Source organism: Microtus oregoni, unplaced genomic scaffold (assembly GCF_018167655.1).
Source record: "Microtus oregoni isolate MIOR12 unplaced genomic scaffold, Mior012 000007F_ref0000211, whole genome shotgun sequence".
Taxonomy (NCBI): domain Eukaryota; kingdom Metazoa; phylum Chordata; class Mammalia; order Rodentia; family Cricetidae; genus Microtus; species Microtus oregoni.
Window position 1 is genome coordinate 16,350,096 of NW_024543066.1, and position 144,179 is coordinate 16,494,274.

The 144,179-nt window shown below is 43.6% G+C and overlaps 3 protein-coding genes across 5 annotated transcripts; 1 reads left to right on the forward strand and 2 right to left on the reverse strand.

The window, feature by feature from the left end:
- Positions 1-1,267: 1,267 nt before the first annotated feature.
- Positions 1,268-58,711, reverse strand: Gpr45 (G protein-coupled receptor 45). Of its 3 annotated transcripts, none has more exons than XM_041656274.1 (2): positions 58,339-58,711; positions 1,268-3,076 (listed from the first exon to the last, which is right to left on the reverse strand). In XM_041656274.1, the coding sequence occupies exon 2, from the start codon at positions 2,937-2,939 to the stop codon at positions 1,719-1,721; it is 1,221 nt and encodes a 406-aa protein (XP_041512208.1). In that variant the 5' UTR covers positions 2,940-3,076; positions 58,339-58,711; the 3' UTR covers positions 1,268-1,718. The 3 variants fall into 3 exon arrangements, 2 of the variants coding, with proteins under 2 accessions (XP_041512208.1, XP_041512209.1); XM_041656275.1 differs by lacking the exon at positions 58,339-58,711 and adding an exon at positions 4,013-4,113; XR_005974646.1 differs by lacking the exon at positions 1,268-3,076 and adding an exon at positions 57,217-58,077.
- Positions 57,843-58,383, forward strand: LOC121450667 (basic proline-rich protein-like). Its single transcript, XM_041655878.1, has 2 exons — positions 57,843-57,903; positions 58,046-58,383. Exons 1-2 carry the CDS (start codon positions 57,873-57,875, stop codon positions 58,381-58,383), a joined length of 369 nt encoding a protein of 122 aa, XP_041511812.1. The 5' UTR covers positions 57,843-57,872.
- Positions 58,712-88,143: 29,432 nt separating the features above from the next.
- Mrps9 (mitochondrial ribosomal protein S9) lies at positions 88,144-136,025 on the reverse strand. The gene is made up of 11 exons (XM_041656086.1): positions 135,862-136,025; positions 123,631-123,810; positions 112,739-112,801; positions 112,629-112,659; positions 104,434-104,513; positions 96,865-96,932; positions 96,072-96,147; positions 93,715-93,883; positions 92,690-92,798; positions 90,460-90,629; positions 88,144-88,415 (listed from the first exon to the last, which is right to left on the reverse strand). Exons 1-11 carry the CDS (start codon positions 135,994-135,996, stop codon positions 88,324-88,326), a joined length of 1,173 nt encoding a protein of 390 aa, XP_041512020.1. The 5' UTR covers positions 135,997-136,025; the 3' UTR covers positions 88,144-88,323.
- Between the last annotated feature and the right edge of the window lie 8,154 nt (positions 136,026-144,179).

The following is a 144,179-nucleotide window of genomic DNA, read 5'->3' on the forward strand; positions in this document are numbered from 1 at the left end:
CCTCTTGGCTGATGAAAACTGATCAGTCGTTCTCGTGACAGACCCTCCCTTGGGCTGAGGTTAACATAAGTTATGGTCTCTTCACACCCCACCTCCCTCCACTGCCTCCATCACCACTACCGCAGGAAGAGGGTAGGAGAGCAGGGAGCTGGTCTCTGAGCATAACGTGGAAAGAAGTAAGAAACGAAGCCAGCTGGAACTTCTGTGCTCTTGGACTACTAGCTGTGGGTGCATTTCAGCCTTCTTTTGGGCACTGTCTCTTGCACAGTGCATTCCATCCACTACATCCATACACTAGGCATTTACTGGACAGATGCCCATCTTACAGATGAATAAATGAATGTAAGGGATCTGGCGATTTCAGGCAAAAAAAAAATCACCCCATTTAGAATCAAGGGGACTTATCTCTTCCGGGTCCTTTGGCTACGAGCAGGTGTAGAATCAAGGAGACTGAAGTCATGTAGACTTGCTTCCTCCTTTGACAAATGGGTAAACTGAGGCTGACAGAAGATGAAATGAACAATATTACTGACTGGTCCCTGATACAGTCAGACCTGGACTCATATTTCCTTAATTTCTCCCTCTCTTCACATCTGACTTTGCAAAGAAAGCTCAACAGACCCACTGCTGTGTCCTGGGCATGCAGAACTCACCTTCCTACACCAGAAGCTCTCGGTCATATAGGTGGCCACGAGCATAGTGGCCAAGCCAAATGTCTCCTCTAAGGAGCTTCCCTCCCAGGATTGGATCCTGGGCAAGAGGATTTGACAGCAGCAGTGGGCGTGAGTGAGGTAGGAGGATCAGAGATGGACGGGTATAAGCCCAGCTTTGAGGAGGGGGTGTCTGTTCTGTCCCTGTAGCAATTCTGGTGCTGATGTGGATTTGGTGCCTCACAAGGCTCTGGGTCTTCCAGAGGAGATGTGTAAACAAAGCTAAGCCACTGGCTGCTTCTGCTTCGGAGAGCAAGTCACTACGGAGACTTGCCCAACGGACGAGTAACACTAGGTGTGTTCTTAGCACACTGGAAAGGATGGAAACCAAGTGGACGAAGAATGGATAGGGATAAAGGAGACTGTCGCACTCACCAGATGTGGGAGGAGTGGACACACGCCCAAGTGTCCAGGTGGACTTCTCATTTCAGTTTTGCTGTCACAAAGTACATTTCTGTCACCTCCCCACCCCCGTCCCACCCCTACCCTGTCACACTGGTGACCTTAAGAACATCCCAATGTGATTTCCAGAAAGGATAGTTTGTCATGATCAGAAACACAGAGTTGAACGTTATGGAGACCTCTGGGCCACACCCAGGCCCTGTAGATACAAGTGTCAGCGTGAACAAGGGCACCACAAACTGCCACCAGGGGCTTCTCCTGAGCATGTGGAGTGGGGGCTGGGATGCAATGGGTGTGCTCTGTCTATAGACCCTCCTCTTGTCCCACCTTCAGCCAACTTCACTTTCCCCCTTCCCCTCATCCCCTCTCACTTTCTGGGCCAGCTCCTGCAAGCCCCGATTCCCATTAGAACTATATTTTTTTTTCTGAGAGAGAAAAATAATAATTTGCCTTATGGAGATCAGAAAATTGAAAGCCACAGATCACCTGGTAACAAATGAGTACCTTTGTGCTTGTGTAGTCACCACAAAACGCAGACAACTAAAAGCTAGAGAGCAGAGTTCGGCCGGGACCAGAGCGGTCCCTCGGCCTGGTCTGACCGGCTCCCTAGACGGTGGATTGGTTTTCGTTGCACACGTAGACGGTGCTCGGCTGGATTCTCCTCTGGATCCGCTCAGGCACTTTAGGGAGGATTTGGAAAGTCTGGGGAAGTAACTCTATGCAGGCCTCACGGAATTTCTTGATCCTCCAGCAGTAGACGATGGGGTTGAAGACGGACTTGAGGTAACTGAGCCACAGGACGCACGTGCTGGTGGTGTAGAAGGAGGCGCTGTAATAGAACCGCCGACTGAACGCAGACAGCAGGCTGTAGACTGAGTGGGGCAGCCAGCACAGCGAAAAGCCCACGAAGAGGATGAGGATGGTGGTGAAGGCCTTGGTTTTGAAGCTCAGGTCCAGGCTGACCTGCTGCTGCTGCCGCCGGATCTTTCTCCGGCCATCCTTGGACAACTGTTTGAGGTCCAGGCTGTCTGACTGGTTGTGCACGCGGACGGCATTCTTCCGCACCGTGTTGAGGATGCACAGATAGGAGCACAACATGACCCCGAAGGGCGCGAAGAAAACGGCTATCACCAGCGTCACCACGTAGGCGCGTTCGGCTGGGAACTCGGTGTAGCCCAGAACACACTGTGGGGCCCGAGCCGGCACCTCCATGAACGTCCAGCCGATGAAGGAGGGCGCAGAGATGCAGAAAGACAGCACCCAGGAGGCTGCGATGATCACCTTGGCCCTGCGTGGGTTCAGCTTGTCCTGTCGCTGTACGATGATGAGAAAGCGGTCTACGCTAATGATGAGCAGGATGGCCACGCCCTCTAGGACAAAAAACCAATAGAGTGTAGCTGAGAGCCTACAAAAGTGGTCCCCGAAGTGCCAGCGGACAGTGATGAGGGTGATGGCGGTGAAAGGCATGCAGCATAAGGACAGCATGATGTCAGAGAAGGCCAAGGTGGCCAGCAGCAGGTTGATGGCTGAACGCATGGCCGGCCTCTGATACACGATGATGCAGACCACCGTGTTGCCGAGGAATCCTACCACGATCATTAGCAACATCGTTATTGCCAACGAGATCCTGAGTGGTGTGGACAGTGGTGTGGCCCCGGGGTCCGAAACGTCGCTCCCATTCAGCAGCCGATGTTCGTATGTCCCAATGGGTGTGCTGTTACAGGCCATCCTGATGAGAAACTCGGCACCGGGACAGAAGTGGCTGCAAGGGCACCCTCCAGCCCTTGGGTGGCTTTCATTTTCTGTTTGCTGGCTGCATCTTTTCATTTGATGTCGACGGCTCTCTAGTGCTCTTGAGTCGTTGGGAGAAATCTTCCTTTGGAGTGGCTAGCTGGGGTTTGCATTCTTGTCCTGTCTCTCTGGGAGCCATGTGTTTGCCCCGCTCCCTAATAGGACACTACAGCCTAGAGCAAGAAGGCGGGGGAGAAAAGAATCAGCTATTGGAAATCTGGCGGAGTAGAGCATGGTCTAAAGTTTACAGGTACTGGTGGTTTAACGTGTGAGGGTTTCACATCTATGCATTTAGCCAGCCAACCCAGGAAATACTCAGAAAGCCCCAGCGGAGTCTGAAGGGAACATATGTAGACTCCTCCTTGCCACTCTTCCCTAAGCAATATGATTTGCATACTGCCTTCATCACAGCATGTCATATACAATCTGAAGAGGAGTTCTAGGGTTGTATGCAAACAGATCCCTATCCTCTATAAAGGAGTTTAGAATCCAGAGATGGTAGTCTGTAAGGGAGTGTTGGGATCAATTCCTCGTGAGTTTCCAGGGACAGGAGAGCATAGAGAAGAATGATTCCTTTATTTCTGACTTAGGACACAGGCTGATATTTACAAAGGTTGAGTCTTGTCAAACAGCCCAGGAAACCTAAACAGCTAGCTATCCTCTGGGCACTTGGAAGCTCTGCCCTGTAGGTACTTTGGAATTACCACTTTTGTAATGATGTGGGATTCCCCTCTGTATGCTATGAATACCATTTGTTAATAAAAAAAATGCTTTTGGCCAATAACTTAACAGAATATAGCCAGCCAGGCTGGAAAAGATATATAGAGTAGGTGGAGTCATGGAGAAGCCATGTAGCCTCCACAGGAGGCATACGCCGAACGCTGGATGGAACTTTACTGGTAGGCTACCACCGTGTGGCAATACAGAGATTAATAGAAGTGGGTTAATTTAAGATATAAAAGATAGCCAAAAAGAAGTGTGAGCTAATATGCCAAGCAATGTTGTAATAATACAGTTTCTGTGTAATTATTTCACATTTGGGTGGCCAGGAAATGTAATTTGAATGGATTTTTATGAAAATCAATGGAATGGGCTCTTGAGCAAACCACCTGCTTTGGGATGCTGGCTTCAAGCAGGCAGGGCTCTGGCCTGCTTTAGTCTGTGTGTCTCCAGCACCTAGGACAGCGCCAGACTGACAGGCAGGTGGTACTTCCCGGTTCCTTGATGAAGAAAGAGATGATTAATTAGTTTTTTATACTGTCACTTTAGTATTTATTTACTCTTTCTAAAAAGGATATTATGGACTGTCCTTTGTTCAGATATTTTTATCTGCTGAGTTAAAAGTGGAGATATTTTTTCAAAAGTTAACTCTATTATAAAAAAAATCACACAGCAAAATTAACCAGACCCGAGGTCTATAACCTCAGTCTTAACTTAAAAGACAACACCTTCTCAAGGTGTGAAAGGCAAAGGGGAGCAGGTGTATGTGATTACATCTCAGTAGTGCCAGGGACAAGTGTGTACCTGGACACCATCACTACCACCAAGGCCGTAAACACATCCATCATTTCTGAAAGTTGGCCTTCTACCCATCTTTACTGAGATCTACCTTTGGAGAAAAAAAAATCTGAAATGTGTTCTTACGAAAAATGTTAAGTACATTTGCTTACATTTGAGGCAGGTGTAAGCTCATACTCAACGTGGAGCCATAAGACAATAGTGACCTTGTGGGTAACCTTTGCCTTGTTTCCCTGGCAGGAACATTTCAGATGAGTATAAAAGCTGCTGTAAGATTCATCTTGGAAACACGAAGAAGGAGGGGAGAGGGCCAGTTCTTAAAAACAGTGTTAATTTTTCTTGCTTTTCTCAGAGATGTGGGAGGAATGGTGTCCAGGAGCAGAGGTCTGCAGTCAGAAGTCATTGCTGGGTGAAAGGAATCCCCCTAGCCCCGCCCTAGGCTCCTCCCATGTATTCATTCCCTGGGTATCCTCACTCACTCATCCCTACTGTTGGACTCCCTCATCTAGAATGCATCAGGTCCAGGTGCAGAGTAGCAATGCATATCACAGAGCCATGTCGCCACATCTGGATGGCAGAAGGCTCTCTGGAGGTGGCACTGTTACTATTTAAGCCCCGAGACAAACCAGTCACATTGCTACGATGGTTACTATTTCATGTACATGCATTTGCATGTGGAATAGACCTGATGGCATTGTTTTGAAGTCTACTGCGTCCACTGCAGCTGATTGCCCCAGGAAACTGACCGCGATAAAGCAGACTCCAGGCACTCAGCTGGAAATAGAAACTAGGAGTTCACAGCAGTCACAGCTGCTGAGAGATGACAGAGTTGTGTGTGCATGGGTCCGGAAGATGTGCTGGAGACTGTCTTGTCCCTTCCAGATTCCCTGCCCTCTCCATCTATCCCTGGAAGGATGGCCCCTAGTCCATGAAGGAGGGTGAGAAATGAGGTCTCTTCTGCCCCAGCTTCCTTTTGCATGGTTGTGGTTGATCCTTCTGCAAAGCCCCAGCTACTGGGGACAGCTGTGCCCTACAACCTGGCCCTCTTCTCAGGTTCAGCAAGTGTTTCTTGTATCCCAGCAGGCCTTTTCACTTCCCTCATCCTAGCTCACCATCAACAAAAAACTCTATTAGAACTCTTTGAGTATCTATTTTCAGCACCATGCCAAGGGTCAATCCAAACAGAAATTACCAGGAAGCAGAAAACAAGAGTGAGTAGAAAGTATGGGCAAAGGTGTGTGCACATATGTGCATGTTTGCATGTGTGCATGTATGTCTGTATGTGTCTGTGTATGTGTGTGTGTGGTTTTTAGTTACACGTCCCTATGTATCTTTGTAGTATTTACTTCTTTCCCAATGTATAATAACGAATGGATGCTTTAGCCTTTTGTTTTTATCTTATCTGTTACTTACCTGCATCTTTGGGTACCCACATCAAACAGCCACTCCCAGCAGTTTCTGGCTTGTGTTATGCTGATGATGCTCACACAATGCTGGAGGACAAGTTCACATATTTGTTCCTGACTTACTATTTATACTCAATAGTATAAATACTATTGTTCTCACCACAAGGCTTGTTTAAGGTTGAGCTTGTTTTATTACCTCACTGTGGTGGTTTGAATAAAAACGACCTCCATAGACTCATAGGGAGTAGCATTATTAGGAGGTGTGGCCTTGTTGGAATAAGTGTGGCTTTATTGGGGCAAGTGTGTCAAAGGGGTGGGCTTTGATGTTCCAAAAGCTCAATCCAGACCCAGAGGCTCTCTCTTCCTGTTGCCTGCAGATCCAGATGTAGAACTCTGAGCTCCTCTTTCAGCACCACATCTGCCTGCACGCTGCCATGCTTCCCACCATGATAATGGACTGACCCTCTGAACTGTAAGCCAGCCCCAATTAAATGGTTTTCCTTTATAAGAGTTGCCAAAGTCATGGTGTCTCTTCACAGAAGTAAAATCCTAGTGAAAACACTACTGACCTCTTAATGACAGATGAAGAAGTGTTTTGAAGTCATCTGAGAAGCTCTGTAACCATAAGAAGATTGATAATGTCTATGTGATAGTCCACTGAGCATGGACAGCATCCCTTTTGCCTCTACCATATGAGATGCACAGTTTAGTAACTCTTGTCTTTATCCACATTCTCTCAGTGTTTTGCGTCTATTTGACCATCAGCTATATTTTTATTTTTGCCTAACTAAAGCCCCCATTTATCACCTGTTACTCTGTGATATTTTTATAAGTAGACTTTAATAATTTAATCCCCAATAAAACTATTTACATTTTTATTACTATGTAATATTGTTCAATTTTGGGTATTTTATCTGCTAGAATCCTATTTGTCTGACTGGCTGAAGATTATGATCTACATGGGCTGGATATACCAGGAGTACATTCCTAATATAAACATCAAGTTAAGTATAAATTTTTGGTAACCTATCAAAACTTTGAAGCTAAAAGAATCACATATTACAGTTTGTTTTCTTCCTATATGGTCCATGACTGTCATGTACAGATTTTTGTGTTTCCCTCAAGTTCTTTTTTTCTTTTTCATACTGCCATGTCCTTCTTGGGTCTAGTATTTTTGACTGGACTTGCTGTCCTTCCTGGAGATTTGCCTCTACTCCCCTTTGGGCTCTGTCCAGTGGGTCAGTAGCACGGCTTCTCACGATTTATTTGTTCCTAAATGCCCTGCTCTCTCTTTTCTGGAAAATGACTGTAAATTACTTGCTAAGAAAATGTTCCAGGGAAACAGGGAAAGCTTCAAGCTAAGAAAGCATTCTAAGCCTTTGTGTCTCTGAAAAGAAAAAAAAAAGGTATTTTTCTTCTACCTTCTCACAAATGGGTACTTTGTCTGACAATTGAGATAGCAAGAATTTACTGCCAGAAATGGGAAGCTTTTCCCCTTCAACAATTGGTATCACTGATGCTGACTTTAAAATAGATTCATTATTTTTCTTCATTGATGACAAGCGTTTTTCTCTTGAAGTTTTGTTAGTTCTCTTTTTACTGGAAATGTTGGGGAAAGATGTACATCTGGGTCACTTTTTACTATGTGGGACACTCACTCACGAAGCCATTTAAACCCAAAGGTCCACAGAGGTCAACTCTAGAAAAATCTTTTCCTCTGTAGGTTGGATATTCCCACTGATCCTGTGGTAGAACACAGATTGGTTTGAAAGCTAGGCCATTCTTCCAGCCTCAATTTTCTTTTCCATTAAAAAATCTTTCCCTTTTATATTGTATACTCTGAAGATTAAAAATCTTTTATATTTAGTGATTATTTTCAGCCTCATGTAGCTCATGATGGTCTCAAAGTCACTATGTCATCCCAAATCCTAAACCTCCTACCTCTACCTCCCAAATTCTAGAACTGTGGTCAGGTGCCATTATGACTAGCTCATTTAGCTTTACTTAATTCTGTTTTTTTGTTTTGTTTTGTTTTTTGTTTTTTTGTTTTTTTTGGTTGTTTTGTTTTTCAAGACAGAGTTTCTCAGAGTAACCACCTTGGCTGTCCTGAAACTCACGTTGTAGAACACGTTTGCCTCCACCTGCCTCTGCCTCCTAATGCTGGGCTTAAAGGCATATGCTGTTAAATTGGGAGCGTAGACCCCCAGCCCCTCGCATCTATCCCAGCCTCCCCCACAGAGTTGTATTGGTCTGGACTCCAAATCCCAGCATGCCAAGTTCTGATCCCTCCCTGGGGGCGGGGGTCAGGACCACTCCCACAGTGTATTTAAGTGAACTCCCAAAAGAGGATCACTTGGTCCCTTTTGCTTCTTCCTGGTGGATGTTTGCAGCCTCCAGGTTCCCCCTTGGGGCCACCCAAGAGCCTAGGAATCCCATTAAACTTGGATATTTCTTAATTTGGCTTGTTTTGATTTGGCTTGATTGGGATTTTGTGTCAGTAGAGAGCTCGCGTTAGGAAAAATTCCTAACATGTGCTACCCACCGCTGTCTAGCTTTATTTTTGTTTTCATTTTTGTCTTTGAGACAGGGTTTGTTTGTTGGTGTGTGTGTGTGTGTGTGTGTGTGTGTGTGTGTGTGTGTAGCTTTGGCTGTCCTAGAGCTAACTCAGTCTGGCCTTAAACTCACAGAGATCTGTCTGCCTCTGACTCCCTAGGGTTGTGATTAAAGGTGTGTGCCACCACTGCCCACGGTCGGTTAACCCCATCTGTGAACCATGCCCTTCCAGAGATGGCAGAGGTCAAGTGCTGGGTCACTGGCTTTACTTCTGGTTTTAACAATCCATCTTTAACATCTGAGAGTGTCTTTATGTTCTGTGACAATGCATCGTGCTACATTCCTGCTTAGGGCTGTATGCCAGTCTCAAGTGCCTCCAAAGCTATGAAGTATTTAATTGAAGTTTCCCTTTCATTTTTTCTGATTTATATGTGATTCCTTTAGAATCCCTTAGTTTAGCTTTGTCTGTCTCTTTAAGATTGTCAGGAATTCCTGAATGTTGATCATCCTTCCTGTCTGAGGCCCAGGAGTTGCTATGGGCCACTTTCCCTACAGGCTTTCTGGTGGGTGGCAGGATGATGGCAGGCTTTGCGTCAGGGAAGGGGGACAAGATGCTATCCCTTCATCTGGGGTCATCACAGTATCTACAAGGTGAGGGCTTCCTTCCTCCCACCCATATTATCAGCTTTCCCTACCAATGTAAGGGATAGAATCACAGAAGACTCCTCTACATATATCTTAGGGGAGGAGAGCTAGCCGGAAATTCAGATAAAATGACTATATTTTAAAATCATACACACACACACACACACACACACACACCCATTTAAGAAACTCTCTGGCCTTTTTTCAGTACAGATGTTAAATATTTCACAAAACATATAAGGAAAGTACCAATTTCATCAAGTCATCATTAAGAAGTGCCAATGTGGACCATCTCTTCTAGGCAAGGCTTCCTGTAACAGAACTAGGTTGCTTTCATTTGCGTTGTTGGCCATGGGGGCCCCGTGGAAATCCCCAAGGAACTCAGGCTGATCCAAGACAAAGGGTTTCTCTCCACAAACGGACAGAGTGGCCCCATTGCTGAGGACAGCACACACACAGCTCATTGAACAAGAAGGAGTTGAGCTGGTACTGGCAGGGAACTTTCAGCCCTACATTCTTTTCTTTTTGGTATGGAAAGGTACTCTTCAGGCTACCAAAAGAGAAAAATGGATACCAACCCATGCACAAAACCTTTGGCCTATAATCTGTCTTGCCTGAAAATATGCTAGGGCAATGGGATTTGTGGGAGTAGCTAACCAATATCTGACTGACTTAAGGCCCATTCCATGAAAAAGAACCCATGCCTGGCACTGCTTGAGTAACCAAGAACCAGAGATTAGAGAGTCAGGAGACCTAGGGTAAAATTAACATGAATAGTATTAAAAATAAATAAGATGATTCCTAATGATTTTCTGCTATCTGCATAGGCCAGTGCCCTATCCACTCCTCATCGGATGGCTTCCTCCAGGGATTGTCTAGATGAAAGTTGACCTCTGAGACTGCCTGTGAGTGATTGTCTTGATTGAGCTAACTGATGTGGGAAAACTGCTTCTTGCTTATGGAGTTAATGTGGCTGGTTGCTTCAGACTCCCGACGCCTTGACCTCCGTGCCATGATGGACTGTTTTAGACCTGTAAACTGTGAGATAAAGTAAACCCTTCTCACATGACTTGCTTTTGTCATGGTGTTTTTAATCCCAGCAACCAATATAGCTTCATTTACAAACACTGTAAAAGCATAGTGGAATTTAAAAACTCGGGCATCTGATGAGTTAATAATTTGACTAAACTTTAACCGGCTGCACTTAAAACTAGAGACAGGTGTAGAGTGTTTTCCATAGCTGGGTATGGTGGTATATGACTGTAACATCAGCACTCAGCCGACTCAGTGAGGCACAGCATTGGAAGGTCAGGGGCCAACCTTAGCTATATAATGAGACCTTGTCACAAAAAATAAATGATGATAATAATTTCAACAAAAAGAATGTTGTAGTTGGGAATAAGAAAGCTATTTGAGTGGCCATCAAATCAGGAAGAAGGAGCAGATGGCAGCTTCAAGTCCATGTGTGTTGCCTAACAAATCTCCGTTGACTGGTAGTATAGACAGAAATCAGCTGGGGTGGCACCAATAGGCTTCAAGAAGTTCTAAATCAGAGATTGGAATTGGCTTGTTCTGTCCTCCACTCAAAACAAAACACAGTCATCACATATAATGGGGATATTTACTCTATCTATCTATCTATCTATCTATCTATCATCTATCAATCGTCTATCATTTATCATCTATCTATCTATCTATCTATCTATCATCTATCAATCGTCTATCATTTATCATCTATCTATCTATCATCTATCTATCAATCTATCAATCTATCTATCTATCCTATTTGAGAAATAGCATTGTTAGGTGTCTGTTATTTTGGAAACATCATAAAGTGTAATTACACATACTAGAATGAACCTGATGTCACTAGGTAATGTAAGCAGTGAGACCGGCATCATACGCTTGGCCCACCATTGCTTAAAACGTCTCCATTCAGTTCTTGTCTGTGAGTTCGAGGAAACTCGTTCTGTACAAAGTTCCTGGAATGCCAAGGGCATACCGTCAAGCTCATTATTCTGCTTCACTCTACTTCTCTCCATACCTCAGAGACAGCTGGATAAGGTCTGAATGAGAATGGCTCCAATAGGCTCAAATATTTGAATGCTTGGTCCAGGCTGGTGGACCTATTCAGAAGAATTAAGAGGTGTGGCCTTCTTGGAGGAGGTGTGTCACTGGGTGGGGGGCAGCGCTTTAAGGTTTCAAAAGTCTCCTGCCATTCTTGTATGCTTGTTCCTGGGTACTCTTTCTCTGTCTCCGTTTCTCCCTCTCTTTGTCTCTGTGTCGGTCTCCGTCTGTCTGTCTGTCTGTCTGTCTGTCTGTCTCTATCTCTGTTGCAGATCAAGATGCGTGCTTTCTCAGTTGTTCCTTGTTCACCGTCATATATGCTAACCCTCTGTCTGTAATGATAAAATTGAACACCCTCTTCCAGACAGTTGCCTTGGTGGTGTTGTTTTTTTTTTTTCTTTTCTTTTTTTTTCACAGCAGCAGAAACGTAACTCAGACAGTGACCCTGGAGAGGGACCTTGTGAATCCTAGAGTCTCCAGCAGCTTTCTGAGCTTTGTAAGTTGTGTTTATTTCCTGACCTTTCTGAGTTTTGTCTGCGTTTTCTGGAGCGTTTAAGCTTCCTTTCTCCCTTGGAGACAATGTTTCAATGCAGAAGAACCAGCTAGACAGAATCCCATCCTTTGGTTTGGCTCTTGCATTTTTTTCAGATTCTTCTTTGATGAGCCCTGAATCTTGGGGTAAATGATAAGAAATATCTAATTTTTTTCCATCTGTGGCTGAGACTGGACAACATCATCATAAAAACTGTCACTTGGTCCACGGAAGTTGACAGGCTCTGACTCCCTGCATCACTCACTGCAAAGATGAAATGTCCATGCACAGGTCCATGCATGGCCAGTCCCGACAGTGCCAGCCACCTTTTGCTGTAAACATCTAGTCCAACAAGGCCACACCTCATAAGAGGTCCACTCTATGAATAGATGGGGGGCATTTTGTATTGAGAATACCACAGGTGGCCAAGGAGATACTAAAAAAGAGACATTAACAAGGTCCTACATAGCATAGAGTGATCTCATCACTCATATGAGCTGTTTCATCAAAAGGACAGACACACTTGGATACCATGCCATGGCTAGGGGACATTACTCCATTTAACCGTCTGTAACTTACAATCATTTTCCATAAACCATCTGGGCTTCTCACATTTGAGTGTTGCCACTGGGTGGTACTGGGAATCTCCCCAGCCCTGCTCGTCTTTGCTGAGCTTCCCTGTATGGTCCTGCTTGGCTCAGGCCCAGAAGGGAACATGGTGTCCGCTGCTAGAGCCTGACAGGTTCTGTTAGTTTCTTCTCCCAGCTGTGAGCTTCAGGAGGTGTCCTCTGCCTCCGAGCACCCTGGCACATTGGTTACGGGTACACTGACAGTAACCAATACGGCAGAGCCACCACCCACAGGTAAGCGAGCAAACCGTTTGTATGCACAACCTTATGGTGCATGTGTTGGCTTTAAAACAAGTAGTGTGTGCGTGCGTGTGTGTGTGTGTGTGTGTGTGTGTGTGTGTACATGCTTAGGCACAGCCTACTTGTGGAGGTCAGAGGACAACCCGCCAGAGTTGACTTTCTTTCTCCACTATGTGGATTCTAGGATCAAACTCGATATTCAGGCTCTGAAGCAAGCATCTTTACCCACTGAGCCTACTCACCAGCCCAGTGTTTATAACCTTTTAGAACTATCTTTTAAAGACTGGAGAAAAGACAGATACACTGGGTACACAGCACACACACACACACACACACACACACACACACACGCACACACACCTAATAGAATTTGTTTTCTCTTTACTGGTCCAGTTCTAGCTAGGTGGCAGGAAAACTTGACAGGCTCTGTTTCCAAAGCATCTAATAACTAATAACCCATCGGTGTTTGGAATATTGGGTTTCTCATTCTCTCCTCCAGAAAGAACATATTGTTTCTGAAATGCCAAATCTGGAAACGGAGTCAGTTTTGGCAGATGGAGAAGCGGGAAACAGTCCTTTGCTGTGAAAACAGCTTGACTCTATCATTACCTGCAACCTTGTCACCTGCATCCTCGACACAAGCTCAGACAGATGGTTTATTTCAATCTCAATAACTTTATCGGCAATTACAAAAAATATGCAAGGGCTGCCAAAAGTAATACATCAAGTAGCTGTGTTTAGAAACAGGTGTTGGGCCATGTGTCTCAACTTCTAAGAAAGGTAAGCTGGAAGGAGCCTGGAGTTTTTTAGTCCTCAACTCAGGTAAGGTTCTTGGGGTGGGGTTTCCAACTAGGGCAGAATCGGGGATGTTTTTAATGAAGCAAATCTTTACTGCTTGTTCCCCTTAGCGGTGGTTAAACTTCCTTCTGTGCATCTCCCGTGCTAGGTGAAGCTCTTTCATAGTTGGGCAGCTCTGCTTGGCCTCACGTTGGCTACATTAGCATCCCCAGCATGTGTTATATCTCCAGGGCCCCCTACTGTTGTGGAGTATTAGTTTAAGATGTGTTACATCTGTTTATGCCTTGGAATATTTGTTTAAAGGTGCACAGATATGTTGTATTCTTTTATGCTGCATCTGTTTAACTCGGTGAAGCTGTGTTACTTTGCCTGTCTAAAACACCTGGTTGGTCTAATAAAAACCTGAATGGCCAATAGCTAAGCAGGAGGGAGAAATGTGGGGGGGGGGGAGGCTGCCATCCAGATAGAATAAATAGGAGTAGAGAAGAAGAAAGAGTGAGAAAAATAGGAGAGGAGGACGCCAGAGGCCAGCCACCGGCCACGCAACCAGCCATGGAGAAAGAGTGAAAGTACGATATACAGAAGTAAGATAAAGGTAAAAGAGGTGAAAGGTAGATGGGATAATTCAAGTTAGAAAAGCTGGCTAGAAACAAGTCATGCTAAGGTCAGGCATTCATAACTATGAATAAGTCCCCATGTATTTATTTGGGAGTTGGGTGGTGGTCCCCCAGAAAGTAAAGAAACAAAGCCATCTACACTCTGCTAGATCAGAAACTCTGGATGAGGCACCAGTTGGCCTTTAATAAGCCTTCTAAGAGGTTGGGCGTTCTATGCAAATGCCTGGCATAACTTCTCTTGTTTAATGCTCATGCTAACTCCTTTTTACTGGTTAGCATTTAGTACAGAGACTCTCTGTCAAGAGCTTCCAAATTCATTGATTCAACCAACTGAAGACTGAAGCTATTTAAGAAAAAATTTGTATCTATGCTAAGCATGGTCAGCCTCTTCTCCCCTTGGCATGCTGTTGAATGATCCACAGTCACAGTATCTATAATAGCATCACAATAGTACCAAGTCACCTAGAGATGATGTGCAGTGCATAGGATGATGCAATCACCTTGCCATTCTACACAAGAGACCCTGCATATAGGATATTTTCAATCCACATTTGGTTGTCTCTGAGAGGTGGGATCTGCAGACACAGGTGGCCCACTGTCTAGATAGCCCCACTTATACACAAGGAACCTTGATCAACACAAGGACCTTTCTGTGATACTCGTGGAAGACAGAGAAATCAAGTCACATCTTGGTTTGTTGAGATGGTGTGGTGGTTTGAAAGAAAATGGCCTCCAAAAGTAGTGGCACTATGAGGAGGTGTGGCCTTGTTGGAAAAAGTGTGTCACTGTGGAGGCTGGCTTTGAGGTTTCATATGTGTTCAAGCCACACCTCGTCTCTCAGATCACCCCCTGTTACCTATGAAAGACGAAAAACTCTCAGCTACCTCTCCAGCACCATGTCTGCCTGCACGCTACCATATCTCACCATGATGATAATGGACTGAACCTTTGAAATTGTAAGCCATCCCAGTAAAATGTTTTTTTTTTCTATATGAGTTGCCATGGTCATGGTGTCTCTTCACCATGAGTAGAAACCCTAAGTAAGAAAGCTGGGGTCTTGCTATGCAGCCCAGGCTGACCTTGAAGTCATAATCTTCCTGCCTTAGCCTGTAGGGTACTGGGATGATGGTCATGTGCCACTGTGTCCAGCTTCACACCTTGGTTTTGACCATGCTACTTTCTCCTTTCCTATGTCTTGGGAAGCCCCGGTCAGGACACCTACTCAGTGTACAATTTGAGCTTTATTATGGGGACACATGTTTCAGCTGGTGACCAATCAACCGGCCAGACACACTTGTTCTAATTCTGAGAAAGAACCATTAATTCTTTAAGGCTTCTGAAAAGCCCACACTAACCTGGAGAATATTCACACACTATCTATTTCCTGCATCTTCCTGTTGCCACCTTTCTTTGGGGGAAGGCAATGTATGACTCTCTAGGGGTTATCAGCTTCCAAGCTGAGCCCTGAGAATTTTTATCTGTGAATTTCACAACTAAAAGCCAACAATTTCACTCTGGCTCAACTCATTTAGAGGTCTTGTAGCAAAGAAGGGGTTTTTAAGTCCATGAACCAGGTATGACGATTCCGCCGCCGGCACAAAGCATATGGTACTAGTTTAAAAGTGGATGTAGCTTGATATTTTAACAAAATCTGAGACAATTATCACATTTTCAAGATGCTAAAAAAAAAAAACAATAAGGTCTGCCAATGTTGAGTTTCTCCAGCTAAACCATGTGACATTCCCAAGCATCCTAGCCCAGGGGCTCAGAGGACAGCTAGGCTGGCGCTGGAGTCAAACCAGATACTGACACCTCAAGCGTCTCCGAGCTGCTTGATGAAAGAATTTTTTTTTCCCTCCGAAACCACACCTGTATCACCCTTCTTCCTTTTACCTGATTTTCTCAGAAACTAATTTTAAACTCCTTTTTATGACTCTGTGAGTTCCCTCACATTTTTATCCCATAACACCAGAGAAAAGAAAACTAGATCGAAAAACACACCTGAGTCTAAGTTTTTAAAATACTGTCTTCAGCTTCTCGAATGGCAGCGAGGCTGGAGCACCGCAGCCAGGACAGAGACTGATGTGAGTCTGAGGGCCACTCCCCTCCCAGAAACCCACCTCACCAAGAAGCTGGTCAGCGGCCATGTAACTACAAGCAACTTCGGAAAGGAACTAGTGACGCTGCCAAAACCCTCAATGGGGGCATCTCTTGAGTTGATCCTGAGGGCATTTCCATGTATTTATTTATTTATTTATTTATTTATTTATTTATTTATTTATTTTACTATGGTTTTAGGAAGCTTTCTTCTGTGGCAGCTTGTTTCACAGGGAGAAAGAAGGGAGCATGCTAAAGGTTGGAGCGGGGTAAGCAGGGCGCCTGTTAGAAGAACATTCTCCTGCATCCTCCTGCCATATAAGACGAGTGTAAGTGCCAGGGGCCGTACTTTCAGGCCCTACCCTAGTGACTCTTGTGGAGTTCACATGTAAGCATCTTCTGAATGCCCCTGTGTTCCATGATCCCCAGGGTGGCACTTTTGGGAGTCGGTAGAACCCTTAAGAGGTGGGAAGTAGAGGAGGAGGTCTGAATTATCTGGTCCATGCTTTGGAAGGGGATTCCTTGGCCTTGGTCTCCGTCTCCGTCTCCGTCTCCTTCTTCTGTTTACCATGCACAAGCTGTTGTGCTCCTAGACACAACTCCTGCCTCAGTATGCTGCTTCACCGTAGGCATAAAAGCAGCCGAATCTCCAAGACTGAGGAACCCATAGCCTGTGCTGCTGGGCACTAGACACTTCAGTTCTCAGACAGAAGCAGCACAGTGTTGGGGTACAGGCAAACAAGGGGGAGACAGTGATGGGGGACAAGCAAACAAGGGGAGACAGTGATGGGGTAAAGAAAGAAGGGGGAGACAGTGATGGGGTACAGGCAAACAAGGGGAGACAGTGATGGGGTACAGACAAGCAAGGGGAGACAGTGATGGGGTACAGGAAACAAGGGGAGACAGTGTTGGGGTAAGGCAAACAAGGGGGAGAGAGTTATGGGGTACTGGAAACAAGGGGAAGGGGGGCTCTGGGAAGAGGTCATTCCTAGGGGAAGAACAGATTCTTTTGAAGACATGGTGAAACACGGGTAAACAGGGAAGTCACTTGAGCAGTAGTTCTCAACCTCTGTGAGTGTGACCTCTTTTTTGGGTCAATTGACCCTTTCACGGGGGTCACCTAAGACCACCAGAAAACACAGATATCTACATTATGATTCATAGCAGCAGCAAAATTACGGTTATAAAGAAGAAATAAAAATTTTATGCTTGGGGCGGGGTCAGCACATGAGGAACTGTATTAAAAGATCACAGCATTAGGAACATTGAAAACCACTGCTCTAGAGCCTTGTGGCTCCATAATGCCACCCTCCCTCAGATGATGTAACTGACCTAGATGAGGGTGTGCATGGAGGCCTCGCCATGCCTGAATGAAGAATAAGGCTGTGTTTCACGGTATGAGCTTGCTCCCTTGGTCTGTAAACACCATGTTCTTAGTTTACAGCAGATTTCTAGAGTACTTGTGCTCTGTAAACAATAAATTAGCTTACTGAAGCATCCTTACAGCCCCAGCCTTTGCTTTCACTCATCCCTACCCCATTGTTCACCCAGAGCAGTACCCTGATGGAGGAAGGTCATTGGCTAATAAAGGCACTGCCCTGGCCCATTTCATTGGTTAGAGGATAGGTGGGAGGAGTAAACAGAACAGAATGCTGGGAGGAAGAGGAAGTGAGCTCAGACTCACAGCTCTCCTCTCGGGAGCAGACGCCTGAGAGAGAAGCCATGCCCTGCTCCCGGGATGAAGCTCCGACCCAGGATGGACATAGGCTAGAATCTTCCCGGTAAGCGCACCTTGGGGTGCTACACACAGATGATTAGAAATGGGCTAAATTAATATGTGAGAATTAGCCTAGAAGAGAATGGGCCAAGCAGTGTTTAAATGAATACAGTTTGTGTGTTGTTATTTTGGGCATAAGCTAGCCGAGCAGGCGGCTGGGGTGCCAGGGACGCAACCCCGCCTCGCTCCAATTACTACAGTACCCAGCCCCGCAAACTCCATTCCCTGCGAGTGCCCTGTGCTGGCTACCATTCAAATATTCTATACCCTGTTTTTATTCTACACGCTCTACGCTTTAAATCCACAAATCTTCACAATTACCTGCAATATTCAGGCCTATGCTTTGGAGCAATGAGATGTAGCAGTTAGCCAATGGGCAGTGGGCAGCAGCACCTAGGCTTGTGTGAACACACTCTATAATGTTGACACACACCACCATCACTCAATGATGCATTTCTCAGAAAAGGCACTCACCGTAAACGACGCCTGACTGCACTTTGGCATCAGCGGCTTAGGAGGAGGATAGGGGTAGGAGGAGGAAGAGGGGAGGCACTCAAGATGGTAAATCTAAATGAAGCTGGTAACGACTGTACAGATGCTCCAAATAGCCACCTCTGGTTCAATGCTCACATAGTTTTCCACCTTATTTAACTTTTCTCACTCATCCAGAGTGAGAGGTTGTTGCTACTTAGAGGAAGTGTGAGGAACTTGCCTGTCCATAGTCGAGGGGTAGCTTGGGAAGTGTCTGAGAGACCAGGGCCAGTTCTAATATTGTCAATCTTTTTATCCTTGGAACAGGGGACTTCTAGGGGACAACAGCCCTCAGCCTTTCCAAAACTAGGTCATGCTACACCACAGCTACTCAAGAACCTACCCAAGTCCCTGATGGGACAGCTTGATGTAGCATCCACTGTGGGGAGTGGCCACCAACCCTGTTCTGGGCACAGGAAGCTGAGAGCTGTTCTCGAGAACTGTCTACTAATGTTCAGTCAAACATGTCTTCAGAAGATACCAGCCAGACCCACGGCAACTCCTGCTTTTAAATTGACTGGCATCACTACAGGACTCTTCTAAGCATCTGGGACAGTTTGTTCCTAATTGTTGAAATTGTTAAAATTATTATTTCTTTGCTACAGCAAAAGAATGACTTGGAAAGTCCACTCTAGGACTCTCCTATAGGGAAACAAGTGTTGATACACACAGAGACTAGCCATGGGATATTTGTACTCCCACAGAGAGAGGCTGTAACCCCACTTAAACCAAGTGACAGCAAGGCACTGAGACACAGAGAAGGGTGGTTTGAATATTGACCTGGGGAATTGGTGAGCTTTTGGTCGTTCTTTTTCTCTCATCTAGAAATGGGCATCAGGAGATTCCCATGTCTACACTGGTGTTGGGTGAAATAGTACAGAGCCTGGATATGGTGAACTTGAGCCATAGCTAACTCCACAAGCACAGCAAGTTAGTTCTCTCTCAGGCAGAACTGGCAGCAGACACGAACAACTATCCTACCACCAGTTCATGCCCCTTCTTGGCACTTCCTCCGTATGTTGCCTCTCGGTCACATCTGACAGTCTCTGGAACGTAGTAACCATTTAGTAAATATTTACCGAGTGGATGAATGATTTTACTTCTCTCCCAATAAAATATATTTTACTAAGGAAAAGCAGCTCATTAAAAAAAAAAGTAACACTTTGTCTATGAGTTTGCACTTTGCACTCCTTAAACGTGATGGATAAGAACGGGAAGCAGTGATAAACAGATGAAGTGGGGGAGATGGAGTGACCTGCAGTGTTGGTCTGTTCTGACAGCAGCCAAGTCCATTGCAAAATCAGGGCCTGGAATCTAATACCACTTCTTATCAAGAAAGTCAACTCACTAATTTAAACCTAGGGCTAGAGTATTCCAATACCAGCTGCTTCGATTCCTAATAATTCCCAACATGTTTTAATTGTTCGGACTCCGACCGACATCAAACACGTGCCTTCTTTTGCAATGAGGAACACATTTAGTTCAAAAAGAATCAAGATGGAAACATCTGAAGTCCACAGCCAAGCCACGGGGTACAGCAGCCTCCAGGTTAGCCCCTCCCATGCAGGCGCCTCTGAATCCAGCCAGAAGAGGGTCACTTGCCATTGTGGGCACTCAGAAAGGTCACCCGAGATGATGTTTGACAATTAGGCCAAATATGCACCTGTTCTGTGTTAACCTCCCCGAAGCAGTATTATCTGAGGTACATAGCAATAATGACCTGACGTTTGCTTGCATTCAAAGATCTTTCCAGAGACAGAGGGGATTTCCAGGCTGTGACTGCGTTTCCCGTATATTCTCCCAGGCCATCACTTCTAGTGTTCCAGAATGTGGTTCAGTCTCAGGTCTGTAAGCCTCCCTCAGTGCTCCCCCTCCCCCTGACACTTATTCCCTTTTTATTTTTTAACCTTTTATTGATTCTTTGCGGATTTCACATTATGCATCCTGAGTCCATCCATCTCCCTGTCCTTTCTTATCTGTTCTCTGCCCTTGCAACCGCTCCCCCCATAAAATAAAAGAAAATTTAAAAGAAAAAAAAATCTCATCACGAAAGCTGCAGTGTGACAGCGAATCACACAGTAGACCCTTTACTCCGTACATCTTACTTGAAAATGTTCGTTGCAATGAGGTCTGACTGGAGGCCTCTGACTTCTGCTACACTAGCGACACTGGGCCCTGGCCGGGACTCCTCTTGTTGTTGCCCTGGGTCATGGAGGTTCTGCAGCTTTGGGTCTGCAGGATCAGCCCCTTCACGGGCTCCAGCAGTTCATAGATGGCATGGATGTCAGGTTGGGCCAACTCATAGCCCTGGTTCTGGATCTGGGTGGTAACTGGGTTGATCAGACTGCCAGTTATCCCTCATCCTCACCACCGGCGTTAGCTCCCCAGCACTGCCTGGGCTAGCCTACCTTGCCCAATGCAGCAGGCAGCAAGGGGTGGGCCGATTCTCCTGCTCTCATGCCCTCAGGGTTGCTCCCTCGCACCCACACCACCAGGGCCAGGTTGCCTGCCTGCTGAAGATGACAAGAGGCGAGGAGGGAGGGCATCTTTCCTTTGTTTATGTTACAACATGGCAGACGAGGACACGGGAGCCAGTTCTCCTATTCTAATCCCTTAGGACCAGCTCACCTGAACCCCTGATGCTTTGTTTTAAGCTTTAAAGTCTGTGGTCATCAGTTCATGGGTAGAACAGTATCTTCACCCCAGTAGACACCACACTTTTGCTGCAACCAGTATTACCAAAACAGATTCCTACAGCCACCCTCATTCCTCCTCTTGACTCCATATTCACACCTCCAATCAATGTTCTCAGTCTTAAGAACACCCCCCCCACACACACACACACCAATCTGCTTCTCTCCATATAAATTGCCAGTTCTCATGTTTGGGGTATGCTTATGTCTCAACTGGATTATACCCACTCACTCAGTCCCAGGGGACCCTCTAAGGCAGTAGTTCTCAACCTTTGGGTTGCAACCCCCTTCAGGGGTCACATATCAGATATCTTGCACAGTAGATATTTACATTATGACTTATAACAACAGTAAAATTACAGTTACTAAATAGCAGTGAAATAATTTTATTGAGGGGGGTCACCACAGCCTGAGGGATTTGTATTAAAGAGTGGCAGCATTAAGAAGGTTGAGAACCACTGCCATTCACTCTGCAGCAACTGCACTATTGATCCTTCCACGAAGGAAAAGAGGCCAGAGCATTTCCACCTCAGTGGCTCCCCAGTAACCTTGGGACCAAGTCGAGAGACTCCTTAAAAGATGAGGAAATCAATTTATCCAATCATAACCAACACTTGAAAACCCAAATAAAAGCCGAGCAAGGCGGTGTATGCTATAATCCCAGCACTCCAAAGGCTGAACTGGAGGATGATAGTTCAAGGCCAACCACAGCTACACTGTCAAAAAAACAAAAAAACAAGCAGTGTTGGGGATACAGCTTAGTGGCAGAACACTTGTCTAGCATGGTCGAGGCACTGGGTCCATCTTCAATAGACAGCCATGCAATGAGCACAAACAACAATCCCCTCCAAATAAAACAGAATAGAGACATCTTCTGTGCATTGCAGGGCCAGTGATTGTACTATGGCTTCAGATCTCTGTGTGCCATGTAATGTAAGATGAATTTCTCACTGCAGAATATGGTGCAGTCACTGCTGTCTGCCTGGGGTCAAGGCTCATGTCTCCCCATTTGCAGAATTCTCCAGCTACATGGGAGATCTCAAATACAGCTCTTGGCTACCTATTTCCTTGACAAACACTCTTCTCATTCCTTGAAGCCCTTTGCTTGCCATGCACCACCAAACCCGAGTCTCCTTCCTTCACTCACATGGAGAGATAGGCCACCTGCCACCGGTCACTGTCCTGATTTCGGTTGGCTTTCCTGCTGCTGGGTTCACAGCATGGGAATCAGGTCTGTCTGTGCCTTTTCACTTCTGGGGACTCAGCACAGATCAGAGGGTTCCATGTGATACAATTTGCTCACTGTGTTGTGCAAACAGCTCAGAGTAGGAGTTTGGGACTGAAGGGAGAAGAAGGAAATGGAAGACAATTGTTCACTTCTTCCTCGGGGCTTTGGGGTCAGCCTCTGTAAGTTGTTGTCAAGTAGCCTTTGTCAGGGTACCTGGCCTTGTTGGAAGGACAAAAACAAAGGGAATGGGAGTCTAACTCTTGGGTAGAATCTCAATACAGGGTGCCTATGGCTGTGAGGGCAGCTGAGGACAGCTTCACAATGGCTAGAAGTCAAGGAACATTGCTCTATACGACAGATGAGATATTCTTTACCTGGTCGTGGGTGGATGCAAGGTCAAGCAACTATCACAAACTTCAGGCCATAGACTAGGCCATGAGCAAGGGTATGAAGGGCTCCGGCAAGCCATAAAGTCCTGCAGAACCCTTCTCTGCATTTGCCTCATTGTCCTTTCCCTTTCTGTATGGTGTGAGCTTTTGAGTCCACTGAACACCTCAGCGGAGGTAGAGGCCGTCTTCAGGGCCTGTCACTGGGAGGAAGTAATTACAGGGTGGACAAGGCACACCTTGTTATTCCCCGCTGGCCTTACAGCCATCTACTTATCTGATGTGAGTGAGCCCAGAGCCCCAGGGTTGAATGGTCTCTGTTTCCTGATGTGCTGGGAGATGGCAGGAAATGAGGGGCAGGCCGGGCCAGCAGGATCATGGAAACTTAATCCCCAAAGTCTTTGTTCACGATAACTCGAACTCATACTTTTGGGGAAGCTAATAGGAACCATGCGAGGGAGTTTTTTTTCATTCCTCTAAACATTTAATATAAAACATGTACAAAACGTTCATGGGGGCTTTGAAGACAAGGTGGTTTGTGTTTTCAAAGATGGTCTAAGGGTCCAGTTGGGTTTTCTTTTTCCATAAGAAATTTGGCTCCTCCCGCTTTGGGGTGAGGGGTGGGCAAAGATGGGCTCTACTGTACCTGACGGGGCTGCATGGCTGGGGTGAGTTGTATGGAAGGAGTTGGATGTCTACGGTGGGTTATGAGGAAGGAACTGAATGGCTTAGGTGGGTTTTATGTATATTGCCCATTCCAGTTTGATATCAACCCATTCCCTGTTTGGTTCCCAGCCTGCTTGCCTGTTCTTCAGACTGAAGACTGGCAAACCCAATTCTTTCATGGCCCAATCACCTAAAATAAATCAATATCCTTATATCTACATATATTCAGAGATCTAGAAATCTATATATCACCTGTGAAGAGCTATGTATCTATCTGCATGTGTTTCTTCTTGCCCTTGGTGACTGTGGAACGTTCAGCCTTATGTCATTAAAATTCTCCAGAAAAACAGAACCAATAACCCATATACTGATAAGGGGGGCAACTCTCTGTCACAGGTAGGAAGAGAGTCTTCTTCAATTGCTACCACCTTATTTTCTTGGGACAAAGTCTCTCACTGAATCGACTTATCTAGGCTGGCTGGCCAGCAAGCTCCCAGGAATCTTCCTCTGCCTCTCTGGTGGCCGGATAAGAGATGTCTCTTGCTATGCATGGAAAACACCTTTTCCCTTAGGTATTAGGGACCTGAACTTGAGACGTCATGCTTGCACAGCAAGCGATTTGCTGACTGAGCCATTTCCACAGCACCCATCAGCCACTGTGTCATGTCGTTCTCAGAGGCTGCCCTACTCTGTTCTCAGCCTTGTGGGCAGAGTGGATGACATGTTGGACCCATGTGCATCTCACAGCCTGGTGTGCTGTCAATGCTGCTGACTGACGCTTGTTTGTATTATTGTTGCTCTAACCTCCTCCAAATCCCAAAGACCGCACACAAGAACTACTTCACGATCTGCGTTGCCGTTAATTTCCAGGGCAAGCTGCTGGAGAACAGTGTGTACCACCTCAGCGTCTGTTTTCACTCTGAAGAGACTGAGCTAAGCGGCCTCTCTCCCTTGCTTGTGTTCAACCCTGAGCCAATCCATCAAGACGCTCCACTGAGGGAACAAATTAGAACGGTCTTTGTAGGAGGCAGTGTGAGCTCCCCTTCTTGTTGCCTCTAAACTACGCTGTGCGGCAAACTGCTGAGAAATCTCTGCACGTCAGGTATTCTTCTTCTAATTGATAAGAAAGTGCTCAAAAATAGAACTGTCATCTGACAAATTCTGGAACTAATTGCCTTACACCGCGCAGGCTGCTAAATGTGACTGACACGCTCCCCTCCGCTCTGTGGTTCCCAAGGAAACGAGGTTAATACATTCATGCCTACACTCGCCTTGTCAATCCCAGTTCCCCGCAGCCCGCATAGAGTGTGGGGGGAAAGTGCTGAGAGCGTGGTTTCATGCTTTCCCCCCTCTGCCTGGAGTGCAAAAGTCTCAACCAGAGATTAAACAAATGTTCAGCCGACCATCAAAAATTAATCAGCATGCAAACATCTCCCACAGTCTGAAGGCTTTTGCCTGGGTGTTCTGCTTGTGCTGAGACCCAAGGTGCTCAGAGTCGAGGACAACGAAGCTTTAACCCTTCAGCCACAGGGGCGAAAGTTTTCTCTAGGTGTATTTTGAGACTTAAAAATTTGTCCACAGATGTGTGCCGTTCCGTTGAAAATCATGAACTATTTCAGCCCACTGAGATGTGTGGTTTTTAGAAAGAGTTCTCGTGTGTGCTTCATGGACTTTGTTTTACATTGATCGGGAGGAGTCACAGCAGCAACATCAACAAAGCCCTCGTCCTGGTTTTCACTTCTGCTATTGAACTAAAATACCGTGACCAAAAAACACCTTGGGGGTGGAAGGGTTTATTTTAACTCACAATTCTAGGTTAAAGTGTGGGGAAATCAAGGCAGGAATGTGAAGCAGCTAGTCACATCACAGTCAAGAGCAGAAGAAAATGAATGAGTTCATGCTTACAGCTCAGTTCATCTTCCCCTCCCTCCCTCCCTCCCTTTTCTCATCTGCTCTTATAAAATCCAGGGCTCAGACTCCGTCAAACAGTACCACTCACTTCCAGGTGAGTCTCCCACATCAATCATGTCAATGAACACAATCCCGTGCAGACCGCCCTGATCGAGGCAGTCCCTTGCAGAAACTCTCAGGTGAGGCTAAGTTGTAGCTGGTGAGAATTGAAACTAACCATCATTCTACTTCTGTGCAATTTAGTCTTTCCCCAAGTTACCATTTCTGGCAACAAAAAGCCGAGGAAATCCCCACGAAACCCTTGGAGCTCTGATTGAATGTTGTCTGCTCCGCAGCCCATGGGTCTGACTGGTGGCAATGCCAGTCATTTCCTTTTTAAAATTCCCCCTTGGGGCTTGTACTGCCACCTTGTTTTAAGAATGGCTGGGAAAAGATCTTCCTCAGGATTGAGCTGCACCACTCCTTGGCGTATAACCAAAGGACTCGCCATCCTATTCCACAGGTCCTATCTAAGCCATGCTCTGTGCTGCCCTGTTCACAAGAGCCAGGAGCTGGAAACAGCCTAAACATCCTCAGTCAATGAATGGATAATGAAGAAGTGGTGCATACATACCACAGAATACTATTCTGTTGTAAAGAAAAGTGAAATTATGAATTTACAGGGAAGTGGATGGAAAGAGAAAAGATGATAATGGGTGAGATAGCCAAGACCCATAAAGACAAACAACGTGCTCTCTCTCATTGGAGACTCCTAGTTCCAAATCTTCAAGCATGAGCACACAGCCTGGAGTAACTAAGAAACCAATAAAGTGAAATAGGACCAGTGTCAGGCTAGGGAATGTTGGGGAGCAACCTATCAAGAAGGGAATAACAGACTATGAGGGGTCTGATCGGGGTAATAGGAAGGGGGGCTATTTAGGGAGGAGAGATAAAGGCACTTACACAAGAAGCAGGGATGAGGATAAAATAAGAAGAAGAAAGTCTGAAAATCGACAAGGAATCATACTATTAACTATTTACCTTTAAAAATACAACCTTATAATAAATGTTATTCCATATAGAAAAGTGCATGTAGAGTTTCAATAAACTTTTCTCATCTGAGCTCATGCTCTCCCTCAAAGAACCAAAGGCTAGCTAACAAAACACCAATACCAGACACGAAAAGCCCTCTTTGTGAGGCCAAGAGACTCCCAAATCATACAACCTATAGCTGTTGCCGGAGACAGAAGGCAAGTCCCTATTGCTGAATATACCATGCACTTCAGAAACAGGGCTCAGAGATTCCTGTGCTGGAACTTCTCCCCAAGGGCTAGCTTTCACAGAGTTAGAAGGCACCGTGTAAGTTTCTAAAGTACTTACCTTGAAAACACACCCGTGGATCACATCATTGACTAGCATGGCACAATAACCCAAAGGGTGCAGCAGGTGTCACGCATGCCTTGGCGGTAACCAACAACTCTCTAATTGGACTTAGCAATTAGGATTCCCGTTTAGCAAGAAGGAAATTATACCTCGTACTGGCACTCTAGCTAACTGCTTAGGGCAAGTGAAGTCACAGTTATTGGAGGAGAATCTACAACCACTGCTTCACTAAACCAGCATCATCCCTAAGAACAGTCTGCAAAACTTGGTTCTTACAATCACATATAAGTGTAATTCTCACCCCTCATCAAGGAAGCTTCTCGTTGCAAAAGATGGAGACCACTACCAGAAAACCAGAACCAATCAAAACGCAGGGTTGTGGAGCCCAGTCCTGATGGACACATCTACAAAATGCTCTTGTATCTAAGGCCCAGGGAACGTTGCAGAAGAAGAGGTTGAAAGATTTTAAGAGCCAGGGGGCCAGGGAGGTTGCTCTGAGATTGTGTCTCCTAGTGATATCAGAAGCCACACTCATCAAGTCTCACCAGCATGGCTGCACGAATGTGAGCGGAACAAGGAAGACACCAGTGGACTTGCCAAAGTGGGTGGGAGGGGAAAACCCCCTGAGGCCTCAACACTACACAGAAAACTATAGTCAGGGAAGACAGCTGGGAACAGGAGAGGAGGCTGGCTTTCCAGTGTCAAATGGTCATCCTTGAAAACATACAGACAAGCAACATTATATGGAGCTGCTTCTATTGAGGAATATATATCTATATACACATATATGAATGCAATAATAATGGAAGCAGAGGCCGTGAATGTGAAGCAGAGTGGGGAGGCATATCTGGGAGGTTTTGGAAGGAGGGAAAGCAAGGCAAAAAAGTAATTATATTTCAATGTCGAAAACTAAAAAAAAAAAAATTCTCTAGGCACTGAGAAGGTTAAGGGCAAGTTCCCGAGCACACACATAACGTGCTGGGAACGTGATATGTCCTGATGCCACAAAGTGTGTGCCTAGATGCTCTGTGCTGCACAGCACCAGCCCCAGGCCCTCCTCTTTGGCTGACTCTCCTTGTGTCCTTTATAATGAAACTCATATCTGACGTACAGTTTTTCCCCAAATTCTGTGAGTTCTAGAGAATTATAAAAACTGAAAGGCTTGTGGGGACCACTGAATTTTTGGAGTGGTTTGGAAATGTGGGGGACACTGCTCCCCTCCAGTTATAGCTGAATCTGAAAAAACAATAGTCTTATTAGGAAGAGCATCCTCTAGCATGTGGGATCTGTCTCGCTGAGGCGTTACAGCCAGGGGTACATTTGCAATGCTCAGTTGGGGTTGAAGGAGAATAGAGCTCTGTTGTGGTTTTTAACATGAATATCGCCCATGGGTGTATGTGTTTGAACATTTGGTTGTCAGCTGATGGAACTGTTTAGGAAAGTTCTAGAACCTTTAAGAGGTGGAGCCTTGCTGGAGGAAGTGTGTCACAGGGGGTGGGGCTTTGAGGCTTTGTAGCCTACTGCCACTATCTGCTCTCTGCTTCCTGAGCGTGGAGGCAAAGGGACCACTCAGTCTCCTCTCCTGCCTGATGCCACGTCTTCCCCTCTGTGACAGACAGACTGTATCCCTATAACCAAAATGAACCTTTCTCCCCGAAGCGGTTTTAGCCAGAGTATTTTATTTTATTTACCACTTTAGCAATCAGAAAAGAAGAGAAGACACCAGGTTTCCTTTTATAATGTATGAGACAGAAAAAATGACAACAAAACTCTCTCTGAGCCTCAGTTTCTAAAGAATGTTGTGAGTAATGCCTTAACCCATTAAGTTTATTAAAAACAAATTGGCCACACAGCATTTGACACTGCTTTAACCAGTTGAGTGCTAGAAACCCCTGCTGAGATGTTTTCCCATGCTGAGAGCCTACGAACCTATACCTCCTTCTGAAAGAAGACATTCTCTCCGTTCCCTACGACTTTCTTTTTTTTAGCACCAAGCGGCACTTCTACTACTCGGCAATTCCCGAGCGAATGCTTTGTCACAAACCAACCCACAAAGTCACTAGCCTTCATTCTTATTACTACAGTCCCATTGTTTGGGCCAATCTAGACTGGGTTCAGAATTCTGTGGGACTCTTTTCTAGATGGTGTGTTGCATTCAAGTAGGACCCGTGGGTGTTTTATTATTGTGGGACTGGACTGCTGGGGCATATTTTCATAGCGGTACCAGAAGAACATATTGCAATCCTCCCTCCAATCACAGTCTTCCAGAGTCCATAGGATGAAGGGAATGACATGGCCAAAGTCCAGCAAGAAGGGGCAGAGAAATGTACTCTGCTTGTACTGGAGGAATGGCAGGTCTCCCAGCAACGCATGCTGAGAAACTCTAAAGGCTCAGAATAGGAGAAAATGGAACGGAGTACATTCCACTGGGCAGCTATGTTTCCATGTGTTGTTATTCAGAGCAGGTTTCGAGCCACTGTCATATAAACTCCAGGAGAGTGGGGACATCAGTCATCGACACGGCTTTGTCCTTGGTGTCTTTAGGACAGCCTCCAGCAGGCATCTGTTGACTGACTGAATGAACAAATGAGCCAAGTTGAAGAATGCGGCTGTGCAGCTTCTAATAAGTTGTGAGTTGCGGAGGGGAGGAGAACAAGGGCAGAAGTCATCAAGCCATCAAGGGGATCCCTGGCTGGCAATAGAAAGCCAAAGGGAAGGCGAGAGAGCTCCAACATGGTGATCTCGCAGCCCATGGCTTTATAAACCATTTGCTCTAAGAGAAAGCTCTAGAATCTTGCCGGCTTTACTAAAGCTGAGGCACAACAGAATTAAGCAGCCTTGGTTTGGGATGCAGAATTTTATACCTGGGATCGGAAATATCGAGGCAAGCCTACTTTTAAATAGGCTTTCTTTGACTTCCTCAAATAACAACACCATGAATGGAGAGAACCCTAAAAATACAAATTCTCCGCAATTGAGCAAATGGAGGGACAATAAAAAGTCTAATAATAAACTTGAGACAGACTAAATACTACCTAATTAGCACACTTGAGCCAAAGGCAGAAGAAAAACATGCAATTAAGTCTGAATCATTTAGGAAGAAATAAAAATGGTGCAATAATAGCTAAATCAACCAGAATGAAGAAGGGTATAAAAGGAGTTCTCCAGTTGACTTCTCCAGTAGGAAGACATGAGGCCAAACAGAAAGGGCTGGAAGGAAAGGAGGGGACACACAGTACAGAGACGGAGCATGAAGACGATGTGGCAACTGCTTCTTCCGGAAGACACTGGAGTTATCCTATGGCAGGTAAAACCAAAGAAACAAAAATCCAGTCCCACACATTCATCCACTTCTTCGTAAGCACACTGCTGGAGGGCTGGAACTTTTTGATGTGTGATTAAGGTGGGAGAGACCGGACTCTTATAGCTGGCACCCTTATGACCTGTGGAGGGAGACCTTGTCAGGTCCAAACCATAGGTGGAGTCTAAGTCTTTCGTGTTACATGAGATGCAGGACTGTCTGCAGTTTTGCAAAGATGGTGGCTATCACAGTGTCCACCCACGGGAAGCCCTGAGCTTGGTCTGTCTGCCATTTCAATCTTCAGATTCACTCCAAGTCATTCATTCTTTTAAATTTAGCCTCAGACTCGTTAGGCTCAAGCACAGCCTGATCTAAGAACACTCATGTGTCAATTGACAAGGATGGAGGTGTGTTCTGAGGAATGTGGCACTCGGCAATTTCATGGTTGTGGAGAACTATAGTGCATACAGGTCCAGGTGAGCCAGGCGGCCCTTCCATGGAAATGCTTGGTGTGATCAACAAATGCCGCAGAAACAACGTGCGTGAGGCCGAGGCTAGTATACCTCAGCATGTTATTTGACAGTGAATTCCTTTGATAAGGAAGGGTTTAAATAAAGTAAAAAAAAAATCTAAAATAATGACAAAAAAAGCATAGTAGCTTATAAACGAGCAATATGGTTGTTCATTAACATTATTCTCATGGCTAACCTTGGTTGTCAACTAGAGCGTATCTGGAACCAACTGAAACACAAGCTGTTGGCACTTCTGCAAAGGATGCTCCTCCATTATTTGAAGTTGGAAGACCCGCCTTAACTCTGGGTGGTCACTTCTGGCGGCAGCTCACATAAGAGAACACAGAAGGACATTTGGGGTTTTGCCTGCTTGTCCCCACTCTTGCTAGCAGGCTCATCTATCCTACTGCTGAAGCATTCTTTTACCTATATTAGAAATAGATCTTTAGAATTCCAACATAGATCGAAGGCCAGCAGCTCTCCAGGAATCTTCTAGGTTTCCAGAGCCAGGTGGGGTCTGCTGGGACACCCATCCTCGTGGATCAAACAGCTGGCAGATCCTCTGCCTCTCAAGTGGGAGACAGCCATTGGTGGGCTACCAGAACCTCATCCATAAACCAATCAGGTGAGTCCTCGTTTAACATATGTATGTATATTCATGTTCCTTTAGAAAGCCGCGACTAACACAACCATCAAGTACGAACTATATACAATATGTTATGGACTCTCTTGTTACACAATGGTAGTTCTGTAGGTTTCCTTTCAGAGTCCCCCCCACACACATGGGATGTGTTGGGCTGTGCGGTGATGATAATTACATCATCACCCAACAGGAATTCCTCAGCTCCCTTGTAATCTTACGAGACTGTTTGGTATGCAGTGCCATCTGAAAACCCATTACAAGCCATGTATCCATGACTTGGGCGAGAACCTACAACTACTACTTTCCCTAAACCAAGACAATCTCTAACTATATTCAAATATTTTCCCATATATTCATAGATAAGAAAAAAATATAAATTACACAAACACACACACACACACACACATGTTTTTACGAGATAGAGTTTCACTTTGTAACAGTCCTGACTGTCCTGGAGTTATCTTTATAGACGAGGCTGGCCTTGAACTCACAGAGATCCATCTGCCTCTGCCTCCTGTGTGTGGGGATTAAAGGCATGTAACACCACCACCCAGCATTAGATAAATATTTATGAAGTCCTCAGCATCCTTAGGCATGAGGGAAATACAAACTAATTCGAGATTCGAACTTATCCCAGTCAGAATGGACAAAGAACAATACATTCTGGCGAGGAGGTGGGAAAGGTGGAAGGCTTATTCTCTGTTAGCGGGAAGGTAAAGCAGTGTTTCCACGGTATCAGTGTGGAGGCTTCTCTAAAAACTCAAACTAGAACTGCTGTGTGGTCCAGGTATACCATTCATTAGGATGCACCCAAAACCTAGCATCTCTCACAGGCTTGCCTAAACAGACATTCTTATTGCTGCGATATTAACAATAATAAGGAAATGAAATCCGGCAGGATGTCCATCGAGTAATGGATGAAAAATGGAAATGGCACATTGTATATGTAGTGTAATTTCATTCAGCCATAAAGAAGTGAAATTATGAGATTTGTAAGAAAACAGATAAAACTGGAAAATACACTATTCCAGGGACCCAGGCTCAGGAAGACAAATGTCATGTTTTCTTTCATTTGCAGATCCCAGCTTCCTACACACACACACACACACACACACACACACACACACACGAGTGCATGCATATCTCTGGGGGGGGGCAGGAAACTAGAAAATAGGGTATGAAAGAGGTTTTAATGCATGGATAAAGATGGTAAAATGTAATGATATGAAAACGAGAAAGGAAATACTAGGTGTGGAAATGTTTAAGCAGAGATGAAGGAGAATAGGGGTTGAGGAAGGATCAACTAGTAATAAAGATACATGAAAAAAACCTACTACTTGCAAGCTAGCTTTTTGTTTTGAGTGCTGGTACCCCGTGGTACCTTGCTTAAGTGGATAAAGCTGCTCCTTCCCAGCTGAAGGCATAGCACAGTTAGTGTTTGCTGGTGCGGATGAATCTCTGGATTTAGTCTCCACCATCACACAGAATTGAGTTGGTGATACACAGCTGTAATCCCAACACTGGGGAGGTGAGAGACAGGAGGATCAGAAGGTCAAGGTTAGTCTTGGCCACACGGAGAGTCTAAGGTTAGCCTGGGATTCATGGGATCCTATCTCAAAGTGAAAGCAAAGCCCAAACCAAACCACAATAGTTCCCAGAAGCCATGGGTTATTAAATGAAAAACCGTGTGCCGGGGTGGACTACCTCCCAATGAATTGTTTTTTAGGGAACCCCTGAGGCCTTTGAAATAATACAGGCTATTCCCATTGCTCTTGGTTGCCTACCAAAAATCGATGTTAAAACGTTTTTCTAAAAATACCATATACATACTTTGATTACAAGACACAGAAAAATCAGTGACTACTGAGAAAAAAAATGTTTCCTCCATATGACCAACATCTGCCATGCTTAAAGATGTGATGTAGGACACTGGGGGAAAAAGTCTTCAATAATCTTTCTTTGCTGTAGCCCCTTGGTGCTATACAATGACCCGCCCGTTAATATGTGCCCACGTGCAGTAGTGGTATGGTGATTATGGGAGCAACCAACTTCACTCTGACCGTAATTGAGGAATGCTCCGCAGGAGATGATTTGTGCCTGTCACTATAAACCTTGTCAAAAGTCTATTGCTGGGGAGGTCATGAAGCTGTTACTGTCATTTTTGTAAGTAGACAAACACCCATGAAATCATCAAAATATTTATATTATGGTGAATTTTTATATTATGTTACTGTCAGCCTTGGTCAGAGAAGTTTCTCTCTGAAGTAGGTGGCAACTACTACAGAGATTTCATAACTAGTCAGAGTACTGAACATAGCACTCATTGGATCAACACATTACATACATGTGTGAAAACGCCACAATGAAATTCCATTATCATGTATAATTCATATATGCTCAAAATAATAAAGGAAAAAGAAAATTTAAAAATGCAGTAGATTATAACTCTGCTTACTTCTTGCAAGTATCATATGAAGAGGATACATTGGAAAGTCATTTGGGCTTGGTCCCCAGAGAGCAGCGATTAGTCCAACAGGAGGACTCTAGTGTGAGGTCCTCAGCCACTGGAAACCTGCCTTCGGAAGGCATACCTGGACCCCAGGCCTTCTTCTTCCTTACTTTGACATAATGAATATGAGGTGCACAGTTTTGCTACTGTGTGCTATACTGGGCTAGATAGTTCACCATGGACTTCAGAGCAATGCACCAACTGAAGCCTCCAAAACTGTGAGCCAAGATCAACCTTTCCTCTTTGTAAGTTGATTGTCTTAGGCGTTTGTTATGGTAACAGAAAGATGACTAAAAGAAAAATCTTGGTATCCAAATATCCTTCCTCTTATAAAGAAACATTTGACATGACCTAATTCAACACACCCTCGCCTTAGCTCAATTATGAAGGACTATTTCCCTAAAGAAGGGCATGTTCACATGCACCAGGACTTCAATACATCCTTCAAAGGACAGAGTTTTACCACAACACTCAACTACACACACACACATACACACACACACACACACACACGATAAATATTCGGATGCTCAAAGTAGTCATCAGTGGAATGACACATTGGGAATAGGAAACATCCATCAAGATAATTTGAAGGCACTTCTGATGCAACAAGTCTAGCCATGAGCTGATGATTATTGAAGCTAAGGAATATGCTGGTATTTTGGGTTCATAAGCTCAATTGGCATCATAGTTGTATAAAATATCACTCATGGATTAGAGATTTAAAGGAAGAGTCATCTTATGATGCCTTGTCAGAACTCCGCCGACTCACTGAGCTCCATTAGATGGTTCTGGCTATGGATCTGTGTCACAGATTAAGGTGAGTCCCCAATCCTCACAACAGCATATATTGCTCTACAGTGTCAGTCTTAAATGTCCCCCAGAGCTCATGGTGTGAACATTTGTTCTTTAGCTATTGGTGGTACCTTAGGAGCCTGTGTTATCTTCTAAAAGTAGCATCTAGCTAGAAGGAACAGGTTGATAAGAGCTGGCCTTCGAAGGTGCTATCTGGCCCCTGGTGCCTACTGCCTTCTCTGCCACGAGCAGCTGTTGTTTGCCACATGTTCTCCTCACCATCGTATCCTGACCACGTACAAAGGGCCAGCCAAACAGCTGCAGAATGAAATTCTCTGAAAACACGAACCAAATCAAACTTTTCTTTCCTTAAGTTGCTTTCTCTTTTGTTTTATTTCTAATGTCCGTGGACAGTTTGCCTGCATGTATGTCTGCGTCCTAAGTGCACATCTTGTGGATGAAGAGACCAAAAGAGGGTGTCGAGCCCCCTGGAACTGGAGTTTCAGATGGTTATGAATGGCCACGTAGGTGCTGGAAATAAAACCAAGTTCCTGGGGAAAAGCAGACAGTGCTCTTAACAGCTGAGCCGTCTCTCCAATCACCATCCAAGCTGTTTCCCTCAACTATTGTGATCTCTTGGTGTGAAAATGACTAATACAGAAAATTGTTACCAGGAGTGGGGTCATGGCTGTTATTAAACGTTGGGCCTTGAAACGGGTTTATGTGAGACAGTTTGAAAGGTTGGCTATGTGGTCTATGCTAGAAGCAGAACTGCAGGGGCAATGTCGGGTGAGGGAGGAATCTGGAAAACTGGAATACAATAGAATGGTAAGTAGAAAAGCGAGAATCATAAGTTCAAGTGGGAACAAACTGTATTGGTAGCTGGGCTAGATATTTACATCTTGTTAGTGTCCTTACAGTTTTGACTGAGACAGAATGTAAAAGCAATGGGCTTTTGACGGAGAGAATTTTCAGAAAACAGCCGCTGGTCCGTGGCATGGCTATTTTTAGCTGTTTTCAGCCAGGTTTTCAGTGAGACTTAGGAATTAAAGGCAGAGCAGGAGGATGTGAAAAACATTCTGTTTGGCAAGAAAATGAGCGTGTGAGTCGGAGAGCAAGCAGGTCTCGGTTATCAAAGAGATTAGTCATAGTGAAGAGAAGCTGAGCAGTTTACACGGGAACAGTGGGGGAACGTGCCCCAAAAGCAGTTCATGAAGGGACATGCCAGAATCCCATAACGTTGTCTAGACCTACCCCTGACCCACGCAGCAGCAGTCTATCATGTACTTCCATTGAGACAGTCACAATGACCCACACAACTACAACCATAGAGGTGTGTGGGATCTACCGTGGGAACTAGGGTTTGAATCTCTGCCCCCCAAATTTACGTGTCGGAGATTTATCCCCAAGTAAATGGTAATGGTATCTCAGGGTGGAACTTTTAGAGATAATTGGGATTATATAAAGTCATGAGAATAGGTTCCCATGATGACATTAGTGGGTTAGGAAAAAGTAGAAGAAATATTCTCGTTCTGGGCTTCCTCTGTCTTGCCATAAAATACGCTGCACAAGACAGGATACAGCTTGACCCTGACTAGATGCCACACGGATGTCATAATCATGCTCTTGGACTCCCCAGAACTCAGAATGGTAACCCAAATAAACTCTTTGGTCAATTATCTAGTGCTTGGATACTTTGTTAGTTACAGAAAATGGGGGAAGAGGATGTGTTGAAGCATTTGCAATTCCCAAACAATCACAATCTCTGTGTTAATGTTTCTAACACACACACACACACACACACACACACACACACACACACACACTTTACAAAAGACTATTTAGAAAAAAAATTCCTTTTATCTCTCTAAATTATTTCAAATCAACATAGAGAGTTCCTCATCTGGTCATAAATTTGTTTTTGTATCTCCACACAGAAGAAGGAGTTCTTGGCGATTCCCTTTTAAGGACTCTAATTCTATTTGTGAGGCCTGCACCTTTGCAACCTGCTCAACTTCCATCCTAAGCCACAGGGAAGAGGATTTCACCATCAGGGTATTTGGGACACACAAATATTAGGTCTTCATCGTCTCTAAGGGGCCTGCTGCTCTTGCTCATGACTGACTGTGGAGTGACTTTCAGCCACCGTGGGGGAGTAGGACACCAGGGCCTCTGCACGAGCCTTGACAGTGACGGATGGCTGAGGGAACACTGAGCGCCCAGCTCTGCCTTCTTCATTCTCTCAAGAGTGGCAGGATCATTTCCCTGTCACTAGAGTCATTTATAATGTTCATAAACACTTGGCAGTCTTGGCAAACAAGTACTCAGAGTTAGGAGCTGTTCCCCAGGAAGCTTCATGGATAAGCACCTGGAAGGTGACCTGGAGACCTGAGGAAAGCCACACAAACTTGCATTATGGCTTCAGACTAGTCTTTCCCTCACGGCTATTTCCTTGCTTACTAATGTGCTCAGATCTGCCTCGATGCCTGCTTCTCAAGGCAGCTTTCTCAGTGGAACGGTTTGTGCCGTGTAACTAAGCCTCAGGGTAGAGAATAGCAGCAGGAAGCCAAGAGAAGCTTCCTCCTCCTTTCAACCTCCCAGCAGCATTTTCTTCCAGTGTCTTTCCCAACAAATCACCTGTCCCTATCTGAGGCCTTCAAGCCACCTACGTACAGTGTCAATATCCCAGACCAGGAAGCTGCAGCCGATAAGTTATGCATATCCCTGTTTTTGTTTATGGCGAACTGCTAGTTAACACCAGTTCCAGAGGCACCTGACCTGACATGGTTCTGAGGCATTGCGGTCCTTGACTTGGCTATACTCATGTCAGTAAAATACATGCACTTAAGACTTCCTCCAGTCCGCACAACTGCCCTCCATCTCTCCCTGCTCTTCTTGCTTCCTTTCCTTTAGCAGTAACATTCCAGAATCTTAACAGGGCACCAGACAACACATCCCACCTTCCCTGCAGGTAGGTATGGTTATGTGACTAAGTTCTATCAGAACAGATGTGATAGATAGACCTTAAAGAGGGCTGGGGATGTCACGCTTTTGAAGCAGAGTGGAACACTTGCCTAACATGTAGAAGGCCCTTGGCTTGATCTCTAGCGCTGAAAATAAAACAAACAAATAAACAAAAAAGCAAACTCTCCAACCCCCCCCCCCCCATGCAGCCTTAAAGGGAAAAGTCCCAGGGCATGTTTGTCTCCTTCCATTTCACTGGTACCCGCGGAACCGGCAAGGAGTAATTTTGTGCCAACACACCACAGAAGAAACCAAAAGGTGCTGGCATCCCAATATGAAACAATGTTAGTTCTAAATTTATCTAAATTTATCAGCATACGTTTCATGTAAGTCACTTTAAGATTGTTTTGCGTGTGTTTTCTTTCAGCCTTTGTTTAAATAAATATACAGTCATCCCAATTGCCGAAACAAAATAATGCCCATGGTTGAGGGACAAATTATGACTCTCAGCAGCCTCCATACATGGTGAACCGGGTGCTAGCATGACGTACGAACAAACTATACCAGGAATAGAGCCATGTAATCAAGCAAACATAGCAGCTGAGCTTCAACCAATCACAGGTCGTCACCTGACCAGACTATGGCCATATAAAGAGTCATACTAACTCCAACCAATCAGGTTGTCTCTCTATAACACTTCCTTTTCTCTGTCCATAAACACATCTTGAACCTGTGGAATCACTGTCTTTTGGGGAATGCTATCCAGTTCTAGAAACTTTGTCTTCATCAGGTAACTTCCTTACATTTTGCTGGTGTCGGTTTTTCTTTAATGAGGTGATATTATTCTGCCCATCACAGTGGTGGACACCTGCCACCCTAGTACTCTGGAAGAAGTTGCTGGAGGAGGCTATATTACAAGATCCTGTCTCAAGAGGAAGGCAGTCCTTTATCCATTATCTGTCCACTTCCTGGCATCCAACTCCTCCCTTGAATCCATCCCGAATCTGCTCTAACCTTAGCCTACAATAAGCTTCACCTGGAAGCAGGGTCTTACCAGCCAACTCCTCCTCATTGATTTCATGGTTTCCTTCCAGTCCATCTCAGTTCCAGAGCTGCTTTTAAATCCTTCTCAGACCTATTGGAGCTCCTTCTTCTCACTCTGACAACCTTTGTTTTCCTGCCATTTTGCTAAGCCATCCAGCTCTCTTCAGCCTACCCTCCACCAGGAGACTACCCACCAGTACCCTAACAAACCTTTGCTCAAATGCTTAAGGCAGGCCAACACATTACCTGGTCTTTTCAAGATATAGTATACATGGCTATGCATGAGGCCGGGGGAGGTAACTAATTTTACCTGACCGAAAAGACCTATCAGCTAAAGCAATGTTTTAACCTAAATGCTTAACCTCAGTGTTTAACACCACTGCCAAATGTTACTGTTGAGTCATATGGCAAAATTCAAAACCTGGGTGACTATTAGATTCTGTGATAGTTTTAAATACCAACTTTCCACAACCTAAAGTTACCTGGGAAGAGAGATTCAACTGAGGAATTATTTAGATCAGTATGGCCTGTGGGCATGTCTGTGGAGGACTGTCTTGTCTGTTAGTTTATATAGGAAGACTCAGCCTACTGTGGGTGGCTCCATTCCCTAGGCAGTGTGAGAAATGAGAAAGCTAGCTGAAAACAGAAGTGAGCAGGCAGCATTCTTGAGTAGTAGCCTTGGGTCATAAGGAATTGAATCAGGCTGTGTTAAGCAATAGCCCCAAGTCATAAAGAACTGATCAGCCCCAGACTAACTATTCTAGCTGTTAACTTCCTGGTAGGTTGGAGCTCCTCACTGTTCCAATAAAGCAGCCTCATTTCCCTTACAGCAAGGATGAGTTTGTTCCTCTCTGCTTTAGACTCTGGATGCAGCTGCCTCCAATTCTTCTTCCCTTGACTTCCTGTAATAATTGACTGTGACCTGCAATTAGTTCTAAGTTGAACAAACTCTTTCCTCTCAAACGCCACTTTTAGTCAAGGGTACTTTATCGCAGCAGCAGAAATGGAACTAGGACAGATCCCACTATGAAATTATTGTACATTTTTAATGTAGGAATGAGATTGTGGCGTCTTTAAAAGGAATATTTTTTTCTCTAAAAGATACATCCTGAATCTCTGACAAATTAAACGATGGGACTGATTTAATTCAAATAATCCAGCAGGCAAGGAGCGAGCAATGGAAAAATATAAATGAAATGAAGTTAGTGATATGTTAATAATTAATGAATCTGGATAATGAGCAAGTAGACACTTGTTATACGAGGCTATTTTTATATATATTATCTCATTTCCATAGTAAAATTAAAAACAAAACAAAAGACAACATTGCTCAAGTATATGAACCTCATTGCCTTCACAGTCAAGTACCAGGTCCTCCAACCGAGGTGTTCGAGGTTGCCATGCCTCATTCTGATTTCCCCCTCTGGAAATCCTGTCAGCCCCCATCCATGCACATCTCCAGACCAGCCAGACCCTGTGCTGCCATCAGACACTGCCCTCAGTGCTGAGTTTTGTGACATCTTGTACCTGTCAGAATACTCTTTGCCTGTGTCTCCCATGCATGTTCCCTACATAGCCCCTTTCAGCTCTGTGCAGCTTTTCCTGACCCATGTCTACTTCATCATCCTGCAGGAAAGAAGAAACCTCTTTGTCTCCCCCGTGCTATGTTCATGGCTGATACCAATGTAACGAAAGACAGACCAAGAAGGGACAAGCATAAAGATTCCACAGCAAAGAAGCATTCATGAGAAAATAGAGACCCAAGCAGAGAATTTATACACTTCTGAGCTAGGGCTGGTGAAGAAGGAAGTAATACAGTAGCTACCCAGGGAGCGGGAGTCAACTCTTCTTGATTATCTGGGGATCCAGACTGACATGTATTTATGGTTCCTTAAGGATCTCTAACCCACTAGGTTCTCTCCATGCATAGCCGTTTGTTCTGCTCTTAGCACAGAAGCAGTACCTAATGGGAGCCTCGCTGTCCATTTCTTATGCTAAAGACAAGAAAGGGAGAAACAGCAACAACCATCAGGTCTCCTGTGTCTTACTTCAGCTTCCTTTCTGATGTGGGATCTCCAGAAAGGAGATATGATACTACCTGAGATATTACAAAGGTCGGTGATCGGTAGTGACGATAGAAATCTCTTTCTTGGTGGTATGCTCTGGGATGTGGCCATGAATGAAATCCACAGTTCCATCCTTGGTGCTTATCTGAAAATCCAGACACTGATAAAGGCCCCACTCATGTCTTGTCAAACCAATGACCAGGGCAAGTCGGAAACAAGTTATGGATGAAAATCAAACTATGAAATAGGACAGCCTTCCAGGGACAGACTTGATTTCTAAATCCTTACCACCAGCCATTCAGTTCTCAGGGCTCATATTAACATTTAATGGAGAGATACACATAAATAGTCAAGCACGGTAGAGCCCACCGTTAGGTACAACACACAGGAGGCAGAGGCAGGAGGATCTCTGTGAGTTCCAGACCAGCCAGAGAGCTACAGCAGGAGTGAGACCTCAGGTAATCACCGAGTTCATGGCTAGCGTGAGGGAGACAGCGGGCTGGTATTGACTGAGCACAGGCTCTCTGTCTTGCGTGTGGTGCTCCACTTATTTTTATAGCAGCCTGCTGAGGCATGCTTCATCTTCTCTTTATGGAGATGAGCAAATCGAGGCAGAAATGAGTTCCACCTTTGGGCAAGATCAAACTGGAGAGTAGAGTCATTGTAGGAATCTGAGCCCAGGTTTAACAGAGTCCAAAGACCTCTGTCCCTAGACTGTCATAGCCTCTCACATTGGCTTCAGCAGGATCAAATAATACAGTAGAATTTTAACCTGGATATTCTGACATCCAAGTTAGAGATTTATAATAATAGCCCTTTGCCAGTTTGCTCAAGAACTTAATTGGAAGAATTTTATCTTTTTTTCTCCTATTATTTTTTTTCTAAGCTTTGGTGACTATAATCCCTTATTTGATAGTGATATCAAATTCAGCCATCCAAAAATGAACTGAAAACTTGGGAAGGATAATTAATAACCCTTCATACTCTACAGTACATTTCCTTCTGTCCTAAAAATAAATGCTACCAATGTTGAGTTCATATTGTATCTGTGTTCTGAGAGCCCCAGGGCCTCACAAGGAAGTCATGCATATAAGGTCAATTTTAAAAAATCTTTGAGACTGGATGTCCTAAGATAGACTGTCTGTCTACCAGGGAACACCAGGGTGAACCCACCTCCACATTAGCCAGGACACACCAGGGGTGATAAAATTAATTTCCTATTCAGAAACAGCTGGTCATGTTCCCTCTTTGCCTTTATAAGTAGCTTGTCTATCCTGGTATGTACAAAGGACAGAGGCAGTCCTGGGTGACTCAGTGGATCACCGATTTCCCACAGAAAACACCTCCCTTTCAGTAAAGGAGAGAAATTAGGTCACTGCCTGAGAGCCACGGAACAGAATTGTTATGCTGCAAACAATTATATAAAAAGCCAGGCCCCACTGAGAATCCACCTCCTAGGACAATGAGGAAAGATGAAAAGAGAGAGCTTTGTAAACAGCCAGGTCTGAGGCTCCACGGCCCTGCTGAGAGGCCAAATTCTTCCTGCAGGGTAGCCCTTTATTCAGTCTCTCTACTAATTTATCCACCCTTTCTACAGTCCTGCTCTGTATATAGCCCAGGGCTTTGCAAGGTTCCTGGATAAACCTTGCCGGCGGCTGGTACTCATGGAACACAGGAGTGCTAAAGAGAATTTAGAGAGGGCTACCCATAGAGAATGTAGGGTGGGAATCACAAAGAAATGTGAGCCTTTGGGAGAAAACAGTATTAGAGACTACATTGTCAGAATATCCAAAAGGACCTTGTAGTATGGCACAGGCAAGAGGATGAGAAATGGATACTGCTTCGTCAGAATTAAAAGCTTTTGTGCATCAAATGACACTATCAAAACAGTTAGAAGACAAATCAGGAATAAGTTTGCAAAGTGGGTGTCCACCAGGGGGTTAATATCTGGAACATTTGTTGAACTTCCACTACTCAGCAACAGCAAACGTGTCTCTGTTAGAAAATGATCAAAGGACTCGAATAGATTTTTTTAGAAAGATGTGTAAATGGCTGTAGGCAAGCCTGCAGGGGATTCTCTTAATTAGTGATTCATGGGCTGGTGCCCAGCCCACTGTGCGTGGTTCTACACGTGAGCTGCTGGTCCTGGGTTCGATAAGAAAGCAAAATGAGCAAACCAAGGGGAGCAAGCCAGTAAGCAGCACTCATCCATGTCCTATGCTTCAACTCCCACCCCTAGGTTCCTGTCTGGCTTCTTCTCTGTTTTCGATGATGAACTGTGATCAGGAAGTAGAAGCGAAATAAACCCTTTTCTCCCCAAGTTGCTTTGATCATTGTATTTCATCACAGCAATGGTAACCCTAATTACCCCATATTTATTAATATACAGCACCCTGTGGTACAACAAAGCACTGTGCCAGGTTCTTCTAACAGGGGCCCGGCTCTCTCCTTTCTTCTTTGCTGTACCTCATATTTGCTGGAGGGCAGCATTTCCTTAGATTTTAGTTAAGTAGCAATAGGGCAGTTGGGGATGATGGTGGAAGCCATTCTGATGCTCCTGGTAGAGAAAAGAAGACATACCTAAGTTTGAGAAAGACTATTCCCTGAGTGTGGGAAAGGTGATCACTGCCTCACATAACCTCCTCTTTCACTCACAAAAGCCCTTCATGTTCTGCAACCCAATCTCTCAACAAGCTCAAAATGCTATGTTTTCTTCTAAAAGTTTATACTTGAAATTGCAATCTGTGATCAAACATTAACCATTTGTATGAAACAGGAGATTTAATTCCAGGCGATGGTGGCACATGACTTTAACCCAGTACTTGGGATGCAGAGGTGGGTCGACTTTTGTGAATTCAAGGCCAACCTGCTCTACAGAGTGAGTTACAGGACAACCAGGGCTGTTACATAGAGAAACCCTGTCTCAAAGGAGGAGGAGGAGGATAAAGAAGAAGAAGAGGAGGAGGAGGAAAATAGAAGATTTAAATTAAGATCCACTTTTTTTGTTTTATGCAGACTGAGTATAGTGTATTTATATATCTAGGAATGTGCATGAACATACATGTAACAATCATTAAAGAAAAGGAAATCATGAATTTGAGAGAGAGCAAGGGGAGGAAGTACACAGAAGAACACAGAAGAGCTTGGAAGTGGGGGAAGGGAAGGAAGAGATGATGTGACCATATTATAATTTTTTAATTAAAAAATTAAAAGTTGTTTAAAATATTCTAGGTTTTGCCTTTGCTTATATATTTTAGCATAATCTTATCTTCATCCACAAGAAGATCATCTTGGTAATAGGACATAAACTTTATTAAAATATGTATTAATTTCAATAGACTTTGCTTTGCTACATTGATTATTCAAATCTATGAGAACAGTGAGTGTCTCCATTGATTTGGGTTTTCTTTGATTTCTTTCATCAGTATTCTGCAGTTTGTTGAAGTACTTTATATTGGTTTTAAAATATTACACCTAGAAGTTCCATGTTTTTTTATGACTATACAGTTTCACATTCTTAATTCTAGTTTCTAAGTGTTCATTATTTTTCATAGGTATGCCACCTGCAGAGGATACTTTTATTTTTTTACTTTGTGGTTAGTGAGTCTTGCATTTCCCTTTCTTGTCTTATTACAGACGTACGAGCTCCCTGTACTATGTTTCTGAGGGGGGAGGGTGATGAACATAGACTTCTTTATTTCTGATCTTAGAGATTCTTTGTTGGGGTTTCTATTGCTGTTTGGGGAGGAGTGTATTTTTTTTTTTTGGCTTATTCTTCAACATCATAGTTCATCGTCAAAGGAAATCAGGGCAGGAACTCAAGTAGGGCAGGAACTTGGAGGCAGGAACTGATACAGAGGTCATAGGGGAGTGCTGCTTACTGGGTTACTCCTTAGGGCTTGCTCTGCTTGCTTTCTTAGAGGTCTCTGAGTCACCAATCCAAAGATAGCTCTGTCTACCAAGAGCTAGGTCCTCCTACCTCAGTCATCAAGCTGGAAAATACACCACGGGCTTCCTCCAAGCTGATCTGGTAGAAGTGTTTTCTCAGTTGAAGTTTCTGCTTCTCATATGACTCCAGTTTGTGTCAAGTTGATGAAAACTAATGAGCAAGAGGTGGGGAGGGGCCCAGTGTTTCAACATGCATTGTGTTGTTACTTCTTAGACTCTCTGGATATCTGGATGCCCAGTTGGGAATATTCCTGCTATACTCCTTATTTTCTAGTTGTTTGGAATATAAATGGGTATTGGGTTATGTCAGATACTTTTTCTACATCAGGTGGCATGATAATGTGAATCTTCTTGAATCTGTTGATGTGCTATATTACATTGATTGGTTTTCATAAATTGTACTAGCCTTGCAGACCTGAAATAATCTTTGGTCAATCATGATGCATGTATAACATTTTCATGTGATGTTGAATTCAGCATTTTACTTATTTTTGTGGTGTCTTCCTTGTATATTTTTTACTTGTTTTTTTTAATTGGGTCAATAATGGCCTCATTAAAAATGGAAATATTATTTCCTATATTTTCTAGAAGTCATTGAGTAGAACTGGTGTCAATTTTACTTCCAAATTTCAGTAGCATTTTTTCGGTAAAACCATCTTGACTTCAGATTTCTCTTTTGATAGACTTTAAATTAGGAATTAATTATGAGAATTATAGCGCTCTCTGAAGGATCTATTTCATATTGGGGTTGTTCTAGTTGATCTCTCTTGTTGTGTGGAAACACTGCCCAGAAACAACCTGAGGAGGAAAGAGTTTATTTAGCTCACAGGTTACAGGCCAGTATTGGAGGAAGTTGGGGCAAAAACTCAAGCAGAAACAAGCAGGACTCATGAAGGAAGGCTGCTTCCTGGTTCAACCATCACGGCTTGCTCAGTTTGCTGCCTTATAAAACCAGGGCCATGTATCCAGAGGTGGCACCGTTCACAGTGGGCGGGACCCTTTCACATCAATCATTAGTTAAGAAACACCTACAGGCCCACTGATGGAGAAAACGTTGCAATCGAGGTTTCTTCTTCCCAGGTGGCTGCAGTTTGCTGCAGGTTGACAAAACCAAACCAGCTTGGGGAAGTTGTGGTGGCTTGTATGCTTCTTTTCTTGTTTCTTTTTGCGCAGGAACTTGCCTTTTTCATCTAGGTCTTTTTCTTGACTGAAGTAGCTCTTGGAATTCTCTTGTTAACCTCTTGGCATTTACAGGAGCTGTAGTATGTTGTTTTGCCTTGAGACTAACCATTTCTGCCCTTTCCTTGTCCGTATTATTGTTTGATTGGTTGGTTTCTTTTTATTGTTGTGTTCAAAGAATCAGTTATTTATTTCATTGTATTTTTCATATATTTTTTTTTTTTTCCGTTTCCAAATGCCTGAAAGAAAACTGGGGGAGGACTTGACGAGATGCTTTGGCGGGTAAGTGCCCTAGTTAGCAAGGCTGATGGTCCAACTCCTGACAATCTGAGCTGAATCCTCAGAACCCACGTGGTAGAAGCAGAGAATTAACTTCTTTGAGTTGCCTTCTAATATCCACATGCATGTAGTGAGTCATTTGAGCGTGACTGTATACACACACACACACACACACACACACACACACACACTAAATGTTAAAAAAAAATAAAAGTGTCTAGAGAGATGGCTGAGTAGTTAAGAGTGTGCAGCGCTCCTGCAGGCACCAGAATTTGGCTCCCAGCACTCACGCGGGGTGGCTCACCACCACCTGTAATTCCAACTACAGGGCAATCCAACACCTCTGGTCTCTTTAGGTACTTTCCCTCTGGTAGGTATTCTCCCCTCAACACACATGCATGCAAGCATGCACACATATACACATGCAACTCAAAAGAACCTTTAAAAATTCCATGTGTGTGTGCTGTGTGAGAGTGTATGTATGCATGCTCACGTGTGTGTGTGTGTGTGTGTGTGTGTGTGTGTGCTCTTGCGTATGTGTGTACCTTTGAAAGCCAGAGGCTGGTGTTGGTCATCTTTTTCAATCACATGCTACTTCCCGAGGCAACATTTCTCACTGAACCTGGAGCTTGCTGATTTGGCCCGTCTTGTCAGCCAGCTTGGTCCAGAGATCTTTAGTCTCTGCCTCCCAACAGTTGTATTACTCGTGGGCTTCGCCACTTCTGTGTTTCCACCTGGGTCCTGGGATCTGAACTCCAAACCTTACACTTGTGCTGAAACTGCTTTACCAACTGAGCCATCTTCCTAGCACCCTAAATTCACACATTTTTTATTGTAATTTTTTGCTGTTTTATTTTTTTCTCCTTGCTTTGGCCTTTTCTTTAACACAATTTTTTTTTCTCTAGTTTCTTGAGGTGAAGGTTTAGAACGTTGGCTTGAGAGGTGTCCATGTGCAAACTTCCCTTTCAGAATTGCCTTAGCTGTGTTCCATGAATTTTGATAGGCTGCATGTTCATTTTGATTCATCTTAATGTATTTTTATTTCCTCTGAGATAGTCTCTTTTATGCAGGAGTTGTTTTAAAATGTTAGGTTTGGCCTATAAGGGTTTGAATATTTTATGATCAACTTTCTAGTCTGGTTCCATTTTTATCAAAGAAATACATTTAAACTTCCAGTCCTTTCAAGTTTGCCACGGTTAGTTCATTGCACAGACGCGGCAGAACTCCACTCATGTTCCCTGAGCTCGTGCAGGGTGTGTGTTCTGCTCCTGATGGAGAAGTTCACAAGAGTTGACAGGGTGATGTCAGTCTGTCCTACATCTGTGTTTGTTTTCATAGAGTTATTTAATTTGATGCTGAGAGATAGTATTGAAGTCTCCAACCATGGTGACTACAGAGACGGCTCAGTTCCCAAGAGCATTCATGGCCTTGTGGAGGACCTTCGTTCCTATCACCCACCTTAGGCAGCTCACAAATGCCTGTTACTCAAGTTCCAGGGAGCCAATGTCCTCTTCCGGATTCCCTGAATACCTACACTTATGTGTACAAACTCATACACAAACACGCATATAGACCCTTAACATTTTTTTAAAAATTAAATATTTATAAAATCTCCAATTAGAGTTGTGGGTTTATCTGTTTCTCTATCAATTTCTGTTCAGACCTACCAGTTTTTGCATAGTACGCACTCTGTGTTTGGCATGTACATGTTTTCTTGGTGTGACGTCCCTCTCTGTTTCTGTCTTGTTTTGTCTAACCTGAGCTAACCTCTTCTGATATTAGCAATTGTAGCAATTTTTCCTTTTGGAATCAATATTAGCATGGCACAACTTTAGCATCATTGTTCTCTATATCATTATATCTGGAGTTGACTTCCTATAGGCATCGTATAGGTAAATGATGTTTTAAAACCCACTCTGCCAATTGTCTTTTATTTAGTGTATTTAGACCACTTACATTTAATGTAATCACTAGTATTAGGACCGGAGTCCACCCCTTTACCTTTCTCTTTTGTGTTCTCTCTCTCTCTCTCTCTCTCTCTCTCTCTTCCCCTCACTTCCTATGCACTCATTTTTTTCATTTTTGTATGATGCTTTTTGTCAGCTGGTAAGAGGAACTTGGCCATTAGAGACTTGCACCCCCCACCCATGCTGGTATTATGGCATGGTGTTATGACACCCATTTCTTTCTAATGAACGAAGCACTGTTGAGTGGCCCCATGGTGGCTGCTCTGCTAACACTGTATTGGTAGCATCTACACTAGGCAGAGGCCACAGTGGTTTTTTTTTTTCTTTGCTCAACATGCTGCCAACCTCTGGGAACCTACCTATGTTTGCAGGCATCAGAATAAGCCCCCCAAGGCTTTAGAGGCTGAAATTCAAGCCTTATTGTGTTATTAGGAGGGTGAAGCTCCATTCATCCTTGATGCTTAGAGGTGAGGCCTGTGAAAGGTAATGAAGATTAAGATGGATCGATAGGGTGGAGCCTCAAGATTCCAATCCTTGCAGCTTCATAAAAAAGCGGGAGAGAGGCAGACACACAGACCTGTTCTCTGTACCATCTTCGGGCATTGGCAGGAGAAGACCATACTGTTCGTAGGTCCTTGAGCCCTCGCCAGAACTAGGTGTTATCTTACTCTCTGGCTAATATATCTTCTTCAAATTAGTTAAGAAACACTTTTGGTCTATAAAGATGTTCTGCCTTATTCCCTTGTTCCTCTTAGTGGCACAGCCCTACATTTGGTGACAACTGTCCCTATGGATCTTGAACACCAAATGCAGAGTGTGCTTGTCACTTTTGAGTGCTGTGTGAAGTGGGCACAGACCCTGCCCCACCATTCAGTGATGATTTAAGAAATAAGGCTCATTCATTATTTCCGTCCATTTTTGTTTTGTTCCTTCGTGAGTATAGGTCGGATATGTGGAACATGGGCAAAGGAAGCATTGGAAGAAAGCTCTTGGCTTTCTTGGGCTATGATCATCAATAAACTAGGGCAAAAGAGAACTGTAATCTAATGTACCATATTACTGTAATTAGAGCTTCATGAATACGGTTCTTTCCCGCCTTCCCTCTGAAATAATGAAACAGTTTAATATAAATAGTCATGACTTTCATCTCCATCATGTGGTGCTCAGTGATTGGGAAATTAGGCTAACAGTGAACACTTAATGAATTCAGAGCTCAGAATGGAAAAGGAAGGACGCGGTCCAGGAAACCAGCCTTGCCGAGCTGAGAAGCCCCATTCCACCAAAACGGAAACGGAGACCCAGAAGGGCCAAGTGACCTGGAGATGCCAGGCACATGGACCCAGCACTCAGAGCCCTCTTTCTTAATATTCTAGGAAGCTTTGCATACATTAAGTTGGCTGGACTAAACAACACCTAAAGTAGAGAAAATAGGTTCTGTGAAGATAAGATGTTGCTGGGCTTTTCTGTGCACTGTTACAGCACTTGAATGTCATTGGCTGTAGTAATTGGAGCGGCGGGGCTGCATTCCCAGCACCCCGGCCACCTGCTCGGCTAGCTTATGCCCCAAAATAATTACACAGACACTGTATTCTTTTAAGCACTGCTTGGCCCTTTAGCTCTAGCACTTACAGGCTAATTCTCACATCCCGATCAACCCATCTCTAATAATCTGTGAGAACCGGTCTTACCGGGAAGATTCTAGCCTAGTCCATCCTGGGTTGGAGCTTCATGCCGTGTGTCTGCCCGGGAGCGGGGCATGGCTCATCCCGGGAGCGGGGCATGGCGTCTCTCTCAGGCGTCTGCTCCGGAGAGCAGAGCTGTGGAGTCTCTGAGCTCACTTCCTCTTCCTCCCAGCGTTCTGTTCTGTTTACTCCTCCCACCTATCCTCTAACCAATAAAATGGGCCAGGGCAGTGCCTTTATTAGCCAATGACCTTCCTCCATCAATTGGCAAAAAGCTTGAGCTTTTCTCTTCACTGAGGATTGAACCCAGAAAGGGCTCTACCACTGAGCTACATCCTCCAGCCCTAGAAATAGTTTGCATTGTATCCATCTTGTACCATAGCATCACAAATAAGTATTTGTGTCACGCAGGTGGAGGTGGGGCACCTCAGAGTGCATCTGTGGCCAAAGCTTGACGTGAATGTCAAGTCAACCGCCCAATGGTATGGAAGGTCCCATTGTCATCGCTGACTCATAAAGAACCCAAGTTCCAGGCGAGTTAAACACAGAGAGAGCTGATACAGGAGACAAACGCACAAACAATCTCCATTTTGTGGATGAAGAAACTGAGGCACACAGGGGCAAATGACTCAATCTGAGTCAACTAGCATGTAAAATAGCCTCAAGTAGTCCCCGGTGCAGGTCCTTCCTCTTTTACCCATAAATCTGATTCCTCTAGTGCTCACAGCACTCCTTCCTGCCCCAGCCACCTGCTCTGGACAGCCTCCTGTAGGGAGTATTGTCACCTGTTTTAGATAGAAATGATTTGTCATCTTCCAAATAAAACCAATCACGAGGCCCAGTGATGAAGACTTCCAGGTTATTACCGAGGTCTCCTAGAAGTCTCCGGAGCAGAGATGAAATTCTTCACATCCTGACTGTCTGTGGTTAGGAATTAGCACAAAAGTGAAGGATGCTCTCAGCAATATCAGCGTTTCAAAGATCACTTTGTATTCTAATTTTGTATCTTATTCTTTTTTTCCCTTTTTTTTTAAGTAAAAGGTTAAGTGGACATAGATGAAAAAATAATAATTTCAAACAGACTTCCTTATCTCTTTGGCTCTGTGTATCATATCAAAAATCGCATAAAGCTTTTAAGAGATGTAGATAAACTGATCAGAAATGAATGCAGCTACTGTCTTCCTGCAAACGGTTCCAAAGACTCAGGTTTACAGGGGTTGCATGAACTGCACCCAGAGAACCTCCGCTGGTTCTTTGCTAAAACGTCGCCTTTACATGTTTGATGTCCCTGATGCAAGGAGGTACCTTGTGAGCGCAGCAGAGTGCCAGCTCAGCCACAGCTCACACTGATGTTGCAAGTATGCAAATCAGACCTGAGTAGGAGGCCCCCAAGCTTCTGCCAGGATCAACAGCAATCGTGGGGGTTGGGGAGTGAGCACTACACTTTCTTATGTGCTATTTGCTGGCAACTTACCAGTTCTGATCTTATTTCTACTCATTTGTCGATGATTCCAAAGAATCAAGATGGAACTATCCAGAAGCTGTCAGCTCTGAGATACGGTGTACATTTTATTTAAACTTTCATCAGTGCGTTCTCAGGGGGAAACTGGACTTATCAGAATGCCTGGGTTGGTTTGGGCTCTGTAGTCTTCTATTAGCCAGCTTTCTGTTAACTATGCCCAGAGCTTCCCAAATAGAAGAAATGTTTATATAACCCACAGTTCTGAAGTTTCAGCGCTATGGGGTTTGGAATAATTGATTCTGGTGAGGAACTTAAATGGCATTACAAGGGTAGGGACATACAAAAGGGAGGAAGAGAGGAGAGCAGAGAGAGAGCAGGGAGAGACAGACAGAGACACAGAGAGATATAAACAGCACACAGGAGAGAAGGAGAGGGAGAGCGAGAGCAAGAGAGAGAGAGAGAGAGAAGAGAGAGAGAGAGAGAGAGAGACCCATGGTAAACAGCTAGAGGGTAGGGATGAGCCAGTCTTGAAATCTTCCCTTAAGTCCCACTTTTTCAAGGTCCTACTACTTCCTAACATTCCCATACTGAATACCAAGTTTCTAACACATGAACCTTGTGACATAAGCCACATCTAAACCATAGTAAGTCTCAACACGCTTCCTGTTTCATTTACAGACGTGGCAACGGCAATGCCTACTGAACAGACTATGTGAGAACAGAATGCACCCGCGACAGCACCGTCTACGGCATCCAGATAAACAAGTTTGTCTCACGTCATCGTCATTGCCAGCAGGTATCAACAGAGGTGATCCAATGAGAGACTGGCTAGTGTTGGGGCAGGAAAGCGAGTCACTGAGGATTTGCTCTCGACAGAGGACAACTTCAGATCACTTCTCCGCACCGCACTCTTAGAGACCTGAAGCTTAAGTTTCTGCAGAGTCCACCACTCATGGGCCCGCCACCTTTGCACTTCCCGCCAGGGCTAGCGCAATCTTACCGGTGCCATCAGTTATAAATCTCCCCTTGTGTCAAACTGAAGTTAATCCCGTGTGCATCTTCATATGGTCTTTATGAACGGCTCACAGGCCTGACACCCTGGGGATGAACTCACACACACTATTCATGCAGGAGTATTAAGCCAAGGACCACTGCCTGCTGCAGACAGGAGTTTTGTTTCGTTCTTTGTCTTTAGAAAGAGGTCTGCCAATGTCTCGTACGTACACAGAAATGACTGGGACGTTCCCTGGAAGAGCAGGAGTGCAGTCGTGACCAATAGCGGCAACCACAAACTATAATTCACTATCTAAGCACATTCAACACGGATTCCTAGAGCACTTCACAGTTCTGGCACACGCATGGTCATTAGTGTGGTCCCGACCACAGATGGAGCAGCGAGCATGGTGGACAATATGTCCCTCTTCCATAAAGAGCTTGAGACAGCAGAGAATTCCCAGGAGAGCACAGCGGTAAATGATGCTCAGCATTTATACAATTTCCATCTTCACTGGGCCCTGCTCAGGGGAAATCTTACTTTTTTTTTCCTAAAGAAAATAAGCAGAACTATCACACCATCTTTTTATTCATCTGTCCTTCTGCCTACCCATCCGTTAGCTGATTCATCCTCTCACCCGTCCATCCTTGAGCCGTCTATCCGTTCATGCACCTGTCCCTTTTACCTGCCCTTGCATACCTGTATCCACAGCCACTGACTTATCCACTTGTCTGACCAACCATCTATCAGAGCATGTGTATGTGTGCGCACGTGTGTGTGTGTCCCTGGGAACTTGCACACATATGTGCAGGACTGAGAACTTCACTGATGGCAGGGAAACACGAACTCTGCCACTGAGCTATATCACCAGGGGGGGGCATATCCATTTTTTAATCTGCCCCCAATCCACACAATCCACCCATCAATTCATTCACCCATCAACCCGCCCACCTTCCTAATCCATCCATCCGCTCGCTATCTGAATGCTTTCTCTACACCCAAAGTCCTAGGCCCTTCCCACCAGACTTTATCCTCACAAACAGCGAGGTCTTCATTTGGGACAGAAATACGAGTGAAGCCTCTGCCAGTCTCCCCCACCTACCATGGTTTTCCCCTGACCACAGCAAAATAACGCAATATGCTCTAATTTTTTTTTTTTGACAACTGAAATAGCAAACTTGGTAAGCTGACAACCAGAGGGTAAGAAAAATAAGAAACACAAAATCCCCTTGTCCCTAAAAGCTCTTCCCTTCCTGAATCCGTCACAAGTACAGTGACTGCAGTTGTGTAACTGGAGCACTTGAGACACAGAGGGCACACACTCCCAGGCGCTCCACAAGAACAAGTTCAAATACTCAGAAGTCCATTCCCCAATACAGTTCTGCAGCTTTTTGGAGATGCTAATTCATGTGCCTAACGGTTCGGAGCTGAGATCCACTTATCCGCAGGATAGAGCTGTCTCGGATTTCAGAGCTGAAGAGGCGATGGTTGTGGGTGCTTTAGGATCTAGAGTCCCCCGTAAAGGGAAGGGCTTCAGTAGGTCAGCAAAATCTCCAAAACCGGAGCAGACAGAACTCAAATCGGTTATCAAGCAGTATACAAAGGAGAAGGAAAGAAACCCAAACAGGCCAAAGAAATTCTGGCATTTTCAATTTTGAAATTTTCAAGTGAAAATCAAACTTGAACAGTTCTTTCCTCTGAGTGCTCCTCAGACCTCACTCTGGCTCCCGCTGCTCCTGCGCTGCCATCTCCATGAGCCCCCGCTTCCCTTGGAGGCCCTGACTCACACTCGAACCCCGTCGTTCCAGAGCTGTATCTCCTCCCTGGCTGCCCCTCAAGTAACAGAGCGTGCTGGCAGAGAATATGTTCAATCATTATGTGTTTCAGAGGACTTCCTAGTAGATACCATTTCCAAATGCCCCACATGCTAACTAGCAAGCGAAGTCACACACATTGACAAAAGGATGTGTCGAAGCCAGATGGGATGGCTTCTGCTCAACTTTCAGTGCTTGAGGGATGGGGGCAAGAGGGCTCACTCACAGCGATTTCCAGGCCAGCCTAGGTTACAGAGTGAGACTCTGTCTCAAAAAAAAAAAAAAAAAAAAAAAAAAAAAAAAAAAAAAAAGAGAGAGATAAGCCAGGTGTGGTGGTGTACACCTTTAATCTCAGCACTCGGGAGGCTGAGGTGGGAGGTAGATCTCTGAGTTTGGCGTCAGTATGATCTATGTAGTGAGTTTCAGGTTAGCCAAGGCTACATAGTGAGAACCTGTCTCAAAAAACAAACAACAACAAAGTGAAGAGCATCAGGGGAAGAGAAGCTGAACGTGCCCTTCTAAAGTGTGCTTATATGGGAGGGAGACGTTCTAATGTTGTATAGCACTGAGGAGTAGATCTGCTCCCAAAAGCCCCCTGCTCCATGTTTATGAAGAACCAGAGGCACGCAACAGAAAGAAATGGCAAGGAAATGGAGATACTAAGTCGATTACTCTCAACGCATCACTGCATACTACAGGTGGCATGACTTATCGCACGGCCCGCCCTTCAGGTGTAATTGCTGCTGTCAATCAGAAAGAAACGCAGTTTTACAAAGCCCAAAGTATCATGTAAACGAGGTTCTTCCTTCCTATCTCCAGTGGTTTTCATCATGCATTTTCCAAGAGTCAGCCATGAATTTCCCCTGTCAAACATGAGGTTGTGCTAATCCTCCCTTCTAACCTCAAATCCGTCACCACCACCCAGGGAGCTGTCCTATCCCTAAGCTGGACGGACGCCCAAGCATCCACCCATCCACACCTCCTTATCTGGGAATGATTGATCAGCCAGCCAGCTCCTCAGCTGTCTCCTTGCCACGTCCCAGCCCCTGGAGCAGTGCTGCAAGCCGCCAAGGGCAGACCTTTGAGCATGTACTTGACGGTCCCTGTACCCCCAAACCTCAGCTATCTCTAATGACTTCAGTCCTCTGTCTCTCTGCTCTTCTGAGCCAATGACTTCAGACAGGCCCTCCACATGCAGAACGCCTTCCCTTTTCCTTCTGTGTTAGAGCTGGTCAATACTCACGTCTCTCTTTCCAGCTGAAAAGCTCACAGCTCCTTGGGAGCCTCCCATTTCCGCCTCTAAACAGAACTCCATTACAATCTGCCTCCTTTCCAGTCCTACACCCCGAATCTGGTGGGCACTGCCCACACGTTATTGGTTCTCCATTCTGACCCTAACAAGGCCCATATCTATACAACATTGTACGCAGGCCGGGCGGTGGTGGTGCACGCCTTTAATCCCAGCACTCGGGAGGCAGAGGCAGGCGGACCTCTGGGAGTTCGAGGCCAGCCTGGTCTATAAGAGCTAGTTCCGGGACGGGCACCAAAGCTACAGAGAAACCCTGTCTCAAAAAACAAAAAAAAAAAAAAAAAACATTGGACGCCGGGCCAGCACCCTTAGTGAGCCAAGTAGATTTAATGGAATAAATTTTTAAAACATTTAGAGATTACTTTAAAAGAACTGTTTTTCTGTATTGTTTAAAAGTCAAGAAGTGACTATAATCTGAAGGCGTCCTGACTAAGAAGGGTCACAAGGCAGGATGTGCATCGAGTGGCACGTGATGTATGGAAATACTTCAGAAAAGAGGAGAACGTGGCGCTGTAGCTCAGTGGAAAGAGTGTATGCTCAGCTCACACGAGGTCTGGGGATCAAGTCCCAGCACTCCAAACTCCAAAACAAAACAAACACATTGTTTTTAATTTGTAGCCTATTTCTTGAGTGGGGATATAAAAACTCACACAAGCTAAAAACATCTACCACATTCTCTACAAGAGAACTCCACGGTGGCCCTCTGCGGATGGAATGTTCGGGTGCTCCCTGGACTCACACCTTGAATGCTATCCCTCAATGCACTTGGACTCCTAGGCGGTGATTAATGAGCAAGAGTTCACGCTAAGGAACGGAACTGCTACCCTTGTAAGATGCCAGAGGGAGCTTCCTAGGCTCCTGTGTCACAGAAGGACTAACTAAAGGGACCATCTACGAATCAGAGACACTAACCTGGGGTCTTGACTGTACTGCCAGTGGGTAAATGCCTGTTGTTCATAAAGTAGTTTGTCACAGGTATTTAGTTGTAGCAGCAGCAAAGACTAAAACACAGGCAAAGACATGACGGCCCATTAAGATGCTAATTCTTCCCCCAAAGAGTGGAATTTACGACACAGTAGGGTAGCTCTGTAAGTTTCTACTCTGAAACATGCCTGTGTATGCCTGACTATGCCTCACTTAAATTTGGGACTTGAAACACTTTTTAGACAAGAACAACCTTTCTCCACAAAATTACTACTTTGAAACCCCATTTCATAAACTGCGGAGGTCTGAGTCCATGAGGCACAATTACACTTCAAGGTCGGAGGTATTTCCAACTACACCAGTGACAAGTACTGCTCAGCTAGATCCTTGTTATTGTTATTATTATTTTATGTCGTAAAATTATTTCTCTTTTTGATGAGTTAAAAGTCTGTCCATGGACAGTTTCACACACGTACACAAAGCATGCTGACTGCTCTTGCCCCTACGTTTTTAACAGCGCCATTTTCCCTACTTGGTACAGGATACAGGGTGAACCACATCATGAGGGCCACCCTCACAGACCTAGGGCTACCTCTTCTGAGGACAGGCTACTATTGTAGCCTGAATCAAGGATATGTCAAGGCCATTAAGGAGAAGATATTTCCTCCTGGAACAGAGTCGGCTCTACCCCTAGCCTTGGATGGAGACCAAAGATTCCAAGCTAGCCAGAACACAAAAGTTAATCCAGCCAGGCCTGTTGGTCACCTAACCAAAGAGATCAGCCCTCGGGAAGGCAGATTTGCTTTAAAGCATGCCAAAGACATGGGAGGAATAAATATTTCTTCTTGAGATAATGGACTTATCCTTACCAGAAACTCCTGGCTGTGTGGCCCTGCTATGATCTGCTCAGTTTTCTCAATTACTTGGAAAAACCTAACTTTTGCTTTTCCCTTCTTTTTTATCTTTTTTCTTCTTTCAGAGTCTTCCCAAAAGCCTGAGGATGCTGCCCTGAACACACTGGACTTCCTCACTCCCCTTTTCTGAAGCTGTCCCTGAGTCCCACTTCTGTTGTATAGGAGAGCCATCTCTACCTCTTCTCCATCTTCTTCCTGGAAGCTGCTGAGATTTACACCTTGCTTGCCCTGGAGTTCAAATAAAATAAAACTCAAATAAAATTGTCCTCGAGTTTCCTTCTGGGTTCATTCTTGCATTTTTTTATTAACAAGATTAAGAATCTTAAAAAGAAATCCCTATTGACCCCTTACCATGTGGCAACCCAAGTGGAGTGTCCCTAAAATTCCAATAACAAGAAGGGAAATAAAGAATGGGCTTAGGATCTTACTGTGTCTTCAAAAGAAGGCAGGTGCCCAGGCCCACTCTAGGAATGTTTGTCCCCACTATTCTGTGCTGAGCTGGCAAAAGACAGTTTTGAAACCCAGTAATTAAGACATTCTTCCGGTGGGGTGAGAAGCACCCGGGGGTACACGCTATGCATCCAAAATAATGAGCCTCACCAGAGATCCAGCACTAACGGCGGACTGAGACTGCCCTTAGCAAGCTGAAGTGGTTTTCCTACAAAATACCTGATTTTGCTTCTTTTTTGGAATAGTTTGGTCAAAGTTTCATTTCTTTAAGTTTTCATTTGCCATTAATACTTTGACACTTAAGAGATAAGAGATGAAGTTTTAAACCCCAAGTCTCTGGTTTGAGGAAGACATTACTATGGTGTCTCTTTGGTCGTTAACAAGTAAGACATGTCTCTGTCCCTTCTAGCACCAGGATTAAACCTTAGTGGCTACGCAGAGGCGGCATCGCAGGCCCCTTTTCCTGACGGGAAAACCGAGGCAGCCCAGTGGCCTGTTGGATAAACATCCCACAGCAGCCGCGCTCACTCGCGATCATTCTGTCCAAGTATTACCCGATGCAAAGGAAATGGTCTGACAAAGTTGGCGGTGCGCGGGGAGATGAGATGGGGGATGAGGCGGGGTGGTGGGATGGGCGACGACCAGTGATGGTGGTGGTGAGGGTGATGGTGGTGACAGTGGTGGCGGTGACGCTGGGCCGGCTCTTCTCCCGTTTTTCCATGACTGACAGTCCTCGCAGCCTCCGCCGTCCCCGCGTGGCCTCTGCCCGGAGAAACAGGATTTGCACCCAAGCCTCACGTTCGCTGGCGCGAGGCTGCGGCGCCCCACGAGCCGGCCACGCGCCCCTCTGAGCTCCCGCGCCGGCTCCGCCCGAGCATCGCAGCCTTGGTTCCTCCGGCCCGGCCTCCCATCACTTACTACCCCTCCTCCCCACCAGCCCTCTCTCCACCCCCGCGGCAGCGCCCGCGCCAGGGCCCGCCCCGCCGAGCCCCCCTCGGCCCGGTCCCGGCCCCCATCACTTACACTGCGCTGGGCCCGGCGCGTCCGGAGGCCCGAGACAAAGGCTGAGCGGCCCGGGTGCCGCCGGCTGCTCCCCTAGCCGCGGTTGCCGGGGACCAGGAGGAGGATGGGGAGGATGGAGAGGATGGAGAGGATGGAGAGGAGGAGGGACGGGGAGCAAGAGGAGGCAGCAAGGGAGCGCGGGGGAGGGGCCCGTGGTGTCTGCCACCCACCGCAGCAGCCCCAACCTTAGCCCTCCTTTCGGGCCGCCACCCTCCGGGGGTACAGACCTCCCCCCAGGGACCAGGGTACCGCCCCCCTGGGGGCGGGGTGGGAGGAAGAGGAAGGGAAGGAGGAAGGCGGTGAGTGCGCCTGTGTGTTCCTCCTCAATCGTGATCGTCTCCACCCACCCCCGCGTCCGCCAGCAACCCCAGGAACATGCTAGACTCCCCGCCAGCCGCCTGGCTCCCAACGGCCCCGCCTCCCTCGGTGCCGGCACACCTCTGCCCCAGACCAGCCAGCCCATCCACCTCCACCGGCAAACAGACCTGAAGGTTAAGTGGCCGAAGGCGCTGGCGACAGCCTTCTGAGAGGTGACAGCGGGGTCTGAGCCCTTTGTGACCCTCCTCTTGTGGCACGTCTTCTGCTCTAGCACTACCCCTAGTACCTATGGGGACAGCCAAGGTTGGGGAGTTGGGCAGGTGAGATCTGCCGGGCATGAGTCTTCCATAGGCATCTTGCTATAAAAAGTAACTCCGTGGCTTGGCTCAGTCTTTTGTGTCTTGGTGAAAAGATTTTTTTCACATTTTAGAAACTTTGTATTGTTATTTTTTTTTTCAGTCAAAGGAGGAGAATAGTGTAAAAAGCCATCTTCAGCCTCAAGAGACGCCAGAATTTTCCCGTCCACTTCACTCAAAAAGCACAATGGCTATGTCAGTTTCCATCCCTTAGTGTCATCTTAACTAATGCTATTTTCAGAGCATCCTGGATCCCCAGGCCTGTGCTAAAGGCTTCACCTGTGCCACTTGGCTTGGGGAAAGAAACCAAACAATTTGTTTCCGAGTTGGTAGTGGAAAGGCTCTTGATATGCCTTCCATGAGCTAAGCAACACTGACCCACCAAGGGCCAAGCTGCTGTGGCTCTGTTCTAGACTCTGCCAAATGTGACTGAAGCCATCCCTGGTGGTGGTGGGGGGGGGGGGGGGGAGACGGGACAGGTCGACAAGCAGAATGTTGGCTTAAATACCAAGGGCTTCGGTTCAGTCCTTAGCCTTAGGAACCCAAGTGCAGGCAGGTTATAAGCCGCAGAGGTAGTTGGAGTCTAAGGGTGGGGCCTGGCATCCTCCAAGAGAATCCAATTTCCTGCAGTGATTTGGTTGGTGTCCTGGAGTCCACACACAGCATGAGATTAATGCTGAAGCACCCAGCCTTGGTCTGCATTTAAGTTTCACGTGTTTGAGTTGAAGAATTGGTTCCTGCCTATTCCTTAATTGGTGCAGCATTCTAAGGAGAGACTCAGGCCATGCTGAGGGTACCCAGCCAGCCTCTCTGTGTGTCTTATCCCTCCCAGTGGCAGAGCAGAGGGGTGTCTTTGGTGACTGATTCAGGGAGGAGTTGGGTAGACAGGTCAAGATGAAGACTATGGTCTCAGCCTGTCTGGCTTTCAGCCCTTCACCCCTTCTCAGGGGTGTGCCCTTGGGCAAATGACTTGGCCACTCTGTGCCTTATTTTCTCAATGGGAAAAACTGGGAGTGTGGATGGAATCTGTCTGATGGAGCTGCGGGAGGCATTTCTGCATGTAGAGTACTTGGCCTAGAAAGGTTGAGAAGGCACTGTATGCCCTTAGCCTACCTTAAGGGAAAAGTAGAATGACTGAAGCCCAGAGAGATTGCTGTTCCAAAGGATTTGTGGCCCTGTTTTCCGAGGACGGAAGGGGCCCAGCCCTAGCTGGTTTGCAGAATTAGCTGAATGTACAGAAAGCAGAATGACTCTTCTCTTCGCAGAGGCCTGCGGAGCTTCACACAGGTACTTCAGGACCGGCACATCTGCAGAACCCTCTGGACCTGGCTCTCCTAATCACATGACTCCAGGACACAGCCTTTGAAGGCTGGAAGGAAATGGAAGGTTGCATCCACTTTCCCAGCCAAACTGACCACGGTGACTAGAAAATGCCCTGCTGCCCTGACACTGTGTGAGCTGTCCCTAGCAGCCTGCCCACCCACCCACCCCCATTTGTGGTGGCAGCTGTCAGGCATCCAGATTGTGGCAAAGATTGAGCTGGTGTCCATCTTCAGTCTTGGCTTTCCTCGTGACATTCTCACCGTTGCCCAGCCCCGCGCTGTGCAAACTACTTCTAGAATGAGCAAACAAAAACCATTCTCCCAAGAAGGCTTGCCCTGTACAGTGACTCTCAGTCTTTAGCTAGCCCGGGAGCTGGCACGGGTGACTTGAACTTGCTCCCAAAGTCATCCTCGCCTGGGTATAGAGAGACAGAGGCATGTGTGCCCTAGAGCTAGGGCATCCAGCACCTTGATAATGGCATCCTGGTTTGGATTTTTCATGTCCTGGTTGCTCTCGCTTCCCATCTGTAATGAGAACCATGGCCTCCTACCCTGGTGGGGCTCAGGACTTCACTAGCTTTTTCTGATGAGAGCCGTGTTGCATCTGTTACTTGGCATCCCTTGGAAAAGCTCCTGAGAAACCCAGTTTAGAGGAGGGAAGGTTTTGGGGGTCTTTCCTTGATCCCTTGGGTTCTGTGGCTTTGGAATAACAGAGGAGCGAGGTAGACGGTCATGGTGGGGAACTCACAGCGCAACAAGGCTACTCATCTCATGGTGTCTGGGAAGCAGAGAGAAGATGGGACAGTGTCTCCTAAGGCACATCCTCAGTGACCCAGCTTCCTGCTATTCCATCCCACACTTCAGAGCTTCTGTCACCTCCCAAAACTGTAGTCAGGTGAGGACCAAGCCTTAGGCATGTTGACTTCCGGCGGGCATTTAAGATCTGAACCAGGAACCTATCTCTGTCTTTGCTGTTTCATTTCCCTCACGCCTTCCTTCAGTTCCCTCTTTGCTCTGTCAACCCGACTGTCCTTTTCTGTGTCATATTATCCCATTACACGGAGGTTTTTTTTTTTGTTGTTGTTGTTGGTTTTTTTTTTTTTGGTTTTTCGAGACAGGGTTTCTCTGTGGCTTTGGAGCCTGTCCTGGAACTAGCTCTGTAGACCAGGCTGGTCTCGAACTCACAGAGATCTACCTGCCTCTGCCTCCCAAGTGCTGGGATTAAAGGTGTGCGCCACCATTGCCCGGCTTCACACGGAGTTTTTAAAAACCTTTCATTGCGCTTTGCCTGCACAAAATCTGGGAAACGTAGATGAATAAAGCCGAGTTTCAGGTTTTGTAAGATGAGCTCGATAAATGAAGCGTGGTGTCTGGTCCTCTTCAGAGAAAAACTGCCAGATCATAAGTGTTCTTACAGAACATGGACTATCCTACAACTCTTGGAGATAACTTTACCAGAGAGCCTTAGCAATGGGTTAAGATGAAACATAACGAGGGACATTATTAGCATCCATTTGTTCTTTGTGGACAATCTGACACTCAGAGGCGGCTCCGAGGGAGAACTCTATAAACTATTAAAATGACAAAGAACTTCAGTCTAGATAAAGAAATCGAGTTCAGTTAGCTAAATGGAAGACCGTACAAATGTAAGCGGACAGCTCACGGTGACGAATGGGCTCCATAGCTATAAAGATCAACTTACAGAAGATTAATAGGAGGGGAGATGTATAATATCTGGGCTTCCAGCTGTTGAGGAGTGCTAAACTTATTGACACTGAAGATAAGCTTGGATAAAAGAAATTCCACCCAAATGGAGAGAAACTACTTTAAAGGAAGCCTAATGCCGGCGACTAAATTAAGGCAGTAAATATATCTGTGGTTCCAGCTCATTTACTCTTCTAGGGACTACAGATCATTATAATGAACAGCAGATTATTAACCACAAAGTGCCCTATGCATCACGAAGAATTTGAGCCACTCACTCTCCCACACCAAGGGAAATCCAGTTGTCCCAACAACAAGAAAGCTTGTACGCACTGGTTGAAAACTAAGAAAATTAAAAATTTCATAGAGAGTGCTTTTATATCAAGAAGTGAAGCCTGTGGCCCCTCCTTGGTAATCTAGATGGATCTGCCAACCAAGAGAAAATAATGGGAGAACTGACAATAACATCCGAGGCTGGTTAGGAAAAGGCTGGCAGTACATTGTCCTCACCTGGAGTGCTTGTCTTCCATGTCTCCTCCAAAGGAGACGGCAGCCCCAGAATCAAGCCCAGGTACATGGAGACCTCGAGAAGAGATACTGAGGTCAGCCATCTCAGCTTTGCTGGCATCTCAGTCGAGGCACCTGATGGGGAAATGAAGCAGCCTCCAGATGACTGGCATACCCAACCCTCAAGTACCCTCCAGCTGTTGAGTGTTTCCAAGCTTCACAGAGAGAACTGCCTCCCCTTTGATAATGTGACCAAATTCCTGATCCTCCAATTCTGTAAGCACAATAAAGTAAGGTTGCTTAATGCCATGAAGTTTGGGTAGTCGGAGCGATTGAAAACTAGAATACTGAACAATGTACAGACGTATGCCAAAGGAGACAATTTACACCGCAAAGTTGACAGCCTTCGCAAGGCTCCGTGGGAAACAAGCTGAATTAGGAGGTAGGGGTTCTGCTGAATTTCAAGGTGTACTGTGCCACTTACAGCCCCACACCCCGGGGAAAGTGATAGCCTCCTGCCTACGTCTATAAAATAAGACAATCTGATCTCCATCACAGGGGAGTTAGAACATGGACTGTCCACAGATGTTCGTCATTATTGACAGGCTCACACACCAGGTGTGCCCATTCCATGGCAGAGCACAGGGAAAGGACTCCTGCTTCCCAGGCATGGCATTTGATGATTTCCATTTCAGCCAAAGGAGATTCACGTGATGGGCTTGGTAAGCCGGTCCTGCAGTTTTACAGTTGACCTTAAGTTGGAGTTGTACACTCTTGTTTGAATTGTCACCTCCAGTAAGAGATACAGACTGTGAGCCAGGTACACAGTATCTTAAAGCCATATTCAGATGCTGATGAAATCATACTGGCCTTCATACACACCCTGCACGCTGATACTTTCTATCTTGTTCTGTTCACTTTTTCCAAAAACACTACTTGGGTTTCAACAGTCTACTAATGAATCATATTTACAAGTTTAAAGCCAAGCAGCAATTATTATTTTTTATATGGCTTCTGCAGTGGTTCATCTTAGGTACCAAATTGATGAGCCTAAGGGATGTCCAGACAGCTGGAAAAAAAAAAGTGTGTGTGCATGCACGCGAGAGTGGATTGGTGATCAGAAGAGATTGCTAGAATCAGTATATAGGGGTAGAGAAACTGACCCTTCTCAGTATCAATTGGCATCATCCAATCCATCTAGTCCCCCCATGAAACAAAGAGGAGGAGGAGGGCAATCTCACATTCTCGAGCTGGGACAATCTTCTGTTGTCCCTTGGCCATCAGCCCTCAGGTTCTCAGGACTCCAGGTTTAGATTAGAGCTAAACCAGTGGCATTCAGTTATCCATCTAGCAAATGACACGCTGTGTGACCTCAGTCACCACGATCCCATGAGCATTCTAATATATTACCATCATTTTCTATATTTCTCTCGTCTATCGCTTCAGATTCTCCTCTTTGGTTCTGACCAAGGCAGATTCCTTGCAGTAAACTTTTTGTTGTTTTTGTCTTGCTCATCTAATCTTCCCCATGTATATCCCACCCCTGCAGGATCCCCAGTCTACTGTCTTCCCAGAAAAAGCACCAGTGCTGCATTCTGCAGAGCCGAGGGTCCATCCTGAGCAGTGGTGCAGGGTCTTAGGTGGATGCTACTGTCTCTGCAGGCCGATGCATGTGCCCAACACAGAGTAGGTGCCAGATGGACTCTTTGGAATTGATCTTGGTATAGGAACACTCACCTGTAGTATTCTGCTCATGCTCTATGTGTGGGTAGCGGTCAGTTGCTCCCAGATGATGTATAATTAGATGTTATCGTTGACATTGATGCAATTTAGGTGTCGGGGGAAGAGGTTTGGCGGACATCCCTTTCTTTGGTGTCTCAAGCCAATGTGCCAGGCACTCACTTCTGTCCTAATGCTCATCTTCTGGAAAAGCTTCTTTCCTTTTTAACAGCAGAACATTTAAAATCAGAATCCAGAAAATGCCTCTCAATTAAAATTTTACACTGTCTGTTGCTGCGCGCCAGCTTTGTTACTGCTTTTTGTTGCTGCCCATTATAAATAATGACCCTAGAACATATTTTGTAACAGAGCCATTAACGAACATGCCATTCTGCTCCCATGCAGCAAGCCATGTATCTGCTAAGGTGATTCAGTAGACAGGTTTTTCCTATTCTCTCTCTTTCTTCTCATGCAGACAATGGAAATTTCAGAGAAATGTAAGTCGGAGCTGTTGCTTCCTTCAGGGGCCTCTCCATTTGGCTCACAGTTTTGGGGGCCACACTTGAGGCATGGAATGAGAATTTGTTAATAAGAGGCTGTCTTGTTTTTATTTTGTGGTTTCAGAGACAGAGAATGACCTTCTCTTCAAAGGTAACTTTGTGGTGGAATGGAAAAAGATCAGGGCATGGTACACAACAAGATAGTAAATCCTAAATCTGTCTTGTATTAGAGCTCTACGGTGTTAGATGAAGAGGAGGGCCCACTTATTCATCCCGGCCGCCTGGCTAGCTTAGCCCCGAAATAACCATGTAGAAACTGTATTAATTAAAACACTGCTTGGCCCATTATCTCTGACTTCTTAAAGGCTAACTCTTACATCTTAAGTTAACCCATTTCTATGAATCTCTCTATCTCCACGTGGCTGTGGCTTAGCAGCAAAGTTTCTGGTGGCTCCATGGCTTTCTCCAACTCTGACTTCTTCCTTCCAGCATACAGCCTAGCTTCCCCCGCCTAGTTCTATTCTCCCTGCCAGAGACTCAAAAGTTCTTTATTAACCAATGACAGCAACACATATTTAGAAGGACCTTCTACACCATTATGGAGGCTGAGAAGTCCCGGAGGATGCCTGCAGCATTCTAGTCAGAACTGATGAGGCCTTCATGCTGCATCACAACATGGCAGTAGACATCACATGGTGTGACAGAGTTGACATCCAAGAAAGCCATTCTACAGTAACTCATTGCCTTGATGGCCCAAACAACTCCCCAAAAGCCCCCCCCCCAAAAAAAACTTGTGGACATGAACTTGGGGATTAAAATCCCAACACATGAAATTTGGGAGACACATTTCACCGTAATAAAACATGAAGAAGAAAAGAGAGACCTAGTAACATTCCTGCTAAGAACAACTAGGCAGGTCAGCCAAGGGACACAGCAGAAAGACTGATAACCTCTCGCCTCCCGCTGATGCCCCCACTGGCTGATTCCATCAAGGAGGCTAAATGAAAGGGACCTAATAGATGGCATGTGAAGGGTGGGCATCCAGCCACACAGGGTTGAGGAAGCTGGAGACAAGATCCCCAGGGTCAGTGGTGATGCCTCTCTGCAGACTGCTTGCTCCGGTTCATTGTTCAATTGGAAAAGATAACTTTATAGAGGGAAATGAGAAACCTCGCTCCATGTTGAATTGTCTCTGGTGGTGTAGCCTAGCCTGGTGTTCACATGGAACCTTTGATTTTAGCCCCAGTGGCATCTAGAAGGAGGGGTTGTGGGGAGGAAAAGGCAGGAGGACAACAGAAATGTAGCCTCAGAGTCTCCTCTCCTACAGCTGCTCCTCAGGCCTGATGAGGGACGTAGAGGTGACTTCTGGGGCAGTGTTCCTCATGCATTGTGGGCACCTTGGTGGGAGGATGGATTTGATTTGGTTGTAGCCTATGGTTGAAGACTCTTTTTACAAGCCTGTGGCTCCATGAGTCTACTGGGGTATCAATGGAACAACCCCCGCTCCCATCTCTGTTGCATGGCCGAAACGGAAAGCTTTCTTGGATTTCTGTAGACTGATATTCCTGCTTAGTCTGGTTAGTCTACCTAGACATTTTGGGTTGGCAGGATGAGGCCCAAAGCCTGGGCTCACCATATAACACGTTCCCTGGTGAGATAATATGCTGTGGAATCTGACGCTCTCAAACCCACTGATTCCAAGATCCCACTATGAGATGAAATTGTCCCAGTGTCTTTTGAGATGTAACAGACTTGACGACATTGCTAACACAGCTCCTTGTTTCTGAGATTGCGTGTCTCGCTTCTGGGCAGACACCACCAGATACTGGCCATGGGTTTGAGGCAGATGCTTAATCAAGTCATCCACAGCTTTAAGGATGGTGCCTCCCGTCTGCTACTGCAAGTGAGCCTCCAGTGCACCGTTCCAGCATCCTGTTAATTAATACTGCCTCTAGGCAGGGGAGCTTGAGGCAGTGATAGCCCAGCTCATGAACTTCTGTCATCACAAACATGTTTTCTGGTCACAGTCAATGTTGTGAGGGATATGATAGGTGTCAATAAGGAACTCCCCAAACCCCAAATTTGTGTCTGGCAGAGCACCAAGGAGAGGAAAGGAAAATTCAAGCACATGTGTATCCGCTAATTTACATGTTAACTGTGACAAAAAAATATCTGATAGAAAGGAACGGAAAGAGAAAGGGTTATTTCCGCTCACAGTTTAAGGGTGTCATGTAAGGAAAGTGTGGTGGCCGTAGCCCGAGACAATTGATCATATTATGTCCCCAGTCAGGACGACGAAGGCTGGTGCTCAGCTCACTTGCCCCTTGTCATCCCAGGCCATGGAATAGTGCGGCCCACATTTAGGATGGGTCTCCCTCCGCAGTTAAATATTACCGGAAACACCTACAAGGAGATATCTACAAGTACGAGCCCACGGTGTTTCTAAAATCCAGTCATGTTGATGATGAAGATTAACTATCACATCACGTGAATTTCTCCTTTGGAGGACAGCTTGCTGCCATCTCCACAGTGAGAGGTCAGTGTGATGAATGTCTTAAAAGCTAGCAAGCTGCACACCGTCTGTTACCTTCATCAGCGCTCTTCATGGCTACAGGACATTTAGAAGCGCCACTGGCCTCTGACAAGAAATGCCTTTCTGTATTAGTTAACGTCCCAAAGGAAAGTGGCTTTTAAGACTTCTCCTGAGGATCATCACACTAAACAACCAAACTGACAAAATGACTCAAACATCTCATTGCCATCAGCCTTTGCCACTCTCTCGCTGTCCCATTGGCAGCAGGGTGACTACATGTAATGACCACCTATGAATTTTTTTAAAGTGCCTTTTACTTATTCCCTGACAATTGCAGACGTGTATACAATGTGACTCGGCTCTATCCTAAGGTGTTGTCATCTGGGGCCTTGCTGTCTCTGGGGAAATTGTCCGGTTCCTAGTGACAGTAAATGGCTCACCTGCGAATGTAGACTATGAATGTGAACTGACCCATCCAGGGTCTCCATCCACAGCCACCTTCCCCGTGGGGTTCTCACACTATGGATGACCATCCTCCTGCCCTAATCAGTACAAGGTCAGACACCAAACAGCTACTAACAATCCCTGTACCCCCAAACCCTTGGAAATCACCCTAGTCGGCCCATCCCAAGCCTGCTTCCTATGCCCTACCCATCCTTTCCTGTGGGAAAAGCTCACAATAAGGTTTGCCCTTAGGTTCTCCACTCTCCCTTATCCTAGACAAGTCCTGGTACTTCCCCAGGCCACCACTGTGTTTTGCCTTCCTCTTGAGAACACTGATCAGCTATCTTTTCTGTAGCTTTCTTTTGTGACATGCTGGCCTCATCCAGCTTAGAGAAAGAGTAAAACTGAACTATTCTTTTGTAAAGCATTAATATGCAATAATCAATTGGGTACAATAGACACTTACAATTTCACACATATATACCATACACACGGAGCACTCTCAACTCCTTCCTCTCTACCGTCCCATCCACCCTCTCCTGTCTCTACTAATCTTTTTCACATTCTTATCTGTTTGTTTTGTTTTGTGATCCATTGGGATTAGTCAAGGCAGTTGTGTGGCATGAGTTTGAAGCTATCCATTGGAGCCTAGAGGGCTTAGCGGCCTGTGAACAACTAAACAGTGTCTCCATTTCTCCACGGTACATATTTTGACCTGTGTATGCTACTGGTAATGATCAAAAAAATAAATTGGCCTTTCTTTCTCCATATCATTTCCCTTTACAGAGCCTTTGCGTTCCTCCTTACAATTCTGCAATGACTAGATGGATGACAGGTAGCCGTGAGCCAGTCAGCCCCCATACTGTGGAGCTTGAGAACTCAGGAAACAGACTGTGGATAACACCAGACCCAATGGCCTGTTTTACAGCAAAAGAGGCTGGAAGGGAGTCTGTAACCATGAAACTCACTGATTCTACAAGCTTTGGAGAAATAGGACCTGCTAATGTCCTGGGGGAATTATCGGAGCCAAAGCAAGACAAAGAGAGTTCCCTGAGGGACAGAGGCAGCACTCTCCCCTAAGGCAGCGCCTTGCTGGTGGCAGGGCGTGGACAGCACAAGCCATTGTTATCTCTGTCAAGGCCAGGGTAGTTTCAGAGCTGACTGGCCTGAGGTCACAAGAGTGAGGGAGCAGCCCCCACCAGGTGACAGAAAGAGGTGGAACGTGAAAGAACAGCCATCCGCTCCACAGCTCCCTGCAGGGTTGAGTCCAACTTTGTGGGGCTTAGTGTGATTCCATCTGTCTCATTTTCAGCATGAGGCTTCCCCCTTCCCCCAGTCTCTTCACAGGTGCTGATCTCTGCCTGCATCAGTCTGAGGTACCTTAGCAAAACCACCAACTGCTGGGTTTCAACAACAGAAATGCGTTTTCTTGAAATCTTGACACTACACCTCGAAGACCAATGTGCCAACAGAGCTGTTCTCAGCGGCCATCTCTTGCTGCTGTCCTCCTATCTTCCCTCTTGGGTGTGTCCCAATGGTCTCTACAGAGGATTCCAGGTTTACGGGATTAGAAGCCACCCTAATGACCTCATTTCAACCCGAGTAACTCTTCACCAGGCCTGTCTCCCAATACAGTCGTGTTCTGACGACCTGGGGTTCCAATGTGTAAATATTGGGCACACATAGTCCAATATAAATTGTGTAATAAGCATCTTGGACTCTAAGCTCTACCTTAGCACCTGCTTTGAGAAAACTGAATCAGATACAGAGAGCCTGAGTCCCTCCATCTGCTGGCTAATCCTGATCTTGGATTACATTTCCTTTTTGTCTTCTCCATTTCAATCTCTTTCTGCGCCTATTAAAGTATACACACTGTCTCCCTGAAGAGCAAAACAGGCCAGAATGAAGCTTTCACAAAGTAAATTAATATTAATATCTAAATAGTTTCTACTTGGTCCCTTCTTCATTCTGTCACCACTACCTTGGCTCCTTTGCCATCATCCTTTGCCTGGATATTTGAGCATCCTCCTCAGTGGCCTCCCTGTCTCCAGACATGTCAATGTTTAATTCATTTCCTGTCTGCAACCCTACTGATCTTCCTGAAGAATTCTGTGGCAGGGTGCTTTCCTGATTATTGAACCGCTGTGTTTCCCCTCCCTGGAGATGATGCTGTCTTCCTTTGAACTGAGCTGGTGGAAGACAGAGCTGGAGAGAGAGGCTGCACATGCCTAAAGGGTAACAGCAACTAATCCTTTAAAGCGTGGGTAAGCCCCTTGCTAGCAGCTGACCCTCATCACTGGCTAAGACAGATGACTAGAAAGGGCAGCCTTTGGCAGGGGAGCAGTAATCTTTGTGTCAGTCACAAGTCCCTCCCAGAACTGGCAGCAAATATCACCATTGCGGCCAAGATGACAAGATGCGCACAGCACTCAGGATGTCCAGGGAAACACTGGGTCCCGCTGCTTTGGGAACGAGGGTAAGAAGGTTAACAGAGACAGTTAGTGGGGCTCTTCTGTGTATCCTCTGCTGAGGAGACCTGTTCTGGCTTCTGGGGGTAGATATTGCTAAGGGGTACTGCTCAAGACCCAGGGTAGCCGCTCAGACCTTTTCCAGGGAGGCACTTAGCCTGTGGCTCTGCCGTATTTTGCCTGGATTGAATTGCTTGCATATTAAACATTTGCATAATCAAATGTAAATACAACCCTACATTTGAAAGTCAAATATAAAAGGATTCTGGATTTGTATCATTTTACATTATCCAGGCTTCAACTTTCATCCACAAGAATGAATAAATAAGAGTTGTTTGAGACCAAAACAATTTTCTGGACAAGGCAGAATAATGTGTTAAAGTGAAGAAAAGGACGAAAAATCCCCCAGAAGATGAAAAGGCTTTCACCCAAGATTGAGCTAGGAGAGAGAACCTGCCGGTGATTTTCCATTTGTCTCTTCCAGCCTTTTATTAACAAGGTAAGGATAGCAGAGTGCAGGTGCCGTGGAAGGGAAGGAAGACAGCAAAGATGAACAAACCGTGTCCATCTATTAACCCCACGGCAGGCCCGCTGCAGCCCTGCACGGACCTCTGCATGCATAGGAAGTCGATCAGGTTTCCTCCAGGTCCTCAAGTTTGGTCTAATAGCTTAGTATTTTGAAAAGGAGCCAGAGAAAGCCAGCCCATTTGCTAATTCACATCAAGGAGATCCAGCATTGTGCTTTCTCTTCTCGTCTTTAGAGAAGGGCAGACATGTCACAGGCTGAGGGCTTTTCAGAGGCTTCTATAACGAGGAGAAGGCATTCATTACAGAGCCAAACCTCTTCTGACAACTCTGTGGTTCTCGTCCTGGATTCTCCAAGAAGTCCTAAAAATCTGTTTGTTAGAAAAAGCTTTCTTGATAACATTTATGCAGAAATTATTTCTGGCTTTTAAAGACTGTGTCAGCCCCATCAAAGGCAACAGGTACTTGGGTTGGAGAACAGAAAGCAGTGGGTGGAAGCGGTGTTTTAAAATGGGTTATTTGGGGCTCTCTACTTCTCTGAACATGAAGGCTGCACTTTTGGCTATGAAATATGTCTACATGCAGACACACATAGCTAGCAAGTGGCCTGGAAGTAAAGAGCCAGTGAGATCATTACTTCCCCCAGCTCCTGATCTCACTCTATGCTCAGGCCCTCAGCTACGCCCATAACGTCCCTGGATTTCATTTTCTTGCATCTTTTGTACCTGTTGACTTCCTAGATATGGATTCCCATATCCTCTGTCCCTCTGCCTCTCTCGTTATAATCCATTAGATTTTTGTTTCCTTATTCTATAGAAACCATTTTTTAATGTCCACATTACCCTAATGGTGTTGGAGGGGGCCTAGCTGGCTGGTGTTCCATGGGAGTACCCACCCATGTTAAACAGCTTCTGAAGACAGAAGGTTTACTCTGGTCCGTGGCTTCAGAGCTTTCAGTCTTAGCTCAGTGGCTGCGCTGTCCTCAGGCAATGATGAAAGCGACAAATCACAGTGCTTGGGGTGGGGGTGAATCTCCTTATTTTATAGCTGGAAATTGAAAGAGAAACAGAGCAATAGACTTTAGGGCCCCACCGTTCCCTTTAAACACCCACAATAATCTAACAGCCTACCTCTTAACGGTTCTGCTGGCTGCCAATAAATAGTACCACATCTACCAACCAAATCTTTCACTCAGGGTCCCTGGGGGATATTGAAGAACCAAGCCACAGCACGCTTTAGACTGACTTTGGTCTTTTTGGCTGGCCCCTATCATCTTTTTTTTTTTAAAAGTCCACTTTATTTTTTTTAGTATGACTCTCAGAAAACGAAGCATGCCCATTCTGACTGTAGAGATCAGCTGGTTCTGACAAATTATGTACATGTGTGACCACTTCACCACCGAGATGTAGAGTTTCTGTCACCCTTTCCAATCTTTTTAATGATTCTCTTTTTAATTTTTATATGTGATGTGTCTGTGTGAATATATACCAAATTTCTCAACTGCCTACACAGGTCAGAGATGACACTGGATCCCTAGAAGTATAGTGATAGACAGTTGTGAACCACCAACATGGGAGCTGGGAACAAATTTGGGGTCTCTGGAAGAGTAGCAAAGGTTGTTAAGTGCCAGGCCATCTCTCTAAAGACATGGTTTTCACTTGGGATAAAATCCAGAAAACATCACCTCTAAGCTTTGCTGACAGGACTGGATGTGCCAGTCACCCTAGGAAATAACTCTGCAGCATCCTATACACATTCTGTGCAGTCTAGCAGCTGTAAATGTGAAATCCCAGGAGGACTCTCTGGAGACCGATGCTCGTGCAAAAATATGCTCATGATCAAGCTTCACTTGATCTCAAACTGAAGGAAACTATATTTTAAACTATAGATAAGAAATTTCCACAGATCAGCTGGGCAGTGGTGGCGCACCCCTTTAATCCCAGCACTCGGGAGGCAGAGGCAGGTGGATCTCTGTGAGTTTGAGGCCAGCCTGGTCTACAGAGTGAGTTCCAGGACAGCCAAGGCTACACAGAGAAACCCTGTCTTGAAAAAAAAAAAAAAGAAGAGAAAAGAAAAGGAATTGCCATAGATCAATTAAGAATGGGAGGAATAATCTTCCACACCCTAATTGGTTAGCCATGGAATGTGTATATATATGCACACAAATAATATTACAGAGATTGAGCAGGTTGTACTTAGGAATACATATGTATGCATGCACAGTTATGAAAAAAGAGGCCAAGAATTTGAAAGAAGGCAAGGAAGGGTACCTGGGAGGGTTTAGAGGGAGGGAGGAATGATGAAATTATATTATAACTTCTGCAGTACTTTGGATGTAATTGCCTTCATAAGTGCATAGGGAATGGTACTATTAGTTATGGCTTTGTTGGAGTAGGTATGATCTTGTTGGAGGAAGTGTGTCCCTGTGGAGGTGAGCTTTGAGGTCTGCTACGTGCTCAAGCCACACCCTGTGCCTCAGACCATTTCCTGTTGCCTGCTGATCCAGAAGTGGGACTCCCAGCTCCAGCACCCTGTCTGACTGCACACTGCTCTGTCCCTCCATTATAATAATGGACTGAACCTTTGAACTTAAGTCGCCCAATTAAATGTTTCCCTTTGTAAGAGTTGTGGCAGTCATGGTGTCTCTTCACAGCAATAGAAACCTAACTAAGACAACCTCAAAAACAACAACAGGAACAAAAATCCCATGAAGTTAGGTGGGTACAGAGATAGTGAGGTTTTGGGAGGAGTTGAGGCAGGGCATGGCCAAAATACATTGTACAAAATTTTCTTACATGATAAAAAATACAGCTATCATTTCAGAACTCAGACAAATAACATTTCCATACTTAAACAAAACCAATAGCTAAACTGCACTTTCAGTGAAACTTGTCCTTGCTCTGCATGTAATGTAAATGGGCAGGATAAGAAAGTTCTGGTAAGAGAAGGGAGGTTTTCCTCTTAGTATATTAATAGCCAAGATTTCCCAATCCTCGAAATGCATTTGGGGGAGAGAAGTAGAGAAATTGCTCTGGCTTAGGAACGGAGGCTGAGAGCTGCACACTTCCTCCTAACAGACTCCCATCACCTCTTACCACGAGGATGAATTGCCAAAAATTACCACCCAGCTTCATTTCTTTCCTCTCATTAGAAAAACTCATAAACTTTACATTCTACTTATGCTAATGTTTTTAAACAGCCTCACTACTTTACATGCATACCATCAAAACATTATTTGAAATCTTACATACATTTGTCTCGGTTAACTTCCAGTTCAGAGAGCTACAGGAGCACCGAGGTGAGCTGAACTCCTGTGAGTTCCCACCCCTCCCCCCGCCACTCCCAGGCCCTGCATCCTGGGGAACCTGGGCTTTTAAGAGGCATGACATTCTCGTTAATTCTCATCAACACTACCACTTAGTGGTGCTCAAGATGCTGGGAGAAGGGTCCAGCCTGTGGTTTCTTTGTGTCAGAATCAGAGGTCTTTCCCTTAGTCACATCAAAGACTTCCTAAGTGCCAGGCACGGGTCTCAGCATTGCTAACATGTTGGCCAGTTTATTTTTAAAGGAGAGCCTGGGAAGTAAATAGTACTAGTCCAGGAGTGGGGTGTTTCTACAACAGAACTAACACAGTATTTCGGGGAGGGTTGTGGTAGCATTTGACCTTTGGGCTAAGTTGTTGAGTTCTCACAGCTCAATGGGCTGTTCTTTGGACACTTGGAAGAGAACGTTGAAAGAAATACAGATGATGGAGGTCTGGCTTGTGAAGTTTTAGAGATAAACCTCATTGGGGCTCTTTATGTGATGTCTTGAGATAAGAATCGTGATTCTGGTCAGCTGGAACTGAAGAGCTGGTAGGACCAGAGGCACGAAAGAGAGCCTTTGCTTTGCTGTGACTTATCAAAACCTTCTGCGAAGTGTTTCCTCAGACTCAGCTCACAGAAACTATGGTCCAGGTGGCTGAGGCTGCACTCCATGCTGGCCGCCAAATCTGGCAATGTAAAATCTCCCGGGTGGTTCTGGTTTTGAAGGTATAAAGGGGTCATGGAGAATAGTTGAGACTTGGTAGCATGGAGCTGGGGGAGCCACTGTTGGAGGTCAGCCTCAGTAGCAGGGAGAACTCCAGGAGTGAAGGGACCATGGAAAGAGGCCGAAGCTTGGCATCATGTGGCAGAGTCAGAGTCCCTGAAGAGAACTCAGGAGAGGCCATGGGTGAAGGTGCAGTCCATTTGCCACGGAGACCCTAGGATGATTTTTGGTTTTGTTTGGTTGGCTGGTGGTTTTTGTTTTGTTTTGCTTTGGAGATGTCAATACCATAGGATAGTCACCAAAGACAGCAATAGGCTTGGAGTGGAGCTGGCCCGGGCCTAGGAGGATAAACCATGTGTGCTGTGGCATGCCCTCTAAAGCCTAGTTCATGAGTCCCCAAAGTCTGACATTGAGCTTCACAGTGTTGGATTTGGGGTTTTGCTTTGACCTGATTGTTATCATGTCCTGGTTCTTAATCTTGATTTTATAAGAGCCCACACTTGAAAACTTTAAACTTTTAACGAGATTTTGGATTTTTAGAGAGATGTGGACTTTTTAAAAAGATTGGCTATACTTTAAAGAGATTGAATTTTTAAAGATTTTTGAATTTGTAAAGACTGTGGGACTTTTAAACTTACTTAAGTTTTATACTACAATATTAAAATTAACATCTCATTTTGAGGATAACTGAGAAAGGAAAGATTCAAGAGGAAAAATGATGTGTTTGTGTGACAAGTTGTCAAGTTGACAAGGGGTCAGTTGTCCTGGCTAGTTTTGTGTTGACTTGACATAAGCTAGAGCCATCTGAGAGAAAGGAATCTCAGTTCAGAAAATATCTCCTTAAGATCAGGCTGTCGATGGGGCTGGAAAGATGATTCAGCTGGAGAGATAACTCAGCAGTTAAAAGTACTGGCTACTCTCCCAGAGGTTCTGAGTTCAATTCCCAGCCACAGCATGGTAGCTCACAACCATCTATAACGGGGCCCAATGACATCTTCTAGCATGCAGGCAGACAGAGCATTCATACATTAAAATAATAATGATGACGACAATGAGGTCATGGGCACTGGGAACGGACTCTGCCCCCTCACCTGAGGTAGGTGGCCCGGACTGACCAGCTCAACTACCATCCAGGCTCCCAACCGCACTTTGGGTTGGCCCACCCTAACATCTACCCCATCTAGGACCTGCTGGAGATCATGAAGGGACTGGTCCCGTGGAAAAATACCTACAGAGTCTCTATGACTTAGGGCAGCCACAGGGTATGCCAGAAGATCCAGTGATGACGGTGTACCGGAAAGCAGAGGCTTGGAACCAGACCAGTGACTCATTGCAATGAGCATTTGCTGGTGAAGCTGGCTGGACAAAGGGGTTTATTATATGCCACACTGAGAAGAAGCAAAGAGGTCGTCATTTGTTTTGTTTGTTTGTTTGCTTGCTTGGTGTTTTCTTAATTTTTTAAATTTTCTTTTGTGGAGGGGGGCTGCAGGGGTGAGGGCAGGATGTGGTGAGACTGGGAGGTGGGCAGAATTGGGGTGCACGATGTGATATTCTCAAAGAATCGATAAAGACGTTTTTAAAAAGAAAAAAAAGAATGGAAGGAAAGAAAGAAAGAAAGTAGACTGAGCAAGTCATAGGGAGCAAGCCAGTAAGCAGCATCCCTCCACGGCCTCTATAGCAGCTCCTGCCTTCAGGTTCCTGTCCTGTTTGAGTTCCTGCTCTGACTTCCCTCAGCAAGAGTCTGACTTGAGAACTGGAAGCTGAAATATACCCTTTCCTCCCCAGGGTGTTTATGTTCATGGTGTTTGGTCACAGCAGTAGAAATCTCAAATTCCTTCTGCTCAGGCTGGCTCCCCATGTGTGACAGGCTATGGGCTGCCATTGTGGCTGCAGCCTGGATGTGGCCTCCCTCAGTCATACATGGCCGCCGTGACAGCCTGAGATAAGCAAGCAGCCTTCCCTTCCAGGATATGTTAATAACATAACAACCGAAACAAAACAAAAGCCAGGAGAGATGTGCACAGCTTGCTCTGAGGGGAAAATTGCCTACCCCTGAGACAAGCTTAATCTTTTTTATTGGTGGTGTTTCTATAATTTACACCACCTATAAACTATTCTTAAGGCTTCAAAGCCTTACAGCAGCCCATTAGGACAGCATTTGTCTTTCTGTCAATTTTCCCTCCCCTTGGAAACTCTGACCCAATACAAATCTTGCCACATTTGCCTTGACTGACCCTGAAAGACCCCCTTGTCGGCTCTGCCCTCGTTCCATTTCCTCTAGATTGCTTTAGCACTTTGCTGACATGATTTATATTCTGGAACTGATTTATACGCTGGTCGGTCTCAGTCATTCAGATCCCCCAAAGCCCCTCCCACCTTGTAAAGATCACGCCTCACCACGGGACTCAGCAAAGCCATTAAAGCCCCACACCAGTCCTGAAGTCCCTGCTTAGGTAATTCCTTCCGCAGCTCTCCTATGAACACGGTAGTGAAGGTTGGTTTTAAATGTCAGCATGCCACAATTTTAGAATCACCAAAGCAGGCAGCCTCCACTGAGGAATGGTCCTGATTTCCGTAGCTGATGTGGGCGAGTGGCTTTTTCTGGTAGCATCCCAGAGAAAGCAGGGCTATGACAGAAGGAAGTGAGATTCACCTTCTGTTTGCCTGGCCTCCCTATTGCCGCTGAGTTACTTTAGCCTGTTGATGCTGCTGCAGATTTCTTCCTGCCTGTTAGAACCAGCGTCCCAACATGGACTGAGGATTAGCGGTGTTCCAGGAACCCTCCAGGTCTTTGGCGCCAGATGGGGACTTCCGAGGCAGCTGGCTTAAGGATTGTGCAACTAACCAGTTGTTACGACTTTGATCAGTTGCATAAGCAGATCTGGAACATTCTTTTGTATGATATATATACATATATATATTATTGGCTCTGCCCCTCTAGAGATTCCCAACTAATACCATAGTCCTACTGGACCCAGTGAAGTGACTTGGACATCAAACTCGAGACTTTCTCATGCCTGCTTCTCTCAGGAATGTCCATCCTTCCTCTCCTGTCTTCCAGTCCCTGAAATTCTTGAGGATCTCAGCCTGTGATAACCGATTGTCCTAAGAGTCTCAAAGGATGGATTTGTTTCCCTCCTATCGCCTCAGATTATGGAGTTTTTCTCTCAAAGAAGGATGAATTGTGATACGTCTCTGTTTCTCTCCTTCTCAGCACTTGGACTGTCCCCATCTCTCTATAACCCAGAGACTCACAAACTAGCCTAGGAGAGGCTCTTTCATTGCTTGCTGAAAAGTTTCATTATTTTTTAAATTCAGACAATTTAGATGTTGAGAAAAAAATTTTATTACCATAGTTTCTTGTGCTAGGTCATTAAAAGGACCCTGTTTTCATGTTGATTCATGGGCAGCCCCTCCCCTTCTTCTCTATTAAAGGTCGGACATGATGGGTATCTCCCTTCACCTTTCCCCCACTCACTGCTCCTCTCTGGGCTATTCTCAGAGTTTCCAAGAACTTCTGCTACAGCAAAGGCTGAATCACTAGTGTGATCTAACTTATATTTTCCTTCCCTTCCAGCCCAGTTCCTCAGTCAGAAGTAATTGCAAGCCAGCACCTCCACCTCACCCACTCTTTAATCCAGTTTATCTGGTGTAATAATTACTTTTCTATAACGCTGATAAAAGTCTAAAGTATATGCCCCCAAAATAGAAGATTTCTCATCAGAAACTTTAAATGCCGGGAGACTTTGGGATGCTGTTTTACAAGTTCTTAAAGACAACAACTGCCCACTCAGACTACTATACTGGACAAAATAATCTCTCATAATTTAAAGAGAAATAACTCTTTATGATAAAAAGAAAAACAGGCTAAAAGAACGCATGACCATTAAGCCAGCTCTACAGAAGATACTCAGAGGAATCCTGCAGACTGAAGAGAAAAACAAACTCACTCATGATGTTAGTGGGAAGAATAAGCCACACTAGAGCAGCAAATAAGGACCTGAAAAACACCAGAGAATAAACAATCACAGCCTGATACACACCTTTGAACAGTATCTATGGGTGTCAATGATTCTTAACTCCCCAACTGAAACACACAGGTTTACAGATGTGTTACCTCCAAGGAACTCACCTCATCAGCAGAGACAAGAGTGCCAGGATGGCAAAGACACTGCAAGCGGATGGAAGTGGGGCACAGACAGGTGTCACTTTTCTAACATGCGACGAAACAGAATTCAAGCCAAAGCCAGTCCGACTTCCTACGGATCAAGGGAGTAATACACCAAGAGGATGCAACAACTCTAAACACATGCACACCAAACACAGGCGCACCCAATTTCATAAAACAAACACGTCTAGACAGGAAGTCTAAACCTAGATTTGCCCCAACATAGTCATAGCGCATGACTTCAGTACTACACTCTCACAGGCCATTCCAACAACAACAAAAACAAACAGAGACACATCTGAGTTAAATAATATCATAGGTCAAAGGGACTTTGTTCTGTAGATACAGAACATTTCCATCCAAACACTTCAGACTACACACACTTCTTAGCAGCTCGGAGATCTTTCTCTAAAGAAAAAAATTATAATAGGATGCAAAGAAAGTCTTAACAAATACGGAAAAATTGAAATATCTTATTGTGTTTTATCTGACTATAATGGTATAAAACTATACCAACATCAATAGGATCTACAAGACACACATGAGCTTGTGGCGATTAAGCCATGCACTGTGGTCAGAGAAACACACTAAGAAAGTGTATCCGCCAGGGATCTCTAGAGCAACCTGATAAACAACGTGATAAATCCTGATGAAATGAAGGATTTCTTAGAGCATCTTACAGGCTGTGGTCCAGCTAGTCCAATAATGACTCTACAAATGGAAAGCCCCAAAATACGATAGTTGTTCTGTCCACAGGGCCACATCATAATATGGAAAGAAATTATATCAGGGTGAAATTAATAAAACGGAAATAATAATAATAAAAACAAAGAGTCCATGAGAGGAGGAAACTGGTTCTTTGACAAGATAAACGAGATCACATCGCATCTCCTCGTCTCTTCCTGGGGTTGGGCTTAGACGGCGGTATGAGGTTACCACTGTACTGGAATAATCAAGGCAGGAGATAATGGGACCCACAAACTGTCTCAAGAAGCAACAAAGGCAGACAGAGGGGAGAGTGTGATTTTAACAGGTGTGATGTGAACGTTTTTAGTAGTAATGGATGCGGGGAAAGGGTCTGAAATGTCGGGCAGATTTGAATTTGATCCCATAGGTGGAGAGTGGGGTCCTTTACAAAAAAAAACAAAAACAAAAAAAAAAAAAACAAAAACAAAAAAAACCAGGAAGCCAGCAGGTGTGGGGGGAAGAAAATGATGATTCTCTTCTGTCCTTGCTGAATCTGAAATGCTTGTGTATTAACACAGAGGTGACCTGAACAGGCGGTGCAATTCAAATGCTATGGAAAGACCTTGTTGGGGGTACAGACACATGAGGGGGTTAGAGTATTCTGAAGAGCAGAATTTGTTTAGGGATCACATGCGTGGAAAGAAAGGGAAAGGGTGGAGACAGAAACCTAATATACAGGGGTCCCACAGCTGAGGTAGACGGCTCTGCGGCATTTGCGCATTTCAGGGCCTGGAGACGGTGGGAACTTCCCAGCATTGCCCAGTCACCGTTCTCCCCTCTGTTCTCCACTTGGGGGGGGGGGGGGACACCAGCAGTTAGGAGGAAGCAACTGACATGAGAGGAATCTCACCAGGGCGAGGGGATAAAAAGACAGGTGGAGGCAGGTTTAAGAATGGTGTCAAATGCCTGGCAGATATCCCATGAAACGGAGCTGAAAGAGCGCACTGACTTTCCTAGTGAACGGTATCGATGACTTTGGAAAGACTCTGGGGACAAAACGAAAGCAGGGGTGAGAACTGGCCCTGCAGCGAGGCACGAAGGGGAGTGCAGATTGTTCGTGGGTGTCTAGCTTTAAAAAGTAGAGAAAAAAAAAATCAGAGTTTCTCTAAAGTATGATAATGCAGTGGTGGTCACATGACCCAGCACTATGGGTATGCGCAAGGAAGGGAGGCCAAGGGCAACTTTTATCAAATATTAGGCTTGCACTGGATGTTTCTAAATGACAGTTCTCGGCCACAGTGGTTAATATTAGATTTCTAAGGCAGCATAAAAAGAACAAAAGGCAGGAAAAAGCCCATAGCTGAACCTCAACAGATGAGACTGTGTTTGTTAGCGCGCGCGCGCGCACACACACACACACACACACACACACACAGCAAGGGGCAGCCTCTTTCCTTTGGAAAATGGAGGGGTCTGCAAAGGGAAAAGCCATCTGGGGACCCTTTATGGAGACCCGGTAACGAGGAACTTGATGTTGTGTGTGGTGGGGGCTCTGTGTGGGTCTATGGTCTCTCTTTACTATTGTTTGCCTCAGGCAGGACAGATTATCTCAGGAGATGCTGTAATAGCTGAGGAATCCCATTTCTACAACTGAGGCATTCCATCAGTGGTACCTAGGATGATGTTCAGGGTTGAAGGAGCAGGGAGGAAGATGATTCTGAAGTTTCTTATCTTTGGAAAATTGTGGTTCTGACACACTTCAGTGGTAGATACCGCAGGGACCTGTTTTTCATAACCGAGCTTGCCTTGCACTTGTTGATTAGGGTTGGCAAAAGTGACTCCATTTTGATAAAACAAAACAAAACAAAAACGTTTCCTATTTCTTCCACATTGGTACGAAAGTCTTGACAATTGATCCTGGGCGTTTGGTAGTAGAGCTAATCTGCTGGTCGCTCCAGACACCTGAAGCTCCTTCCCAGACTCCAGAACAGGGTAAGAGGCAGGGTGATTAGTCTTGGAGCACTGTGAGGAGGCGAGAGCAGGCACACCGTGTGAGGAGCGTTTGAAGATGGCCTTTCAGTGCTGAGCCTCCTGCGAGAAGCTACTCAAGCGGCAGAAAATGGCCAATTACTTTCTGAAAGGCTTTGGCGGTAAAGTTACAGCTGTTGCCCACTAACCTGACAAAACATTAGTGTGGGGACTTTGTGAACTTCAAGAATAACAGAATGTCCCCAAAGGGTTCCCAACACTTGATGCTTATGCATTATAAGTATACTCCCTGTTCCTGGTATCAAAACCAGGTTTTGTGGTCCTAGTCACGCTCCTGTCTCATGTACCAAGATAAATAGTCCCAGAAAAGCCAGCATCTACAAATCATACATGAATGTCAATCAAGCAAGAATGGCGTGGTTGTGGTTTTTTTCCCATTTACATATAAAAAAACCAATCAGGATGGATCCCATGCTGCTCTCCCAGATTATACTTAAATGGGGGTGTGTGGGATGTGCAGGGGAAGAGGGAGAGTTGGGTTTGTATAAACAGCTAGTAATAGGAGCCTGAATGGAAACTTTCTTTAGCAGCCAGCCTCTCCCTTTGGCCCTTGGCATGCCCTCTCATTGTGTAAGGAAGGCTGTCATCCCCATGGCTTGTACATTTTTGTTTTTTCTTTCTTTGTTAAGTAAAACTTCTGCTTCTCTTGGATTCCGTTCTGGTAAATCTTGTTGACATACCCTAAGGAGAAGTGGAAAATGCATCCGTATGAATATGCTCGTGGCTCATTATTTACAGTATTATTTTTAAAAAGCGCATGTGGCTAATGGTATGGAAACTAGTTAAGTAAATTATAGAACATATGCTCGATGGATAGAATATTATGAGGTCATTAAAATTATAATTATGAAGCTTATAGCGCCACAGAAAGATGGTGATGAGTATAAATGGAAGATCGGTTTCTAAACTGTGTGCGCTCTGATGGTAACTATGAGAACACCCTTTCGTGCCAGCATGCTGCGGGAGAAGCCCAAATAATTGCCAGCTATTGGCTGGGGGAGAATGCTAAGATCACTGGCAATCTTTGTTTTCTTTCTCAACTTAGTAATCTTGCTTTGAATCCCAATGCTACTGTTCTAGATCACCACGAGCGCTTGCATCTGCTATCACCGATTAGCTAGCCTAGCTATGACGTCACTAATCTTCCCCTCTTGACTGCGACAGTACAGAGTCAGGATGTTCTCCGGTGGAGTGATCCCACCAGACTCTGCTTATTGTCCACATTCAGAGTTGAGTGTCGCCAGGGATGGGCATCTCCGGTGTGGACTGGATGCTTGTGAGAGAAGCAATTCTGCCTAAACCTGTGCTTCTCAGCCTTCCTAATGCTGCGGCCTTTTAATACAGTTCCTCACGTTGTGGTGACCCAACCATAACATTATTTTCTTTGCTACTTTGTAGCTGTAATTTTGCTACTGTTATGAACTGTAATGTAAATATCTGACTTGCAGGATATCTGTTATGCAACCCCTGCTCAAGGGTTGTGACACCCGCAAGAGGTCACAACCCCCAAGGTTGAGAACCATTTGCCTACATGGTCATGGAAGGTGTTAGGATGGGTGAAGAGAGCCAGCATCAGAAAGATGCACTGAATGTTGTCTTCCTACGTGAGGACAAAAGAAAATACTGATTTCAGAAGCTGACAAGAGACTGGCAGCGCTCGCTCAGAGGCTGAAGCAGCGGGGTGAGGGCTGGGTAAGGTTGGCCAGGAACACTAAACTGGTTACATCAGCTTAAGCTCTGGGCTTCTTTCATGCAGAGTGGGAGCCACAGTTAACAGTAATATACTGGACATTGCAAAAGAGCTAGGAGAGTTTCGAATGTTCTCGTCCTAACAGTAAGAGGCCAGGACTTATTAGGAAATTGTAGCAGCGAAGTAGAAACTATTCCGTTGGTTAATAAAAGGATAAAAGGGGGGGGGGGAGAAAGGAAGAAAGAAAAGCCACTTTGGCAGCCCAGGCACCAGGCTGGGTTGGGTAGTAGGTGAGGAACTGAGCAGAAAGGGCAGCTCTTGCCAACCTGAGCTCTGCCAGGAGATGAACTTCTCCCTGACCTCTGAGCCTTGTATGCCCCCCACAGGCCTCTCCTCATGCCCCCACAGACCTCTCCTCTTACCCACCATCTCCTGTGCCCTGAACGGGGAGTCTCAGGCGCTCACTCAGCGTTTGCCCTCACCCAGTTGGAATCAAATGCCTTTTGTGCACCCTCCCTGCCTTTGCTGCATTAGCATTTAGACAGCTTATGCTAAATCGAATCATTGATCAAACACAGTTTTGAAATAGCAACCGATGTCCAGGAGTTGTCCTTCAGGTCTGGAAATCTCATGGTTGGAGATGGAAGCAGTGGACACCAGACTTATTGGCAAGGGCACTCCAGTAGGGGCGGCTACTAAGCCTCAGAAGTTTGGCTGCAAGTCTTTTCCAACCGTTGATGTCTTTCACTGAAAGGGCTTGCGTTAATGGTGAGATAACTATAGGTTCAAATGTAAGAATAAAGGAATAAGAGAGAATTTAAAAATGTCTTCAGTGGGTAGGCTTAGGAAGATAACCCCACACCTGGTATTGCCAGAAGGTAGAAAGCGCACACAGGAATCACTGCGGTGAAATCTAGGAGGAGGCTGGAATCCCCTCTTGTCTAGGGCCTTCAGTTGCTCATTCTGTTGCACACTGCTCCATCTTGTGGCCAAACAAGGGTACTAACTGCGATGCTGCTATTTTCACATACAAAAGCAGCGCCTTGTCGCTGTTCTCCACATCTGCAGAGATCCATTCTGAGAACCCTGTGGCTACCTGAGCATGGATAATCCCAAACCACACATGTTTTTCCTGACTTAAATTAATATGTAGAACAATTACAATAGTCTCTAATTAAACTCATGAATATTCTCTGTCTTTGCCTCTCTGTCTCTCTCTCACCATCTTCATCTTCTTGTGTGTTATCTATCTGAATTTTCAGCACCACTATCTTGCACTTTGGGCCACTGTTAAATAATAAAAAGCCTATTTGGATTCCAGCCCTGTGATCTCAGTATAATGATCCTGGTAATAAACATGGTTTCTAAGATACTAACAGGCAAGTATCGTACCTATCATGAGTATGTTGGGCGTAGGGATGATTCATTCCAAAAAGAGATTTCATCAGGCTACTCAGAAAAGAATGGATTTTAAAGTGTGTGAATTATTTACTTCTAGAATTTTCCACTTAATATTTTAGAGCACAGTTTCACTCAGATAATTGACACATTGGAAAGCAGAATATCAGATGAGAGCTACCATGTTCTATATGATTAAAAGTTATGTGTGGCTTTCTAAAAAAATTCAAACCAAGTTCAGTTGGTACAGTGCTTGCCTGGCAATCCCAGCACTGCATAAAGCCAGGAATGGTAAGGCACACCTATAATCTCAGAACGCAGGGAGGAAGCAGAAGAATCAGACATTCAAGGTCATCTTTGGCTACCCAGTGAGTCTGAAGCCAGCCCAGAATTTATGCGATCCTGTCACGAAAATGTGCCCCATCAATCAAACTATACAAAAATTACCAACAAGATTTATAAACTTCTAAACACACATAAAAGGAAAAAGAAGCTTTTGATAATTCATAATTCCATAGTCTAGAGATACCAGCACACATATATGTTAAAAGCCAGCTATATACTTCATTAAATAAGAGTTTATGTAAGATTAGTCATTGGCTCCTTTTTTGAAGATTTATTTTTATGTGTGTGCATGCTTGCTCACATGTGTGCATTGCCCAAGGTCAAAAGAGGGCATTGGGTCCCCTGGGACTGGGGTTAGATAGTAGTTAGCTTCTTTGTAAGTGCTTGGAATAGAATCCAGTGGGGTGCCAACTCCAAATTCATTATTTCATAATTTAGGCTTTCTGTGATGACAGCATTTTCCATTAAGTTCCACCCTCTGTCCTTGCACTGGTCCATGCGTTTATATTGCTTGCCTGGGAATGGATTTGGCTGGCAACCGAAGGGGCAAACGATGCTTTAATTCCTTTGTCTGAGACATTTAAACACCTAGTTCCTATCCTGAGGATTGTGTTTTTGTTCAAGACAGGTCATTATGGTGTCTGACTTGTTCTTGGAATCTCAAGTGCTTCTCCTGCCTCCCGAGTGCTGGGACAACAGGTGCTCACCACACCTACCTCTCCCAGGCACACTTACTACACGAAAGTAGTGGTCCTTGGGCACTCAGGGAGGAAGGACCTTGGAAAGCAGGCCACACTGGTGGAAGTTAACTAGCATTAACTCTGAGGGTCACCGATGGAGAGCATTCATTTAAAACCCCCACTCTTTCTTATTGGCCTTTCTCCATTATTATGAGTTCTCTCCGTTTTCCATCCACTCAGGAACAGGCTACGATATGGCAGTGATGACAATATGAATTATATAATTTACCAAGTTGGTGGTTATTGGCAGCCTCCATCAACTTACAGGGCATGGCAACTTATAAACTTCTAAACACATATAAAAGGAAAAAGCTTTTAATAATTCATAATTCCATAGTCTAGAGATACCTGCACATATATATGTTAAAAGCCAGATATATACTTCATTAAATAAGAATTTATGTAAGATAAGACTAGTCATTGGCTCCTTTGTTGAAGATTTATTTTTATGTCTGTGCAACCTGCCACTTCTGGGAAAACGAAGGGCTGAATTCTGGGAATTGTATCTTCTGCTCCAGCATGAACTTAGCCAGGATGACAGTCTTTTTTAACACGAATCAAAGACCAGCTTCCGATGGATTGGGGAGCAATCCTCAGCATCTTTTAGGACTCTGAAGGCTCCAGGAGGGAAGTAGGGAGCCAGGACAGCACTTCTGTAAAGGGGAGGGCAACGGAGTGGGAGTTGCTGGGCACTCTAGGCACACTTTGCTGTCCTTCCGGTGGGAGCCTTTCCCAATAAAGGCCCCTTCAGACAGTTCAAACTGGGCCTTTTTTTTTTTTTAACCTACCAGAGTCCTAAGCTTTTCTAGCATAACCACAGACTGCAATGCAAAACTCAGTCTCCTGAACTTTATCTACTGAATAGCACCGTGCAAAACAGCTGCTGCCGCTGCTCTCTTCAGACAAGTGATACCACAGGAGAACGATGGGCTCACTGGGAGGGGCAGCTTCCTCCAGCAAGAACAACACCCCCAGAGGAGGGAAGGCTAGGAACCGCTGCAGAGGGTTTCAGAAGTTGCTGCATTTGTCTCACAGAGAGGCCTCACACTGTGAGGCCAGCTCCCCTGGAGGTTTCAATCATATTTAGGAGGGCAACTCAGAGCTGAGGAAATGAAAAAAGGCACAAATCTGATATTCGCCTGTAGTTTTTGTGGAGGAGAGGCGGTTTAAAGGGAAGTGGGGTAAAGACTGAGCCCAGACTGGACAGCACACTGATCCTGTGGGCATCAAGAAGGGCTGGCCTGGTCTGCATGCATTCTTCCAGGGGCCGAGAAGTCACTCTCAGAGCCAATAAAAGAGTAAGACCTCAGTCTCCAAGACTCCATCCTCATCACTAAGAGCCTGCTCACTAACCTGCCCTTTGTATTTTACTTCTCCAGTTCTAGACCCTCCTCCCCTTCTCTTTATATTAAAAACTAACAACACATACATTTTTAGGCAAGAGCTCAACCCTCAGGCCCTGCTAGTATATTAGTAGAACAGAGAGGCCTGGGTGTAACTTTTCTAGTTTTGTCTTTGTTATTTAATTTTTATCTCTCAGTCATTTCTCTACCACAGTTACAAACACCAGTCAGGCAAAGTTCCTTCAAGCATACTTCTGTAAAAGGACAGGTCCCGTTATTAGCGCAAAATGTTCATTCTGCTACCAGAATGGGCACGAAGAATGCCAATGACTAGATGATAGGTTTTTCAAAGGGGAAAATTTAGGTGCCCGGTGGAAGATCAGGTCTCAGATCTATTTCCCCGAGGGTAGAGTTGTATAGCTGACAAGGCTTTGCCAAAGTAAGGGTTATTTTTCTTGATTGCAGCAAACATTTCATACATCAAAATACCCTACTGTATACCTTAAATACATGACTGAAAAATTTATAAAACCCAAACTCCAAACTGATCCAACATAGGCTCAGACTCACCACGCTCCTGTCCAGCGACTGGGGCTGAACCGCCCTCACCGGCTACAATCTCAAGAGTCACACAAGTCTAGAGGCTCCTGCGCAACCCATTCCCTCCAACCTTAGGACTCTGAGTGCTCAGTTCTAAGAGCACACTGCAAGGATGACCACCTGTGTGGGACAACAAGCCTGGCGCGGCCAGTCCTACTCTGGATCTAGCATCGCCGGTGAGCAGTGGTAGGCTGCCTCGCCCTTCAAACAGAGCTCCATGCTTGATGGGGTGACTGTAACTTTCGAGCCCAATATGCCAAGATTTTGTAAATTACCCTCCTGTATTTTAAAAAGTTAAAAAAATAAAGAACGAAACTAACATTATTTTTTATTATTTTAATGATAATCACAATAAAACAGCACTTAAAAATAAATCACGTTATGACTCAAACTAAAAACAATGTCTAAATGAGCTGTCTGCCCTTGGTCAGTGTACCTGACTGTGCTCTACCACGAGCCAGGCATACAGACACAGGTGCTCCTGGCTCTCCTGTGAAAGTCTTAGCGCTTCTTCCAGGTGAACTTCCTTCGTGCACCCTCCTGGCCTGGCTTCTTCCGTTCTCTGATCCGTGGATCCGTAGTAAGTAGTCCAGCTGCAGTATAAATGGAAGCCTTTGTGAGCTGTGGAAACACAGGCTGCCTGGCTGACAAGGGCGTGAACTGCACGACATTTACAGAAACTGCTCTTAGAGAAACCCAGAGGCATACAACTAAACTAATAGTTCCCGTCACCAACAATGTTTTATGAGACTCTTTCTGCATCCTAAGAGAATTAAGACTCTTTCTTTGGTTCACCAATACTGCTCAACTTAGGTTGAAGCCATTCTTCATGGCCAGCCACTATTTACTGAGCTCGAATGTATTCTTTATATCTCTAAGAAGGATCCTGACCTTGTGATTTTCACATCTGTCTCCCAGGTGCTGGGATTATGGGTGTGTTACCGCACCTTGTTAGCAAGGTCCCAGGAAGCTCAGGCACCTGTTAACAGCACAGCAAGGCTCATATAGAAACAAACAGCTGAACATATTGGAGCAAGAAAGTATCTTGTTAAAATTTCTGTGAAAATGACATTCCTTAGTGTTTTAGTTCAGAAGTTGAATAAGTTTTGAGTTATTTTTTGGATATAAGTTGTTTGTTATAGAAGACTAAAGTCACTCTTAGATGGAAGCTGCTGCCTGTCTGGTCCCCAGGAGCAACCATGCAATAGCTTATGGTCCACAGGGAACGTCCATAGTAATCACAGACACCAGCAGCACGCAGGCCTTATTTAACTGTATACACAGCACTGTTTTTACCTGTCTTTTGGTTGTTGAGACAGGGTCTCACTATGTAGACTGGCTGACCTAGAACTCGCTTTGTAGACCTGGGATTAATGGTGTGCTCTTCTGAGCCTGCTCCTTTTTACTTTTCTAACCCGAGCAGTCTTCTTATTGGCACGGGGCTTCCGGTTGCTAGTTAGTAGGGATTCACAGGATAAAATAATGTCGAATGGGATACAGATACATTCTACATTAAATTCAAAGACATAAGCATGCAAACCTCCTTCACTATCTACTTATTTTCACAAGTTGGTGAACTTGATAAAAATGGCAAATTGTTTAAAAGCAAGCCACATTCCAAAAGAAAATCAAGTAGCCTAAGCCACAAGCACTTCCCAGTGCCTGGGGCTACAGGCAGAACAGGGAGACCATGTAGAGTTGTGTGATCTGGAAAGGGGTAAAGTTTGAAGCACTGAGTGACTCCTGAGGGCTGCTGCATCAGCTGCACACACGGCGCTTTCTCCTGTAGATGGTGCAAAGACCATCTCGAGTTTGAATGGCTCCTACATGTGCAAGCAATATCCTAGTGCAAGAATGAAGTGCACTCCTTATCCTAGTGTGGAGACTCCTCCATTCACGCACAGGTAATGGGTTCACAAATGAAAGGAAAAAGAAAATAAAACTAAATTGTAATATCACAGTGCAAAAAAAGAAAATCCCTAATAATGTTGGAAAAATTCATCCATCATTAAATTATTACTGATTCTTATGATAAAGTAAAATAACTAATCTGTTTCGAATACAGATGAGTTATATGCTGGTTCAGCTATACGGAAGATTATGCTAAGGCCAAAATAATTCCCGCTGGCCTTAGAACTGCACATTCTAGCAGGGCCAATGGCTGGGTGGGAGGACCTTTAATCTTGGTTCACCCTGTAGAAGTCCAGACTGAAGGCGACAGTTGTGGTTCTGGAGACTGAAAGGAGCTAGTAGTGTGTAGAGAGCCCAAAAGGAAGTTTTCTCACACTAGTGTAAGTGATAGCAACAGGGCAGCAGCAGGACCTGTGCATGGGCACTTGTACGTGCACGTGTACACACACACACACACACACACACACACACACACACACACACCTACCTTGTCTCATCCACTCTATCTCGACCTCTGTGCATGGGTACTTGTACATACACACACTCATACACACACACACACACACGCACGCACGCACGCACGCACACACACCCCTATCTTGTCTCATCCACTCTATCTCAACCTCTATGCATGGGCACTTGTATGTGCATGTAGACACACACACACACGCGCGCACACACACACTTGTACGGGCACGTGCACACACACGCACACACACAACCTACCTTGTCTCATCCACTCTATCTCGTCCTCGGTGACGAAGCTGCATAAAGCTCTGGCCATTGCCAAGCGTATGGCTCCCGCTTGCGCTGATCTCCCACCCCCAGAGACGGTGCAGGTTACATCGTGTTTCTCCAGCCGGTCCAGGAAGTGGAAGGGGAACATCAGCTGTTCTCTAAGGCACATCACAGACACACGGGTTAGGCCTCCTGTGAAGACCCGTGATTTCATAAACTACTAACCTTGTGAATGGTTATGAAAACAAATGATGCCTGCCACAGTTACACTGGTCACACTTCTCCATCAGCTTGACACCAGGACAGAGAAACACGAGCGTCCTGAGGTTTACAGGGCTCACAGATTTAGTTTGGTATGGACGGAGTAGAGCAGCTCCCTGACCTTTCTGATCATCTCATGAGAACCTTGTGAAAATCACCTGGTGAGGAAGTCTTACAGCTGAGGAATGCCATTAACTCCCACTGCATCCAGCCTAGGATTCAGTGACCATGTATAAATTAACATTTGGCTTTCCTAAGCGAGGTGAGCTCTAATGCTTCTGCATAATGTAGGATACTCTTCTCCGTAATTCTGCTCTGAATGTTACCAGAACCACGGTGAACTGTGATGTGTCCGACCACCCCAAATCCCACGTTCCTACTGTAGTCCCTAAGATGCATATATGGTCAGGCCTGCCCCTCAGGGCCAGGGAGCAAACCAGGCAGGCGCCATGAGGAGGTCACACACAAGCATGGTCCTGTGCCTCCTCCCACTCAGGCTGTCAAGATTATGCGCACTGGCACCTCTGCTAAAGAGCTGGACTTGGTTATCTCGCTTTTCCTCTGCTGTATTTTCTACTTTATTTATTTACCCAAGGCCTTGTGTGCACCAGGCAAGCACTCTATCCCCGGGCTACTTATCTCCTGAACTTCTCCTTAGAAGAGTCCATCTGTACTGTATTTGCTTGCTTTCTCTGCCACTGCAGCTTCTAGACCTCAAATGAAGCCGATTTTCCAGTTAGCTGAGAGTTGACTATAGCTGGGGATTCAAATGCAACTTTTCACACTGTGTAAGAAAAAGAAACTCTGCAAGCAGACTCACACAGGCGCTCCAAGGCTGGTTAAGATTTAAGGTGTAACTGGAAGATAGATCAAGCTACGGTTACAACTTGCTGTTATGTCATCAGGAATTTTGTCTGAATACCAAGTGACAGACAGGCCACTCATCAAATACCACTCCTTGTTGCTGCTAGTGAAACCATCATCCTGTGGTGTGGGCCTCTCTGGCTTTTCCTAAGCTTCCTCCAGTTATTCCAGCGCAGGCGATGGCAGAGTGAGTTCAGTCTGTATTTCACAGAATTAAGAACGGATTCCTTCCTGACACAGGAACACAAGCACACTCCCTGAGGTAGCTATTCAGAACAGCCCCTATTTCCTACACAAGCACGAGCAGAGCTTAAGCCGTTTGCCCTTAAACACCACCACAGGTCAGGAAACACAAGGAGTAGGAGCTGGGCAATAATCACGCAGCTTCTGCTGTGCACGAACCCAACAGCAGTGACTGGAACAATAACCACTGTCAAGAAGAGAGAGTTCCAAGGGGTGGAGAGTTAAGGGGCATGAGACGTCTAATGTCTGCTTATGACAAATGTCTGCCTCTCTAGGGATAACACACACAGCACTGGGAATGCAGCAAAAACTTGTCTTTTGACTTTACATACCCACCCCAGGTCTCTTTGCTTTCCCTACACGTGTCTAATTAACTTCCCTGCACAAGAGAAAGTCAAAAAAGACACGGCAGGCCTTTCCTAATGTTCACAATCAGGAGAAACAAGCCTAAGCCTCGGAGAGCTGCTCACACTTCCCTGGGCTTCTCGGCTTCGTCAATTAGGAAGCCAGGGTTGGTTCCTAGGCTGCTCTTTTCTGCGGACGCCTGTCTTCCCAGCAGAAGGGGATATGTCCTTTCCTTACGTCTTGGCATGCTCTGCATTTCAGAATGTGAGATATGCCTCAATATTCAAATTGGAGCTGACAAAACGAGTCAATTAATGGGGGCTTCTAGGAATGCTTTCCTAAAAATCTGAAAACTACCTAGAAAAATAGCAGTAGTTTCTGCTTAGCTAGTTTATTGGTGAAGAGAAATAACCCTTCAGATAAACAATGAGAAAACCGCAGTCTTCTTAATTATGATGATGAATTCTAAAGCATCATTTCCTTAAAACAGGAATCAAAACCACACCTGTCCTGTGTGACGGGGAAGTAGAGCAGATAATCCACTCCGTTCACGTGGATCTTCCCACTTCCGTGCTCATAGACCATCGCCTGCGCTGTGGCGCTCTTCCTCTTGCCTGTGGACAGAAAAGCCGGCAAGGGAGTTCCAGACCGTGTCAGAGAGCCCAGGAAGACCACCGCTCCCCACTGCATGAACCTGCAGAGAGGAAAGTTCTAGAACCAATGCAAAAGTATCCAAAAGTAAAGGGTGACTCACATGACAGCCAAGGAAATAAACTCGACTGGGAGGTAATTATAATTTCAAATTTGTTTCAAGAACCAAGACCTTCACATTCATTTGTTTTCCAACAGAAACAGCAAACAACTCACATTTTTTTTATAATTAATAAAAACCAAATCAACAGAAATTTTTCAGAATACATAAACATTAGAGTGAAACACAACTGAAAAGAAACGCAAGGAGTCCTTAGGAAAGGCGGCACTTCACAGTGACGCATTAAAAGACTGAGCTTAAAGTTTTAAGAACTATAAATATACTTCACAGGTCAGTTTTTGAAAGAGGGATCATGTCTAATGTCCTCACTCAGAATCCAGGAAAACTCAAGTTGAGGCCTCAAGTTTTCACATCACATGTTTACATCTGAAACGCACACACTGAGCATCTGGAGTTTCCGAGAACTCCTTTCACAAATATTTTGTTGATTCTACCGGTTGAAAACATGAAATAGTTTAATGATTGCATGGCTGTGGATCCACACTTTCCCTTGTAAGAGTATAGATTTAGGCTTTTATGTTTTTTTGCTTTAAAAGAAAAAAATCAAAAATCAACCAACCAACCAAACAAACAAAAAACTCCAATAGAGTCTTAGGATTAGGAAACCCAATGTAACATTGGCAATAAATACATAAATAAATACAAAAATAAATAAAAAAAACCCCAACAAAACCAATAGGTCCTGGAGAGCAATAGCATAAGAAGAATCGGTTTTTGAGTCTTGAGTGGACTTAAGTCTCTCTGTGGAATGTCATTACCTTCGCTGGTGCTGAAGGCCATTCCTCGCTCGTCATACTGCACGGGCTCAATCACCTGCTTCTTTGATTGAACAGTTACACTTTTGCGGAACCTCTGCAAGAGTTCCTCCTCGGCAGGACCATACGGCAATGTCAATAACTTTTCCAGCAGCCGGATGAACTGTACATACTGCAGACAATAGGATTCATTAGAAGAAGCAAGTGTAATTGCATTTGCTAAAGTTTTGCTATTTTTATATACTTGATCTTTCCCATGTTGCCTTCCTGATGAATTTTGACAGGGTGACACTTCTGCATCCTCATGCTGCTTTTAAAACAGCATGCAGATGCATTGCTTTCTCCGTGGATCTTCAGAGCTTATGCTTCCCTCTCAAAAAAACAAAGGGATTTATCATTCAAAAAATCAATTTTTCTGCATTATGATTATGAAATTGATATTTAAATTTGTTTTCAAAAATATTTAGATGATCTTCAAAAGTGCAACTTCTATTCTGTCAATAGAACTGCATCAAAAGGAACATTAGAAATAATTTCCAGTCAGATATAAATAGCAAAAGAGTCTGATTTCAAGAAAACGTTCCCCTTAAGTTATATTTCATAATACATTTGGCAAATATATTTTTGGCTGTTCAAGCTGTGTTACTTTAATGTTTATGATTTCCTTTAAAACCGAACAATCAAGCTATTTAAAAATTCAAGAGATACTTGACTTAAAGGGCAACCTCTTGAAATAAATTATCCTTGCTACTCTGTGCATTTTTTTTAATAGTTCTTGAACATGTGATTAGAAAGTAAACAACTTGGTATTAACCCCTTAAAATTAGAAGCCCGAATAATCACTCTAGAGTGTCTGTGGAGAAGGAAACAACTATACTTAAGAGCCTTCGTTAATATGGATCGTTGAGCCCAGTTTTTGATGACTTAGTTGTTCCTGCCAGCCCTAAAAGTCACACCCAACTTTGCCGCATTGCCTTTCCAGTGAACATCCTTCCAGGATAATGTGAAACATTTAAGGATCTCAGGAGTCCAGTTAGTATTAGAACAATGGTTCAGGTGCAGCTTCCTGGGAGACAAGGAGAAAAGGCAGGCATGTGTGGTCTGAGTAGGAGAACTCACACACTCATGCTCCATGCTGCCAGGCCAGCTACACAGCTGTGTCTTGGACTTGATATTTTCACAGTTCCTTCACTGTGCATAGCACAGCTTTGTTAATGAGCTAGGCTATGGGTTAGGAAGCTAAACACCAGTCCCACTACCCTCAGCTTTATGGTCACAGACATAGTGTCCAGGACTCCTCTTAACACCAGGCGTTCTGATGACCACCTACGCTGTTTTGTTTTTATAGTTATATGCTGGCACTAAAGTCCTTGGAGTATTCCCCAAATGGAAAAACGGACAAAACTGCCTGAATTTTACAAAAATCAAAGTGGCGGCTGGAAAAGAGGAAGAAAAAGAAACGATGCATTCACTGAAGAAACAGAGATCTTTCCAATTCAGTTCACACACAGCAGGACCCAGCAGCTAAGACCCTAGCACTCACCTCCAGATCGGCCACCATCCAAATTCCGAACACCTTGTCTAAGCAAACTGCAACTTTCCCAAGCTACTAACTTCTCTGGTATTAAATCAGAACAAGCAAGGGGCACAACTTAAATCCCACGGTGGCAAGGCACCAGCATTACTAGCCATTGTCACAGTGGGATTGGGGAGTATAAACCTTGACTCTACATCTAAATATGTATATATCCAACTTCCCTGATAATGCTGGGCTCTATTAGAACACTCAACACAATAAATGCAATTCAGACCTAAAATGGGGTCATGAACTTTACAGGACGCAGGTTCACAGAGGGAGGTTGTTAATCTTAAATTCCTGGGTGACTCTCCAAGGGTCTGTCAGGTCTGGGAAATGCAGGTTAGAGCATTTTTTAAGTGTCTGTGACACAGCTAACGTAAGCTCCAAAGGTAAAACCACTGCCCACAAGACCGGCACGTGAGGAAGTTACACAGTGCATGAAGGTGCGCTGTATCCTCTTCTACTTGATGGCTCCCTGCATTCATCATTAGCCCATGAGATTAACTGTTGGCCTTACTGAAGAGAACAAAAAGCGCCATCTGCTGTACTCCCTAAAACCACCGGCAGAAGCCACGAGGGCACTTCTAAGAGGAAAGGAGGGTCTGGAGAGTAGATGTGTCACTTTCCTGACTGCAGAAATCAACAAGGGCTGGGTAAGAACAAGGCTAAGTGTCTGGGGAACACCTGGCTCTGAGGAGCATCACTAGTAGGATCTTAATACAGCAATTGTCTGCATTCTCATGACACAGGTCCCCTTAAATTAAAAAGATTAATTACTCACATCTTGATCTGACAGTTTTTCCACTAACATTTCTTCTAGTTCCTCCTTAATCAGCCATCTGCTGCCAATCAGGTCTCTGTTAAAATATCACATATATTTTTAATTAAGCATGCAATTAGAGTTATATCACAAAAGATCCTACATACAGTAGCAATTCATGATGTGGAGACAAATTTTCATGTTATTCAGGAGTACTCGTACACCACTTTGGAGAAACACTCGATTCCCCCAATCTCCTTTAGAAATACAGTGTGAGCAAACCTTTTGTTAGGAGAGTTAAGTGTGTCACTCTCAAACTCATTTAAAGGCTACCAGATGCCTTAAAGCTTATGATTGTGCCTGTGTAGTTTGCTAGGAAGACATAAAGGGTCCAGTGTTCTCCTATCAACCAACTGAAGCAGTAATAAAGTCCCCAGAAAAAACCAAAGCCACAGTCACAGGTTGAACAAGCTGAATAAGATGTCTTGTGCAAGAAGAAATGCACTAGGCCTGTAGAAAGCTGATGCACAGGTTGATGGAACGATCGATCGGCCGAACAGAAACACAAACCACTGAAATTCGCAAACGATGAGTTAGCATGCAGCTTGCGCATAAAACACTGAGACCATCACAATCCAAAACAGTGATTAAATACCACTTAACCCCTAAGTTTGGAATTAGATTACATAAAAATAAGCTCAGTATGTTTCCTCTTAAATAAAAATCACCATTTAGAAACTTAACTTTAGTGACTACTGTTGAAATACTGTCCAAATCTTAGGCAACATGCCAGCAATGGACGACAAGAACTTACTTGGACTCAGTTTTCTCTGAAAGTGGACCTCTGCGCGCTTCTAGCTGGAGAACCTTTCCATACACTTCCTAAAGCAAAGAAAATACACAGCTGGAATGAGAGATGGTACAGTATTCCTGATAATATATTTTATTGTTTTCCTGAGCAGCCCTTATTCTAAGTGCTCCCTCCTCAATCTAGCTTCAGAGTAGGAAAATGTGTCTTAATAAAATGTTCTCAGCTGAACCAAGGGGCGGTAATTTCAATGTGACTTTACAACACTCTAACTGGCTTAAAAAGTCTATAACAACTTAAAATTTCACACCTGTGAGGATGGTTAAACCAACAAAACTCTGTAATGTGTTTTCTCCCTACAGTTGACCATGTCTTTTCCTTACAGTTGCACAAATAGGACACAAATTTACCCTAAGGAAAAAATCCTAACTTATGTAGTAAATTACACTTAGACCCAGTGAACTTAAGGCACCTCGAGCTTAGAAACTACTGACCTAACATTGAATCTTACAATCTAAAATTTTAAAAGCCTGTTTGACTGTGGTTAGGGTACTTTCAGCCAGTGTGTGTAGTGCTAGGGACTGAACTCTGATTTTCACTTTTGCTAAGCAATGCTCTGCCACTAGGGCTTCCCAGCAGCTAACGCACATTAGGGGAAAACTCCATGGGGTAGCAATGACAATGTTTTCAGCACACTGGTCAAGCCTTCCAGGAAAGGAGCCTTCCTCACCCGTAGCGAGTGGACGGACACAGCGTGTCAGTGTGCAAGTGGCGCTGCCTGAGCTGGTGCTCCAGGAAAAAGAATGCGTCAGCTAGCTCTTGTACTTAAGACTGCAGTGGCCAGAGGCGTGGCTTTCAAACACAGACAGGGATATGTAACTTATAAGAACACCAACTCGGTCAGAACACACCTTCCTCTTGGATGTGTCTCAAGTCAAAGTTCAGGCTGGTAAATTAACCATTTCCAATGGCTTTCCAGCAGCTTTCAGTTCATTCCTTTCCTAAATTCTATTTATTATTGCATGTGCACGGTCTGTATATGGGTGCCTGTGTGGGGTCTGCTCTCCCCTCCCATTTCTACATGGGTCCGCGGGATTGAACCCAGCTAGTGCCTTCACCCCAACTTATATACTCCTCCACAGCCTAATTTTCACGTTAAGTCTGTATTTTTCTAGGAATATTCTCTCACTACACCATTTCCTCCTGGTGTTGTTTATACCTATAATTACTCACCCACGATTTCAGTAAAGAAATGTGAAGGAAAGTATGACAAGTGTGCATCAAATGTCAAGCAGTGAGTTCCGCTCACCAATGATAAGTGTCTGGGCTGGGTGAAACTGAGCAACCCGCTGCTCCCTGGACTTCTTCAGCAGGAGGTTCTAGGCCATGAATCCAGAGCTGAGCATGCAGGGAGTCTCTACGCTGAACTATACTCTCAAAAAGAAAATGTGTGCCAAAAACTTAACACAGTGCTTGGCCTATAGCAGTGGCTAAAGGCGCTTTAAAGAATCAGTTTAGTGTAAGAAACCACTGTGCTGTGTTCCACTCCCATGTATTCTCTCTGCTAGTGTAAGAAACCACTGTGCTGGTGCTCCACCTCCATGCATTCTGTTTGTGTTAAGAAATGACTCTTCAAGGTCTGTGTTGTGGTTAGCTAAAAGCAGCAGTTCTCTGGGAAGTAAATTCTATAGCTTTAGTTCCCTGAAGAGATGTGTCCCAATTTGCATAGAAAAATCCTTGAGGGTATAAAATATGTCAGGAACTGTCAACGTCACAGATTATCACGGGTAGCTTCTGGTATATTGTTACACTTCCACTTAATTTTTAAGGGACACTAGAGAATTAGAATGACCCCACCTACACTAAGCTTATATACTGTACTTAATAGTGTAATTTCAAATATGACAGGTATAACCCAGATGTGAAATGCTGAATCATTAATCACAGCTATGATTAATATTTCATAAAATCAAAGCAAGCCTATCCACCCCTTGTGCCATCAGATTTCCATAATGTATGAGTCAAATTTAGAAGGTGCCTTCATTTGAAAAGACCAGATGCTCAGGTTGAGAACAGAAAATTTGAAACCAAAAGCCCTTCTTGGAGCCTAAACAGTATGAATCACAGTATCTTTCCCAAATTTGTTTGGGTTATACTCATCATGTGGAAATTCAAATTTTAGGAAGGGTAAATAAATAATAGTTCATTGGAGGGGCAGCATAGGAAAAGTCAATTGCATTTGGTATACAAAATAGTAAGGAAGCAATAGTAATTGCCATTTTAGACAGTTCATAATTTTTTACGGAATCACAGAGAATCAACGTCTTAAGTAATAGCCACCTTGAGTGTTTTGGCCACTGGTGTAAACAAAATCACGTGAATTACACCAATGTAATTCGATGCACCTCAAGTTGCAAGTGGCATGTTTCTACTGCAGACCCCTGTCACCCCTCTGTGAATGGTCTCCCTATCAAGAATGCCATTTGACATAAAATGGCAAGAGTTTTCACTTCAGGTCATATGAGCCACTCCGGGAAGCTAACTGCCAGCAGCAAGGACACCAGAGTGCTTTGGACTCACATCCCACAGAATTTTACTTCTTGAATTAAAGCCATACATTACAATATCTGCACCACTACAAAATAAGTAATCTCATCAAATTAACAAAGGCAGCAAGTTGAATTCTATTTTTAAAACATTATTTTCCTAATTGTATACTTTGGGTATATAAAGTATACAATAGTAATTATTCTTATACGAAGAAATTATATACTAAAGCTATCTCTAGACTGCTGAATTAATTCCTGCTGCCAAGAAGTCTTAAATCAACACATATATAAATATACCTCAGCAAAGTAAGGACTTTTTAAAAACAGTAACTCCACAGACTTTAAACAGTTACTCACATAACAGTTATTTTAATTACACTTTTAAAGACAATAGTATATCCAAGAACTTTAAACATTTACCACGAGGTCACAAGGAACATCCAGAAACACAAAAGCCAAGTGCAAATGCCATGATACTCTGTCCCAGGCCCCTGGCTTGCAGCCTCTTACTCAGTTGTCAGGAAAAGCCTGCTTTGTCACAGCAGGTCACGTAAAACTTCACGTAAAACTTCCAGAGATCAGAATGGTTCGTTTTACTTTGGACTTTTTTCTTAACCCAACAGTGTAAATATATAATGAGCTATTTAGTCCTTCATTTCTCACGTTTTTAGTGTGTGTGTGCGTGTGTGTACTCCTATATATTTGTAAATGTCAGTGACCATACAGTTCCTTCAATCTGAAGAAGCATTTTGAAAATACTCTATTATTTACTATAAAATGAGTTGCAAATGTAAGTGAACTTTCTACATGATATTAAATTTCCATTTTTGTTTTCAGAGTCGTGTAGCCAGCCTCTCCTAAAAGTCTGGAATAAGCTTACGTAAAGTCTCTTGAGTTCTGAGTGTATGAGATATAGCAGGCCTGAAACCAAAGCTTTATCTTCCTGCTTTGGAGACGTGTGTCTAAATAACGCTGACAAGGACAGTACACTATTTCACTATTTGCGTGGCCTGTCCCAGCATGGGACAGCACCATGTGTGCCTGCCTGGTGCCATGCTTCTCATCATGACAATAATGGACTAAACCTCTTAAACTGTAAGCCAGTCCCAATTCAATTTTTTCCTTCATAAGAGTTACTGTAGTCATGGTGTCTCTTCACAGCACTAGAAACCCTAAGCAAGGCAGGTCTCCATGTAAGTCAGATAACTACCTCCTGTAGTAAGGTGCAAGTGACTTTTGCTGCAGTCTGGATAGTGTTGCCCCCCACCCCACAACCCATGTGTTAAGGCTCCATGTCTGAGGTAATGCAGCTGAGAGGAGGCACCTATAGGAAGCTGGGACCCACAAAACAACTTCTGGTCATGGGAAGCATGACTCTGAAAGGAACCATGGTCCCTGGTCTCCTTTGTTTTTCATTCCCCTATTGCAAGATGAACATTTGCACATGTCCAAAAGAACAGGGGCCAATTTAACATTGACTGAAATTCCCGAAACTGTGTCAAATAAACATCTTCTTTTTAAGTTATCATAGGTAACTTTTAAAAGGGTATAGGTAAACAAAACTAACAATTTTCAACCCACTTCTAGGTAGTGAATTCCACAAACACGGCCCATCCACTACCACATCTGCCACCAGGACAGTCATCCTGGGCAGGCTGACACTTCTCTGGGAAAGCGGAGCTAAGGCCACAGGCCACAGTAGCCTACACTCCTGCTCTAGCCCCTGGTCATCTCCCTGAGTCATAGATACAGGGTTTCACTAGGCAGTCCCAGCTTGCATATCTGCTCTCTGGTGTTTTCGATTCTGCAGTGCTCGGGATGGAGTCTAGACTCACACTCGCTGGGTAGGTGTCTGCCACAGAGCCACACCCCAACTCTGTTTTTCAAACAGACACACAGAACATGCTTAAACTTCTTCTTTGTCCTCTAGCTTTGCTTAGTGTTTTCAGGAAATTTATTTGATTCTCTCTCTTTCCTTACTCTGTTCTTGAAACTGAGGCTGCAGCTGCTCATGCTGGTGGAGTCTACAAGGCCTACTGCTGAAATGGCTTCTGACGGAATGGAAAGCCCCAATCTAGAGGGCAGGTTCAGGCCATGCTGTCAGGCACCTAGCTAGGCCCTTTCAGCTGTTCAATGCCACTCTACAAAACCCAGGAAGACTCTTACTTCTTGAAAGCATTTCCTATTGTTTAAGCTGTGGTGTCAGGATGGTTTTACATCTCTTCATTATAGATGTACATCCTACTAACTGGGCTTTTACAGAGTTACCCTATGAAGACATAGGAGTCACTATGTCCACAGTAAAATTGGGGCCCAGCTGACCTACAAATGAACCACAGAGCAGCAAGACCTCCTTCATGTACATTTTCCCATCCAGTCTCACTTCCCAATGGGGACAAAGAAGCTACGCATTTCTTTTCATTGTCATTCTCCCACCAAGACAGACTTGCTACATTTCTCTGCTGGCCTGGGATTCACTATGCAGATCAAGCTGGCTTTGAACCTGCAGCAATCCTCTTGCCCCTGCATTGCAACTGCTGAGGTTGCAAGTATGTATCATGCCTAGCTATATACTGACTTAAAAAAAAAAAAGGCAGGGTCTTTCTATGTAGCCCTGGCTGGCCCAGAATTTACTATGTAGACTGGGCTGGTCTCAAATTCAGAGATCCACCTGCCTTTGCCTTCTGAGGGTTGAGATTAAAAAGGTGGGTATCAGGATGCCTAGCTTTTTATATGCTGTTCTTAACTGGAAAGTGCCTCAGGGCCATCTTTGACTAGTTATAAAGTTACCGGTATGTATACTTACTATGCAAACAGCCACCCATACTAAAAAGACTCAGCACGATTACAGACAGTAAGAAAGGTTAATGGAGCTCAGAAAGGTCTCCTCCCACAGCTGCACACAGGCATGAGATCTGTTTCCTTGTCAAAAAGCCTGACCATGGACTGCCCTGCCTTCTACAATTATAGCTGGTCACAGATATGGGAAACACTGCTTGGCTGAGTGTCTTTTCCCTGTCATCCTGAGAGAAAATTATATCGACCAAAGCAAATGGTAGCAACAAAGCTTATTCCTAAGGCTTTGTGGTCTGCCAGTCTACAAGGGCTGCTCTCCATGCTGCCCGGGGACAGAGGGAAGGCGTCCCCATTATCGGATGATAGGGCAGAACAAAGGAGAGGAAGCCTGCAAACTGGTCTAAGTCTCACCGTTAGACTGTATGTGCAGTGCTCACTACAGCATGAAAGTGCTTCTGCAGGCTGAGCAGCAAACACTTATCTGCGACTTCAGAGTCCGAGCACCTCAGGAGCCAGTGATCTGTCTGCTCTACGAGGTGACATGGGTGTGGCTGCAGCTGTAATTAATGGCATTCGCCCTAAGCGATGCTGATGCGACTGGCAAACGTGGGGGATTTCCCGAGTTCACTGAAATGTAATGTGCTCTTCTATGTGCAACAAAAAACAGCCCGATCCAGGGGAAGAGCATTTATTAGTCAGATATAATTTGACATTTCAGTCAGAGCATGGTAAAATTCTAACACATCAGTTTCAGGAGCAAGACCTTTTAAAGCACACAAGCAAACTAAAAGTAAAGGCAGGCCTCTTACACAATGTGTAATTTCTTCATTATGATGGAATGCAACAAAGTATCTTGCCCTTGGGTTGCTCCATTTCAGCCAAAACAAATGCAAATGGCTTGTCAGATGACAGCTGTTTGATAAGGCTCCTCTGTAAGACCTGCCCGCTTTACTTTTTTCCGTGAAACTTAGGATGAAGGCAGAAGGCAGGAAGAGAATTAATGTAGCATACAGTCTAAAGGCAATGCTACAACCGTGATTAAGTAGAAAAGTTAAAAGGCACAGATTTTCCACAGCTTCGCTGCGTGCAACCCATCCGTGTAACAAGTTGACAGGCCTAGCGCGTCAGCTCCATCATCCCCCTCCGACAGCTAAAGCGCAGCACTGCATCCCTTTTCAGGGGAAATTTGCGTCTGCACCATGAAGCGTTGTACATTATTTCTTAGCACTGCAGGGGGCTCAAGTCCATATGGAACCTTCACAAATATTACCACAGATCAAACCAGCGGCGTTTGGAGGCAGATTTGACATACCTATTTAAATGAGCAGCAGGGGTCCTCGGGCAGCCGCAGGCTGTGCACGGGAGCCTCCGTGGAAGCTGGAGCACAGCCCCATTACTCAGCAAAGACACACTCTGCAGTTGTCATTCATTTCATTTCTGCCAGGGCAAGAAGCTCATTTGCCCAAGGTCAACAAAAAACGAAAAGAAGGTTTTCTTTTTTTCCCTAAGAAATAAATGTAGCTGACAAGTGGGGATTTTGTCCTTTGGGTTTGTGAAGCACAAATAAACAGCAGATATGTCTAAAGGCAGAGGAATGCGTGCAGCCACTCCAGCCTCTGACTGTGGATGGGAAGCCCCATAAATATTTCTAAAGCTTTAAAAATCACATTATGGATAAAACAGAACTTGACACCATGTTCTAAAAATAAAATGGGTTCTGTCTTTCAAAATGGATCCTGGCATCCAACTTGTTGTTCTCACAGCAGTTTTGGGGACTGCCCTCACATGCACACACTACCCAACAGCTTTCTTTGAAGGCAGCAAAACAAAAACTTCCCAGCATCCTCCAAAGCCAAAGCACAGTAGGACCTCTCTGCCTGATCTGGATTCTCCCTCACACACTGCATTCACCAATGCAAGGCTGAACTTTAATATGATAACAAGCAAAATGAACAGCGGTCTGGAGGGGAATATATGGCCTCACAATTTGACAGCACGCAGTGCCTGGCCCTCCTTATCCACCTTCAAACTGCACACAGGGATCGCTACAACTTGAGCTTGCGAGCAAGAGCATTTTCTGAATAAAGACTCTGATGCAGCAGCAGACAGCACAGGGGTCTTTCATCATCAGTCCGGCCTCAACAAGCTCTCCTCTGTCCACAACTGAGATAGTCTGCTGCTAAGAGAAGCCTCTAGAATACTTTTATAGCTTATAAATGAAGATACTTACATGCATTAATGAATAGTATGATTGCTTGCCAGTGTAGAAGAGAAAATTAAATGGACGGCCATCTTCTCCCCATTGGATTGCTAAATGAAAACAAAAACATTTACAGAGATTAACCAAACTATGAGTTTAACCTCACTCAGTATGGGATATATCTGTGATTCAGATTAGCATATCAAAAGTATCTAAAATATCAAAAGTATTCACATTTAAAATTCATGTATTTAGCATGTTGAATATGTAAATGCTTAGGATATTTAGTTTCATATCAATTAGCATAAAACTTTGTCTGTATTTAATATAATATTCCTCTGTGAATATCTATTTCATTTGTCTTAAATAAAATCTCATAAGATAATCCACATTACTTTGTTAGAACAAAAATGTTCAGGTCCCACAGTTTTCAAGTAAATCCTAACAGTCAGTAAGTCAGTGAGCATATGAAGAGATTTGGAGGAGGCCCCGTGCAACCCACACATCTGTGCCGAGAGCCTGCTTGCCACATCATTCATTCCAGCCACTTCATAATCTACCTGAGAGTTCAAAGCAGTCGCAAACAGACGGGCGCTCAGGAACACCTTTTCAAATACGCAGTTACCCACTTAACCACCGAACAAACCGAGACACAAACTCCAACTCTTCTGCCTATATTCTGCTGAGCTACTTCTAAACCGTTTGTAGTGGCCCCCTGTTAAAGACCCCATTCTTAGGTAGGAGTGGTGGTGCCCATGTGTAATCCTAGCACCTTGGAGCACAGAAAGGAGAAACAAGAGTTTTGAGGCTAGCCTAGATTGCATAGGAAAACTTTGTCTCAAGGGAAAATCACATTCGTAGGTTTACCACATAGTATAAACTATGTTTTCCTGCCTGCTACCTCCTACAGCTTTAATTTATAGTGTCCTTTACAAAAGTTTATCGATTGTCTCACATGGTGGATCTGGTACTTCTCAGCAGTGTGAGAAGCCTGGTTTTCAGTACTGAGCCCACCAAGAGACGTCTTCAGATAGTTTAGCCTGCTTGCCTGGGCCCTCATGATATGTTCTCTCTGTAGATACACTGTACAACCGCTGTGTGCTGTGGGTCTTTGGAGGGCCACAAGGCACTTTAAGAACAGGCTCCATTTACTCTTCTGAAGCAACCTCCATCTCCACAAGGATTTGGGCTAAACTTAGTGTTCTGTTTTCTTCTGAACTTCTAATCACTTTCCTATTCGGGTATCCAATGTATTTGTGCATGTGAAACAGAAGCCTCTATTTGTCGATTTTTAAACAGTAAACATTTTTCTGTTGAAACACCTTTAAATGCAGGATGTTTCTCTTCTCTGAGGATAATTAGTACCAGCCTGGGAATACACTTAAAATAGAGAAACAGCATTGGATGAGTGTTGAAAAAGTCTTAGCTGAGTTTAGACTGAAAGGGGAAGCCATGTGTTTTGTAGCCCTGGCTATCCTGGAACTCACTCTGTAGACCAGACTGCTTCAAACACCTGCCTCTGCCTCCTGAGTAATGGGATTAAGGTGTGTGTCATCACTGTAGGTCTAGAAAAGCAATGCTCTTACTAGCCAATGATTCCAGATGATTTCAATACTTTCCAATGACATTTCCAGAAGCTCCATAGCTTCCACATTACCTAGTACTTGAACCTGCACTATGCAATGGATTATCATGGCGCTGTTCAAGTACTTGGTCAGAAAGTAACAGAAAACAATAAACATCCAAACAAGCATCCTGGTTATGTTAAGTCTGGGTAGAACCTTGAATCACAGCTCTGTGTGCATTTGTGCTTATAAATCTAGACTTCATAAGGTATATGTACACACATATATTCTTTCATAAACATACCTGATTAATTAAATCTATAGTGTCATTTATTTTAAGATGAGCCATTATGTACATTGATACACTGCCAAGCTTGTCATTCCATAGCATGCATCAGAACATAATTAATTTTAAGGTGCACTCTGTTCTTAAAGGTACAAAACTTGAAAAGCTTCAAATTCATAAACCCTGGCCTCGACTACGCTGACATCTGCTGCTCTGCATACTTGTTTTTCTGTCCTGCACCACCGTCACCCGTTTGTCCATCAGAGCCCTCTGCTCCCACAGTGAGTGAGCCACCCTCATTATAAAAACCGCATCACTTCTTAATATCTTTAAACTTAATAAAAACTTCCCTAGATACCTACTAACCATGGACACTTAGCAATTAGAACTGGGTCCAACGGGATAGACCTGCAATTCAAAAACCAGTCCAGGCAGCCAGCAAGCAGCCAGCTGTGCTAGACTGACACAATGCTTGGCTTGGCTCACTCTCCAGTATGGGGAGAGAAAAGGTAAGGAGAAACTTTGGGCTATTTTTCTTTCTTTCCTTCGCTTTTGCCAGCCAAGTTTTCACTTAAGGTCTTTAGCTTGATTTTCTATGAAAATCTTGTCCATGTTTATGTAATTCTAAGGAGGGTTTGTTGCTGTTGATACAGGCCCTTCCCGCTTAGTGCCCAGTCACGGATTTCAATACACAAGTAACATACTACTCCAAAGATTAAGAGAAAGGATTCCTTGGCCAGAGGCAAGGTGAAAGTTAGCAGTTCTAAACTCTTGTGCATTCATTCACACCGGTACACTAGCAGGAAAGAACAGCATTTGCCTTGTTATTTGTCATTGTATTTTGTATTTGCTTTTACAAAAATCACATACAATTACTTATTTGGGAGGCATCACGGTGTAGCATAGAGGTCAGAGAACAAATTGTGGGTACCCATTCTCTGCTTCCTCTACGTGGGTCCTACAACTGAACCAGCATGCCAGACTTGGTGGCAAGAGCCTTTAGGTGTCAAGCCTCCTGCTGGCTCCACTTGTTTTGGTACTAAGCAGGGTCTCATTGTGCAGTGAGGCCTGCAGCTCACCAGATAATGCAGGCTGGCCCTGACCTTGACATCCTCCTGCATCCACCATCACACACTTTAACGGCTTTATTATAAACATACATAGCATTCTATATTGTAGTTACACTACAGATTACAGCATTTTTTAGTTGTTTTTCCAGCCCAACATTATGAGGTAACACAATATTATTACCACCTGTATGATGATATGACAGCTTGTTCAGAAGATTTATAATAGTTAAATTATTCCTAATAATTGTTTCCTAACACTTTATACTTCCTAACCCCTAAGCAGAAAAATATAATAGCTTCTTGTTATCGTTTTTATATGGCATTATTTCTGATCTTGGATATTTTTAAATGTTTACTGGTTACATTTTTTTTTCATGTACAAACTGCATGATATTCTTTGGTTATTTTTCTACTGGGCTCTTTTTCTTCCTTCCTTTCTTCCTTCTTTCTTTCCTTCCTCCCTCCCTCCCTCCCTCCCTCCCTCCCTTCCTTTCTTTCCTTTGGTTAATTTGTAAGAGAAATTTTAGAAACAAAGCCCTTATAGTTCAGATTTTCTGGTTTCTTTTTCTCAAAGAAAAGCTTTTATTTTGAAAACAATTTACTAGTTTTTGTCTTTTCTGTTTCTTTTTGTGACTGTCATTTTGGTAGCTGGGGCTAGAGATGGCTTAGTGGTTAAGGACATTTACTCATCTTACATAAGACAAGGATTTGGTTCCTAGCACCCACATGACAGCTCTTAACTGTCTCTAACTCTAGTTTTAAGGGATCTGATGCCCTCTTCTGGCCTCCATGGGTACTGCATGAATGTGGTACACATACATAAATACAGGCAACCTCATACTCATAAAATATTGCTAGCTGTATTATCTGTCTACTGTTCTAGAGTGAACTGCCTTTTATTTTGTTTTTATATTATTTTTTTAAGGGGTAGAGGGTCAAAGTTGATATAATGCCACTTTCTGTAGTCTAGGATGACCTTAAACTCCTGACAATCTTTGTGCCTCAACCTTCTGAGTTCTGGGATTATAGAGGTGAGACACCAGGTTTGGCTCTGAAATTTGAGATATAATGTTGTTAGTGTCTCAACCCAAATTATATCATTTGGATACATCTGTCTGTCAATATTTTTTTAAAATGGATTTTAAACACACACACAACATCTACATGCATATGTAAACATGTATTAATATAGTTGGACTCAGCAAATTTTTAAGATGGTTTGTGGCTCCCCAAAGAGAAAGGTGTCAATTTATGGGCTATTGTAAGATCAGTATCACACACACTCTTAAGTGATTTTTCCTTGTGTGGTTTTGGCCACTATGATATATATCTCTAGGTGGCAAGATCCTCAAATATTTTCACATGATTTCACATTTCACCCTTTAACTCTTTTGTGGCATAAGAACTTTTATAAAAGACATGATTTAAAAATTCTAGAATTTAATTTTAATGTTGTGAAATCAGACACTCAAATAATAACTTTTCAGTAATGCTCAAATATAGTTTTTCATTTGCATCTTATCAGTTTCTTTTAGCAGGAAACCATCATCTATGAATAGTACTGAATGCCCTGGTGTCCTCGTGGCTTGTTCGACAATGCTGAGGATTGGGTCCTGGGCCTTGCACATGCTAGATGTGTGCCATCACTTATCAACATTCATGGCTTTGTTTCCCATGGTCTTGAATTTGCCACAAGGTCCTATGTGTGGCAATTTCCCTAATTATATGGTTTTGACCTATACTCCTTATATGATTTCTGTGTATGTGGTGTTGGGGATGGAACCTCACACCTGCTAGGCAAGTACTCTGCTACTGAGCTGCATACACACCCGGCCCTATGTGTTTCTTTTAAAATTATAATAGTTAAGGCTTCCAAATAACTGCTGATAATTGATGCATGCTATTTCTGAATGCAATGGGATTTAATGACACATTTAATGATTTGATGCTTCTGTTTGCTCATGAAAAGTCCTACTCAAACAAGAAAGCTTCTTTATATTTCTAGTTCAAACTTTTTACCAAAAGTAAAAGACTCCATTTTGTTAATTGTTTTCTCTATGTAAATGTTTTCTCCTTGAATAAAAAAAATTACATTAATAAACTGATTAATGTTAAGCCACACTTAAAATTCTGAGAAAAACGCTTTCCGGTACTGTCTTAAACGCTATATTTGGGCACTCAGGAGGCAGAGGCGAGTGCGTCTCTAAGTTTGAGGCTAGCCTGGTCTACATAGCAAGCTATAGATTAGCTAAGGCTGTACAGTGAGACTCTGTTCTCCCAGGGGTGGGCTTTACTTACTTTTTATGTAACTCAAATTTAGTAATTATGAGTTTGCAAGTACTTTTTCAGTAAGCCTGATGACCAGTGGCCTGCCTGGCTTTTAGTCTACCCAGAATTTTCCTGATTGAGGTAACTGGGACAATTAAATTACTCTTTAAGCTTTGTGTCTGAGAGTGTGGTGGTCACACATTTGTACCATAAGTCATCACTACCTGGGCCAAACTGAATGCCCAGACACTTCCTGTCTGGGTATCCTTGGAAATTAAATATGAGAAAAATAATTGTGCTTTTAAAAGTTGTTGTGAAAGTTTTGAAATAAAACATGCAGCACTTAGAATTATGTCTGCCCAATCTGAAGTTCAACAAACGCTACTGTTATCATTTGGAAGAGTTCTCAAATTAGCATCAAGTTACTGTCTTATATGGGCTGGAAAGATGGCTCAGCATTTAAGAGCACTGCCTGCTCTTCCAGAAGTCCTGAGTTCAATTCCCAGCAACCACATGGTGGCTCACAACCATCTGTAATGAGTTCTGGTTCCCTCTTGAGGAAGAGACCTGGTCAATTGCCCTCATCAATTTAGACCATGAAACCCAATATGGACAAGATCAACAGAACCGCCATACATGGGCTGCCCGTGCATGCTTCAGCACTGCCAGGGCATACATTTTATTAATTCATTCATTTGTTGTCATATTCAGACCATAACAACATAGCTATCTGTGCCCTCACAGTAGCTTCTGAATGCCTCCGAATGCCTCCATCTGAAAGTGTTAATATTGGGCAGCAAACACAGCTTCATGGTAAAACGCACTTGATGCCTGGCATACAGGAGGCAACCCAAGGTTCCATTCAACCCCCACAAAGTAGTAGTAGTAATAATAATAAGATATGTATAACATTATTCTCTGACTGACTTCACCGGCCTTCTCAAAGGTGATTCTGTATTGCAGTCACTCTTAAATTTGCCATTATGTTCATCAATTTCATTTTTCTTCTACTTTGTCTTTCTCAATTACTAATGACATGTGTTTGTGTCTGCATGACATGAATATATTCCACAGGGCTTGATGGGAGATGTCAAATACTTCCAAATAATGAGTAATTTCAAATTTGATTCTTTAATCCAACAGTGATACAGTTCTATTGATTTCAAATCAGGAAATTTAACTGATATAACTTCTACTCTTGAAACTTTATTTTTTTCTCAATCATTCACTTTACCATGTATAATTAATTCTATTACTATTCAGTAGTCATCAGCATAGAAAACAGTCTTTTCTACTACTAAAGCATGATACATTATTTGAATTCTTTAGCCTTAGTTAACAGTCCCGCTTTCTAGTCTGTCAGTGCTAAGTGTCTGGTATGGAAAAGCTCAAGATCATCAGACCCACATACTGGACAACAGGTTTATCAAGACAAATTAACTTTCTCACATTGCTGGACAATTCCCTGGCGTCCTCCAATTCTGGGCTATCAGTGCTCCTTCTTGGTTCTGCCATCAATTTGGTGTGTATCTTCATTTTCCTTATTGTTTTTACCACTTCACAGGGCAGGTGTTTTATGATAACTCAATCTAAAAGCTTCCGTCTTTCAATAAACCAAGTAGTAGTATAGTACAAGTGCCATAATCTCTACAAATCTAAACTTCATTGTTACTTCTCTCAATACTAAAATCTGATTTCTCCTATAAAAACTACAATAAAGTTGAGAGCAGAAAGCAGAACTTCTGCTATTGTAAAGGAGCACTGTTAAATACACTTAGCTGCAGATGATTCTAGCAAGAGTCACATATTTTCAAAATCATTCATGGACATTTTGTGGGGATAGCCTCAAGCTTTGGTGTCACACCGCAGCTGCTAATAATGAGTACATAATACTGAGAAAGTACTCGAAGGAACCACGAAGCCTCAGAGGGCAGAAGAGACACAGCTCATAAAGATACGCTAAAAAAATTAAGAGATGAAGAATTGGTGGGTAGCCTTAGGAGTTGGAGCAAAGAGAAGCCAGTTAAAAGGGAAAGAATCCATTGCTGCTATTCCAGACATTTATCAGAAAAGCAACTAGGTACAAGTTACTCTGTCCATACAGATAACTGGTCTATAAAAAACACTGCAACTTCAAACCTGGTGTGCACTTGTATACAGTCTTCATTTTTCTCCAAAAACGATTCTGAAGTGAATGTTTTATATGTTATAATCAATCATTTTTAAGAATTGAGAATAGGGAAACATAGGCCACATGTAGAAAGAGACTTAAAATATTTATAACAAATCCAAAATAAAAGTTATTCAAAGAGTGAAGAGAAGACCTGAGAATGAGTAAAGCGCTTGCCACCAAGTCTGATGACTCGAGTTCGAGCCCCGGGACCCACATGGTGCAAGCAGAGAACCAATTACTCTAAGATGTCTTCTGACTTCTATGTGTGCATGCCCACTAGCATGCATGTGCGCATGCATGTGTCTGTGCACATGTGCGCACGTGTGTGCCTCTGCGCGCGCGCGCACACACACACACACACACACACACACACACACGTTTAGAGGTATTTAAAAAGAATGAAGTAAAGCCCTAGGACAGATGAGGCGTAAGCTGAGTGGATCCTGGTGGCACAGGCCTGTGACCCCATCTGCACTGGAGGCTAAGGCAAAGAGCTAGAAGACCAAAAAGGACTAATATTTCATATTCAGTAGAGTTAGGTCTCTAAAGGAAGAAAATCAGAAAGACTTCACATAAAAAAGAGATGAACAAGTCACCAACAGATGTACAACCCACAAACTCTTCCTCATAGATGTCTAGTGGAAGCAGAATGCAAGTAATCAGTGTGGTATTACCACAGACACAAGGCTTATCTTGATCTAACTTTCGTATCCTACACAAACTCTGCGGATTCTACCATTCATTATTATACAGAGTACTTCTGACCCACTCCACATCCACTGTGACAAAACTCCTGATGTGTAACCCAAATCTACAGTGAACTAAAAAACAAAATGAACCATCTCAGTCTTGAGCGACCTTACCTCTTTGTTTTGGGAAAATCTGTTCAGGATGCTGTAAAATAAATGTAAAATGTTATTAGGCAACCTCTATAACACATAAAAGACATTATTAAACAAGTATTTAGGATTACCTTCATTATTGGCCTGGCTTGCTTCTCAAACAAACCACTTGGAAAAAGGTAAGCAATAGCTCTCTGAAAATAAACACAAAGGTTAATTAACAACTGTTATAAAAATTACAAGATGCTTACTTTATACCAGACATTGAACTAGAGTTTCATATGTAGTATGTCAGTTCAAGTGGCAAAGTACAGTTACTAAGCATATACCGCCAAAAGAAAAACAACAAAATCTGTAATTATGAACCTGGCTACTGGCAACTCTCAATCTGTCCGCATCAAACTAGAGGTGCTCTTTCACAAACTCTGGCACTGTGCTCAGGTAAATCACTGCAAGCCCAGGCCAGGGCAGAAGACTGCAACAAGCGGGCTTGTGTTTCACTCACTGTGACACACTGGAGAGAAGCGGTTTACAGGACAGATTTATCTTGGTTCATCATTTCAGCAAACTGTGCTGAATCCATTGCTTTGGTTTTGAGCCAATGCAGAATATTTGTTGGGAAAGTATGGAACAGACTTCTCCCTCATGGTGGCCAGGAAAGAAATCCAGGGCTGGGGACAAGCTTGCACTCCTCCGGCATGCCCCATAGGACCCACTTCTTCTAGTGGTCCCAGTCTCTGGGAGTCCCACCGTCTCCTTAAACAGCACTCAGATGGGAGAGAGCTCTCAGCACACGGATCTGGAGGCAGTTCTCACGCAGACCAGAGCATCTACCATGGCTCCCTTGGTGTTTTTAGGTGACCTTTGAGTTTACCCTAAAGTCCTGAGGACTGAGCACAGCCCTCACACACCATGTCTACCCTGGTCTTACTGAGGTTTTGAAGTATACTTTTCAAACAAGGCCTCCCATGTGTTTCTCACAAGGAACATGACTGACCTTGCTTAGCCAAGCGCCACTAGGTGCTCTCTCCTCACACAGGTCTCTGAGCACTCCTGCCTCATTCCCATTTACACCAGTGCTTGGACAAACACCCCTCACCCCAGGACAATCTGAACATCAAAAAGAATGGCAATGCCCTACAACACACTTAATAAGTGGGTTACATATATGAATTCTAGAAAGCATGTACACATACACACTGGAGTGAGGGGCAGGAAAAAAGAAACCTGCTTAATAGAACAGTACCAAGTATAAAAGTAGAAGAGACAGTGCAGAGAGAAAGCCCATCACTTTACAATTTCCCATCGGCCATAGCTCAGGAAAGGACCACAAAGGCCTGGCTGACATGCCATAGGGGACCAGAAAACTTACACTCAAACATTACCTCCTGTGTTAGTCACTTTCCCTCAGCTGCGACAAAGGCAACTTATTTTAGCTCGCAGTTTCAGAGACATAAGAGTTCGTCACCATCCTTGCGCAGAACCAAGGCAGCAGCACAGAGTTCCTCTCTTAAACCACAAGCAGGAAACAGAGATCAAACTAGCAATGGTGTGAGTCTTTTAACACTTGAAGCCCAGTTCCAGTGACATAGTTCCTCTAACAAGGCCAAACCCAAGCCTCCCAAATAGTAGTCAATTGCCAGAGACTGTGAGGAACATCTCATTCAAACCACCACGCGTCCAGACTGCTTGCTAGGGACAAAGGAAAAGGGTGCTTTCACAGGAGCGGGACTGCTAAAAGCAAAGGACAGTCATCCCAACAGGGGAAACTAGGTACCCTATGGTGAAGCTGTAAGGGCTGTCTTCACCCACGCTAAATCTGATCATGAGGAAGCGAGCACAGCTCCAGAGTGCACAACAACAGAGCAGCTGAGCCGGTCTACAACCTGATACACTAAACAACTAGGGCGACCTGGAAAACTCACATATAGACCATTTACATAGACAACATTATAGAACTGTTCTGTTAGGAGTGGCAATTGTACTGGGGAGATAATGGCATGAAGGGTATATACTTAGGTGTTGTACTGATATGTTTAGGAGTTAAGGTTGTAAACCTTATTTTCAATGGGCTAGTCAAAATTTTTCTGCACAGAGGCAAGGGAAATGTGGAAAACACTGTCAGATTTATCGATGTGAAGAGCATGTATTCAATAAGCATTCAAATTTCATAGAAATTTGAAACATTTCTAAGTTAAAAGGTAGGGGAAAATGTCCAAAACTTATAAATAATACAGACTATCCCATACCCAACCTATGTGAAGAAGGCTATCTCCAGCCTCTAGCCTCTCTGAGGCCTTGTCCACAAAGCAGCTCCAAGGTGGTCAGCATCAGGACAAGGCCCAGGTTAGAGGAGCACAGGCAGAGAAGACTATGTATGCCTGTGAGTTCCCAAGCCGCTCATCCCCCAGAGAGCAGCAGGCTATTGCTGGCATCGCTTTCAAGCACGAGACAAACTCCTGTGATCACTGAATAATCCTAAAGGGAAACACGAACGTAAGAATCCACACTTTTATTTCTCAAGCATGGTAAACCTTGGAAAAATCATGAGACAGTTAACTGGTAGAGGGTGGTTGGAAAGGGAAAAGAAAATCACTGCTAAGATTGCTAGGAGGCAGAAACAACCTCCTCAAATACAAAAACACGTGAACAAAGAACCTGCTGGAAAATACTGAAATTCAATAAAAAGGTGGATCTAACTTAAAGAGAGAAGCCCTATGTTATAATCCAGTTAAAACATAAAAAGGCGAGGGGATGGATAGAATGAAAGAATGAGAGAGAACAGTAAATAAAATAAGTCAGTTGTTTGTACATCAAGTAATAATACATCCCAAAACAGATAAGACAGGTTCTCAGCATGCTGCCTCCATCTGTTTAGTATGCACAGGACAGTACTGACACGACCTAACCTATTACTTCCATTCATCTCCTATGGGCATTCTATGCAGATTTCTTCCCCACAAATTCTGAAGCAAACAAAGGACTCAATGGCTTTACCGAAAAAATAATTTTGTTGCTTTCTGGGTTCACTTAACTCTGTTAGCACACAGTTGTTAAAATGTAAGTGAATGCATTTTCAAAATAAATCATGAATAAATAAGAACAAGATTTTTCATTAGTGTTGTGAAGAGTGTAGAGTGTGCTGGGGCAGAACACTAGCACCATAAACAGGAAAAGCCTGACTTCATCCCGGCGCAGAGAAGGGAGCAGGGAACGAGCAGGTGCAGACAGGAGGCACAGAGCCTGTGTGCTTCCCCATCACTCTAGTAATCTGATTGCTGGGTTTGGGATTAGGTAAAATACATTAAAAAGGCAGCGCTAAATGGGCACTCAATAAATGTTATATAAACACAAAATTTTCAATTTGCAGACCCCATATTATTCCTCCATATTATTTTAAAAATAAATCATGTATTTACTAACTCTATTTTACAGATGAATCCTCAGTTAAGTAACAATAAACAGTCTAAAAACACCTTGGGTCAGAATTTAAACCTGAGGATGAATTCTGGAATTTACTCTTCAGTTCTCTCAGGTTACAGATTACTTCTTTACTGGCTTTAAAGGCACATAGCAATTGAGCAGTAAAATTCACCAGAAAATTCCCAAAGAAATAAAGTTTTATTTAACAAATATTTACCCTATACTGATTCTAGGCACCTGCTAATTTAAAGACAAGTGTGAGAGAGCCCCGACTTCATTCTGTCAGGAGACACAGTATCTATAGTGTCAGATACAGGAGCTGATGTATAAAAGAGGTCAAAACCAGGCAGCAGTGGCGCACACCTTTAATCCCAGCAATCGGGAGGCAGGGTCTCCAGAGAGATCCAGGACAGCCAGGGTGGTTACACAGAGAAACCCTGTCACAAAACAAAAACCACCACTGACCTCTGGTTCCCCAGTGCTGATGGGAGTTAGCAGTCAGGGCAGAGTAAATGGCCCACTCCCCAAACATCTGTTTTTCTGTTTTTTTGTTGTTTTGGTTTGGTTCTTTTGAGATAGAGTTTCTCTGTAGCTTTTGGAGTCTGTCCTGGAAGTCACTTTGTAGAGCAAGCTGGTCTTGAACTCACAGAGATCTGACTCTATCTTGCCTCTTGAGTGCTGGGATTAAAGGCATGTGCCACCACCATCAAGTATGTTTAAAATGAGGTGTTTCATTTCCAAATTATGATTTGGGTCTACTTGGACCAAGTTTGTTAAGTACAACAGAATTAACCAAAATTTCATAATTCTCTTCCTAAGCAATCTACACTGAAGATAATTAAACTAAGAAATAAATAACAAACCTTCCACAAAAAGAACCTTGGGGGTGTCAGCTGGGAACTCTGCTAATGATTCTTCAAGAAGCTTCAAATGATGCAGCTAGCCAAACGCCTGTTTCTGACTTAGCAAGTGTGTGTGTGTGCGCATGTGTGTATATTTTCTCTTGCAAGTGTGTTTTAAGAGATTGTTTCTCATGTAAGAACCAGACTCTGGTCATAGTCTGTATTAAATATACCATATTCAACCAACTCCAAGACATATGTACATAAACCTGAAACAATAGAAAACTTCTGTTCTAGTCCATGATTAAGGCTGTCAATTTTAAATTCACCCAAAGTAAATGTTAGCTTAAGGAACAGAAAAAAAAAAAAGGGCTTTCTTGTGGGTACTAGTTTAGTAGTTCTTACACGAAGTCCCAAAATTCATATGATTTTTTTTTTTTTTTTTTGGTTTTTCAAGACAGGGTTTCTCTGTGGTTTTGGAGCCTGTCCTGGAACTAGTTCTTGTAGACCAGGCTGGTCTCGAACTCACAGAGATAATTCATATGAATTTAACCCGGCAAAGTTCTTCGATGTTTTGAACTAATATCACATGTTAAGGAATTGTTACACATAAAGTTTACATTCAATGAATGCTGCCTTCCCTTCCCAACACACACACACACATACACACACGCACACACACACACACATACACACACACATACACACACACACAAGAAAAAAGTAGAACACACATTCTGTTTAAGTACACCCTTTAAGTACTTACCACACACACACTACAGTATGACATGGATGCCTAATCTGACTCCCAAACAAAAGGGCTAACAAAAGAGGCAAAGAATGTAAAAGTGCAAAAATTTAAGTCATGTGATACAGTTAACATCATTAATATTTATCAGTATCTCTTTTTAAAAATGTAATTCTTGTTCTAACTATAATACCGGCAACTGAACAGCTTTCTAAAATGAAGGCAGTCTGTCTGACTGTATCCTTGGGCTTCAGTCTAAAGTATAAATGGACTGTAGGCTCAGCCCAGGAGAAGCACCAGGTCAGCAATGCAATCTCTATTAATTAGGTATCCCAGCTGGGCAGGGGGTTTGCAGCTGTTAACTTGATCAATGACTTACCTAAATGTCATCTCTACTGATTCGCTTATAAATTACCAGCAAGTGAGACTAATGTACAGGTGCTAATTTATTTAAACTGTTCTCCACAGTTCTACATAGCTTTACAAACTGCATCTGGCACCTAATGTTAGCTGTCAGTTGTACTTAGACATGCCTGTCCTAACGACTCTGTTCATTAGAAGTGAGCACAAATTATGAAATATTGTGAAAAATGATACATCAAATGGAATGGGCACAGCAAATCAATTAGAGAAACTTCATACAGCACATTCACACTGAGGAGAATAAAACATTCTGGTTTTAGAATGAGGTCTATAATACCAATTAAAAAGTAATTGGTAGACTTCAGCAGCGTTAAACATCAGTTTGCTGGCTTTCTTCCTGAAACTCTACAGTAATGTAGAACTTAACTTTTAATTCCCAAATAAAGGCATTAGTAAATATGAGCACACATCTGTATTCACCGTAGTTAATATTAAGTCAATGAATGTCCCAACCCAAAATTCATCACTACTGTGTGTTAGTCAGAGGGAAATACAGTAGCAGGGCATATCTGTAATACAATAGTTTTCGATGCAAAAGAAAGATTATGAGACTCACTGAGACCTTGCAGACAGGCAGTAGTCAGTGTTTCTCATGTCAGCTCTGCGTCCAGAAGACCTGCAGGTCCTGGCTCCCACCATTCACCTGGCTATCCATTGCCCTGGGCTCAAGAAGGAAACTGAGCCTGCACTGTCATGTGCCATCCCACACTCAGGTGTCACAGTTAGCTTCCTACCGCTTTCACAGCCCTCAGAGAGGCCTTCCCACCATACAACCCACTCACTCGGCTCACTGTTCCACCTGACAGATTCCTGCTGACAGTCATGAACTGCTGTAGACAGAAATAATTTTGCACACCCATCAACACGTGGCGGTAGCATGTGGTCTACCTGGTGAGTTCTAGGACAGCCAGGACAATCCCACACACACACACACACACACACACACACACACACACACACCACTGTCTGCCAGCTTCTGAGCAGGAGTTCCTAATGACCTGGAACTCCTAATCCCTTTGATTCCCTCTAAAGACTGGGACTGCAGGCTTGTACCAGCACACTTACATGTAGCAAATGATTACTGAGAAATTCCTTACTGTAGCCTTAAATACAGCACATCTTCCAAAGGATAGATATAATCTAAAGTTAAAATCAACAGTGTCAAGAACTATTTGTATTTAAACTATTTGTATCTTTGTTAACACATTTAGTATCCTCTAAAATGTCTTATAAGAAACAACTAGTGAGTAATATTAGCTGAATATAATTTTCACACATATATTTTATATGGGACATTCAGTGAAGCCAGATTTCTATTCAAACTCAATTTTATAAGGCAACTTTGTAAACTCAAAATCTATTGCTTTCTGTTGTAATTCACATTCCTGACAAATTCAGTTATGCCAAAGCTTAGCTAACAGGGAGCAGCTAAGGTGGACACACAGACACTGGATGGGAAAAGGGACGACAAGAATCAGAAACAGAGCAAACCCTGGCCCTGGTAGTTCACAATGGGGACAACTATGCACTGTCAGCCACAGCCAGGAGTCAGCAGCCAGAATAGACTCACCATGCTCTACGAAACGAGACAGCAACTGATTTCAGAAACTGTTAGCCCCAAACACTAATCTTGGAAACTGTAAAGCGCAGTCTTGAGAAAAAGGCCGCTGCCTTGGGGCCCTCTACCACTGAAGACACCTCAGGGCTGTTTGGGAAGGACTGAGTGTGACCGTGGATCAGGCTCCTTGGCAGCATCTCACACATGGGTTCTGGGATGTGCTAGTTCCTTTCCCTTAACTGGAAAGCTTGCTTTTGTGAAATATTAAACTCCTGATCACAATGAAAAAGGAAAAACTTACAGTATTTACTTTTAATTAATATATTAAAATAAGACAAATTAGATAAAAACATGATGTCTTAAATACATAATAGCAAATGCAATGGCTGTTTAAAATACTTTTTTGAATTTGGATAAACTGTTTTTGTCTTTGGAAATACCTAAGCACTTTTTCATGTGGAATTTGCCAAATACAGCTCACCACCTATACTGTCTCCCTTTCAGTTTATATATAAAACCAAACCGCTTAAAAAAATAATAGAAAAACAGAAACGATACCGAGTAGATAACTGCAACACTTTTTAAAAAAATATTTATTTATTTATTTATTTATTTATTTATTTATTTATTTATTTATTTATTATGTACAGTGTTCAGCCTCCATGTATGCCTGCAGGCCAGAAGAGGGCACCAGAACTCATTACAAATGTTTGTGAGCCACCATGTGGTTGCTGGGAATTGAACTCAGGACCTCCAGAAGAGCAGTCAATACTCTTAACCTCTGAGCCATCTCTCCAGCCCTAACTGTAACACTTTGATAAGAGTTGGTAGTCACTGTCTGCTTTTGCTTTTACATCTCCTAAAATGCCAAAGGGAATCCACTAAAATTAATAAAAGGCCAAGAGCTAATTGTAATAAAATGTAAGAATCACTGAAGCTGATCAGTCACATGTTGCACAGCCTAGTGCAGCAGAATTATGTCACTGGTATCAGGGAAATGGCTAACACTCACTTCCATGTGGGCTTTTGGATATGGAGCTAGGGAAATCACATCAGACAGGAGATCAGGCAATTTCCCCTTTAAATCAATCAATGGTAAATCACTGTACTCAACTTAGTATCTCAGGTGAGTCTGTCAAACACAAGCCTGGGGAAGGCACAGCGAGCCGAAGGCACATGGGCATTATGCAATGGTTCCAGCTGCAGTATACTATGTTCCTCACTACTGATAGTAATGCGAGCAGTAACACTGCCTGTGCGCATGCTCCTTACACTCTGATGAAAGAACCCATGTGACTTGACCTGTTAACATCACAGCTCTAGAGACACTGCAAGGAACCCCCTCAGCCCAGCTTCTAAACTTCCTATATTGCTTCAACTCTCACGAGGTTGTCAAAGACAACACCAATAGAACATCCACATTCTGCATGCTGTGCAGTTATATTCCTCCCAGATTCCACATCCATTTAAAAAGACTCTATCAAAAAACAAAACCAAGAAACAACAGGGTGAATTTCATAGTAATTCATGATTTTATTACTTAATTGACTAAAGCTAAAGATTACTAAAACAACAGACCAAATGGTCTTCAAATGTGTATCTGTAATTGACACACCTCAACAAAAACATTTTATGACACTTAATTCCATAAAAAGTCATTTTAAGTCTTAAATATATTTGACTAAATACATAACATAATATTTGGGGTTCTTGCTATTTTAGCATTGGCAAAGTAATATGGAAAATCAATTTCTAGGAAAATATATAAAATAACCAATAGTACTCAAGTCATTTATTTTACCTATTTGAAAATTAAAGTGAGCCTGAATTTTTAACTCGGTAACTAAATGAAGTTATAGGCCATGTCAACAGTATATAAATTTAACACTCACATGTGGGAACCCATGTGTGACTCAGTTTCCATTTGAAGTCATTGCTGACTTAAAGAAGTCATTTGAGTTCAATATTGCCCGCTATATTTGTTCCAAATATCCTTGAATACTGTGAGAAAGTTATGACTAAGGCCATAAAAGAAGAGCATTTTTGCCAAGATTTAAAAACAAAAAGCACATTATCTATTAAGATTTGGACTGTGTATGCCAGCTGGAGGCACTTCTCCTTATTGACTGGTAGCTGTTTGCTACTAGCTAAATTCTTGTATTGAGATAATGCACCGGCTTGAACTTCCTCCCAAGGATGGTGCAGGGAGGCTGCCAGCTGACTGTACTGCCCGTTGTTCTGCCTTTTGCCTGTAATTAGTATATATGCTGGCTGAGACATAAACTCGGGACTGTTGGGTACGAGCCTTCAGTCCTCCCAGTCTATCCTATGTGTCTGTCTTCATTTCTCTTAATCTAACATTTCCCCAGCAGCGCCCTCTCCCAGTGTACTCCCAGCTGATTTCTGCAGGAGTGGGCTCTGGCATGTACAAAAATAGTTTTAATTTCTCAAACTAATATTCAAAGTAAGCATTTAAGCAATGAATGAGCAACTCCAAAAATGACAATTCATTTTAACATACTGTGAAAGTGTCACCCTGATAGATAAATTTTATTTGGTTAAATAAAAATAAAATAAGTTGAATAGAAACAATTTTAAAGTCCAAAGGGACACTGGCTTTAGGCCACAAGAGCTGACACAGCACATCTCTTTGCTATTTCTCCAGCCCTCTCTGCAGACCACAGCGATACATTTAGATGCCTGTTAACTCACACAACAGATCTGAAATACTTTTCTAGTGGTTCCTCACTGTCATGCTTTTATAAAAAGCTAATTCTTTAGATAGAACGATGAAACTGTTGAGTGAATTTCTTCCTCTCAAAAGGCTACTATGTTCCATGAACATCAGAAGGGAATTAACATGGACATGTTGGCCCGCCTATAATCTACTACTAGGGAGGCTGAAGCATGTGCATCAGAAGTGTGAAGCCTCCTTGGGCTACATAGTCTTGTCTCATGTCTACATACACCTTGTCTCAAAAACAGACCCCAAACCCAAAGAGCTATGAACTGGTTCCAGACTCGAAAACCCTCAGCAAAATGCTCAAAAAACAAATCCATAAATACATAAAATTACACAAACTGATGGAGTGGAATTATCTCATGAACACAGAGGTTATTTTAATATCTGAATATTAATTAGCATGATATACTAGGTGAATTAATAGAATAAAAGACAACATATGGTCACAAAAAAAGTGGTAAGCAATATTCATCATGCTAACAACAAAAAGACTCAACAACGAGGTATGAGAGGTAATTTGCCAAATGTGATGACGACCACAGAACACTCATGGCTAGCTTCACACACATCTGTAAAACAACAAACATTTTCTCCTAAGTCCCGGCAACGTAGTGGGAGTGTCTGTACTCACAGCTCAAGTTCAAATGGAAAAAGTAGATATGGAAAAGAAACTAAAAGGCATTCAGATAGAAAGTAAATGAAGCTGTATGTATTTCCTGAAGATGGTACAACAAAAATTGCTAAGAAGTCAACCTGAGGACTCACTCAGTAAACGATCTCAGCAGTACTGTAACTTAAGATCACTTCACAAAACAGACATACTTCATAGAAAAAAATCAACTTACATACTTGAAGAATACAGAAAGAAAAGAAAATAATTCTATTTATGGTTTTTTGAAAAAAATAAATTAAGGCAAAGAAATAAGCTTACCAAGCACTAAGCATAGACTGTGGAAACTACAAGAGATGCTAAAAATATAAGCAAGTCAGCCGAGGAGAAGGGCACAGGGAAGAGAGATAGTGAAATACTGAAAACAAATGGGAAATAAGCCAAAGTAAATTGATCAAAACTGAAGTTATTTTAAAAATTACTCAAATAATGTGACATGACACCTCGGAAAGGAAGAAAAAGAAAAGTTATGCTTCCAACTGGCTACAATAGAGGCATCTTCCCTTGTTCTGATGTAAATTTTACAAAGCCAAAGGGTTTATTTATGCAAAGGGAAGCACCACCCACAGCCACAGCTCCACAGAATCACTTTCCCACTGGAGTTAACTATACTCACATCAACATCCTCTTCGGTAAAGGTTTCCGGGTCTTCTCCCATCATGTTGGCTAGGTGTCTCTTCCCTATGTTGAAGTCTTCAATCTGCTTTTTAATAAAATCCTCTGTATATGATTCCTGTCTTGAAGCTTGGACATTCTTCTTTGATGTTACAACTGTGGTATGGATTAGCTTCAATACCTAAGAAACAGAAATGGAAAGAAAAGAAAGTTTTTGAAATTAAACAGAGATTTAACAGGTCACCGTCTCTAAATAAAACATCCTCAGTCAACAGGCATTCAGGAAAAAAAAAGGCCTTCCAAACAAGGTGCTAGAACTAATAATCTCTGCTCAGAAACTTACAAGTCCATTAAGTCAGGAGAATCTCAATTCATCAGAGCTGAAATACCCACAAGCAGTATGCTGTGCCTCTTGACTGTAAATACCACTGTTGGTACTGTTAGGTCCACGACAGTAAGCTGTCACACTGAATGTATAAACAAGGAGAACATGACCACATAAAACAAAGAAACAAACATGCCAGGCATGGTGGCACACGACTTTAATCCCAGCACTCAGGAGGCAGAAGCAGGTGGATCTGGGTAAGTTTGAGGTGATCCTGGTCTACATAGTGAGTTCCAGACAGGGTAGTTATATAGAGAAATTCTGTTTCACAAAAAAAAAAAAAAAAAACATACAAAACCAGACAGTATGCCTTTAATTGGCACTCAATAGGCAGAGACATTTGCGGGTTGTGGTGGTGATGGTGGTAGTATCTGTGAGACCAGCCTGGTTTACTACAATCAGGCTTCCAAACAGCTAGGAATACATAAACAGAACTCTCAACAAACAAACAAACAGGCAACTGCATGAATCAAGCAGACAAGAGGACTGAGGACGGTACCATGGCCTTGTGGGCACTCCCCTTGTTTGAAGGAGAAACACAAAAGTGTAGGTTTGGCTGAGGGCTTTATTCTCCTCCCTATATATATACACCTTATATTATATATTAACTTATATATTATATAAATTTATATAATGAAGAAAATAACCCTATAAGAAAAGTATTTCATTCAACATTAAGATTTCTCGTCAACTTGGCTCAACATGCTAACTGTAAATGCAGGCTTTCCTGTTCTTTCTTGAGGCAGCAGCAATCACACTGGCTGTTGTTGGTCCTCCTATGCTACAGCACAACAAACTTCCTTCCAAGGTATCAACACTTCACCTTCAATGAACAGTGTCAAAGACAAAATAAGACAGACCTTTCTAGTCTTCACTTAAGACCTGAACTGAACCCTTTTATGGCTGCCCAGCAAATTTAAACACCACTAACAACATTCAGACTCCAAAGTCACAATCTTAGCAACACTCTGATTTCCTGCCTCACACACATCAAAAACCTCCTTCACACACAAAAGCCCAGCTCGCCTACATTCTCCCCCTTCCCTTCTAAGAATCTTAAATTCAAAACAACCTACAGTAATTTGCCACTAATGTTGCAACAAAAAAAACAAAAGAAAAAAATAGAGAAAACATTACAATACCCAATTAACAGTAAAACTTACATTCTGAACTGCCTCTGAATTAATCGGGTGAAAACTATTTTAACCCCAGTCTTTAATGGGTAAGAAACAGCAATTTAAAGTTCCTTAAAACCTTAATTTATTTTGCTAGGAGAACAGAGCTTCACCTTTGACAATTATATTCTCATACTGCAATGCTTTACAAAGTATTATCAACGAGTAAAAACAAGATCACCAGTGGCTTAGGGTCAGAGCAGTTCTTGTCTTGTTTTGCTTTTCCTGATTCAGTCATTTGAGGGTAGAAGGTGAATGTGATACAACTATTTTGAGATGGAGAGATAGCCACCTCACTTACACACTGCTAGAACTGCTGTATTTTATTATTAGTTACAGTTGTTAAAGCTCTTATTGTTCCTAATTCATAGGGTAAACTTTATTGTAGAAATGTAATGGGAAAAACACAACATATAAAAGGCTGGGAACTGGCTGTAGTTTTGAGCATCCAGTGAACTCAAAAGCATCAGCTGTTGGAAGGACAACCTACCAGAGTCAGCCTGTTTTAGAGACAGAGCCTATTTTAATAACGGTGCTCACAGTCCAGCTGCCGTTTCTCCAATCTAGGAGTTTTATTATCTAATGTGTTTAATAGTTGACAGAGTCTTTTAGCTGGTTGTTTTTATGATCCCAGGCCTATTTTCAGCAATGGAGAATCTTGCTTCTTATGTAGGCAACAATAATAATAATAACCAAACCAAAAACAACAAAAAAAACTTCTCTGCTTTAAAAATCTAGGCAAAAGCATGAATTTGGGGCCCAAAGTACAGCAATACAGTAGATCATTATTTCAATCGTCTCAATGCCAAAACGACCCATACACAGTACAAGCAGATGTTCTGACCATGGTGAGGACAGTGCACTCAACTGCAGTTGAACCCGCGATTCAAACCAACCCAGAAGACAGTCTCTTAGGTTACCCCTACTACACTTCCCAGCAGCCAGCATCACAGGCACCAGATCTGAGCCTTGGGTAAATAGGGTCCATGCTCTGCAGTGAAGGATTCTAGAGCAGGGGCACCATCAAGGAGAAATGTGACAATCCACCTGCAAGAAGACTGTGAGATGCCTTATGGACTCTGTGGATGCACACAGCAGAAATGTGAGACAGAGGGATGTATCTGTTAAAATTTAATGAAGTTGGGCATGATAACACACACCTTTAATTCCTATTTGCAGAAAGCTGCCAAGTCTGAGGCTAGCCTGAGTTATACAGTTAGAACCTGTCTCAAAATAAACAAAACTTGGATTGGAGAGACACTTCAGCAGTTAAGAGCACTTGTTGTTCTTCTAGAGTGTTGAGAGCTAAGCCGATCTTAGACTTTCCCCGACACCCTGGTGTATGGAGAAGGAACACAGCTCCTTTTCTAAGCCAGGAACATAATTGGCAGAGCCAGTCATAGCCTGGAACCAGGGCCTGGGGAGCTTATCTCTGAGACCCTGGTGTAAGGAAGAAACATAGTTCCTTCTCTGAAATCAGGAAGATACTTGGCCGAGCCAGTAATAGCCTGGGTCAGAGCTTGCGGGAGTTGTGGTTTCAGATCCTGAGAAGTCAACTCTTCTTACCCTGAGGGGCAATTGGTTATCTATCCAAATCCTTGAAATATTCCGCGTTCCCCTGTGCAACACTGTTCAATTAGCTTTCCGCTGACTTCTGTCCCATAGTTTGATGTTTTTTGGCTGACTCTGTCCCATTTCCCCCTACAAAATAGCATGTAAGAAGCTGTTCTTAATAAGCTTTCTTGGCATAAGACATAGCGTATGCAAGGCCTCCTGATCCCTAGCTTTTCTATGCCCTCACTCATCTTTTGATCTCCTGATCCTCTCTCACGTAACTGAAGACAGACCTGCTGGGCCAGGTCACAGAGGACACCCATACCAAGCAGCTCACAAGCCCCTGTAACTCTGGCTGCAGTGAACCTGACAGCCCCTCTGGCCACTTCAGGCACCCACATATATGGTATATACTCACACAGGCACATGAACAAAAATAAATCTTTTTAGCAAAGCCAAAACTGCTTGACAGACAATGTTCAAAAATCCTTGGGAATGGAAAATGGCAGGTATTAATTAACACTACAGAAATATAACTCTTTCATGTAAAGAAACACCTTATAGCCAAGGCAGAGAGGTAAAAATCATGTCTTATGACTACTGTTCTTGTGTGTGTGTGTGTGTGTGTGTGTGTGTGTGTGTGAAATAAACGAGATGGTCTGTCATGATTAAAGGGGAGGTATGATGAACCAAATACTTCCCTTTCAGAAGACAATGATACAGGGCTTTATGTGTAGTTAGAGAAACTACAATCAAGTATTCACACCGGTGTGAACCAGAGTTCTAACCACACTGCCTCTGTAATAATTTGTCAACCATTGCTTCCCATCGACTTGAATGCTGAGTAGCTGACGAGATCTGCATGCTACAGCACACATTACCCTTCAGAATTAACCTTGTAAACTTCCTGGGATATCAATGCCTATACTTTTCATTTAAATCCTAGGCCCTAGAGAGGGTGTATAAGTGTGTGTGTGTGTGTGTGTGTGTACGTACATACATGTGTGTAATCTGAGGTTTTAGGGAATGAAAATACCCTATTTACGTTGGTTTTAATAGCTGTGGTCTCATCATCCACCTTTACATTTTTTATGTTTCTATCCACTTAGGAAATTAGATGATACCACTCAGCTGTCCCCAAATCCTCTGAACTTGAGTCACAGCAACGATCTCTCCTGCATACATTAATTCCCCTGTTCTGTTCTGGCCCCTTGTTTCTACCTTCTGTGCAGTGCTTACACCTCCCTTCCTAAGTTCTTCTCAATGTCCGCAGTACCAGTTCTACTTCTGCAGTCACTTTCAATTTTTAGCTTTATTGCTGGTCTATCTTCAAACTCCACGCCTCAGTATCTTCCCTCAAGCATAGCTTGTCACGCCCCAACTCAGAGCGCTGTCCTTCACCTAAACTCTCTAACAATGTCCTTGATGATGTGAAATGGCTGTGGTAAAATGAGATTTTGTTTGTTTGTTTGTTTTTTGTTGTTGTTTTTTGGCCACCTCTTACTTAGAGAAGAACATCCCAAGCCCCTGGAGGGTAACTGAAACCACAGATAGCTTAAAAGCTCATGTACTATTTCCATATATGCTTAACTTCTAAAGAGTAGCACAGTAGATTAGCCGCAGTAATTTACAACAATGTGGACGTGTCTAACTAGATGCTGTGACAGAAAAAAATCCTATGAATGTGGTCTCAGTACTGAGAGTCAAGACAGATACTTGAGGACTGGAGCTGGCCACAAAGAGGGGAAGCCACAAAAGGGAAGGGCTGCTGTCGTGCATCCACCTGGTTACATGAGCATCTATTTGTGGCTCTTCATCTGGGCTGCTGTTCCTTTGCTGCTTTGGTTCCTACATCTTAGCATCTTCTCAAGTGAGAGAGTTGATTACTGACTTGAAGGTTTCTTTCCTCTCTTGATTTGTTTCTTCACTTGTCAATCATATTCTCTGGAGTTTGTGACATGAGATGACAGCTTTCCTAATTTTAATGTAAGTGAGGCCTAAATATATTTACAAAAGTTTTTACTGTTCATTTAAAAGACTTTTAGAGATGACCCTAATTTGAAACATTTTTTTTCTCAAGGACTTAAAAATACGACATCTTGAAATTCATAATACTTGTTATAACACAAGAAATAGCCCAACGAATACATTTCTTCTTAAAAGTTCTGAACTATTCCAGCAATAAGCTCACAGAAAAACATGCATACTGAGTGGAGTCTACTACTCACTTGTACAGTTCATGTAGGCGAAGCAGAATGAAACCAACCAACCAAACAGACAGCTTTTTAGACAAGCGCGGTTTTCGGAGAGAATTGGTTCTAGGAGAGAATTTCTTTGGACCATAAACAATCCTGATGGAAGTAGCTACTGGTTTTATCCCCAACTGCAGAGCCATGATGCCAAAATTTTCATCAAACTTTTGTTCAAGGAATAGTATAGACACAACGTGACAAATTTGTTTCTTTTTAAAGATAATCAGTGGGTCAGACAACTATAATTTCAATCAAGCTGGCTGCCAAAGAGGCAGATACATCCTGACAGCTCTGATGTCCCAAGTTTGGCCAAATGCCAGTGTCAACATTACTTTAACGGTATTATAGCAGTATCAGGCTGTTTCTTTTTAGTTTAATTGGATAAAAACGGAACAAAGAAGGCTGTTCTGCTACTTTGACTAGAAAAGGTAGAAAAATACTTTGAGGAATTTTTAAAAAGGTAAAGACAGTTCACATCAAAAAAAACGTGAATGGAAAGAAACTATACAAGGACTCCAACAGAGGAAATACAGTGACCTCTTTTAATAGATGTATAGTTGAATCAATTAGAAGCTTCTGGATATAAACAAAAGAGAGCTCCTTGATGAACTACGCAAAAGGTGCCCATGTTCCTATAAACAACCCTATGAAACTTCCAGGGTCATAAAACCAAAGTGAACCAAAAGACACAAGATGAAAAGGCTGCCACAGTTGAGGAGAGGAAGGGTTAAGTGAAGGATGACAAGGGGCGATAGCAGGGGACTGAGGATGATCAATATCCACTAGTTACATGTACGAAAATGTGATAATGAAACATACTAGGTATAAGTAATATATACCAATGAGCAATTTATTTTTGTGAATGTTTAATAGCTCTAAGATCTTTTTAAAAATCTGTATGTGTGTGTACCTGCTTGTCTGTATGTACACCACATTTATGCAGGTGCACACAGCCAGAAGAGGGACTGGATCTCCTGGAACTAGAGTTATAGGCAATTGTGGTCACTCGATGAGTGTGCTGAGAAATGAACCCAGGCCCTCTGCAAAAGCAGCAAGTGTTTTTAATCCCTGAACTATCTCTTCAGCCCCATTAAAAAAATAAATTAAAAAGACTACACAATTATATTAAAAGTAGGCAGGGTGTGAGGAATTCTCGGACAAGGAAAAATACAAATTCCAATGATTCACAACAAGTTCAATAAGATCAGAATGTAGCCATTAAGATTAAATGAGACACCAACTATCTTATCTCTTATGTTCGAGATCTCAAGCAAGTTATTACCTAGGAGGGCTAAGCTGGGTCAGGTGTCCCAGGTCACAGTTCTTCTAGAACATATTCAAAGACAGACAAAAAAACCCAAATATTGGATTCCTCTTGAGGCGTTAACACGAAGAGGAAATGACTGCTACTTGCATTTAGCAAGACATTTAGCTAAACTGTCAATGAAATATTCGCCATTCATATTCATTCCACAATCCTGTTTATTAAAGCATTCAACATACTCACCAATCAAATAAAACACACAGACCATGTCTGAATAATGATTAAAACAACCCAATAACTATAAAAAGTTATAGGTGCAACTGTCAAGGAAATATGAGTATGGTGAGCACAAGCAACGCTGTGACAAAAGCATCGCTCACAGTAGCAACAGATGCTTAAAGCAGAGGAACACCCTGATCCTGTTAGAGAGTACTTACTACTCAAGGACAAGTCACAGAACAGAACATCTGGATTTACACTAGCCACCCCTAGGGGGCAGAATGGGTGGAAGGGAGGGAACAAGATGAGGAGGTATGGATCTATTATCAAGCTTTCTTAAAATAAGTTTGTAAATTGCTACACAAGGATAACATCAGTTTTAATGCAGAGGTACTTGAATAAGTAGGGCAATGAGGGAATGCACTAAAGTTTACCCAGGGCAAGATGACAGCTTAAAGGGAACAAATGCCTCACTAAAGAGGTTATCTTTCCCACTACAATATACACTCAATGTACACTCAAGGACTGGGCAGGGTATCTGACTAGAGTGCATATGGCCCAGGGTTTGACCTTTAGCATACATACCACAACACAGACATACAACATATATGAATGTGTAAGTCTGTCTGGAGCTATGTGCTTGTGATGTATAAATACTTGTGTGTATGAATAATACTAATATTCAAATATTATCTAAGGAAGATAAATAATTTACAAAACTGAATACATCTGCCTGATAAAGTGCAAGACATTTTTAAAATGCACCTTTCAAAGTACCGTTGACCACTAATTAAAAAGTAATTAATTTTATAAAGCCCTTCTGTAGATCAACACAGCAATGTGCTAAATATAGGATGTTACAGCCTTTGGGAATTCATGAGAGAGAAAATGAAGAGATACTTTGCATAGAGATGGGAACAAATTTACTATGACCATAATACACAAGGATTGAGCCATCAAATGCCAGCGATCATTTTTCTCTGTAAGATCGTCCAAATCAGCAAGGACATCATGTTGGGTTTGGGGAAAATAAAAGATGTAGGTATTAATAAAATGCTTAGTAAAAAACAAAAAGTAAAAAGATTTTTCACCAAAATTTTGCAGCAATATTTTTCAAAATAGCACTGGTTCTACCAATTTTATTTGAAAAGTTATAGATATATAAAAAGCTAAAATAGCATACCCACTCTATTAAACTATAATCATAGAGGGTTTTAAAACTTATGGGCTATTTTTCAAGAGCACCACGAAAGGGAACTTATTAATTGTTCACAATAATGCCAACACTATTTTGTTCACTTGGGACAAGTTTAAAATAAAAACAAACCAAACCCTTCACTACCTAAAAGAGCAGAGCAGACACAGACACGTAACAGAATTTTTAACTCCTCTGGCAATTAACTCCTCTGGAAAATTAACCCATCTGCTTCTAGTTCCTTGCTTTTCCCCTTGTCTGAGACAACTAGCTAAGCAGGACACTTTCCCAGCTTATACACCACAGCATGGCTGCAGGGCCCAAGAGTAAAGCTGCTGTTCAAGAACTGGCAAGGAACTTGGATCTGCCGTAAGCAGCAACTCTCTGCAGATACAAGTGGCCTTCCGACTTCATGCTAACAATATGGTCATGTGCTGGCTAGTTTTTGTCAACTTGTCACAAACTACAGTTAGCTGGAAAAGGGGACCCTCAAATGAGAAACGGCCTCCGACAGATTGGCCTATGGGGCATTTTTTGATTAATGATTGATGTAGTAAGGCCCAGTTATGGGTGGTACCACCCCCTCCCAGGAGGGGGGCAGGACAGGTAGTTCTAGGTGGTAAAAGAAAAGCTGAGCAAGCCATAAACAGTCAGTAAGCAGTGTTCCTCTGTGCTCTTCAGTTCCTTCATGGAGCTCCTGACCAGACCAACTCTCCTTGATGAGGGGCTGTAACGTCTACTCAAACAAACTCTTCCCTCCCCATGCTTTGGGTCATGGATCTTATCACAACACAAAGAAAATACAGCTACTTTCTGTGAAGAGCCAGGAGGATGATCAGATATGATAGACCACCCATCACAGAGGGAGGCACTACGTGTAGCCATAATGTGCCTGGTTTGCTAACTCCAATCTCTGACTCTGTCCCTAAGCACTACCCAGGTATTTGTTGTTGCCAGAATCCACTATGATTTCTCTGCACCTGTTTATAACTTTGTGCAATTACAGCTTTCTAGAGCATAAAAACTACATAATATTTATAGATACTATATCAATAGCTCATACAAGCACATTCATATATATACATATATATTACATTCATATATGTGTGTATATATATGTATAATATAACATATATATATTACTAACTGTGGCGGAAGCTTCCACTTTCCTCTCCCCTCCCCTGGGAAGGTTCCCGTACTCACCTCTCTAACCCTCCGCCGGCTCTAGACTGAATCGGGTAAACACGTTTCTGTGGCTCTTCTGTCCTTCTTTCTGCAAACCTCTCACAGCACATTACAGAGTCCAAGTATGTGAGGGTGAACTTTAAAACAAAGTTTGGTCACTCACACAGACTGCTACCCTGAACCAAAATGGGGATGCTCGGAGATTTGTGACCGTGTTGGGGCATAATATAAATGGGCATACCGAAAGAACGGCAGAGGAAGTCAGCTGACAAGGGTCCCACCTGAGAACGAGGAGTCACACCTAAGCAATGCCTGCTTCCTTTTCTTCATTGCATTAGTTTCTGAAAAAATTCTACTGTCACCCAAACCTCTGTCTATATCATTTACAGTACACACTTACCAGTGTAAACAAAACGCAAACACACTAGTTATGAAACACATTTTATTACTCTATTACCTCTACTCCTTTCAAGCTGTTTACGACCTCTGAAGAGATTCCATAATTTATGGAACATGACCCAAATATGAAATGAGGGGAGTTAGTTGGATAGTGTTTTATTTGCTCATGAAGTCATTAATTCTTTTTTTGTTTTAGAAAACATGGGCCCAAGAGAAATACAGCTATTAAAGTTGAATGCTGAAGTAGATAAGTGTTTTTTAATGCCAACATCAAGAAACATTAATATTTCTGACAGGCACTGTATAAAAAAGGTTTCTAAATGTCTTTGTGAGTGTATACAAACGTGTGTGTGTGTGTCTGTGTGTGTAGGGGGCAGGGAGAGGTCGTTTGGAAGAGGACAGCCCCAATAGGCTGATGCTTGTTCCCTAGTTGGTGGAACTGTTTGAGGAAGGATTAGAAGATGTGACCTTGTTGGAGGAGGTACGTCACTTTTAGGTTTCAAAAGCCCGTGCCAAGCCCAGTCTCTCACCAGCCCCCTCCTCCTCCTCCTCCCTCTCCTCTCCTCTTCTTCCTACTGCTTGTGGATTAGGATATAAGCTATTAGCCACTACCTCACTCCCATACCTGTCTAGCTCCACGCTCCCACCACGATGATCATGACTAACACTCTGAAACTGTAAGCAAGCCCTCATTAAATGCTTTCTTTTATAAGTTGTGTGGTCATGTGTCTTTTCACAGCAAGAGAAAAATAACTAAGAACAGTGTGTGTGTATGGAATCTAAATTAAGGATCTAAAGCAGTTAAGTTTTTCAGTTATTATTTAAGATGCATTTCATGTGGCAAAACATATGCTGTGGCGGTATTCAGGAATTTGGAGGGTCAGCCCTAAGACAACCATTCCTTGAGAGGGCTAAGGATCAATTTTCATGGGTAGTTGTCAACATTTGAGTACCTGGCTCAAGAGATGTGCTCGGTAAACATTTGGCAAACTGGGATGGGTCATTTCAAGAGTGAACAAGGAAATAAATATTAGCAAAGGCCAGTACCATCCTCTGACATAGCAAGCAAATCCTGATGCAGATAGAGAAAGGAACACAGAAATGACAGCACAGAGCCAAAGCAACACGCGTACTTTGACAGCATTAGTAGGAAGAAAGCAGTAAGCAATTAGAACTTGCCTTAGCCAGAATAAAAGACTTAGTTTTTAAAAAGTAAAAGGGTCCCCGTCTTTTAAAAATGTGCATGTTTACACATAATTATAAGAATAAGGAGAAAGACAGAGGGGTAGACACCTGGTTCAGAACGTAAGAGAGGGAGAGCCCCATAAGCTCACTATCACAATCAAAACATTCTGTATGCCACAGTTCCTCTCATACAATTATGTGTATAAAGAAATATTCAACAGCCGATGGTGATAGTGCACACCTTTTATCCTAGCACTCAGGAGGTAGAGGCAGGCTCTGAGTTCATGGCCAGCCTGGTCCACAAAACAAGTTCCAGGACAGAAAGGGTACACAGAGAAAACCTTGCCTCAAAGCAAATAAACAAGCAAACAAACAAAAAAGAGAAAAACAAAAGAGAAAAAGAAATATCCAAAGAGATGTATAGAAGAAATAAAAAAGTCTAGCACATTTTCCAATTTTCAAAAACAACAACAAAATCCCAGATGCCTGATGGATCAATGGACAGGCTGACGGCAGCACAGAAAAAGATGACCAGTCATTTTGCAGAACAGTTTTAATAAGATCCAGTACTTAACTTCTCTGCAGTATCTGGTTTTTGGTACTCTCTCCCTACTTAGAACGTTCTGTTTGCCAAGGCTCACTTCTTTGGCAGCACATTCTCGATCTCTTGAGGTCTCTTTTCTGGCCTGTTTGTACTTTACGGCCCTGTCCCTCAGCCTATTCCTGTACCACAACCTCTCTGTGTGTTATTTCCTGGGCTTCAGTAAGCACCTGCAAAGTAACGGGACTTAAAAGTTAGGTCTCCCTCTATGTCACCAACACACCTACTGAGGGTCTACTGGAAATCTCCGGTGGAACACCCCACAGACACCTTAAATACAATCAGCCAACACTACACCCGTCTTCTTCCCTCTCTCGGTGGCCCTGTCAGTGGACCCGCGATGCAAGCAGGTAACAGACCCAAGCTGAAAATCACAGCTTCACACTGCCCCCAGGATTGGGTGAAGCGGACAAAACTCTGTCCTCCAAAATGTCAGAAGACAAAGTTTCAGAAAAAAAAAAAAATTACGGAAACTGAAGTTCCACAATGCGAGGCACTTGTATAAAGTCTCTGTCCCCTCTCCACGGAGTAGGTTCCCCACGAAGTCTTCCGGGTGGCAGCAGGGGTCAGCTCCCCTTCTCCCATGGGACCGATTGCCACACCTAGGCAGTCGCTAAGCTCCATCTGCGGGACGCTTTGCCTAGCGGCCCCAAGGCTCAAGAAGAGGCTGCAGAGGAGCCGAACCGCCCACTCCCACACGGGACCTCCGATCTCTCCCCAACACCTCAGGGCCGGGGGCCACTACGGACAGCGGGCTACCCGGGAAAGTGAGCAGGCTTCACATCACCCAAACACACAAACTGCCATCGCAGGCTTACCTGGGACCTGGGACCTGCCTGCCAGTCAGTCGCCGAGGTTGTCCAATACCCGGGCCTCTGGCAAAGGCTAACCCTAACCGCGTGAGACAGCCGACGCAAAAGCGCCCGGCCCCAGGACACACAGGGCGCCGCCATGTTGGCTGGGAGCGAGGGCCTGGAGGGAGGGGCGAGAGGCGGAGCCTAGAGACCGCGCAGGCGCAGACTGCCCAGGTGGAAGCGCTTCGCTAGCAACGGGAGCTAGGGGGCGAGTCCTGCCGCCCGGCCTCTCGCCGCTGATGGGTCCTCCCGGCTTTGGCTGCAGGTTGGTTTGCACGTGTTTTTTTCCCCTTGCCGCTAGCTGTAGTAGGAAGCTTTGCTCCCTGGACCCTCCTTCCAAATCCTGTTTGAGTCGTGGTCCTACACTCAGACAAGACTTCTTCATTCCTTGCTCCCATTCCATGAGTTTCAAGCTTGCTTTCTTGTCCGCCTGCCTTCCCAGAGCGGCCTTCTCCTTCTCCTCTCGAGCTCGCCAGCTTTCAGGGCTTATGTCAAGACCTTCCTCCAGCTGCGGGCTAACCGACTTAAGTTACACCTCAGTCTTGTGTGGACCCTTAGCTGTGTGACCCACAGACTGACGACACTCACTGCTCTGCTTTGCTTCAGGGCTCCCACTATGGTATTAACTCTGAACTTTGAAAGCAGTAAGAACAGTGTCTGCTTAGACAAGAATTGGCCTTGCCTTCCGGAACTTATAACTCCTAACAGAAACTCTCAGGGTGATTTCAACCAGGTACAAGGGATGGAATAAAGCACTCTAAGAGAAGTTCCAAACACGTTGAAAGGATCAATCGGCATTTAAAATATACACAGAAAATGAGATCAAAGTGACCAAGTAAGAGGCTGAAGAGATGGCTCAGCAGTTGAGAGCACTCGACGCTCTTGCAAAGGACCTGGGTTTGGTCCCTAGCATTCATGTGGCAGATCACATCTGTCTGTAGTTCCAGCTCTGGGGCATCTAACGCTGCCTCTGTATTTCAAGGGCATCAGTCATGTCTGTGGTGTACATATGTGCAAGCCAAACACTCACATATATAAAATAGAAATCTTTTTAAAGTGATGATGTAAGGGCAGGCATCATACTCTTGTTGCCTCACAAAATAGACCTGTAAGGAAGGGGAAATAACACGATTTCAAAAAAACAGAAGAGAAAAACTCTAAGTGGGATATTTGTTATTAAGAGGAGGAGAGAGGGAGTCAGTTTTTCCCTTTGTTCATTACTACCTTTTATATTAGTGAAAATCTCTTTAGTCTGTGGCCTGGGTTCAGGATTTGGTATTTGGAGAGCAGGATTTTTTAGAGCTCACTAAAATAGAGTGTTGTGATGCTGGCCAGGGAAGCAGGTAGGCTAGCTGCAGATCGATGGTTTTTCCTCCTTTCCACCAAATCCATCCCCTAGTCTCATCCCCAGCTCTGTAACAGATCTATTGTGGCCTCTCCTCACTCTTGCCGACAGATGGGTCATCCAGATAAAAGCTAAACAGAAATGTCGGAGCTATCTGATGTTATAAACCAAAATGGACCTCACAGATATGTACAGAATATTTAACCCAAAACACAGAATATGCTTTTTTTCTTAGCACCTCGTGGAACTTTCTCCAAAATTGACCACATACTCGTACACAAAGAAAGTGAGACTATCTCCTATCTGTTGAGACAGATAGAAGACAATTGAAATAACATCCCATCCTATCTGACCACCATGGATTAAAATTGGATATCAACAACAATGGAAGCAACAGAAAGCTTACAAACTCACCGAAACCAAGCAACTCATGACCGAATAAAAAATAGGTTATGACAGAAATTAAAGACTTTCTAGAAGAGAATGAAAATGAATATCCAACATACCCAAACTTATGGGACACAATGAATGAGGTTTTAATAGGCAAGTTCATAGTACTAAGTATCTACATAAAAAAATTGAAGTGATCTCATACTAGTAATTTAATGGCACATCTGAAAACTATAGAAAAAAGAAAGGAAGAAAGAAAAAAGGAAGGAAGACATCACATCCAAAATGAGTAGATGGCAAGTAATGAGCAAACTCGGGGCTGAAATCAATAAAATAAAAACAAACAAAAGAAGTACAAAGTACCAATGAAACAAAGAGTTGGCTGTTTGAGAAAATGAATAAGACTGACGAATCCTTACCCAAATTAGTTAAAAGGTGAGAGAATATTCAAATTAACAAAATTACAGATTAAAAAAGGAAACATAACTAAAACTGAGGAAATTCAGAGAGTCATAAGGACATACTTCAAAAACTTCTGCTCCAGCAAATTGGAAAATATAAAAGAAACGGATAATTTTCCTGAGACATACCACCTACCAAACTTAAATCGAGATCAGATAAGCAACTTAAAAAGGCCTATAATTCCTCGCGAAATAGAAGCAGTCATTAAAGTCTCCCAACCAAAAAAAGCCCAGGGCCAGATGGCTTTAGCTCAGAATTCTACCAGACTTTCAAAGAAGAGTTGATGCCAACTCTCTTCAAATTATCCCACAAAATAGAAACAGAAGGAACATTGCCCAATTCATTTAGTGAGGCCACAGTTACTCTGAGACCCACCCCACATACACTCAACACAAAAGATAATTACAGACCAATTTCCCTTATGAACATAGATGCAAAAGTACTCAATAAAATACCTTCAGAAAAATCCAAGAACACATCAAAAAGATCATCCACCATGATCAAATAGACTTGATCTCAGAGATGCAGGGATGGTTCAATGTACATAATTCAATAAACGTAACCCACCATATAAACAAAATGAAAACCAAGATCCACAAGCTCATCTCATAGATGCAGAAAAGACATTTGGCAAAATACAACACTCCGTGATAAAAGTTATAGAGAGATTAGGAATACAAGGGACATACCTCCGCATAATAAAAGCAGTTTAGAGCAAGCCAACAGCCAACATCAACTGAAATGGAGAGAAACTCAAACAGTTCCACAAATTCAGGAGCAAGGCATGGCTGCACACTCTGTCCATACTTATTCCATACAGTACTTAAAGTCTTAGCTAGAGCAATAGCACAACTGAAAGAGACCAGGAGGCTGTGAATTGAAAAGGAAGAAGTCCAAGTATCTTTACTTGTAGATGATATGGTAATATAAATAAGCGACCTGAAAAATCACACCAGGAAACTCCTATACCTGATAAACACTTTCAGCATAGAAGCTGGATGTAAAATAAACTCACAAAAATCAATAGCCTTCCTATACACAAAACATAAAAAATAAAAAGGACAGTAGGACACAGAGACAGAAGCATAGAAGAAAACTATGTGAAGATAGAGAAGATTATCGACAACACAAGGTCACACACACACACACACACACACACACACACACACACACACAGAGAGACCCAGAAACTAGGAAACAGACCTGGGGCAGATTTTATTCTCATAATTTCTAAGGAAATCGCACTGGACTTGGATATTCAACATTCAGGAACAAAAAGGGATACCCTTGTGTATTTTAAAGCACTCAGATTATGGCACTTCATTATAGAAGTCACAGCAAAAGAACTAGTGTGTTTTACTAGTACTAGTACTAAAACAACTAAACAGTCCCCCAGTTTTTGCTGCTCCTTTCCTCAAAAGGTAGAACCCACCCCTTTAGGATCAGCTGACCGAACGATCTGCCTCTGAGAAGCAGAATAATGTGGAAGTCATCTTTCCACAGTACTTTGGATTTCCATCTCCTCTTTTCCTCCTCAGGGATCTTTTGGGGAGAACCTGGATGTTCTCTATCTGAGGTAGCTGCCTGCTCTCAGAGACACAACTAGCCAGAAACTAGAGATTTCTGTTACTATCCCTCCCAGAAGTGACCCCTTCCACCAAGACTTCCTATGGTTACAGCCTCTAGCCATCTCTAGATTGTCACTTTGGGGCCATCCTGAGCTAGAACCATAGAGTATAGGCACTTGGGTGACATCACAATTAGATAATATTTTAAACCTCTAAAATAGCACATAATTTGTTATACAGGAATAGATATAACCCATCAACCTGGGAACTGGCCTAAATATACAAGTTCTTCAGTCTCCCCCACAAAACTCAGGACTGATTTATGCATTTACAGGGTGTTATCAGATTCCATTTCATCTCTATGATTAATTGTGATAGAACATAACACAAACATCATTTTACTCATTCTAAGCAGACAATTCAGTGGCATTAGGTATAGTCTCCTTGCCATGCAAACGTCACTACCACCATGTTCACAATTCTTTCACCTTCCCAAAGCTCTGTCCTCATCAAGCACTGGCTGCTCAATCATTACATCCCCAGGTCCCTCAAAACCACCATCTTTCTCCTGGATGCATTTGGCACTTCTAGTGACCTTATAGAAATGGAATCCCACAATGTTTGTCCTTTTATGGCCATCTTACTTCACTTGCAGGAGGCACAATGTGCTTACATTTCAGCCGCAGTATCGTATATGCCAGAATTTGCCCGTGTTTAAGGCTGAAGAAGGTTTCCTTGTGTAGACGTAGTATATATATTTTGTTTGACTGATGGCTGAATGATATACATTTAGATTCTTGTCAGCTTTTGGATGTTGTGAATAATTCTGCTGTGCATGTTGGTATATATTAGCAAATACCTGTGTGAGTTTTGGGTTTTAATCCTTTTGGATATGTACCTAGTAATACAGTTGGAGAATTTTTGTTTTTAATGTGAACAGATTTTTTTGAACTTCTATCAACACAGGCAATGCCTACAAAAGAGACTTTGCATTCTATTTAAATCTACAACTTGAAAAGTCTCTCATTATCTACATCCCTCCTAGCTAAATAAACAGTGTGTGGGGGATAAGAAAATGTGCAATGTAAATTTCCCTGAAATGGTAAAATATTTAGGAAGCAATTTCAGTATAGAAAAGCTGTATGTCAAGTTTCTATAATAGTTTTAAAATGAAATCTTCTGAGTCTACGAATCTGTTCTCACAAGATGCATGCATATTGCCATATTAATTGAATTTTGATAAATTGAAAATAGAACAAGTATCTTCTTTGGTTTTAGTCACAGTGTGGCCCAAACCCATCCACTTGTGCTATTTACCTATGAGCTGTCAATTCTGTTTCTTATGAAAGACACAACACACACAGGGAGCTGTCAGTCATCGCTGTTGTGATGCTTCCAAGCATCATTTCCCAAGACAGGGTTATCAAAAATAAAACAAATCACGTGCAACAAAAGGGGGAATCAATCATGCCATTTTGATGTGTGATGAAAATACCTTCGATATGTACAAGTTCAGAGTCAATGTATATAGGCCCAGGGACTCCTTAACTTGCTTTATGTAGACTTTGCATAGCTTTTGTCATTCTGAAAGATGCATTTGCTTGTTTGCCTGGCACATGGAAGGACAAGAATTTGATTCCTACACTCTATCCCACTCCCCGCCCTCGCCCTCTCAAAAGCATACTAACATTAAAGGAAGTTATGACAATCAGGGGGTGAGTTTTAAAGTAGTTCCAGAGCTGGGGGGATAGATCATTTAAGTAAAGTGTTTGACATGCAAACATGAGGATCCGAGTTTGATCCCCAACACTGCATAAATAGCCAGTCATAGTGGTGCACACTGTAATCCTGGCACTGGGGAGGTGAAGACAGACAAACCCTGGGCCTCTTTGGTCAGCCAGCCTAGCTGAATCAGTGAGTTTCAAGTCCTAATTAAAAATCCCATATTGAAAAAAAAAATGGTAAATGGTTTAGGAGGTGTGACGCCCAAGATATCCCTCAGGCTCCTACACACATGCACGAGTAATTCCTCTACTTAAAATAATAGTGTGCTAAAAATGCATGGCTTGTTTAACTCTGTCTCTTTTTCCTCTCCCCCCCCTCACAACCACACACACACACACACGCTGTCGATTGAACTCAGAACCATGAGCATGAGTTTGGACTGGATATGTGATTCCCCTGTGACTGTGATTGATGCGGAGTGAATATAAAGAAGACCTAGTAAAAAAGAGCTAAGGTTCCAAGACTGTAGACTAGAAATATATAGTATTCTGGGACTTTACAAATAAAAAGAGCGATGAATATCATTGAAACCAGTAAAATCACAAAGGATTTGGCTAATAGACTTACTAACAAAATTCCAGAAAAGTAGAACCTAAATTGAAACCCCTCAAGGCATAAAAGAGACTATTTTAGGCCAAATGGAGGAGGTACTGTTTTACACAGCAGGGAAGGTGTCTTAAAAAGTGCATTGCTCATAAGACAAGATAGCACCTGAAAATGTAAATAAGTAGGAGGTAGCAACCCAGGCCTGCACAGTGAGAAACATTCTTAAGTGTGACTTTTGTCTCAGCCTTTAAGGGGAGTATAGACAAGAGCAAGAGGGATCTTGTGTCTACTTCAGAATCAGGATAGGAATTTAGATGGATTGTAGGGACAGTTCTAAGAAATGTAAAAAGAAATACATTACTCGGGAGGCAGAGGCAGGCGGATCTCTGTGAGTTCGAGACCAGCCTGGTCTACAGAGCTAGTTCCAGGACAGGCTCCAAAGCCACAGAGAAACCCTGTCTCGAAAAAACAAAAACAAAACAAAACAAAAAAGAAATACATTATTTGTGTGTTCTCACACACATAACCACATACAAGATAGATGTACATAGATACATCTGTCATCTATGTATGTATGTATGTATGTATCATCTATCTATCATCTATCTATCTATCTATCTATCTATCTATCTATCTATCTATCTATCATCTATTTAATACTATCATCTATATCTAATATATAGGTATATCAATGCAAACATGAAACATTAGATGGGGATAGAAAGATGGCTCAGTGGTTAAGAGCCCACCTGTTTCTGTATTCAGTCTTACTATCCTATGTCAGCTACTGTCACAATGCTCCCTACTGCCTGTCTAAGGATATTATATTTATCTGGTTTGTTTGGCAGTGATCAAAAACTGGCCTCCTATTTTATATCGTCTTTGGCCAACAGAGTGTTTTGGATGTGTATGTGAAGTTCAAACATGAGTTCCTTCAGTCAATCACATAGCACTTTACCATGCCCTCCCTAACTTCCTCCTCGGTATCCTGTATCAGGCTGTTCTCAAGTTCACGGTACACCAGTGTTTTCTACGGAATGTTTCCTGAATGATGCATGCACTCACTTCGCGAATCCTCCCCAGTATAGACATGAGCCTCAGAACTGCTCAGACTTTGCTTATTCAGAAAGAATTAGAATTCTAAAGTCCAAAGGATTCTTCTAGAAAGGCCCTCCAAGAAACTGGTTATTTCATGATTTGGAGACATGGAATATCCCGTCCAACATTCCCAACGACCTGGCTGCCCAGCTGGCAAGTGGAAGGTGGATGTTTCAGAAATGGAGGTAAGAGGTTAATCTACACAAGGTCTAGTTAATCTTTATCAATATGTATTGAAGCATATTTTCCAAGGCTCCGGTGACAGGAACCATCTGGGTAGTGAGATGAAACCTGCCTTTCAGCGGCTTATAACCTTATAGGGGGAAAAGATATTCACATAAATAGAATTCTAGAGAAACCGTGATAGAATCACGAAAGAATTGCAAAGTAATTTAAGAAAGCAAGAAGGAAAACATTGCTTCCTGCCAAATGGATCAAGATGGCTTTGTTTCCTAAACGTTTTACAGAGCTGCAAATCAAAATAAAGAAACTGTCTAACTCATTTCTCTTCTTTGGTGCGGAGCTGCTTCTAAACTTTCTGAGAGCAATTCAACCATCCCATTTTTATACCTGCAAGGTAGAATTTTCTGTCTCAAGTCATCAAATCATGTGATTAAAAATTATCCTTCAATATCCTTAAATGACTCTTACGCATTTGCATGCCACCTTTCCTATTTCCACCGAAGAACATTCCCAGCCATTTTCCAAGTGTTTTTCCAAAATCAAGAATCAGATCTGATATCTGAAATTGTGTCCAATTTCAAAGATCGGATCATCACCTAGCATGTGATTAAACTCTTTATGAATAGACTTTGCTGTGATTAAATTGTAAACACCTGCATGATGCTATTTTGACTTGAGACTGTCTTAAAGGATCACTTTATTCTGAGAAATATAGATTTCTTGAAATAAGCATATCATTTTGCAACCAAGCTGTTAAGGAGACACTCTTAATGACCCTTGAAGCTTTGACATACTTACATTTATATGATAACTCCATGTTTTTCTGTCATCCTAATTATATGTTGAACATACTGTAGATATACATTGGTGACCTCAGGGCAAGCAGCTGTCAAATAATTATATAT

What these genes read in the sequence shown, in the direction of transcription:
- Mrps9 (XM_041656086.1), bottom strand. Translation starts at nt 135,996, where the DNA reads ATGGCGGCGCCCTGTGTGTCCTGGGGCCGGGCGCTTTTGCGTCGGCTG. An exon ending in AAGCCAGGCCAATAATGAAG is followed by an intron (nt 112,660 to 112,738) that starts GTAATCCTAAAT and finishes TTTATTTTACAG; the next exon opens with CATCCTGAACAGATTTTCCC. An exon ending in TTCCCCGTCACACAGGACAG is followed by an intron (nt 90,630 to 92,689) that starts GTGTGGTTTTGA and finishes GATGTGCCTTAG; the next exon opens with AGAACAGCTGATGTTCCCCT.
- Gpr45 (XM_041656274.1), bottom strand. Translation starts at nt 2,939, where the DNA reads ATGAAAAGATGCAGCCAGCAAACAGAAAATGAAAGCCACCCAAGGGCT.
- LOC121450667 (XM_041655878.1), top strand. Translation starts at nt 57,873, where the DNA reads ATGCAAAGGAAATGGTCTGACAAAGTTGGCG. An exon ending in ATGGTCTGACAAAGTTGGCG is followed by an intron (nt 57,904 to 58,045) that starts GTGCGCGGGGAG and finishes CATGACTGACAG; the next exon opens with TCCTCGCAGCCTCCGCCGTC.